The sequence below is a fragment of the Nyctereutes procyonoides genome, unplaced genomic scaffold (assembly GCF_905146905.1).
Source record: "Nyctereutes procyonoides isolate TBG_1078 unplaced genomic scaffold, NYPRO_anot_genome, whole genome shotgun sequence".
Lineage (NCBI taxonomy): Eukaryota > Metazoa > Chordata > Mammalia > Carnivora > Canidae > Nyctereutes > Nyctereutes procyonoides.
This window is the reverse complement of record NW_026575125.1, coordinates 41337822-41479717: the sequence shown is the minus strand read 5'-3', so window position 1 is coordinate 41479717 and position 141896 is coordinate 41337822. Positions and strand designations below refer to the sequence as shown.

The 141896-nt window shown below is 46.0% G+C and overlaps 6 protein-coding genes across 10 annotated transcripts; 4 read left to right on the top strand and 2 right to left on the bottom strand.

Moving 5' to 3' along the window:
- Nucleotides 1-34033: 34033 nt before the first annotated feature.
- Nucleotides 34034-42671, top strand: UXT (ubiquitously expressed prefoldin like chaperone). 2 transcript variants are annotated; one of them, XM_055337371.1, is made up of 7 exons: nucleotides 34034-34117; nucleotides 34296-34402; nucleotides 35401-35497; nucleotides 35623-35690; nucleotides 35966-36073; nucleotides 42303-42366; nucleotides 42573-42671. In XM_055337371.1, exons 2-7 carry the CDS (start codon nucleotides 34305-34307, stop codon nucleotides 42624-42626), a joined length of 489 nt encoding a protein of 162 aa, XP_055193346.1. In that variant the 5' UTR covers nucleotides 34034-34117; nucleotides 34296-34304; the 3' UTR covers nucleotides 42627-42671. The 2 variants fall into 2 exon arrangements, with proteins under 2 accessions (XP_055193346.1, XP_055193347.1); XM_055337372.1 differs by lacking the exon at nucleotides 34034-34117 and having other exon boundaries at nucleotides 34124-34402; nucleotides 35401-35482.
- A 1111-nt stretch (nucleotides 42672-43782) lies between these two features.
- Nucleotides 43783-58623, top strand: ELK1 (ETS transcription factor ELK1). 3 transcript variants are annotated; one of them, XM_055338511.1, is made up of 6 exons: nucleotides 43783-44004; nucleotides 52028-52271; nucleotides 54494-54943; nucleotides 55977-56423; nucleotides 57064-57165; nucleotides 57251-58623. In XM_055338511.1, exons 2-6 carry the CDS (start codon nucleotides 52062-52064, stop codon nucleotides 57347-57349), a joined length of 1308 nt encoding a protein of 435 aa, XP_055194486.1. In that variant the 5' UTR covers nucleotides 43783-44004; nucleotides 52028-52061; the 3' UTR covers nucleotides 57350-58623. The 3 variants fall into 3 exon arrangements, with proteins under 3 accessions (XP_055194486.1, XP_055194485.1, XP_055194487.1); XM_055338510.1 differs by having other exon boundaries at nucleotides 51998-52271; XM_055338512.1 differs by lacking the exon at nucleotides 43783-44004 and having other exon boundaries at nucleotides 47989-52271.
- A 4600-nt stretch (nucleotides 58624-63223) lies between these two features.
- Nucleotides 63224-68956, top strand: CFP (complement factor properdin). Its single transcript, XM_055337389.1, has 9 exons — nucleotides 63224-63379; nucleotides 63466-63616; nucleotides 65039-65214; nucleotides 65668-65838; nucleotides 65975-66166; nucleotides 66359-66532; nucleotides 66783-66974; nucleotides 67181-67292; nucleotides 68733-68956. Exons 1-9 carry the CDS (start codon nucleotides 63316-63318, stop codon nucleotides 68896-68898), a joined length of 1398 nt encoding a protein of 465 aa, XP_055193364.1. The 5' UTR covers nucleotides 63224-63315; the 3' UTR covers nucleotides 68899-68956.
- A 4606-nt stretch (nucleotides 68957-73562) lies between these two features.
- SYN1 (synapsin I) lies at nucleotides 73563-123616 on the top strand. Of its 2 annotated transcripts, none has more exons than XM_055338403.1 (13): nucleotides 73563-74044; nucleotides 85165-85222; nucleotides 85326-85417; nucleotides 86771-86927; nucleotides 87102-87191; nucleotides 117795-117857; nucleotides 118646-118788; nucleotides 118883-118957; nucleotides 119060-119162; nucleotides 120214-120360; nucleotides 120727-120814; nucleotides 120911-121496; nucleotides 122539-123616. In XM_055338403.1, exons 1-13 carry the CDS (start codon nucleotides 73668-73670, stop codon nucleotides 122564-122566), a joined length of 2007 nt encoding a protein of 668 aa, XP_055194378.1. In that variant the 5' UTR covers nucleotides 73563-73667; the 3' UTR covers nucleotides 122567-123616. The 2 variants fall into 2 exon arrangements, with proteins under 2 accessions (XP_055194378.1, XP_055194377.1); XM_055338402.1 differs by having other exon boundaries at nucleotides 122501-123616.
- On the bottom strand, nucleotides 109769-113433 carry TIMP1 (TIMP metallopeptidase inhibitor 1). Its single transcript, XM_055338405.1, has 6 exons — nucleotides 113295-113433; nucleotides 112391-112519; nucleotides 111571-111650; nucleotides 111274-111400; nucleotides 110889-111013; nucleotides 109769-110042 (listed from the first exon to the last, which is right to left on the bottom strand). The coding sequence occupies exons 2-6, from the start codon at nucleotides 112509-112511 to the stop codon at nucleotides 109872-109874; spliced, it is 624 nt and encodes a 207-aa protein (XP_055194380.1). The 5' UTR covers nucleotides 112512-112519; nucleotides 113295-113433; the 3' UTR covers nucleotides 109769-109871.
- Nucleotides 123605-135059, bottom strand: ARAF (A-Raf proto-oncogene, serine/threonine kinase). Its single transcript, XM_055338404.1, has 16 exons — nucleotides 134880-135059; nucleotides 133384-133538; nucleotides 133111-133214; nucleotides 132242-132344; nucleotides 131995-132149; nucleotides 131789-131887; nucleotides 128911-129052; nucleotides 128781-128808; nucleotides 128551-128696; nucleotides 128255-128457; nucleotides 126353-126529; nucleotides 126219-126265; nucleotides 125854-125972; nucleotides 125488-125619; nucleotides 124389-124523; nucleotides 123605-124179 (listed from the first exon to the last, which is right to left on the bottom strand). The coding sequence occupies exons 2-16, from the start codon at nucleotides 133477-133479 to the stop codon at nucleotides 124045-124047; spliced, it is 1821 nt and encodes a 606-aa protein (XP_055194379.1). The 5' UTR covers nucleotides 133480-133538; nucleotides 134880-135059; the 3' UTR covers nucleotides 123605-124044.
- Between the last annotated feature and the right edge of the window lie 6837 nt (nucleotides 135060-141896).

The following is a 141896-nucleotide window of genomic DNA, read 5'->3' as shown; positions in this document are numbered from 1 at the left end:
ACATTGGAGTTATGTTTAACTAATCATTGACAAGAAAAGCAGTGTTCAAAAAATGTTTAAGATCTTTCTGTTAAGACGTTATTTTTCCCTGATTCAAGCCTGGCATCTAATGACAGTGTCCCCAGCTAAATCTTCACAGTTTATATCAAACCTTGTTTAGGGACTGGGGCAAGAGATAAGAAATCCAAGCTGACCTCAGAAGTAGTCTGTGAACTCTAAACAAAGTATTACTTTGCCATGGTCATGGAAGTTTATAAGTACTACTTGTGGTGTCCAAGCTATCGTTTTAACTTCTCTTTGAATTATTTTTCATCTCTGTGGCCCACTCAGTGAGTCCTGGACAGCTTTTTGCTCTCCTTCACCTCTGATTTCATACCTACTTCTCTAGGGTCTCGTGTCTCTTTACTGCTTTCTTTCATTCCCAATTCCAAAGCACTAGTTGAGGTTTCTCATATTTTGCATCATAATAAACTTCTCTCTTTGAAATGTGGCTGGTCAATCCATTTTGCCTCCAGGATTGTCTTCCTAAAGGACCACAGATGATGAAATATGTCATCATCCTCCTTGGGAATCTTCCTTGGATCCCCAGATTCAGAATCAGTTCTCCACTCTATGATGTGCCTCTCATAGATAAGTTCTCTATAACAGGCCCCACTTTCCTGTGGCAGACAAGTCCTCTTCCTAGGCCCCCCAGGTGTCAATCATTCAGAGCATCCTGGATATTCACTCTCTTGTCAATCCAGCACTGACTTCCACATACCAGGCCTTTGCTCAGGCCTGCCCTTCTTTTTTGCTAATTCTTACTCACCTTTCAAGACTCAGCTTTGGCACGATCATCTGTCAAGCTCCCTCTATTTCTTTTACAACTGGGTGACTTGTTTCTCTTTTGAATGTACTTGTGGGCATACTTATAATTGTGAGTGGTGTTCCTTCTACTTTAATCCTGGAATTATAAAGGAGAAGGGAGTGTTTGCCTTACCTTTCACATCTGTTCCATGTTTATCTGTTTTTGTGTGCCATCATTTTGCTTGTCTTTCAAGGCTAAGCTCAGAAACTTGCCCCACTAAGATGCCTTCCCCAATACCTTGTTCCTCCTTCTTCCATTTTTCCACAGTAATTCTGTCATTCTGCTTTGCATCACTATGTGCATTGCAGGGTTCTCTCCTCCACCAGACAGTTAAAGCAAAACTGAATGTGAATGCCCTGACTCCTAGCCCAGTGCTCCTACAATAGCTGCTGATGATTTTTTTAAAAGATTTTATTCATTTATTCATGAGACACATAGAGAAAGATGCAGAGACATAGAGGGAAAGGTAGGCTCCTTGCAGGGAGCCTGACATGGGACCCAATACCAGGACCGGGATCACATCCTGAGCCAAAGGCAAAAGCCCAACCACTGAGCCACCCAGGTGTCTCATGCTGATAATTCTTGACTCATTGCTTTGGTCTCTTCTGACATCCCAGATACATTAGATGCTAAGTGTTTTGTGAGCAAAAGAGTACCTTTTTAGAGGGAAACACTAGAATGGCCATCCAGATGGGATGGAATGAGAAACCATCCCAAGAGCAGATACTCTAAACTTAACCTTTCCTCTGCAGACTGTTTCTGTACTTATAATTTTGGTTTTTATAACATCTAATATATTAAATTTTCTTTTATGGATCATGCTTTGGGTAATCATATCTAAAACTCCTTAGCTAGCTTAAAACCACAGATTTTCTCCTATATTTTCTTTCAGGAGTTTTATAATTCTATATTTAACCTATAGGTCTATGATCTGTTTGATTTAATTTTTGCATAAGGTGTGAGTTGTAAGTTAAGATTCATTTAGTGTGGGGGTATTTTTGGAGTTTTTTTTAATATATTCAATTCCTCCAGAATTATTTCTTGAAAAGACAACCCATTCTCAATTAAAAAGACTTTGCATTTATTTTATTTTTCTTCAAAGATTTTGTTTATTTGTTCATGAGAGACACAGAGACAGAGAGAGAGGCAGAGACACAGGCAGAGGGAGAAGCAGGCCCCACGCAGGGAGCCCGACATGGGACTCGATCCTGGGTCCTCAGGATCACACCCTGGGCCAAAGGTGGCACTAAACTGCTGAGCCACCTGGGCTGCCCAAGACTTTGCATTTAATTCAAAAATCAGTTGGCAGAAAGAGGATTCTGAGAAGATGGAGGAGTAGGAAGTACCAGAAATCTGTCTCCCATCTAGACAACATTGTGCTGGCATAATCTTCCTGGTGTAACTATTTTAGAACTCTGGACGAGAGATAATATTTAAAGAAATAATGACCCAAAACATCATAATTTGATGAAAGATATGAATATAAACATAAAAGAAGCTTAATGAACTCTAGATAAGATTTACTTGAAGAGAGGTACACCAGGACACATTATAAATAAACTTTCAAAACACAAAAAATTTTGAAAGCAGCAAGAGAGAACTGACTCATCACATACAAAACATACAAGGGATTCTCAATAAGATTAAAAGCAAATTTCTCCTCAGAAACTTTGTGAGGCCAGAAGACAGTGGGCTGATATATTCCAAATGCTAAGAAAAAAAAAACCTGTCAACCAAGAACTCTATATCCAGCAAAATTGTCCTTCAAATATGAGAAATTATGACAATCTCAGATAAATAAAAGCTGACAAAATTCATTGCCACTAGACCTGCCCTGCAAGAAATGCTAAAAGGAGTCTTGTAGGTTGAAATGAAAGGACAATAGACAGTAACTTGAAGCTACATAATTTTCTTAATATAGTTTTGAATTCATTTGCTTTTTTTGTATATTTTTTATTGAAGTTCAACTTGCCAACATATAGCATAACACTCAGTGCTCATCCCGTCAAGTGCCCCCCTCAGTGCCCATCACCCAGTTACCCCATCCCCCCACCCACCTCCCCTTCCACTACCCCTTGTTCATTTCCCAGAGTTAGGAGTCTCTCATGTTCTGTCACCCTCTCTGATATTTCCCACCCCTTTTCTCTCCTTTCCCCTATAATTATAACTTTATATGGTGACAGATGATGACCACACTTACCATGGTGAGCATTATGTAATGTGTAGAATTGTCAAATCACTATGTTGAAACTAATATAACTGAAACTAACATAACATTGTATGTCAAATATACTCTAATAATATAATAAATAAATAAGAGGCAGTCCAAGATGGCCACATAGGAAGACCCTGAACCCACCTTCTCATATGAACACACTGAATCTATACTTGCATATAGAAAAATGACTGCTAAAGAAGAACTGATGGCTTATTGAACAGTTTCTGCACAACAAACAATAGAGGGATCACATAGAGAAGGGTAAGAGAGACATGGTAACAATGGAAATCTCACCCTCAACATGAAGACCTGAAGCAGGGAAGGATATCACTGAGATGCCCACATGCAGACTCACCTGCCCTGGAGCACAGTGAATAAAACAGTGATTTAATGGGAAACTAGATTATAAGTGAATGAAATTAATTTACTAACATTAAAGAGTCTGCCAAACAGCAGAGGAACTCCTAGAACTCTCTTCAGGGTCAGAGGTGCTGGTAAGCACTATTATGTTCCCCTTCCACCTTGATAGTAGGGTAGAGGCACTCTAGCCAACCTTCTAGGGCTGCCCCAGTGAGCTCCAGGCCACCAGCCTACACCAGCTCTAGCCATACCCCCAAGGCAGCTCCTCCTGCCCACATCTGCCCCAGGTCCAATCATCCCACCAAGGACCTGCATCTCACCCAACTGTCCTACTTGGATTATTCTGATATAATACACATTGGGATACCCCAGCCCATGCCTACTTCAGCTCCAGCAGTCCCAGCAGGGTGTCCCTTGTGCAGAGCACACAGGAATCCCTGGCCCCTGCCTGCTGTAGCTCTAACTGCCCCACCATAGCAGCCCCAGCATGGAGTACCCTGGGAACACCTGGCCCACACCCACCCCAGCTCCAGCCATCCCACCAGGTCAGCTCATGCACAGAGTTCCCTAGGACCTCCTGGGCCACATCTGTTCCAGCTCCAGCTCCAGCTGTCCCAACAAGTCTACCCCAACACAGAACACCCCAGGACACCCACAATCCATGCTCACTCCAGCTCTAGCCAGCCAGACAAAACTGCCAGGCACATGCAGTTTACACAGGGGACACTCCTACACAAGGGCACTGCTTCAAGACCAGGAGAGGTGGCTGCTCTACCTAATTCATGGAAACAAACATGGAAAATCAAACAAAATGAGGGAATAATGAATATGTCCCAAATGAAAGAACAAGATAATAACCCAGAGGAAACCCTAATGGAACATAAGCAATTTACCAGATAAGGAGTTCAAAGTAATACTCAAAGATATTCACCAAGCTTAGGAGAAGAATGGAAGAACATTGTAGAACTTCAACAAAGAGTTAGAAATGTTAAGAATGAACAAATCAGAGCTGAAGAATATAATGACAGAAATGAAAAATACATTGGAGGGAAACAGTAAATTAGATAATATAGAAAAACTGATCAGTGATATAGAAAACAGAATAGCGGACATCACGCAATCAGAACAATAAGAAAAAAATTTATTCAGATTTTATATTTTAAATTTATTTTTAAATTTATTTTTTATTTTCAAGTTTTTATTTAAATTCCAGTTAGTTAAAATATAGTGTAACATTAGTTTCAGGAGTAGAATTTAGGGATTCATCACTTACATATAACACCCAATACTTATCACAAGTGCTCTCGTTCAAAAAGGTTCTTTAAATAATAGTTTAAGGAACCTCTGAGACAACATCAAGCATGCTAACATTTTTGTTATAGATGTCTCAGAAGGAGAGGAGAGAGAGGGAGGGATAGAAAACTTACTTGAAGAAATAATGGCTAAAAACTTCCTAACCTAGGAAAGGAAAAAGACTCTCAGGTCCAGGAATCATGGAGAGCTCTAAACAAGATAAATCCAAAAAGATGACATGAAGACATATTATAAAGTTTCTTTTTTTTTTTTAATTTTTATTTATTTATGATAGTCACAGAGGGAGAGAGAGAGAGGCAGAGACACAGGCAGAGGGAGAAGCAGGCTCCATGCACCGGGAGCCCGACGTGGGATTCGATCCCGGGTCTCCAGGATCGCGCCCTGGGCCAAAGGCAGGCGCCAAACCGCTGCGCCACCCAGGGATCCCATGAAGACATATTATAATTAAAACAGCAGAAGTTAAAGACAAAGAGAAAATCTTAAGGATAGCAAGAAAAAAAACAAAGTCACAAAAAAGGAAAACTCCATAAGACTATCAGTTGATTTTTTAGCAGAAGAGAGTGGTAGGATGTATTTAAAGTGCTGAAAGGGAAAAATTTACAACTGAGAATACTCTGCCTGGCTAAGATTATTACTCAGAATGGAAGGAGAGATAAAGTGTTTCCCAAAAAAAGTGAAAACTATAAAAGTTCATCACCTCTAAACCAAGTTTACAAGAAATGTTAAAGAGTCTTCTTAAGCAGAAAAAAAAGCTATAACTAGAAATAGGAAAATATGTGAAAGAAAAATCTCACTGGTAAAGGCAAATATATAATAAAGGTAGTAAATCAACCAACTAAAAAGTTAGTATGTAGATTAAAGACAAAAATAGTGAAATGAACTATAACTACAATAAGTAGTTAAGGGATACACAAAATAAAAACATGTAAAAGAAGATATCAAAACATAAAAAATCTGGAGAGGGAAGTAAAATGTAGTGCTTTAAAAATGCATTTGAACTTTTAGCCACTATCAGCTTAAAATAAACTATTCAATAATAAACTATTCAATATATATGAAACTCATGATAACCACAAACCAAAAACTTACAATAAATACACACAAAAAAATAAAGAAAAAGGAACCCAAACAAAACACTAAAATGAAAAATCATCAAATACATGAGTTCGGGAGAAGAAAAAAAGAATAGAGAACTACAAAATGACTAGAAAACAATGAACAAAATGGCAGTAAGTACATACCTATCACTAATTCCTTTAAATGAAAATAGACTAAATGCTCCAATCAAAAGACAGAGTGGCTGAATGGATTAAAAAGAAAAAATCAACCAGACCCATTGCCTACAAGAGATTTACCTGAATTAAAAACACACAGACTGAAAGTGAATGGATAGAGAAGGATATTTCATGGAAATAGAAATGAAAAAGGAAGCTGATATAGCAATACTAATATCAGACAAAATAGACTTTAACACAAAAACTGTAACAAAAGACAAAGAAGGACATTAATAATGATATAGGGGTAAATTCAAGAAAAGTATATAACATTCAGGGGCACCTGGGTGGCTCAGTTGATTGAATGTCTGCCTTTGACTCAGGTCATGATTCCAAGGTCCTGGGATCCTGCTCTACATTAGGCTCCTTGCTCAGTGGGGAGTCTGCTTCTCCTTCTCCTCTCCCTCTATGGGCTCCCTCTCTTTCTCTCTCTCAAATAAATAAATAAATAAATATTTTTTTAAAAAAAGAGAAAAGTATGTAACATTCATAAATATTTACGCACCCAACACAAGAGCACCTAAAAATATGAAGCAAAGGGATGCCTGGGTGGCTCAGTGGTTGAGCATCTGCCTTCAGCTCAGGGCATGATCTCAGCGTATGAGATCGAGTCCCACATTGAGCTCCCTGCATGGAGCCTGCTTCTCCTTCTGCCTATGTCTCTGCCTCTCTCTCTGTGTGTCTCTCACGAATAAATTTTTTAAATCTTTTAAAAAAATATGAAGCAAATATTAACAGACATTAAGGGAGAAATTGACAGTAATTCAATAATAGTGGGGACTTTAATACCCTACATATCATTGTAATATCATTCAGACAGAAAATAAATAAGGTAACAATAACCTTAGATAGCACATCAGACCAGATGGACTTAATAGATAAATACAGAACATTTCATCCAAAAAGTACAGAATACGCATTATTCTCAAATGCACATGGAACATTCTCCAGGATAGGTAACATGTTAGGTCATAAAACAAATCTTAATAAATTCAAGAAGATCGAAATCATATCAAGCATTTTTTCCAACTACAATGATAGGAAACTAGAAATCAATCACAAAAAGAAAACTGGACAAAAACAAGGACTGAATAGATACCATGATGACAATAAACTCATATCTTTCAATAGTAACTCTGAACGTGAACGGGCTTAATGACCCCATCAAAGGGCGCAGGGTTTCAGACTGGATAAAAAAGCAGGACCCATCTATTTGCTGTCTACGAGAGACTCATTTTAGACAGAAGGACCCCTACAACCTGAAAATAAAAGGTTGGAGAACCATTTACCATTCAAATGGTCCTCAAAAGAAAGCAGGGGTAGCCATCCTTATATCAGATAAACTAAAATTTACCCCAAAGACTGTAGTGAGAGATGAAGAGGGACACTATATCATACTTAAAGGATCTATCCAACAAGAGGACTTAACAATCCTCAATATATATGCCCTGAATGTGGGAGCTGCCAAATATATCAATCAATTAATAACCAAAGTGAAGAAATACTTAGATAATAATACACTTATACTTGGTGACTTCAATCTAGCTCTTTCTATACTCGATAGGTCTTCTAAGCACAACATCTCCAAAGAAACGAGAGCTTTAAATGATACACTGGACCAGATGGATTTCACAGATATCTACAGAACTTTACATCCAAACTCAACTGAATACACATTCTTCTCTAGTTCACATGGAACTTTCTCCAGAATAGACCACATACTGGGTCACAAATCGGGTCTGAACCGATACCAAAAGATTGGGATTGTTCTCAGACCATAATGCCTTGAAATTAGAACTAAATCACAAGAAGAAGTTTGGAAGGACCTCAAACACGTGGAGGTTAAGGACCATCCTGCTAAAAGATGAAAGGGTCAACCAGGAAATTAAGGAAGAATTAAAAAGATTCATGGAAACTAATGAGAATGAAGATACAACCGTTCAAAATCTTTGGGATGCAGCAAAAGCAGTCTTAAGGGGGAAATACATCGCAATACAAGCATCCATTCAAAAACTGGAAAGAACTCAAATACAAAAGCTAACCTTACACATAAAGGAGCTAGAGAAAAAGCAGCAAATAGATCCTACACCCAGCAGAAGAAGAGAGTTAATAAAGATTCGAGCAGACCTCAACGAAATCGAGACCAGAAGAAATGTGGAACAGATCAACAAAACCAGGAGTTGGTTCTTTGAAAGAATTAATAAGATAGATAAACCATTAGCCAGCCTTATTAAAAAGAAGAGAGAGAAGACTCAAATTAATAAAATCATGAATGAGAAAGGAGAGATCACTACCAACACCAAGGAAATTCAAACGATTTTAAAAACATATTATGAATAGCTCTACGCCAATAAATTAGGCAATCTAGAAGAAATGGACACATTCCTGGAAAGCCACAAACTACCAAAACTGGAACAGGAAGAAATAGAAAACCTGAACAGGCCAATAACCAGGGAGGAAATTGAAGAAGTCATCAAAAACCTCCCAAGACACAAAAGTCCAGGGCCAGATGGCTTCCCAGGGGAATTCTATCAAAAGTTTAAAGAAGAAACCATACCTATTCTACTAAAGCTGTTTGGAAAGATAGAAAGAGATGGAGTACTTCCAAATTCGTTCTATGAGGCCAGCATCACCTTAATTCCAAAACCAGACAAAGACCCCACCAAAAAGGAGAATTACAGACCAATATCCCTGATGAACATGGATGCAAAAATTCTCAACAAGATACTAGCCAATAGGATCCAACAATACATTAAGAAAATTATTCACCATGACCAAGTAAGATTTATCCCTGGGACACAAGGCTGGTTCAACACTTGTAAAACAATCAATGTGATTCATCATATCAGCAAGAGAAAAACCAAGAAGCATATGATCCTCTCATTAGATGCAGAGAAAGCATTTGACAAAATACAGCATCCATTCCTGATCAAAACTCTTCAGAGTGTAGGGATAGAGGGAACATTCCTCAACATCTTAAAAGCCATCTACGAAAAGCCCACAGCAAATATCATTCTCAATGGGGAAGCACTGGGAGCCTTTCCCCTAAGATCAGGAACAAGACAGGGATGTCCACTCTCACCACTGCTATTCAACATAGTACTGGAAGTCCTAGCCTCAGCAATCAGACAACAAAAAGACATTAAAGGCATTCAAATTGGCAAAGAAGTCAAACTCTCCCTTTTCACCGATGACATGATACTCTACATAGAAAACCCAAAAGCCTCCACCCCAAGATTGCTAGAATTCATACAGCAATTTGGTAGCATGGCAGGATACAAAATCAATGCCCAGAAATCAGTGGCATTTCTATACACTAACAATGAGACTGAAGAAAGAGAAATTAAGGAGTCAATCCCATTTACAATTGCACCAAAAAGCATAAGATAGCTAGGAATAAACCTAACCAAAGAGGTAAAGGATCTATACCCTAAAAACTATAGAACACTTCTGAAGGAAATTGAGGAAGACGCAAAGAGATGGAAAAATACTCCATGCTCATGGATTGGAAGAATTAATATTGTGAAAATGTCAATGTTATCCAGGGCAACTTACACGTTTAATGCAATCCCTATCAAAATACCATGGACTTTCTTCAGAGAGTTAGAACAAATTATTTTAAGACTTGTGTGGAATCAGGGGATCCCTGGGTGGCGCAGCGGTTTGGCGCCTGCCTTTGGCCCAGGGCGCGATCCTGGAGACCCGGGATCGAATCCCACATCGGGCTCCCGGTGCATGGAGCCTGCTTCTCCCTCTGCCTCTCTCTCTCTCTCTCTCTCTCTCTCTGTGTGTGTGTGTGTGTGCCTATCATAAATTAAAAAAAAAATAAAAAAAAGACTTGTGTGGAATCATAAAAGACCCCGAATAGCCAGGGGAATTTTAAAAGAGAAAACCATATCTGGGGGCATCACAACGCCAGATTTCAGATTGTACTACAAAGCTGTGGTCATCAAGACAGTGTGGTACTGGCACAAAAACAGACTCATAAATCAATGGAACAGAATAGAGAACCCAGAAGTGGACCCTGAACTTTATGGTCAACTAATATTCGATAAAGGAGGAAAGACTATCCATTGGAAGAAAGACAGTCTCTTCAATCAATGGTGCTGGGAAAATTGGACATCCACATGCAGAGAATGAAACTAGACCACTCTCTTGCACCATACACAAAGATAAACTCAAAATGGATGAAAGATCTAAATGTGAGACAAGATTCCATCAAAATCCTAGAGGAGAACACAGGCAACACCCTTTTTGAACTCAGCCACAGTACTTCTTGCAAGATACATCCACGAAGGCAAAAGAAACAAAAGCAAAAATGAACTATTGGGACTTCATCAAGATAAGAAGCTTTTACACAGCAAAGGATACAGTCAACAAACTAAAAGACAACCTACAGAATGGGAGAAGATATTTGCAAATGACGTATCAGATAAAGGGCTAGTTTCCAAGATCTATAAAGAACTTATTAAACTCAAGAGCAAAGAAACAAACAATCCAATCATGAAATGGGCAAAAGACATGAAGAGAAATCTCACAGAGAACGACATAGACATGGCCAACAAGCACATGAGAAAATGCTCTGCATCACTTGCCATCAGGGAACTACAAATCAAAACCACAATGAGATACCACCTCACACCAGTGAGAATGGGGAAAATTAACAAGGCAGGAAACCACAAATGTTGGAGAGGATGCGGAGAAAAGGGAACCCTCTTGCACTGTTGGTGGGAATGTGAACTGGTGCAGCCACTCTGGAAAACTGTGTGGAGGTTCCTCAAAGAATTAAAAATAGACCTGCCCTACGACCCAGCAATTGCACTGTTAGGGATTTACCCCAAAGATTCAGATGCAATGAAACGCCGGGACACCTGCACCCCGATGTTTCTAGCAGCAATGTCCACAATAGCCAAACTGTGGAAGGAGCCTTGGTGTCCATCGAAAGATGAATGGATAAAGAAGATGTGGTTTATGTATACAATGGAATATTACTCAGCCATTAGAAACGACAAAGACCCACCATTTGCTTCAACGTGGATGGAACTGGGGGGTATTATGCTGAGTGAAGTAAGTCAGTCAGAGAAGGACAAACAGTGTATGTTCTCATTCATTTGGGGAATATGAATAATAGTGAAAGGGAATATAAGGGAAGGGAGAAGAAATGTGTGGGAAATATCAGAAAGGGAGACAGAACATAAAGACTCCTAACTCTGGGAAACGAACTAGGGGTGATGGAAGGGGAGGAGGGCGGGGGGTGGGGGTGAATGGGTGACGGGCACTGGGGGGGACACTTGACGGGATGAGCACTGGGTGTTATTCTGTATGTTGGTAAATTGAACACCAATAAAAATTAATTTATTAAAAAAAAGAATATGTGGTTTATGTATACAATGGAATGTTACTCAGCCATTAGAAATGACAAATACACACCATTTGCTTCAATGTGGATGGAACTGGAGGTTATTATGCTGAGTGAAGTAAGTCAATCGGAGAAGGACAAACATTATATGTTCTCATTCATTTGGGGAATATGAATAATAGTGAAAGGGAATATAAGGGAAGGGAGAAGAAATGTGTGGGAAATATCAGAAAGGGAGACAGAACATAAAGACTCCTAACTCCGGGAAACGAACTAGGGGTGGTGGAAGGGGTGGAGGTGAATGGGTGATGGGCACTGAGGGGGGCACTTGACGGGATGAGCACTGGGTGTTATTCTGTATGTTGGCAAATTGAACACCAATAAAAAATAAATTTATTATAAAAAAAAGAAAACTGGATAATACACGAACGAAAATGTGGAGACCAAAAAACATGCTACTAAAATCAGTAAGTCAATGAAAAAAAATCAAAGAATAAATTAAAAAATACCTTGAGACAAATAAAAATAGAAACACAACTTCCCAAAATCTATGTGATACAGCAATAGCAGTTGTATGAGGGAAATTTATAGCAATACAGGCCTACCTCAAGAAATAAAAAAAAAAAATCTCAGACAAATAATATAACCTTACATCTAAAGGAACTGGGAAAAACAAAATCCAAATTAGAAGAAAGAAGGAAATAATAAAGACCAAAGTAGAAATAAGTGAAATAGAGACCAAAAAAGAAAAGATCAATGAAAACAAGATTAGGTTCTCCGAAAAGATAAAGACTGATAAAACTTTAGTCATACTCACTCAAGAAAAAAGGAGAGAGAGCCCAAATCAATAAAACCAGAACTGAAAGAGAAGTTTCAACCAATATTCCAGAAATACAAAGGATCGTAAGAAACTACCAAGAGTAATTACATGCCAACAAGTTGGACAATCTAGAAGAAATGGATAAATTCCTAGAAACATACAATCTTCCAAGATTGAATCAGGAAGAAATAGAAAATCTGAACAGACTGATTGATAGTAATTAAATTGAATAAGTAATCAAAAAACTCCCAACAAATTAAAGTCCAGGACTAGATGACTTCACAGGTAAATTCTACCAAACATTTAAAGGAGAATTAATACCTATATTTGTCAAACTATTCTAAAAATTTGAAGAGAAACAGATACTTCCAAACCCATTCTACAAAGTTGGATTTACCCTGATACCAAAAGCAGACAAAGACATTTAAAAAATAAAATTGCAGGCCAATATCCCTGATGAACACAAGTGCAAAAATCCTGAATAAAATATTAGCAAACTCTAAAAAAAAATATTAGCAAACTGAATTCAAGCATACGTTGATAGGATCATACACCATGATCAAGTGGGATTTATTCCAAGGATGCTGTGATGGTTCAATATCTGCAAATCAATCAATGTGATACACATTAACAAAATCAAAGATAAAAATCATATGACTCATCATATTTTGTTTTTGTGATTTTGTTTTTCCCAGTTCCTTTCATTGTGTTTCTTGTCCACTGAGGGTGGCTCAGTGGTTGAGAATCTGCCTTCAGATCAGAGCAAGATCCCAGGGTCCTGGGATCAAGTCCTGCATCAGGCTCCCTTCAGGGAGCCTGCTTCTCCCTCTGCCTGTGTCTCTTGTGAATAAATAAATATAATATTTAAAAAAGTTATATGATCATGTTAAAAGAAGTAGAAAACAAATTTGACAAAATTCAACATCCATTTATGATAAAACTTTTAACAAAGTGGGTTTAGAAAGAACCTAACTCAACATAATAAAGGCCATATATGACAAACCCACATCTAACATCATACTCAATGGTGAAAAGCTGAAATCTACTCTTGCATTTTTGTTCAACATAGTACTGAAAGTCTCAACCACTGCAAATAGGCAAGTAAAAGAAATAAAAGGCATCCAAATTGGAAAGAAAGAAGTAAAACTGTTACTATTTGCAGATGACATGATACTATATAGAAAATCCTAAAGCCTCCCCCCAAAAAACTACAACTAATAAACACAAATTCAGTAAAGTTACAGGATATAAAATTAATATACAGAAATGTGTTGCATTTCTATACACTGATAATGACAATTAGAAAGAGAAATTAGGAAAACAGTCCCATTTACAATTGCATCAAAAAGAATAAGATACCTAGGAATAAATTTAACCAAGGAAGTGAAAGATTTGTGCTAGGAAAACTGTAAGGAATTGATGAAAGAAATTGAGGATGACATAAATAAATCGAAAAATATACCATGCTCGTGGACTGGAAGAATTAATATTGTTAAAATGTCCATACTACCCAAAGCAATCTACAGATTCAACGCAATCCCAATCAAAATAGCAATTGCATCTTCAACAGGACTAGAACAAATAATCCTGAAATTTGTATGGAACCACGAAAAACCCTGAATAGCCAAAGCAGTCTTGAGAAAGAAGGATGAGGCTGGTGGTATCATACTGCTGGATTTCAAACTACCCTACAAAGCTATAGTAATCAAAATAGTATGGTACTGGCACAAAACCATAACATAGACCAATGGAATAGGATAGAGGGCCTACAAATGAGCTTATGCTTATATGATCAATTGATCTATGACAAAGGAGGCAAGAACATACCATGGGGAAAAACAGTCTCTTCAGTAAACGGTGTTGGGAAAACTGGACAGCTACATGCGAAAGATTAAACTGGACGACTTTCTTATACCATGTACAAAAATAAACTCAAAAGAGAATAAGGGGGATCCCTGGGTGGCTCAGCAGTTTAGCACCTGCCTTCGGCCCAGGGCGTGATCCTGGAGTCTGGGGATCGAATCCCACATCGGGCTCCTGCATGGAGCTGCTTCTCCCTCTGCCTGTGTCTCTGCCTCTCTCTCTCTCTCTCTCTCTCTCTCTCTCTCTCTCTCTCTCTCTCTCCCCCTGTGTCTCTCATGAATAAATAAATAAAATCTTTAAAAAAAGAGATTAAAGATGTAAATGTAAGGCCTAAACCCTAAAACTCTCAGAAGAAAACATTAGACAGTAAGCTCTTTGACATCAGTGTTTGCAATATTTTTTTGAATCTGTCTCCTCAGGCAAAACTAAAAAGCAAATTTTTAAAACACACCAGAAAAAGACAAAAGTAGATTTGAACACGTGGAAAAACACCCTTTGTTCTTGTTCTTGGATAGGATGACTCAAAGTGATAAAGATATCAGCTCTTCTCGAGTTCATTTGTAAATTTAGTGCAATCCCTCCAAAATTACCAATAAGTTATTTCATGGATTAGAGTTGTAAACAATGTTAATGTGTGTGGCAAAATACACTATAAACAAAGGCAAAAGACAAATGTCAAACTTGTAGAAAATATTTGCAACATATACCACAATCAAGATCTAATCTCTAATGTAGAAATCGGGGGCCAGCAAGCCTTTTCTGTAAAGTAGTAAATATTTCTGGTTTTGATGAGCTCTGTCACAACCAATCAACTCTGCAATTAGTGTGAAAGCAGCACCAACAAGAGGTAAAAAAATGATTTTGGTTGTGTTCCTATAAAACTTCATTTATAAAAACTGGTGGTGGACCAGATTTGGCCTATGAGATATGCTTTGCTGACCCCTGATATAAAGAACTCTTGGGGGATCCCTGGGTGGCTCAGCGGTTTGGTGCCTGCCTTTGGCCCAAGGCGTGATCCTGGAGACCCGGGATCGAGTCCTGCGTTCGGCTCCCTGCATGGGCCCTGCTTCTCCCTCTGCCTGTGTCTCTGCCTCTCTATCTGTGTCTCCCATGAATGAATGAATGAATGAATGAATGAATGAATGAATAAATAAATAAACCTTTAAAAGAAAGAACTCTCAAAAATTAAGAGACAAGGGCTTGAAAAACCTCATAAAAATGGGAAGACATGAACAGGAAATTCACTTAAAAAGATGACCACCAAATATATTTTAAGTTTATTTTTTTTAATATTTTATTTATTTATTCATGAGAGAAACAGAGAGGCAGAGACATAGACAGAGGGAGAAGCAGACTCCTCACAGGGAGCCCCATGCGGGACTCGATCCCCAGACCCTGGGATCAGGACCCAAGCCAAAGGCAGACGTTCAACCACTAAGCCACCCAGGCATCCCTATTTTTAAGTTTAAATTCACTTATAATTAGAGAAATGCACATCATGTTTTCCACTGAAACACAAAAGGCTCTGGATGTGGGCCATCAGCCACATGGTGCTCACTCTCAGAAGGAGGATGCTGAGCTGTCTCAGGGGCAGCAAGTCCAGAATCTACTGCTTCTGTGACCCACCTGCCCCTGCCCTAAGGCCCTGGTGGTCAATACTAAGTATTTCATTCAATTTTCACTGAAACCCTGTCAGCTAGATGACAATGATTATCATTAGGCACATTTGACAGTAGAAGCAGCTGAAGCGCAGCCATGCTAGGCCATTTGCCCCAAGGTCACACTGCTAGCAAATGGAAGGATAGGGAAATATTTAAGCCAAGTCCAGCGGATGCCAAAGTGTCCACACTCTGTGATACTGAATCCTACACAGGGTCAGTCCCCAATATACTTTATTTCTATTTTCTCTCATCTTCAAAGCACTCTGGCTGAGGAGTGACAACATCTCCTGTGCATCAGCTGAGCTTCTGTGCATTTTGGTGCACATCCAGGGCCATCCACATGGCCCTGCCTCTTCTGACAAAGATGAAAACTCAAACTCATTGTCCCCACCCCCTTCTTGGACACTGGAAACTAGACATGGATCCCCCAGTGGCTGACCAACTCAGGACTGTTGGTCTTTGGTCACCTCGGGTCCCGAGCCCTGGGACCATGCCTCTGATTCCTCTAGCTGCCAATCATTTACTGACCAGAAGAAGCCACCTGTGGCTGGACTATGGGGACTGCCAGAGGACACTTCAAAGTCCCCAATTACTGGCATGTCCCAGGCTTTTCATATCATTTATCCAGTGATGGCAAATTACTACATCCAAGAGACAGCCTTTATCTGCTTTCCACAGGAACTTCAAATAATGCCCAACACAGGCACACCACTGCCACACCCCTAGCAGATTTCCAGTCATCAGTTTCCCCAGACTGCCAATCACTGACCTATATGGTTTCTAAAACTGACATGGAGAAATCAAACACTGACCATTCCTGAAGGATTTTTATGGCTCCCACTCCAGAAATCAAACCAGTACTATGAATATTCATAGCAACTTTATTCATAATAGTCCCAAACTATCCAACAGAAGGTGACTACATAAACAACCTATGGTACATTCATACAATGAAATACTATTCAGCAATTAAAAGGAGCAAAAAAACTGATACAGGGGATCCCTGGGTGGCTCAGCGGTTTGGCGCCTGCCTTTGGCCCAGGGCGTGATCCTGGAGTCCCGGGATCGAGTCCCGCGTCGGGCTCCCAGCATGGAGCCTGCTTCTCCCTCCTCCTGTGTCTCTGCCTCTCTCTCTCTCTCTCTCTCTCTCTCTCTCTCTCTCTCTCTATCATGAATAAATAAATAAAATATTTTTTAAAAAAGCCTGATACATGCAACTTCATAGAGGAATCTCAAAATCAGTATACTGAGTGAAAGAAGCCTGAAAGAAGAGTACATACTAGATGATTCTATTTATTTATTTATTTATTTTTGACTGGATGATTCTTTTTTTATATAATAAATTTAATTTTTATTGGTGTTCAATTTACCAACATACAGAATAACACCCAGTGCTCATCCCGTCAAGTGCCCCCCTCAGGGCCCGTCACCCACTCACCCCCACCCCCCGCCCTCCTCCCCTTCCACCACCCCTAGTTCATTTCCCAGCGTTAGGAGTCTTTATGTTCTGTCTCCCTTTCTGATATTTCCCACACATTTTTGAATGGATAAAGAAGATGTGGTTTATGTATACAATGGAATATTACTCAGCCATTAGAAACGACAAATACCCACCATTTGCTTCAACATGGATAGAACTGGAGGGTATTATGCTGAGTGAAGTAAGTCAATCGGAGAAGGACAAACATTATATGTTCTCATTCATTTGGGGAATATAAATAATAGTGAAAGGGAATATAAGGGAAGGGAGAAGAAATGTGTAGATGATTCTATTTAAATGAAGTTCTAGAACAAAGCCAATCCATAGTGATGGAAGTCAGCATAATGGTTACCACTGAATGGGGAGAATTGACTGGGAAAACACCATAATGGAACTTTCTGGAGTGATAGAAATATCTTGGTCAGGGTGAAGGTACATGGATCTATACATTTATAAAAACTCAAAACACTATATACCTAATAAGGGAGCATTTTAATGTATGTAAATTGTACCCCAAGTTAAAAAATCAGAAATACAGTGGGAATGTACATTTTGGATCAGTTTGTACCACCCAAAATAGTTACTTGTATGCATGTTTATGTAAAATCTGTAGGATACTGACTCTTGGGAAATATCCTCTGGTAACCCAATGGAGATGGAAGTCATGGGAAGAGATTAACAAACAGTCCTCACCTCTCAACCCTATTACATCCCTCACTTCCTGAACAAAAAAGATTTTTTCTTGCATACTAACAAATAAGCCATGAGGAACTATACACTTTAAAGAGTCAATGAAGTGAAATGACCTCTTGGTAACTGTGGGAGACTTTCTAGTATCATTCATTCAGCATATATACATGGCCCTAATCCTGGTCCAGACATTGTTGTAGTCCTGGGGAAAGAGCATCAAACAAAACTGACCTATCCTCTCTACTCTGGTGGCTGTTACGCTGCCCCAGTGCCCTCGGATGAAACTTCAGGCAGAGAGAGGACAACAGGAAGATCCCTGTGAGTGTGAAGTTAGAAAAGCAGAATCTGCGAAAGCATCAATGTGCTCAGGAGAAACAGACCCGTTTCTTTGAAAAGGTGTATGAGCTGGTATTGTTCTGAGGTAAATCCTGTGTTCTAAGTTTTGTTTTGTTTGTTAACTTTTCTTTTATTGATGGATAATATACGCAGTAAAGCATACAATATGCTCAAATATTAAGTTATGGTTTGATGGGTTTTTGACAACTCACTCAAATCAAGGTATAGAATATTCCCCAGAGGTCTCCCTTATGACACTTCTAGTCTAAACACTGCTTCCCACCCAAGGTAACCACTGACCTTAATCCTGTCACCATAGACTAGATTTACATATTCTAGAGTTTCAGATAATCACACAGTACAGAGTCTTGCATATGGAGTCATAGAGTCATATGGAATCCATATATCTGGAGTCATATAGGATAGAGTCCTTTGTGTCTGATTTCTTTCACTTAGCATAATGCTTTTGAAATTCATCCATGTTGTATCTGTCAGTATTTTTATTACTTTGCTGAGTAATATTCCTTTGTGTGGATAAACCAAAATTTGTCTACACATTCACAAGTTGATGGAAATTTGAACTGTTTCTTGTTTTTTCCCTATTATGAATGAATTCTCAGATTTACTAGATTCCCTATAACTCCATCCTTGACATCTTTCTTATGAACACGGAGCAGGGGGGACCTGAAGTCACTGAAAGAGAAAGAAAGTGCAACTTGAGAAGGAATGTGGTTATGAAGCTAGCGTTGGTCTTTGTAACTAATACAGGGGACCTAGCAAAATAAACAAATAAGTAAGGGTTAACAAGTTTTTTAAAGCCAATTTCAGGAAAGCAGAGTAGGGGCTTTCCAGAATAAGCTCTCCGAATAGGGTGCCAAAGTGAAGAGATTTCTTCACCCCACAAAGCAGGGCTTCTCTGTGATTTCTTATTGCATGAGTTGGACAGGAAGAGATCTAAGGCCCAGTTTCTTGTTCAGCCAATGAGAATAGAAAACATTAAAAAATGGAAAAGAGAAGCACCTGGGTGGTACAGTTGGTTAAGCAGCAGACTCTAAAGTTTCAGCTCAGGTTGTGATCTCAGTGTACTGGGATCAAGCCCTGCATCAGGCTCTCCACTCAGTGCAGAGTCTGCTTGGGATTCTCTTTCCCTCTCCTTCTGCTTCTCCTGCTTGCTCTCTCTCTCGCTCTCTCTCTCTCTCTTTCTCTCATAACTAAATAAATCTTAAAAGGAAGGAAAAAAAGAAAATGGCAAAGAGGTCAAGGATGTAAGTGTGAGTACCTCAGGACCCAATTAGGGCATGATCCTGTCCAGTCTTTCCCAGGGCTTATGGGGCATAGCTCATGGGGGTGGCAATAAGGAGGAGACTTGGAGCGCCTGACCCTACATAATTAGCCACAAGTGAGCGTCCTGTCCACATTCCACTATGCTAAATATGTCATCCCTATTTCTAGCCTTTTTTAGACCAATCATTTGTTCTTAATTTTCTCTTATTCCATTTTATCTGTTCTGATTTTTAAGTTGTTTATGTCTATTCTTGTAATGGCTTTTTGAGCTTTCAAGCATCTATAGCCACATAAATGTTTGTGAATAGTTTCAATGATTTTCTGTGCATGTATATGGCTCCTGCCTTAAGTTTTTTTCCAAGTTGAAATGGTAATTCTTCTGCAATAAGCCTCTATCATGCTCATTATTTTTATGCAGAGATTTTATCATTGCCTATGGCTGAATTATTTTTTAAACATTCTATATCTGAGTCAAATTAATGGAAATACATATGTGAATTTTCAGTGAAAAATGTATTTGGAGCTATGCTTATAAGATTCATAATATGTTTCCTGGGTTTCTCCTGAGTAAATTCTACTTGCTTAAATGACTTTCCCAGTTCTTAGATGGTGTATTAGTTTCCTGTTGCCTCTTTCACAAATTACCACAAATTAATGGCTTAAAACAAACACAAATTTATTACCTTACAGGTGTGGGGGTCAGAATTCTGAACTCAGTTTCACTAGGCTAAAGTCAAGGTTTTGGCAGTGCTAGTGTTTTCTGGAAGCCCTGAGGGGAGAATCTATTTCCTTACCTTTTTCAACTTGTAGTGGCTGCCTGTATTCCTTGGCTTGTGGATTTCATCCTCCATCTTCAGTGCCTGCTTCTGTCATTACATCACCCTCACTTCTTCTATAGTTAAATTTCCCTCAGCTTCCCTCATATAAAGACATTGGTCATTACATTTCAAGCCCACATGAATAATCCAGTATATTCTCTCCATCCCAAGATTCTTAACTTAATCACATCTGCAAAGTTCTTTTTTGCCATATAAGGTAACATTCACAGGTGTTAGGGATTAGCACCTGGGGATCTTTAAGGGGGGCTACCACATATGAATTCTTCCATGTCAAGGCTTTTCCAGTATTCTCTTAATGTAAAGGGCAAAGAATCACCCCCATATGACTCTTAGCATGTTCAGGTCATTGTGTGGCTAGTTCCTAAATATGTCCTGCTGTGAGGTTGACCCTGGGTGCTTGAGTAGAGCCTCAATATAAAACAAACCTGACAAATATTTAAAACATGGAGAAATGAAGATTTAAAAGTCAGTCAGGGGTCAAAAAGGATAAACTTCCAGTTATAAATAAGTCATGGGAATGTAACATACAGAAAAAAAGTCAGTATGGCCAATATAGATTTCTTCCAAATACAGACCCTAAATTGGGAAAAAATACCATTGTGTGCAAAGGCAGACTCTGAGAACTTTGGCTGTATGGGCATATTGGCAATTACAGGGATAAGGTGTAGACATTTTAGGTAATTTATTAACAATGATTCTATGACAATTGAGATTAATATTAACAAAAAGAAGTTATTGTCAGAAATCTCCAGTAGGGAGAAATCAATTAAGAGCCCATATGAAAATGTTAAATTTAAAGAACATAAATAGGTCTCTCACTGAGATTAGGCTGGGCTTGCATGGTTGATGTCCTGCTCATGAGAAAGAAGTACATGATGTGGGACAATTGCACAGAGGATAAGAAGAGCTTCCAGGAAACAACCTCCAACATTTTCACTTTCAGGGGTTCTAAATATGAGCAAATCTGCCTTTAAAAGTGGCAAATGAGCAAACCAAAGCTCTCACCAATCCAATATAGTCTTTCAAAAGGATCCCAAACTCAAATACCCATTCTGTGCCCCTAGTTCACTGAGGATCTCTGATATCTGAAACTAATGCCCAACCTTAGATACACATTTAAGGAACCCCAAGTCTTTTAACCATGGAGGAAACAAAAAGTGAATGAAAAGTACTGGTCTTAAAAAAAAAAAGTACTGGTCTTCTTTTTCCTAGGGAAGTCAGACAACAAGCCCCATGATAGCAAGAATCATTTCTGTCTCATGTCCTGGTGTTTTCCCAGTCCCAGGCCACATCCTGGAATACAATAGATACTTAGGAATATTTGCTCCACAAATGACTACGTAAAGAAATTATGCCATTTGTGCATACTATCACCAGATTGCTGTAGCTCTTCCATGTCACATCTCCGTATGGGGTCCTCTGAGTGAGGTCCAACCAACCCCACTCCTCCCCAGGGGAAGTCCATAGCCACATACCTGAAGACTGCTGATTCCAATAAAACCACACAGATTCTGGGTCGCCTGGGCGGCTTAGTTGGTTAAGCTCTGACTCTTGATTTCTGCTCAGGTCATGATCTCAAGGTCATGCGATCAAGCCCATCGGGCTCTGCACTAAGCAGGAGTCTGCATGAGATTCTCTCTCTCCTTCTTCTTCTTCTGCCCCTCCCCCTGCTCTCTCTCTCTCTCTCTCTCTCTCTCTCTCAAATAAATGAATAAGAACCACACAGATTCTGTCTCAGTGAGATACCATCTTCTCTAATGTTCATAGGAGGATGATTGAGATGATAACCCTGTGATATGGAGACCTGATTCAGAGGAATTTATTTTATTTTATTTATTTATTCACAACAGCCACACACAGAGAGAGAGGCAGAGACACAGGCAGAAGGAGAAGTAGGCTCCATGCAGGTAGCCCAATGTGGGATTTGATTCCAGACCCCAGGATCACACCCTGAGCCCAAGGCAGATGTTCAACTGTGGAGCCAGCCAGGCATCCTTCAGAGGGAATTTAGATGGGTCTTCTACCCTAAGTCTCAGTGTCCACACTCACTCCCAAGGCAATCTACTGTATCCAGTCTCATAACTCTAAAGCACCTCTAACACATGCCTTCACTTATATTTCCAATACTTGGCTCTGAGTTCTTCCAGACTTATTTCTCTCTTTCTCCAATATTAAGCACAGTCTCCAAAACAATCGGACATGAGCAAAACACTCAATAACTGAAAAATTATTTCCCTGGTGAGAATTTTTTTATTTAAATAAAAATTTATATATTTATTCATGAGAGACACAGACAGAGGCAGAGACAGAGGCAGAGGGAGAAGCAGGCTCCCCAAGGGGAGTCCAATGCAGAACTCGATCCCAGGACCCCAGGATCATGACCTGAACAAAAGGCAGATGCTCAACCACTGAGTTACCCAGGTGCCCAGAACATGAATTTCTTGAGACAAAGACAGATTTATCTCCTTCTGTAGTGTCCACCATAGCACTCAGCAGAATGATCCACAGGGGAAAGGAGTCAGCCTGGATGAGGAGTTGAATGGGAGCATTTCTGTGTAGTCCCTCCCTACCCACAAGTAGCCCAGAGACCTGGCAAAACATGATCAGGAATCCAGGCAGCAATTGCTACAGTCTGTTTCTGGAAACTCCTAGCCAGGCAAAGGAGAAATGTCTACCTGGTGCCTACCTTTTGGAGAAAGATCAAATTCTTATTCACTTGTGACAAATTTGTCACCAATTCAGACATCATTATTTCCTCCCCTGAGTCTTTTTCAGGAGACAGGCAGGCTACGGAGACAGTAGAACCAAAAGAATCTAGGCTTCCCACATTTCATAGTCATAAGCCTGGATGATGCCACTAATTCTGAGCTCTTCCTCTTGCCCTACACAGTCACACACTGTTGTCATAAGAATTCAGGGTAGTCGAGAGGTGCCTGGGTGGCTCAGTCAGCTAAGCATCTGACTCTTGATTTTGGCTCAGGGTGTTGAAATCAACCCCCACGTTGGGCTCCATGCTGGGTCTGGAGCCTGTTTAAGATTCTCTCTCTCTCCCTCTGCCCCTTCCTCTCTCTTAAAAAATTAACTAAAATTTTTTTAATTAAAAAAAAGAATTCAGGGTAGTCACATCTCACTTAGCATCAGAAAAGAAAACTCTTGAGTCTTACTGTCCATGAGGAAGAGATTAACAGTTCCAGCTTGAGAATGTAACTGCTAGTCAACCTCATGCCCCCACCCCCACCCCCCCACCCCTGCCCTGATCCAGTGGTATCCGTTATTTTGTTCATCACCAATCATCAACCAGTGGTAATGCAACTGCCAGGCCACACATGGAAAAGCCTTTTAAAATGCAAAGTGCTCTACTATATTCATATTGAGTATTTTAAAGTGCCATTTCCTGAGGACTCACTATGTGCTAGAGGTCATTCTGAGTACTTTACCTGCATTTGTCCACTTAACTCTTATAATTCTGCCAAGTACATATTATTTCTCCCACTGAATAGCTGAGGAAACTTGGGCATAGAGATGATTATTAACCGAAGACAAATAAGGTTATTAACATGCCTGGGGGAAAGTGGTTGAGACAGAATTTGAATGCAGGTCTATCTGTCTCCAAAGCCTAAATTCTCCTAAGTACTACACTTCTATAAAAACACACTTAAAATTGTGGAATTATTGGGGATCTTGTTATGCCTTAATATACCGTGGAGACGGTCATACAATGTTACTAATCCAAGTGTGCTGTGTGACCCAGCAGTGTGACCTGGGAACATGTTAGAAATGAAGAATCTTGAGTCCCAACCCAGACCTCCTGAATAAAAATGAGCAATATCCTAAACCAGATCCCAAGGGATTTCCCCGTGCATGGTTAAACTGGGGAAGCATTGGCTAGAATTCTGTGCACCATCAAGCACTAGCAAATGAAATGTTCCATTCCCCTCAAATATCCTGGAGCTCCTCCTGCTGGCAAAACACCTGTTTCAAGCTCCAGTGCCTGTATTTAGGCCCTTATCTCTGGCTCATTCATTTATTAAATCCATTCAACTAGCTATATAGAGCTTGCTACACAGAGGCACTGAGAATTCATCAGTGAATGATCACAAACCACAGCACATATGGAGAAGTTACATTCTACTGGTGAAGGGCAGAAATTAGACTAATAATAAATTATATATTGGATGGTGCTAAATTCTGTTGGAAAAACAAAACAGGCTGAGTGAATGAGGTACCAAAGACAAGCACACATCCAAGAGTATCTATATGGAGAGGGAGGACTGATTCTGGGCCAGATAAGATAAACAAATATCTTTCTGAGCAGAAAGATAAGAAACCATTTCACAGAGCACTATTAATCGAGGCCTGGTTTGCTATAAAAAAAATTGTTACTCAATCTGCAAAGCACTAGAATATCGTGGTTTTACAAAATCTCAGGAGAGATTTTTGATGTTGGTCTACTTCAACTTACCCTAACCAGGAGGTGCTGGAGCCAAATAGTTCTTGGCCCTTCCCATCTGCACAGGGCAGAACTTGAGTATCCTTCCAAGATGGAGGGATGCAGGATAGTAAGTGTCTAAAGAGTCACCATGCCAAAAATACCTTCTACTGTTATCCCTCTCCTCATATTTATCATCTCGTCTAATCGAGAGAAAAACATCAGACATACCCAGATTGGAGGACATTCTACAGGATATCTGGGCATACTTCTCAAGACTGTCAAGGTCATAAAAATGAGGAGGGAGTGAGAAACTGTCACAGACCACAGGAAACTGAGGAGAATGGCAACTAAATCCAGTATGGTACCCAGGTTGAATTCTAGAACAGAAAAAGGACATTAATGGAAAAACTGGGAAAACCAAATAAAGTTTAGAGTTTTGTTAATAGCTATGTATCATTGTTGGTTTCTTTGTTTTTGAAAAATATGTCATGGAAATGTAAGATCTTAATAATGGGGGAAATTGTGTAAGGGATGTATAGAATCACTTCCTACTATCTTTGCACCTTTTTTGTAAATCTAAAATGATTTCAAATTAAAGTATTTTTTTAAACAGTTCAAAGACTGGCAAAGGTTACTTGTTGAAGATGGATGGTAAGTGCAAAGTGGAGTCATTGTACTATTTTCTCCACTTTGATGTATGTTTGAGATTATCCATCATAAAAAATATTTTAAAGAAAAATGAGCTTGTTCTGATTCTTTGAAAAATTTAGTAAGATAAACATGTAGCAGAACTAATTAAGAAAAAAAAGGAGAGAAAAGGCATCCTGAAATTAGGATGAAAAGGGAGGAATGGGGCACCTGGGTGGCTCAGTGGCTGAGCATTTGCCTTTGGTTCAGGTCGTGATCCCAGGGTTCTGGGATCGAGTCCTGCATCAGGCTCCCCACAGGGGGCCTGCTTCTCCCTCTGCCTATGTCTCTGCCTCTCTCTGTGTGTGTATCTCATGAATAAATAAAATCCTTTTTAAAAATAAAATTAAAAGGGAAGAAATTTTTATGACTTGAGACATAACAGCTAAATACAAGGTATGAACTTTTTTCTATATACATGCCTTCTTTCCCCTGGATTATTTCAAAGCAAATTCCAGACACCCTATAATTTCTTCTTAGTTAAACGTTAAAGTTACTCCCTAAATAAGAACACCTTTGAAAATAATGACGGTACGATCATTACCACACCTAAAAATTTTACAATTCCAGATTATCAGCAAGTATCCAGTGTTCAAATGTTCCCAATAGTATCATACATTTTTATTTTATTTTTTTACTTAAACTTATTTTTTATTGGTGTTGAATTTGCCAACGTATAGAATAATACCCAGTGCTCATCCCATCATAAAAGGCATTCAAATTGGCAAAGAAGAAGTCAAACTCTCCCTCTTCGCTGAAGACATGATACTCTACATAGAAAACCCAAAAGACCCCACCCCAAGATTGCTAGAACTCATATAGCAATTCGGCAGTGTGGCAGGATACAAAATCAATGCCCAGAAGACAGTGGCATTTCTATACACTAACAATGAGACTGAAGAAAGAGAAATTAAGGAGTCAATCCCATTGACAAATGCACCCAAAAGCATAAGATACCTAGGAATAAACCTAACCAAAGAGGTAAAGGATCTATACCCTAAAAACTACAGAACACTTCTGAAAGAAATTGAGGAAGACACAAAGAGTTGGAAAAATATTCCATGTTCGTGGATTGGAAGAATTAATATTGTGAAAATGTCAATGTTACCCAGAGCAATTTACACGTTTAATGCAATTCTTATCAAAATACCATGGACTTTCTTCAGAGAATTGGAACAAATTATTTTAAGATTTGTGTGGAATCAGTATCATACATTTTTAAATGAATTGTGTGAATAAAGATACAAATAAGTCTCACATGTTATACTTGGTTGATATCTTTCTTAAATTTCTTAATATAAATAATAGTGAAAGGGAATAGAAGGGAAGGGAGAAGAAGTGGGTGGGAAATATCAGAAAGGGAGACAGAACATAAAGACTCCTAACTCTGGGAAGCGAACTGGGGGTGGTGGAAGGGGAGGAAGGCGGGGGAGGGTGGGGGTGAGTGGGTGGTGGGCACTGAGGGGGGCACTTGATGGGATGAGCACTGGGTATTGTTCTGTATGTTGGCAAATTGAACACCAATAAAAAATAAATTTAGTATTAAAAAATGTCTTAATCTATGTATTCCTTATCCACCTCTTTTATCCCTCCTTGCATGTATTCATTGATGAAAAGAGATAGTCTTGAAGAAATTCCAAATTAATGTATTTGGAATGAATTTGTATTTGGAAATTCATTTGTTAGTTTATAACATAGTGTTAGTTTACACGTTCCTCTGTTTTCTACATTTCTGGTCAATTGGTGGTTAGATCTATTGATAAGATTCTGATTCAACTTTTTGTCACTTATGTTATTTATGCTACAGAGATTTTGTAACCAATGTGCTTTCACTGGTTTGGGATGTTGGGTTGTCATTTTTTGTGATTTTATTAGTAATTGGTGGTTATTGCCTAGTTACACTAAGTCAAAATAGTCTGCAAAATAATTATATTCTATCACTCTTCTTCGCTTGTTAAGAAAGTACTTTTATAGAGAAAAGCTTTATCTCATCAACTATTCAGTTATCTTTGGTCAAAAATCATACAAGAAAAGCAGAATAAATGTTTTTTCTCCCCTTTATTTAAGCAAATCTTCAATTAATGAAGTGTTTTATGAGCATCTCCAAATGTGACATAAGGGTTGTTTTTATATCAATATGAACTCTTGGATTTAAATATATTTGAGGTGCTTTGATCCATCACAGTTATCCCTAATGATGCTCAAATTGTCCTATCTTTCACCAGTGGAAACTTCTTCAGTTGGTTTCTGAGTTCTTTTTGACATGACTATAGTAGTCTTTGAAAGCTTCCTAGCTAGCTGGAATAACATGATGGTCCAATATCATTTTATACACTTCCTACTACAGTCATAAAATCACTCCCTCATTGCTTTTAGTAAGTAATGGTATGTATAGGTTCTCATCCCAGCATCCCTGGGAATGCTCAATGCCACTGCATTGATTTTGCTTCTAAGTCTTTTCCACAAACAGAGCTAGAAAATAAATACTTTTTTAATAAATTAATTTTTATTGGTGTTCAATTTACCAACATACAGAATAACACCCAGTGCTCATCCCATCAAGTGTCCCCCTCAGTGCCCGTCACCCATTCACCCCCATCCCTCGCCCTCCTCCCCTTCCACCACCCCTAGTTCGTTTCCCAGAGTTAGGAGTCTTTATGTTCTGTCTCCCTTTCTGATATTTCCCACACATTTCTTCTCCCTTCCCTTATATTCCCTTTCACTATTATTCATATTCCCCAAATGAATGAGAACATACATTGTTTGTCCTTCTCTGATTGACTTACTTCACTCAGCATAATACCCTCCAGTTCCATCCACGTTGAAGCAAATGGTGGGTATTTGTCGTTTCTTTTTTAATCATAAAATACATAATGAGTCACATTGATATTTACATTTTTTTATTTTGAGTGTAGTTAACTTACAGTGATGTACTAGTTTTAGGTGTACAATATAGTGATTCAACAGTTCCATATATTACTCAGTACATATCAAGATACATATCAAGATAAGTGTACTTTTGGGATGCCTGAGTGGCTCAGCCAGCTAGGCATCTACCTTTGGCTCAGGTCATGATCCCAGGATACTGGGATCAAGCCCTATGTTGGGCTCCTTGCTCAGTGGGGAGTCTACTTCTCCCTCTTCCTCTGCCTGCTACTCCCCCTGCTTGTGCTCTGTGTGTGTGTGTGTCAGGTAAATAAATAAAACCTTTTAAAAAAAGAATAAGTGTGCTCTTAATTCCCTTCAATATTTAACCCATCCCCCCACAACCTCTCCTCTGGTAACCATCAGTTTGTTCTTTATAGTTAAGAGTTCTGGTTTCCTGGTTTGTCTTTTGTTTCTTTCCTTTGTTCATTTGTTTTGTTTCCTAATTCCATATATGAGTGAAATCATTTGGTATTTGTCTTTCTCTGCCTGGCTTATTTTGCTTAGCATTATACTCTCTAGCTTCATCCACATCATTGCAAATGGCAAGATTTGATTCTTTTTTATGGCTGAATACTATTCCAGTGTGTGTGTGTGTGTGTGTGTGTGTGTGCACATGTGCACTTCTTCTTTATCTATTCCTCTATCCATGGCCACTTGGGCCACTTGCATACTTTGGCTATTGTAAATAATGCCACAATAAACAGGAATGCGTACATCCCTTTGAATTAATGTTTTCATATTCTTTAGATAAATACCCAGTAGGGCAATTACCAGATCATACAGTAGTCCTATTTTTAATTTTTTTGAGGAACCTCCATACTTCTTCCATAATGGCTGCACTAGCTTGCATTCCCACCAACAGTGCATGAGTGCTCCTTTTTCTCCATATCTTCACCAACATTTGTTGTTTCTTGTGTTGTTGATTTTAGCCATTTTGACTGGTGTGAGGAGATATTTTATTATAGTTTTGATTTGCATTTCCCTGATAATAAGTGATGTTGAGCATCTTTTTAAGTGTCTATTGGCCATCTGTATGTCTTCTTCGGAGAAATGTCTGTTCATGTCTTCTGTCCATTTTTTAATTGTATTATTTGGTGTGGGTTTTTTGGTGTGGAGTTTCGTAAGTTCTTTATATGTTTTGGATACTAACCTTTTATCCAATATGTCATTTGCAAATATCTGGCCCCATTCACTAGGTTGCCTTTTAGTTTTGTTGGTTGTTTCCTTTGCTATGTAGTTTTTTTATTTTGATGTAGTTCCAATAGTTTATTTTTGCTTGGTTATTTCCTTTGGTTCAGGAGATATATCTAGAAAAATGTTGAGGCTGGTTTTGTGGGCTAATATGATCTATTCTGAAGAATGTTCCATGTACACTTGAAAAGAATGTGTATTTTGCTGTTTTAGTATGGAATGGTCTGAATATATGTTAAATCCATCTGGTCCAGTGTGTCATTCAAAGCCCCTGTTTCCTTTTTGACTTTCTGTATGGATTATCTGTCCATTGATGTAAGCGGGGTGTTAAAGTCCCCTACTATTATTGTATCACTGTCCATTATCTCCTTTATGTTTGTTATTAACTGCTTTATGTATTTAGGTGCTCCCATGTTAGGTGCATAAATATTTATAATTGTTCTATCTTCTTGCTGGATTGTCCCCTTTATTATTATAAAGTGTCCTTTGTCTCTTAAGTCTTTTTGTAAAGTCTATTTTTTCCAAAATAAGTATTGCAACTGCAGTTTTTAGAACTTTTTTTAAAGGATTTTATTTGTTTATTTGAGAAGACAGAGAGAGCATGAGCTGGGGGAGGGGTGGTTAGGCAGAGGGAGAAGCAGATTCCCTGTTGAGCAGGGAGCTTAGCATGGATCCTAGGACCCTGGGATCATGACCTGAGCTGAAGGCAGACACATAACTGACTGAGCCATCCAGGTACACCCCCAGCTTTCTTTTGACATCCATTTGCGTGATCTCCATCCCCTCACTTTCATTCTGCAGATGTCTTTTGATCTGAAATGAGTCCCTCGTAGGCAGCATATACATGGGTCTTGCATTTTTTTTATCCATTCCTTTTTCTTAGATTTTATTTATGAGAGAGAGAGAGAGAGAGAGAGAGAGAGAGGGAGGGAGAGAGGCAGAAACACAGGCAGAGGGAGAAGCAGGCTCCATGCAGGGACCCTGATGTGGGACTCGATCCCGGGATTCCAGGATCATGCCCTAGGCCGAAGGCAGGCACTAAACTGCTGAGCCACTCAGAGATCCCCCTGGCTTTAAGATTTTAAGGTTAATTGTGCATTCACTAATTTTATGAACACAATGTATCAATATATTATTCTCTCATGACTTCAGAATTTTATGTCATCACTAGAAAGGACTTCACTCTAAGATAATAATAAATATTTTCCCATTTTTTTCCTTCTCACACACTGATGGTTCTATTTTTATGTTTAAATCTTTAATCCGCCTGGAATTTATTTTAGTGTAGGAAGTAAGAGGGAGTTCTAACTTTACTGTTTCCTGGTAAATGGCATGAAATACTTCCTTCAGCTGATGAACTGGTATGCTTTTTCCTCGCAGACAATACAAATCACATAACTGATTCCATTTCCCCTTTTGCTATTGTGGTAGGAAGATCAGAGACAAATTCACAGTTAAGTACAGAAGTGAATTTCATACCTACATTCCAATTTTCCCTGATATTAATCTTCTATTTGTTTGCATTTTTTGTGATCCTGCCTTTATTTTTCAATTTTATGAGATGTATTCTTATCAGGTTCCAAATATCCAGTAGAAAATAAAGTAGGCAGTAAATGAACACCTAAGCTCTAACTCATCTGGGCCTCAGTCATTTCTTGCTCTTCCTTCCTTGGCTGGGAGGGAGAGAAATTACAAATAGAGATGAGAGACACAGTCTGCCTCATGTCTCCCAGAAGCACCAGCCTGAAAACACCCACCCATAACCCAGGTAAGAAATCACCAGTGGAAGCTTGGGAGGCTCACATACTTAGGCCCACTAACCCTAACATATGTATTAGTGATTCACAGGGTTGTATAGTGCTGACATGATTGGAGTTGGCAAGCTTTTCCTGTAAAAGGCCAGATAGTAGATACTTTAGGATTTTCAGGCTAAATGGTCTCTTTGGCAACTACTCTGCCGGAATAAGCATGAAAGCATCCACAGACAATAAGTAAATGAGTACAGCTATGTTCCAATAAAACTTTATTATTGGACACTGAAATTTGAATTTTATGTAATTTTCAAATGACACAAAATATTTTTCTTACTTTTTTCAAGTATTTAAAAAAGTGAAAACAGTTTTCTTAGATTGCAGGCTGTAGAAAAACATCAAGGGTCAGCAAACTCTTCCCTGATGCAGAGCTTGGATGAGGAAGTTTATCAGGAATATGTACAATTGTCAGCTAATACTTGATTGACAATTCAGTGACCTCCTTTAGATCAATAATTCTACATCTAGAAATTTATTACAAGGAAATAATTTTGTAAATTATTTTTTGTATAATTTTGTAAACAATTACAAATAATTAACAAATACAAAACAAAAACAAATACAAAAAATTATTTTGTATAATTTTGTAAACAAAAATCTGAAACCGAAGACTGTTATCCCATCCTGGATTATAACAATAAAAAAAAAAAACTGGGACACATCCAAACATCCAATAGCATAGGAAATGGTTCAAAATTCTGAGGCCGGGGCAGCCCAGGTGGCTCAGCGGTTTAGCGCCGCCTTCAGTGCAGGGCCTGATCCTGCAGATCCAGGATCGAGTCCCACATCAGGCTCCCTGCATGGAGCCTGCTTCTCCCTGCCTGTGTCTCTGCCTCTCTCTCTCTCTCTCTGTCTCTCATGAATAAATAAATAAAATCTTTAAAAAAAATTCTGAGGCCATCCAAAACATGGAATGCTATGCAGCCATGACAACAATTACCATGTGGTTCAGAAAGGGAAAAAGCAAATGGGGTCAAATACTAATATTTGGCAAGTCCAAATGCAGGCTCTATGGGTGTTCACTGCCAACTTTTCTGTAGGTTTAAAATGTCAAAATAAAGTTGGTAACATGTTTTTAAAAAGTAAAAAATGGGGGCACCTGGGTGGCTCAGTCAGTTAAGCGTCTGCCTTCTGCTCAGGTCATGATCCTAGGGTCTTAGGATCAAGCCCCAAGTTGGGCTCCTTGATCAGCTGGGAGTCTGCTTCTCCCTCCGACCCTTCCCCTGGTGCATGTATGCTCTCTCTCTCTCAGATAAATAAATAGAACCTTTTCTTTAAAAAGTAAAAAATGTTTTATGAAATGTAAGTTAATAGATTTGCACAGACCTATCTTCAATTCTTCAGAACTCTGTGTTGTTTTGTGTTAAAGATAATAAACATGGGGGGAACCCTGGGTAGCTCAGCGGTTTGGCACCTGCCTTCAGCCCAGGGCATGATCCTAGAGTCTCAGGATCGAGTCCCACATCGGGCTTCCTGCATGGAGCCTGCTTTTTCCTGTGTCTCTGCCTTTCTGTCTCTCATGAATAAATAAACAAAATCTTTAAAATATATAAATAAAGATAATAAACATAACACCTCTTTTTTTCCCCATAGGAAAATGGTATAGATTAACTCAATAATAGTTGTCTAACTACCTGGTGTCTATTTCAATCACACCAAATGTAATTTTAACTATATGTAATATTTGAAGATTTACAAAAAAAAACATTTTAAAAAATTACATGTCCTTTCCAATCATCTTGTTCTTAGGGCAAAGAAAAGCTTGACGTGCTTAGGTTTTGAGCATTTGAAAGAAAAACTTGCCTTTACACACAAAACACACAAAGTATGTGAGAAGACATCACTGGCATGAGTGGGGGCTCTCGGCCCTATAGGCAGGCATAGCATTTGAGGGATTTGGTATCTGTGTTCTCCTTCAGGCTCAGCCAAGACTTGCTGGGTATGATGCTATTATTTGAAAATGTAACATGGGAAATAAATTCATTAACTTGAGTGCATACAAATAAATAAAAGTTTATACATTTAAATAAAGACTCAGGAACATTTCTAACTACAGAATAGCCGATCTTGAGCAGAGGACTTCAGCGACCCGCCACCTGATGCCTCTATTAGACGAGGTAATAGACATAGTGTTTTGTCAATATCTGCTTGGATCCTAGTTATGGATGGCAGGTTGCAAACTGGAGTTACCAAAGCTGAGTTTCCGAGAATCTGTCTCCGTTTAAAAAAAAATTTTAATGCTCACAATCATTCCCATTACTGGGAATCAAACCCAAATCTCCCGTGCGAAAAATCAAAATCCATGGCGACAGTTCCCGGGATGTACTCTCCTTTTTACAAACCAGAACCAGAACCAATTCTTGCCCGTCTGCTTCCGAAGCTCTGACTTTTAAATACTGAACGCTTCTCTCTCCCCCCTCCACTTGTGCGCCCCGCCTCCCCCAGGAACCCGCCAAATCCCATTAAGGCCCGCCCCCGCGAGCCACGCTCAGTCCCCACAGGCTCCGCGCTGCCCTGTTCCCACGCCGCGCGGCCAGGAGTACACTCTGTGGATTCCCTAAAGCCCCGCCCTCCTCTCCTCCGCTTCGCCCCTTTCCAGCCCTTCAGAACCGCCTTTCCCACCCGGCTATTCGGTTGGCCCGCGCCCTTGTAGTACGTCATTCACCCGCGCCACCCGGAAGCCATGGTTTATAGCAACCGTTCTTATTGCCGGCGGCTCTAAGGTGAGGGCCGCGTTTGGGTGTCCCTGGGTGGCAGAGTCCCAGAGTTGGGAGGGGCAGAAGGCGGAACCCCCGGCCGGAGGCGAACGAGCCCACTCCCGCTGTTGAGGGGGTGCAGATGTACTGTGCCTGAGGCCAAACTGTGTGGTCAACGTGGTCTGCTCCGCTCCCCATTCCTCAGGAGCCCATCATGGCGACGCCCCCTAAACGGCGGGCGGTGGAAGTCACGGGGGAGAAAGTGCTGCGCTATGAGGCCTTCATCTGTGACGTGCTACAGCAGGACCTGCGGTGAGTGGCAGCGTGGAGGGCCGGACGTGTGGAAGGTTCCACGTGGGGGGGCGGGGCGTCCAAAGTCAGGGTCTAGCCTTCTGATTGGTGGGGGAGGCATTTGGAGTCCAGCCCCGTGCGCGGATCCGGCGAGGAGGAGCGACATCCGGGGTGCTACTGGGCTGGGATGTGGCGGTTCTTGTAGAGGGTGTGTCCGCGCCTGTCTGGCCTCCCATCTCACTTAGCCTTGGAGCTAGATTCTAAAGCGGGAGTTCTTAGGTTCGAATCCTTGGCTTGGCCCCTTCGCCATCTGTGTGAAGACGTTGTACCCTGCCTCGCCTTTGTGTGCCTCAGTTTTCTTATCTGTGAAATGGGGAAGTTCATGGAACCTTCCTCATGGGGTGGTTTTGAGTTTTTAATGTATTCCCCCCTTGTAAAGGATTTAATGTGACTACTAGGGGCTCTATGAGTATTAAAAATTGTTACTATCACTATTAATCTGAGCAGGAAGTAGAGTATTCAGAAGCAGAATAATGAACATCCTGAAAGGGATGGAAGATTTTTCTAGGGTGAGAATGGGACACTTTTTTTTTTTGAGAATGGGACATCCTGATTGGACGGAATGTGATAATAGTACTAATAAATAATAGCTAATACATATATAGAGCTTAGTTTTTGGTTAGGCGCGATTGTAAGTGCTTTGTAGTAAACAGTTCTCTTTTAATGACTTTGTGAGGTAATACTTGTCCCTTTTTTAAGGGATAGGGATCCCTTAAAAAAAGATAGGGAAATTGACTCCTAAAGAGAAAATGAGTCCTAAAGAATTTGCTGAAGTCACACAACTAGTAAAAAGGAGAGCCTAGATTCAAACCCAAGCAGTCTGACTCACAATTCAAATCAACTTCTGCACTAAAATGCTTCTTTAAGGCATGGTGACATGAGGGTCTCAGTCATAATATGAGGTATTCTGACAGGTCCAGGGCTTCCTGTTGGTCACCATTTTCCTCTTGTCCCATCAGAAAAGTGCTGGACCATCGCGACAAGGTATATGAGCAGCTGGCCAAATACCTTCAACTGAGAAATGTCATTGAGCGACTTCAGGTAAAAACAGCCAAGGTTAGGGACCATTTTGATGTGTTTGGGCAAGGGAGGGGGATGGGAGGAGAGACCCCAGACCAAAACCTGTCAGCTGACCTGAAAGGTGACCACTGACCCCTACCTCTTTTTCCCTGGCCCCACAGGAAGCTAACCCCTCGGAGTTATATATGCAGGTGGATTTGGGCTGTAACTTCTTCGTTGACACAGTTGTGTGAGTGTCTACCTGCCCCTCTGAGCCCACAGGGCTCAGCTTCCCCCTTCCTTCATGCAACAAATATTTTTTTGAGTATTTGCTATGTACCAGACACTGTGCTAGGTGCCGGGGATGTGACAGTGAATCGAATAGGACAAAACCCCTGCCCTCTCAGAGCTTCTAATTTGGGGAAGGTGGGAGGAGTGGAGTAAAAAAAAATTGCCAATAAACTGTATAGTATGCTAAACAGTAATAAAGACTTCCCCCACTTCCTCTAACCATTGTTTCCTCAGCCCAGACACTTCACGAATCTATGTTGCCCTCGGATATGGTTTTTTCCTGGAGTTGACACTGGCAGAAGCTCTCAAGTTCATTGATCGTAAGAGCAATCTCCTCACAGAGTAAGTCCATTCTATGAAGTGTCTAAAATACCACCATTTGCAACACCCTTTTCCCTTTCCCCATGGCTCTCTGAGATGATAGATACTTAAGGGCCCATTTCTCCTCCTCCCCAGGGCTAGGGCTGAGGAAAGTAGAGATGCAAAGCTCAGCCCCAAGAATAGCACATAGGAAGCACTCAATAAATGGTCTTGGTATTGTTCATTCACACACACATTTGTTGGCTGTTCTATGCCAGGTTCTGTACTTGGCAGTAGAGAGGCCGCAGTGAACGAGACAGAAGGGTTCCTTGAGGGCCTAATTTTGACCAGATCCAGGAGGTTTTGCCCTATAAATCAATAACAGTAAAACAAGTTACCTCCGATTTCACCTCCTCCTAATTTTCTTGCTCCTTCACTGTGCTCTCACCACACTGATCTTCCTGGGCTTCTTGAAACACCCTCAGAGTGATCCCACCTTAGGGTAACTGTGCTCTCTGCCTATAACATGCCTGGGTACATGCATAGCTTCCTTTTTCCTAACTCAGTTTAAGTCTTTTTTTCATAGTTTTTTTAAAGATTTATTTATTTATTCATGATAGACACAGAGAGAGAGAGGCAGAAACATAGGAGGAGGCAGAAGCAGGCTCCATGCAGGAGACCGACGCGGGACTCGATCCCGGGACTCCAGGATCGCGCCCTGGGTGGAAGGCAAGCGCTAAACCGCTGAGCTACCCAGGGATCCCCAGTTTAAGTCTTTTTTTAAAAAAAATTTCAATTTGCCAACATATAGTATATAGTTTAAGTCTTTCTTAAATGTCACCTCCTCAACGAGGCTGTCTGTAACCTAACTTTAAAATTGCAACCCCTGGGGGCACCTGAGTGGCTCAGTTGGTTGAGCATCTGACTCTTGGTTTTAGCTCAAGTCATGATCTTGGGGTCGTGGGATCCAGCCCCATGTCAGGCTCTGCGCTCAGCAGTGAGTCTGCTGGGGATTCTCTCCCTCTGCCCTTCCCCAGGCATGTGCTTGTGCTCTCTTTCTGTCTCTCTCTCTCAAATGGGTAAAATCTTTTTTAAAAAATTGCAGCCCCTGGCACTCCTCATTCCCCTCCCTTGTTCTACTTATGACCTCTTAATGTTTGCTGTGAAATTTACTTCTTTCTAAAATTCCTTGCCTTCACCCATTAGGATGTAAGCTTTACAAAGGGAGATATTGGGATGCCTGGGTGGCTCAGTGGTTGAGCATCTGCCTTTGCCTCCAGAGTTGCTGGATTGAATCCCACATCAGGCTCCTTCATGGAAGCCTGCTTCTCCTCCCTCTGCCTGTATTTCTGCCTCTCTCTGTGTCTCTCATGAATAAATAAATAAAATCTTTAAAAAAACAAAAACAAAGGGAGATATTTTGTCTATATTCGCAAGTGACCAGAATAGTACATAGCATATAGTAGGTACTCTGTTTGTTGAATGAATTTAAAAGGGTATCCTAGGAACAGATTGAGGGGGGATTGAAGCACATCTCTGGTGGTGGAGAGGAAGGTAATGTAGGGAGAAAGTATGGGCTGCTCCAGTTGAGTTTAAGGCTTTGTGCAGGGAAGGGAAATTGGGAGTGTGGATGAGAGGTTTGAAATGTAGCCAGGAAAGGCCTTCCGGGGAAGTGACATTTGAGTCTCTTGGTTGAGTGAACAAGCCATTGGGGCTTTGTGGGGAGAGCATTACAGGCAAGGGGACCACTGTGAGTGCCGTGTTAGCAGAATTGCCAAGATTGGCAAACATGCCACGAGAGGGGATACCAAGCAAAACACTTAGATTAATACCATCTTACAAGAGTGAATACCACTGATCTAAAATGCCTTCTAGGTTCTGTTTATGCCTACATTCATTTATTCCAGAGTTGCTTCTCTTCTGGTTTTAGTAATTCTTCTCTTTTCAAACCTTTCTAAGGTTTCCAAGTGTTAGTAGACCCAAAAGAGCCTCAGATCTGCTGAAATTTCTTTTTTAAGATTTTATTTACTTATTTGAGAGACACAGAGTGAGAGAGAGAATGAGCCGGGTGAGGGGCAGAAGGAGAAGCAGACTCCACTGAGCGGGGAGCCTGATGTGGGACTGGATCCTGGAACTCCAGGATCATGACCTGAGCTGAAGGCAGACACTCAAGTGACTGAGCCACCCAGGCGCCCTCTGCCGAGATTTCTAAATCTTGGTGATCAGACCAATTAGTGAAGGGGTCAAGGGGCCTGCTTTCATGGGCCAACACAGTTCTGAACTAGTGGTCATTCAGACCACATCCATTTTTTTTTATAACAGAGCTTTCCTTGTTATGTCACAGAATTCCTGAGCCTTTCAGATAGAGATTTTCATTTTTTGAGACTTGATATCTCTCCCCAAAAATGTATTTAAATTGTCAGTGCCTTCCCACTTGTCTGGTCTTTTTGATATATTGACTTGGTTTATTGGAATGAGAAATGTGATTGGATCCCTTATTACTTTATTATCATTAGGAGGGCTTCCTAGAAGTTTAATCATCCTAGGAGATGAAGATTTGAGTCTGAGTAGCTCACTCTCCTCTTTAAAATATTTTGTTATTTGGGACACACCTTGAACTAACTTTCTTTCGGGTTATTTTATGCAACCAAAAGGACTGTCAGCCATTCTTTCTTTTAGCACATTTCTTTGGGGGAGTGGGAGTATCAGATCTGTGTGTATATTCTTTCCTGATTATATAGAAAGGAGTACACATCCACAGACATGTAACTCTAGAAGAGACAGAATAGGGGCACCTGTCTGGCTCAGTAGCTGGAGTGTGTGACTCTATCTTAGGGTTGTGGGTTCAAGCCCTACATTTGGTGTAAAGATTGCTTAAAAATAAAATCTTTTTTTAAAAGGAGAGAGAACAGACAGTAACCATTTGAGTATTTATACTGCTTTACCTATTAAATCAGTAGCAAAAAATGAAGCATCTCCTGTGTGTTACAACTAGCATTTGGTGGACTTTGTATTTTTCTCCTTTTTTATTTTTTTAATTTTTTTAAAATTTATTTATGATAGTTACAGAGAGAGAGAGAGAGATGCAGAGACATAGGCAGAGGGAGAAGCAGGCTCCATGCACCGGGAGCCTGATGTGGGATTCGATCCCAGGTCTCCAGGATCGCGCCCCGGGCCAAAGGCAGGCGCCAAACCACTGCGCCACCCAGGGATCCCTTTTTCTCCTTTTTAAAAAGTGTTGCAACTCATAGCCTTTCCTAGACTAAGCTTGTACCATTAACTAATTTTGTTCTCTTTATTGATGTTCAGATTGTCCTTAGAAGTCAATCAGGTTCATTACTCTGTTCTTTGAATTACTACCCCAGATATTCTTGAAAGCATCCCTGTTCTCGGGCAACAGTGCCATGCTTCATTGATTTCTTGTCTTTAAACATAGACTCAAACCATCTCCTGAGGACTTCAGGTTCCTTTGAATGGAGTAGTCTATTCAGTTATTTATTCAGCATATGTTGGTGCCTACTATGTGCTGCATACTGTTTGGTTCCTGGGGATACAGCAGGGAACAAAGCAGATCAGTCTGTGTTCTCCGCCCTTACATAGCTTACATTCTAGTCAGGGGAGTCAGACAATAAAAAAAGAAGTAAATGATGTAGTAGGTCACAGGTTGGCAGTGCTACAGAGAACAGCCCGGAATGGAGAGGAGAAACATTCCCCGGAAAAAATTTTTTATGACTTTGTATGATGACAAATGGTAATTAGTTTTACTGTGGTGATCGTTTGACAGTGCATCCAAATATCTGATCATTATATTATACCCCTGAAACTAAGGTTACATGTTAATTATACTTTAGTAATTAAAAAAAGGAGGAGTGCCTGGATGGCTCAGTTGGTCAAGCTGCCAACTCTTCTGCTCAGCTCTTGATCTAGGCTCAGGGTCCTGGGATCAAGCCCCATGTTGGGCTGGGGGGGGTCTGTGCTCAGCGGGGAGTCTGCTTGAGGTTTCTCTGTCCCTTTCTGTCACTACCCTCTCTCTCTCAAATAAATAAATCTTTAAAAAAAATTTAAATAGGAAAAGAAACATTGCCTAGGATGGAGCAGTTGCAATTTTAAACAGAATGCTTGATTGGCTGTAGGGTGTGAAAGTTTTGGGCTGAACAACTGGAAGGATGGAGTTGCCATTATCTGAGAGGGAGAAGATAGAGGAGGAGCAGATTTGCAGAGGAGGACCAGGAGTTCAACCTAGGACCAGTTAAGTATGAGGTGCTTATTAAACAGTGAAGTGGAGTTTTTGAAGATAGAGTTAAAACTCCCAAGGCTGGAGAAGGGTCTGAACTGAAAATATAAATCTGGAAGATACCAATATCTTGGTATTCAAGATACGGGTTCATAGTGCTGTATTTTTTTCCATTTTAACATTCTATGTTGTTACCTTCTACTCTCCTTACCATATCTAATTTGCCTTCTACTTGAACAGATAGCTGAGCACAACAATGTCTGCCTCCCTTAGGACAGTATCAAGACCCTGTGTAAACTAGCCCCTTCCTACCTCTGGGACCTTTTCTTGGACCACTTTCCTTCCACCAGTCACTTAATTCCTAACACCCTGACTTCCTGACTGGTCCTCCAAAAGCTCCTTCCTGCCTTGTAGCCTTTTTGGGGAAAAGACCCTCCTACTGTTTAACTCTTACTCATTCTTCATTCCTCAGAAGGGCCTTCCTTAGCCCTTTGTATCAATTAGGATTCTGTTGGCTGAGTCTGATCCCAATCAGCTTAGAAGATAGAAGGAATTGGGGTGCCTGGGTGGCTCAGTCAGTTCAGCGTCTGGCTTCAGCTCAGGTCATGATCCCAGGTTCCTGGAATTGAGCCTGCTTCTCCCTCTCCTTGCTGCTCCCCCTGCTTGTGTTCTCTCTCTCTCTTTCTGTCAAATAAATAAATAAAATCTTTTAAAAAAAGAAGATATAAGGAATTGACCGGTATATGTAACTCAGCAGTCAAGGGCCAGAGTGGTTTGAGGCAACTCCACCTTTCCAGTTGCTTAGGCCTTGGCATCTTCCTTAAGTCCTCTCTCTCACAGCTGACATTCAACCATTTGGTAAATCCTGTTGACTCTACCTTCAAAATATATTACAAATGCAGTCACTAATCATCACCTCAGCTGCTGACACTGCAGTCTAAGTCTCCATTCTTTCACCTGGGCTATTACAGTAGCTTTCCCACTGGACTTCCTGCTTCCACACTAGCTCTCCTTATCCTCAGTCCTCCACACAGCAACCAGATGAATCCTCTTAAACCCTGGTCAGTGGGGCACCTAGGTGGCTTGGTCAGTTAAACAGTTAAGGGTCCAATTTCAGCTCAAGTCATGATCTCAGCAACCCGGGATTGAGCCCCATATCAGGGGTTATACCCTTAGTAGGGAGTCTGCTTCTCCCTCTCCCTGTAGCCGGACAGGAGCCCTCCCTCTGCTCATGCACACACATGTGCTCTCTGTCTCTCTCTCAAAGAAAATATTTTTTAAAAAACCCTTGTCATTTCACATTCCTTTTCTGATCAGAAGCCTCCCTTGGCTCCAATCTCACGTAGAGTAAACGTCAAGAGTCCTCACCATGGCCTTGTGAGTTTTACATGATCTGCCTCCCCACCTTATCTCTCTGACCTCACCTTCTACAGTTTCCCCTTCCCTTATTCTTCTTCAGCCATGCCAGCCACTTTGCTGTGCTTCAAACATGCCAGGTACACTCCTACCTCATCATTTTTCAATGTGTTGGGCCTTGTGTCTGGAACATTCATCTTCCATCTATCCTCATGATCATCTTCTTTAACTCTTTATGCAAATGCTTCTCGCACAGCCATTTGTAAGTGCTCTCATTAGAATTGCAGCCCCCACTCCTGCACTCATCCTCTCTTATCATTTAACTTTTTCATTTTACTTATAACCCTCTGAAATACTCTATATGTTATTCCATAATTTGTCCCTCTTAACGAGAACTTGAGCTCCATAAGGCTGAGATTTTTGTCTGTTGTGTTTGCTGTTATCTCCCAGTACCTAAAATTGCCTGGCATAGAGTAGGGATTCAATAAATTTCTTTGAATCAGTGCAGCCCAGATGGTGGCCAGGCATCTCTGCATAGGAGCAGGTCAAGTAGTAACATGTCCTACCACCTGCCATGTGGAAATCATCCAGGACATAGGCAGTTCTTGAAGTGATGAGGAAAAATCATCTTCATGAGCCTAAGTGGGGCCCACTTGGCCCTTTCTTGTTTCTTTTCTCCAGGCTCAGCGACAGTCTCACCAAGGACTCCATGAATATCAAGGCCCATATCCACATGTTGCTAGAGGTGAGAGCACCTCACCCCATTCCCAGACTCTGTCTCCAAATGTATTCAGGGTGGTGTGACCCGACGAAGGGAGAGAGCCAGGGATGGGAAGGACCATCTTCCTCTCTAAGCAGGAACCAGGCTGGCTCTGAGGGAGGGGAGGTCAGAGCAAGCCTGGGCTGAGGCCTAGACAATCTCTGTTCAATCTCTTCTATCCTCTTTTTCAGGGGCTTAGAGAACTACAAGGCCTGCAGAATTTCCCGGAGACACCTCACTATTGACTTCTTCCCGCCTCCGTAGACATTAAAGAGCCTGAATGCCTTTGAGTCACATGGCCCTTCTTTCCCCACCTCAACCCTTTGCTGTTTGCTAAGGTGCCCTGTTTCTAAAGCACGAAGTTACCAGGAACCCCAGAGAGCCAGTCTCTATGTGGAACCTTTAAAGGACCCCTGAAGTCCCGCCTCCAGCCTGTTGCCTGGCAGCATTTGCCACTTGACTTTCTGCTCTGCCCTCTTTTCTGTCGCCTTGGCAACCTGGGCCTCCCACCTGACCCTTCTATCTTCCTGGACGTAACTGTCTTAATCATAGAGAATGGGCTGATTCAGGGTGGAGGTTTGTTCCCAAGACAGTCAGCCTTTCATTCCTGGCCCTAAAGTTTGCCCCTCTCCCCCACCCTAATCATTACTGGGGTACCTTAGATTACACCCACGCCCGTCTTGTTCCAACCTTGGCCTCACCCGGCTTCTAACTAATTTCAGCTTCCACCAATGGGCGCAGAGCCTGATCCCGCCCTCCCCGGGCCGGCCCCTATTTTAGGTTGAGTCTAGTTTCCGCCAATCATTGCAGAGCCAGGTTCTGCCCCCTTATAACTGGCTGAGGCTCAACGCTGACCTCCTCTTAGGCTTTAGTTTCCGCCACTCAACGCTCCTTTGCGTGCCTGGCCGCTGTCCAACCCTATCTCTGCTGTCCTAAACTCGTCTTTTCTACCCAATCACGAAGGAGTTATCCTCCCACCTACGCACAGTCCTGGCCCGACCCCCTCCCAGCCTGCCGCTACGCCCACTTCCATATAAGTCCCGCTTCCGCTGGGCAGCGTGGAGTGCAGCACCGCCCAGTTGGTGTTTTGGCAGCTGTCTGGAGTCCCTAGTCCGCCAATCAGTAGAAAGCAGAGTCCATCCGCCCCTATCCTCGGAGGCCGTCTTCCATGCGGGCCAATTATTATCAGGCAGGCGCCCCCAGAATCTTGTCAATCGCCCACAGGCTGTCAGCCTTGGGCCAATCAGCGTGAAGCGCCAGCGGGGCCCAGCACGCCCCCTCGGAACCCAGGCGGCTATCTGCGTTCCATCAGTTCTCTTCGGGCCAATCATGGCCTAGCTCTGCGGGGCAGGGCCCGCCTCCCCAACCCTGGAAGCCGCGCGGTCGAGCCAAGGCGCTGTGTCCAATCAACCAGCCGCGGAATGCTCGGCTCCTCCTCCAGAGGCCCACGTGAGCCGTGAGGAAACGCAGGGGCGGCTTCTAGGTGCTGCCGCCACCGCCGCCGCCGCCGCCGCCGCCGCTGCCGCTGCCGCCACCTCGGAGCCCGGGCCTGGGGGGCGGTGGGGCTGCGCATGGAGCCCCCGCCCCCCGGAGCTGCCAATACTGCCACTGCGCTACACACAGGTGAGCCCGGGGCCTGGAGGGTGGAGGGCCCGTCCGTGACCCCACGTATCCTTCCCGCCCCCGCGCGAGGGATGTGGCTTGGCCCATGGCCTGCTGGTGTTCAACTGCCCACCGCCACCGCCACGGCTAGTGGACCTGCCTGTGGTATTGTCCCCTCCCTTCGCCCCTTGTAGTCGATCTGACCGTGGCTTGACCCCCCTTCCTGTTTTATAATGGATCGGTCCGCGTGCTTATAGTTCTCCCCACCCCACCTTACAGTGGACTCGTCCGTGGTCCTGCCCCGCCCCCACCCCCACTTAGAGGGGAGCTGCCTCGGGCATTGTCCCTCCTTGACAGAAGGTGCATCTGACTGTTTATTTTCTCCTGTCCTCAACTTTCAAGGGCCCCGTCTGTGGCCTTGTAGTTCTGTTCCTTGTAGTGAATCAGTCCATGGCGTGGTGCACCCCCCCGCACCCCCTTTAACAGTGAGTTAATCTGTGAAGTTGTATTCCTGCCTCCTCCAGTCCCCCAGTGCATCAGTCCCATGGTTTTATCTTTTACAGTGTATCGGTCTGAATTCTAGTATCCACATCCCTTGTCGTTATCAGCCCATTGCCCTAGCCTCTTTTTTTTTTTTTTCCAGACTGTTTCTCCAGCCCTTGGGCTTCTCTCTTCCTTTTAATAGTGGGTCAGTTTCGTGTTTTTGAACTCCCCATTTTCAGTAGCTCATTCCATGGCCTTGTTCCCTTCTCCTTTTAATCAGCCCGTGTGATGGCATTTCACCCCATCTACTCTTGTGCAGCGTGCCTTTCTGCTCCCCTTGCCCCCCATAAAGAAGATGAGCCTTTGCACTCCCCTCCACCCCCGCCTTTGCAGTGGATCTGTTCATTGGCCTTCCTGTTCCCCATGTGCTTGCATCCAGGCACACACCCCCATACCCTCCCCTGAGTCCAGTGCTTTGTAATCCCTTCTCCAGGAGGGTGCTTTTATTTTGTCCCTCCTTTCCTTGTGGTGGATCAGTCCATGGCCTTCCCTGCTCCCTCTCTTCTTAATGGTGGATCATTCTGTGTGCTTGTTGAACCTGGCTCTTTTTTACTCTAGAACACACCCCCCTCGTACACATCATTAATCCCTAAGACATTCTGCCTCACTGCAATAAATGGATGCATTCAAGATAGCGATAATGCCATTAGGAGCTAACGTTTATTGAGCACCTACTAGGTACCTGGCAAAGTGCTTTATATCCGTGACCTCATTTCGTCCTCACCACAATCCTTTGAGACAGGTACTCAGGAAAGTTCGGCACAAGGGGCTCGATACGTTATTCAGAGGTAAGTACCCAGTTAGGTTGCCCCTCAGAACACAGAATAATTTTTGAGGATCCCCTCTCTCACTTCATCCTATGCCACATGAGACCCCACTCCTTAAAAAACAAAGCACCTCCTGTCTCCAAGCTTTTGTTTTTGCTAGTTTCCCCCCGCCTGCAGAGCTGTCTCTATTCCACACCTTTTCTCAGCACCCATCCACCCGCAATCGCAGCAGCCATATGATCTGAGTGATTTAACCACTTTCTCTCCACACCTGCTTCCTCATTTGTAAAATGGAGGCATCAAAACCAGAATCCCCTCCAGTGTGAACATACCTGAGAGTTAATAAGACAAGTAACCTCTCTGGCTGCACCTCCTGCACCTTGTCCCTCTGACTCTGTTCCAGCCATACAAAGCTCCTCACTCATCCTCAAATCAAACACACCAGATACAGCCCAGCCTGAGGGCCTGTGCATTGGCTATATTTTCTGCCTGGAATAACGTCGTTCCCCTGATCTGTATGTGAGTCCTTTCAGAGTTCTATCCAAATGTCAGCCTGCCCCTGATCATCTGAACCTACATACTTAACAGGACTCAGGTTCCTTCTCTGCGGTAGTGGTCCCCTTTGCCCTTCATCACTATCAGACACACTGTGTAGTTTACCAGTTCACTGTCTCTCCTCATTAGAACAGTCAGTCCAATGAGGGTTTAGTTTTTTTGTCTGCTTATTTACTGGTGGGTAAATATACTTAGTATATACTAGGTGCTCAATAAGAATTTGTTGCATGCATGAAGGTGAAAAATATTATTTCAGACAAATCAGGGTGCAAGGGGAGGGAAGGGTTGGAGATGAAGAGGGTATACGAAAGCTAGCTAAAGAAGCTAGTTGGGACTGTTCATTCAGTAAACATTTAGCACCTACTGAGTACCAGGCACTCTTCTAGGTGCTGGGGATATGGGAAGGAACAGAACAGGCAGAAATCCCTGCCCTTGTGGAGCAGATGTTTGCTAAAAGTGGGGGAGACGGACTATATAAATAAAACAGTAAGTAAAATTAGATAGTATGTTAGGCGCTAAGGAGGAAAGTGAAGTCGGGAAGACAGGGAGAGTACGGGAGTGATTGAAATCTTGGGCACTGGGCAGGCCTCTACTTAGAAGGTGACCCTTGAGTTAAGGCCTGAAGGAGATCAGGGAGGAAGACAAAATATCTAGGGGAAGAGTGTTCTGGGGGTGGAAGGAACAGCCAGTGCAAAGGCCCTGAGGTGGGACTGTGCCTAGTGCATTCAAGAAATGTGAAGGAGGCCAGTGTGGCTGGAGCAGAGCAGAGGGCGGGAGGGAGACAGGCAGGCAGGCAGGCAGGCAAGCAGGAGGCAAGGTCAGAGCGGTGATGGGAGCCAGATGGTATAGGCCGTGGTGATACATAAGGTTGGAGGCTGGTGGGAGGGTGAAGGCTGATAGACAAGCTAAGAGCTAACTAACATTTGTCGAGTGCCTACCACATGCCAGAGATACTTTTCTAAGTCCTCTACATGTATTGACACTAAATCCTCACAAAAGCCTTTAAGACTAGTATATTTTGAAGATATTTTACAGATGCAGAAACAGACCCAGAGAGGTTGAGTAACTTGCTCAAGGTTGCACAGCTAGAACAAGGCAGAGGAGTGGGAGACCAAAGGCCCAGAGAGAACAGATCTGCAAGAGCAGACAGTTTATTCAGCACATTGGATCACACAGAGGAAGGATTCATTCTGTCTGGAAGATAGCAGAATTTGATGATTAAAGAGTTTATCGGGCATGAGAAAGGGGAAGGGCACGTACATAGCCTCAGAGGTGGGAAATGGGTGAGCTCACCATGCCTGTGATGTAGAGTGCCAAGCTCATGGCCACCTTAGAGTCGTTGTACACAATGTCCACAGATGTCCACATGGCTAGCTACCTCCCATCCTCCCCGTTTCTGCTCACGTGTCTCTTCTCAGGGAACCCTCCCCACTCACCCTCTAGGGTCTTCCCTCTCTGTCTCTCTTGATAGAGAGCTGGTATTGTAAAGTGCTAGGATCTCTACCTGCAGCCAGACTGCCCAGCTTTGAACCCCAGTTCTGCCAACTTCCAGCTGCATGACTTTGGGCAAATGACTAAACTCTATGCCTCTATTTCCTCATCTAGAAAATGGGAGGATCATAATCCCACCCCACAGTGTGACTGTGATGGTTGCATGAGTTAAATGTTCAAAACGATGTGTGACACACAGGAAAATAGTTGTATGACTGTTCTTAAAACCACTGTTGTTACTCACAGCATACATACAGGTGTCTAACAGGCCTCTGAGACAATCTCCAAAATTGACCTCCTGACCTTGCCTCAAAATCAGCTCTCCTGTGGTGCTCCCGGTTCCGTGGGTCCTGGCTCCATCCTTCCAGGCGACCAGGTCACAAACCTAGACTCACCCTTGCTGTTGTCTCTCACTTCCCTTCCCTGCCTCATACTTTGTCAGCAAACACTGCTCACTCTGTGTTCATATTTCATCCAGAAGTCAGCCATTCCCCCAGCAGTTCCACTGCAAGTCTCACCTGGACTGTCACAGTAGCCTCTTCAGCCCCTACACTCGGTTCTCCTCATAACAGCCAGAAGGATCCTGTTAAAATGCAAGTCACGGCCTGGTCCCCCCCCCCCCCCCCGTTCATGACCCCCTTGTGGCTCTTCTCTCAGCCAGCATCAGAGTCCTTGCACAAGGGCCTGAGAAAGCCTCACTCAGTCTGGGCCCCACGGCCCTTCTCTTCTCACCTCCTGCTACTTTTTTGCACGCTTACTCCCTCCTCTCTGACCTTGCCCTGCTCCACTGTCTTCCTCTGACCTGCCCAGTGTGGTCTAGCCTCAGGGTCATTCACCCTGCCTGGATCCACCTGCTGCCCGCGTCATCACAGACCTGACTCTCTTGCCTCATTTAATTTAGGTGTTTGCTCAGATGTCACCTGTGCAGTGCCTAACCCTCCCCTGACTACCCTTTCAAAAATAACAACTCCTCCCCTGCTTCACTTTTTTCCATAGCTCTTCTCACCAGCTGACGTACTCTTTCACTCCTTTCTCTTCTTTTCTGACGGTCTTCCCCACTAAAACATGAATTCCCCAAGAGCAGGGATTTCTGTTTTGTTCACTGCTGTATCTCCAGGAGGCGCTCACAGGAGGCACTCAATAGGTGCTGACCCCACAGGAGGCGCTCAAAGATGCTCGCTAAATGAACGAGACAGAGAAGTAAACCCATCTGAGTAAGGCAGATTACTAGGACACTTATTAGGGGTCAGGTGGGAAATACAGTAATAACCAAAATACAAAACCCTGTGTGCTGTTGAGGCTTGGCGCAGCCGGTCAGATTTTCCCTTAATGGGTAGGTCCTGTTGCAGCCAAAAGAGGAACTAGTAAAATTGCCTGTCTTCACCACCAGGAGTCACACTGAACTCTTTGTGTGCTCTGAAACAAGCAGGTCTTTGAAGTAAACCCAGTGAAGTCTCTGATGACAGGACTCTCAAATGTGGACACTCCGTGGCTTTGTGACTTGCATAATAGCCCAAAATTGTGTCTGCTCAGCCAACTTCATTAAGCGCTCCGACACGAGAAAGGATCATATACTGTGTATTTCCTTACATATTAAAGAATGAAGCTACAAATAACAGAGAAAGGTTCTTTGAAACCTGGTTTGGAAGGTCTTATTCTTAATCCAACAGTCCCAGCCAGTGAACAGTTGACTGATGAAAGCTCATTCCTTCAGGAATAGGAAGCTTCGTGTTTACTTCCAATTCACCCTCAGCGAAGAGGGCAGTTATGGGAGGAGGGGGGGGCTGCAGTGAACAGGGAGGGTCCTGTTCTCTACAGGACATGCTGAGGGAGCAGCATGGAGGGCAGGTTTGCCTAATGGTTACATGCTTAGACGACGACGACTGGAATCTGACTGCATGGGTCTAAAGCCTGGCTGTGCCACTTACACTCTGTGGCCCATAGACGTCATCTGGACATTTTGTACCTCCGCTTCCTCCTCTGTAAATGAGTGATAATAAAGAGCACCTACTTTCCAGAGTTGTGATGAAAGATAAATGAGTCAGTACCTATAAAAATAGCAGTACAGATCTACATGCCCTCATCCAATACGCTTGGGGCCAGATGTGTTTCAGAATTTCAGATTTTTCAGATTTTAGAAAGGTGGCAAGGGGCACATACAAGATGTTACATAACCCCCTCAGTGGGCTCAGTAATCAGCCACATTCAGATTTCTGTAGCAGAATGTTTGAGCGATCATGCTAAGTGAGAATCAATAAAGACCAGGAAGGGCCTTGTTCATTTTACATCTGGATTTGCTGCCCAAAGGGTTATAAAGAAGGGGTTTTTTTTTGTTTGTTCAAAGATTTATTTATTTGAGAGCAAGAGCTGGTGTGTGCTCAGAGGAGAGGGGCAGAGAGAGAAGGAGAGAGAGAATCCCAAGCTGATGGGACACTGAGCACAGAGCCAGATGCAGAGACTCGATCCCACAACCCTAAAATCATGACCTGAGCCAGAATCCAAGAGTCAGACGCTTAACCGACTGCACCACCCAGGTGCCCCAAGTTTTGTTTTTAGCGCTTTGGGGATTTTGGAATAGCAGATAAGGAATTATGAACAAATTGGAAACTACATTAAAAGCTTCTCACACTCCAGGCACAATATATTCAATCTGTAAAATAACTCTATGAACTCGGTATTATTATTATCCCTATTTTACAGGTGAGTGTGTTATTATCCCTATTTTACAGATGGGAAAATTGAGGTAGAAAGATTTTAAAGAATATGCCTAGGGTCACACTGCTAATAAGTAGCAGAATCAGGATTCCAATCCTGGCAATCCAGCCCTAGAGCCTGAGCTATGGTCTGGTAGGCCATATTGTCTGATTTGAACAATGCCAGCCAAGTATTATGAGCTCAACAAATGTTAGTCTTTGCTGTTATCAAGAAGGAGAATACAGACAGTAAGAGGCCTGAGGAATGCAAAGCAGAGGGAGCAGGCACTAAGTTTCAGGAAGGCTTCAGAAAGGCAAGACTCCTGTGGCTGGAACTCAGATGATGGGGAAGACTTCTAGGTAGAAGAAGGGAGCCCCACAGAGTAAACAGCTTTTGCAATGTGCTAGCAGAAGGAACCTCCTAGAAAACTTCATGTCTGGTGTAACAGAGGATGCAAATGAAAACGTTCAGGTGAGGAGCACCATACTAGCTTTTTTTAAAAAAGATTTTATTTATTTATTCATGAGAGACAGAGAGAGGCAGAGACACAGGCAGAGGGAGACGCAGGCTCCATGTAGGGAGCCTGATGTGGGACTCAATCCTGGGACTCCAGGATCAGGCCCTGGCCTGAAGGCAGGTGCTAAACCGCTGAGCCACCCAGGGATCCCCACTATACTAGCTTTCAACTCCTGCTGTGACAAATGATCACAAGTCACAAGCTGCTTAAAACAACAATGCAAACTATTATCTTGGCACTCTGGAGGTCAGAAGTCCAACATAGCCTCACCAGGCTGCAACCTGGGTGTGGGCAGGGCTGTGTTTCTTCCTGGCGGCTCCAGGGAATGACCTGTTTCCTGCTCATTCGAGTTGCTGGCAGAATTCAGTTCCTTGAGGTTGTAGGATTAAGGTCTCTGTTTCCTGACTGTCAGCTGAGGGTCCTTCCCACATTTATGAGGCCAACCATATTCCTGGGCTGGAGCTCTGTTCTTCCAGCTTCAAAGCCAGTAATGGCAAATCAGGTCCCTCTCATGTTTTGAATCTCTCCTGCCTCTTCTGTCCTTGCATCTCTCTGAGCTCTCTTTCTGCCTCTTCCTTTTTTTTTTTTTTTAGTAAGTGTTTCTGCAATTAGATTCAGCTCACTCAAACAATCCAGAACAATCTCCCTGAGGTCCGTACAGTAATACCCCCTTATCCACAGCTTTGCTTTCCATGGTTTCAGTTACCCGTGGTCAAGGAGAAGATGATTCTCCTGACCTATCATCAGAAGGTCAGTGGTAGCTTAACACTGTGTTATAGTGCTTACGTCAGTACCTCACTTCATCTCATTATGTAGGTATTTAATCATCTCCCATCATCATAAGAAGAAGGGTGAGTACAGAACGATAAGATATTGAGAAAGAGAGCACATTCACATAACTTTTATCATGGTATATTGCCATAATTGTTCAGGTATTGTTAATCCCTTGTGCTTGATTTGTAAATTAAACTTATACATAAACTGTGTATATTTATAGGAAAAAACATAGTCTATGTAGGATTTAGTACTGTCCACAGTTTCAGGCATCCACTGAGGGTCTTGAAACGGATCCCCCTCAGATAAGAGGGAACTATTATAACTCTAAGTTCATCTGCAAAGTTCCTTTTGTCATGTACATAACACACTCATAAGTGCCAGAGATTAGGATATGGACATTTCTGAGAGGGCATTATTTTCCCTACCATAGTCTGCCCTCTGGCCCCCAAAGATGCATATTTGTCCCACATACAAAATACATTCACAATGTCCTCTTGTCTCCAAAAGTCTCCTACCATTCTGGTGAGTCTCTAAAGCCAGGCTGAGGGGCTTAGAATTTAGTCGGAAGGTGTTTAGGGAATGATGGTAGGCTTTGGGGACAGAGGTGGAGACAAGAAGGCAAGAAAGGAATCCTCCTCTTGCTGACCTCTGCCTCCTTCTGTGTTCTCAGCCTCTCAGCTCTGAGCTATCTGCCCTCCAGGTACCCCTGGGATGGCGTGAGCACTCCGCCAGTGATGGACCCCTCTGTGACGCTGTGGCAGTTTCTGCTGCAGCTGCTGAGAGAGCAAGGCAATGGCCACATCATCTCCTGGACCTCACGGGATGGCGGTGAGTTCAAGCTGGTGGATGCTGAGGAGGTGGCCCGGCTGTGGGGGCTGCGTAAGAACAAGACCAACATGAATTATGACAAGCTCAGCCGGGCCCTGCGGTACTACTATGACAAGGTAAGGCCTCTGAAACCAGGACTGGGAACCACCAACTTTTATGGCAGTTATTCCATTTTCTTGTCTTGTCATAGCTATAACTTTGAAAACAGAGTTTACTATTTTTTACCCTATCCTCTCGTACTATTAGACCAATGTTTGGGCACCTCAAACATTTATCTCAGGTATTTTCTTTGTCTTACTACTTTGGCTGAAACCTTCATAGTATTATTAATACTGACCCCTACTAACCCACTTTCTGAGGCCCTCAAAGTCATACTGTTCCACCACACCCCACACATTTCATTTTCTTATTCCTATAGCTAAAAATTACAAAAGCACCATTAATAATGACTCTTTCTCCTCCTGCCTTCTGTAACTGGACCAATCCTGGACTTCTTCAGTTATTTCATAACCTACTCTTATTCCAGAATATTCTTATTCCCAGCATTAGAATGTCTATTACAATATTGTACTAACCTTTTCTTACCTCATGCTGTGGGATCCAGAACACTTTTATCAATTATTTTCTTCTCTTATTCTTTTAGCTGAAACCTCCAAAACAATATGTACAGTGCAGGTCTATACCCTATTCTCATGCATTTTTAGAGCAATGCTGGTCCATCCCAGTGTGTATTTTTTTGAAGATTTTTAATTATTTATTCATGAGAGACACAGAGAGACAGAGACCTAGGCAGAAGGAGAAGCAATCTCCCTGTGGGGAGACCAATGTGGGACTTGATCCCAAGACCCTGGGATCATGCCCTGAGCTGGAGGCAGATGCTCAACCACTGAGCCACCCAGGCATCCCATCAGTGTGTATTATTTTATCATCTTACTCCTATAGCTAAAACTTTGAATTTTTCTCATCCTTTCAGACTCCCAGACCGGTGCTGGATTTCTCCTCCCTGACAACATACCAGCTATTTCATTTTCTTTCTTATCTGAAACTTCCAAAACATTAATGAATATCCCTTTTCATTCCTTTTCTGAAAAACACAAACCCACCCTGTGACATACCTGACCAGCATTAAGATGTCTTTAGGATACCCTAGTGCCCCCCAGATGCCTCTTGTCCCCCACAACAGCCCTAGACCTATGCTACACGCCATAAATTATAGCATTTATTTGATTCTCTGATTTCTCATATTTTATTCCTTTAGCTGAAACCTCCAAAACAATATTGAGGCTGCCTCATTCTGTGCTTTGAGACCACCGCAACATCCCTGGGACCCTCCAGACCTATCCTGTAATATTCCAAACATGTTCTGCGATCCACCCTGCCAGCCTCGAGATTCCCCCCAATATGTATGCCAGTACTTTAATGGCCTTATCTTAGTTGCTATCAGTCACTTCATTTTCTAATTGCCTTAGCCTAAACCCGTACCATAGTACTAAGAATGAGGCTCCTCAGTTACAACTAGAACAAGAAATAAACTATGACAACCAAAAAAAAAAAAAAAAGCCCCCAAACAAAAACAAAAACAAAAGAATGAGGCTTCTCAGCCTGTTCTCCCCCTAGTGACCTTGCCCTGTTCTACATCTAGACCAATAGCTTTAAATAATCCTCTGTGTTAATAATTCATCCCGGCATTCTTCAATCTTAATTTTGTCTCTTCCAATATTTACATCAGTTACTTCATTTTCTTGTCTTGCTGCATCAGCTACACTCCACAACTGCCCTGGCAACCACCCCCAAGGCCTGGGCCCAATTAGCCCACAGACACCCCTGGTTCCTGGAGCCAGGAAGAAAGCCTGCTCCTGCACTGACTCCTAGGTGGGCCCCACTATGGAGTGCGACCACAGGATGTGGGGGTGGGGGATTGGACAGATGGAGATGAAGAGCTATGAGGAGATGAGAGGGATGGATGGGGAGGAGCCACAGAATGGAGACCGGGCAAGGGGAAAAGGGCAGTAGGCTAAAAGAAGAGCTGTGGAAGGGAGAAGAGAGAAAGGAGAGAAACTGGGAAGAATACAGAGAGGGGAATCACAATGGGGAAGAGGAGTAGAAACAGAAGGAGAAGGGAGAAGTCCCCAGATTGGGAAAGACACCGGTAAGAAGTCAGCCGGGGTGGGGGATACCCAATCAAGAGCAGACAGAGGAGGAATAGCGTATATGTAAAAAGACAGGAGAGGGGAAAGAAGGACCCTAGGAGACACACCCCTCTGCCCCCTCATCCATATCCTCCCTCCACTCTGGTCCTCTCTTCTAAGGTCCTTTATCCTGTCTCCTCCCTTCCCAGAATATCATCCGCAAAGTGAGCGGCCAGAAATTTGTCTACAAGTTTGTATCCTACCCGGAAGTCGCGAGGTGCTCCACTGAGGACTGCCCACCACAGCCCGAGGTGTCTATCACCTCTACTGTGGCTAATGTGGCTCCCGCCACTGTACATGCTGTCCCCGGGGATCCTGCCTCGGGGAAATCGGGCCCACCCAAGGGTACAGGAATGGCAGGCCCCGGTGGCTTGGCGCGCAGCAGCCGCAATGAATACATGCGCTCAGGCCTCTATTCCACCTTCACCATCCAGTCCCTGCAGCCACAGCCACAGCCACCCCCTCATCCTCGGCCTGCCTCAGTGCTCCCCAACACCGGCCCTTCAGGAGCAGCAGTGCCCCCGTCTGGGAGCAGGAACACCAGTCCAAGCCCCTTGGAGGCCTGCCTGGAGGCGGAGGAGGCTGGCCTGCCTCTGCAGGTAAGGACTGGAGTATGGAAATTCAGTAAGAGAGTGGATGTACAGTTCCCAGATGAGGAGGGGTGCTGGTAGAAGGGACATAAACATCCTATTTAGATATAGTGGAAGGAGGGACACAGAGGTTCCTTGGGAGAGGGGGTTACCAAGGAGAGCCATACAAGTACTAAGCTAGGCAGGGTGCCCTGAATTTATTTGCTTAATGCATAGGTTCTCTCACCTTAGTGTCCATCAGAATCACCTGGGGGAGGGATCCCTGGGTGGTGCAGCGGTTTGGCGCCTGCCTTTGGCCCAGGGCGCGATCCTGGAGACCCGGGATCGAATCCCACGTCGGGCTCCCGGTGCATGGAGCCTGCTTCTCCCTCTGCCTGTGTCTCTGCCTCTCTCTCTCTCTCTCTGTATGACTATCGTAAAAAAAAAAAAAATTTAAAAAAAAATTTAAAAAAATAAAAAAAAAGAATCACCTGGGGGGCTTTTTATTTAAATGACAGATTTCTGGGGCCTGCCCCTCAAAGTTTCTCATTATATGGATCTGCGATGAGCACAAGAATTCGTTTGTATTTGTTTTTTAAGATTTTATTTATTCATGAGAGACAGAGACATAGGCAGAGAAAAGCAGGCTCCCTCTGTGCGAGACTCAATCCCTGGACTGGGGATCATGCCCTGAACCAAAGGCAGACACTCAACCACTGAGCCACCCAAGTGTCCCAAGAATTCGTTTTTTTTTTTTAAAAGAAGTTTCCAGATGAGGCACATGCTACTAAAGCAAATTTTTGAGAACCACTGCTTTCATGAATGAGGGCAGTATCTCCACGAGGCCCACCCTTAGGGGAAGCTCTGTCCCCAAAGAGAAGCTGCCAGAAGAAGCTTCACATCCTTGACAAAGCCCCACCTCCTGCTCTTGGACCTGCCTTGATGTGTAGTCATGCACCCCCCCCCCCAGAATACAAAGTCGTACTTTCCAAGACAAGTCCTTGGCTTCACTAACCCAGCAATCCTTACGCACCCCTCTGCCCGCCCCCCACTCCTCTTCCAGGTCATCCTGACCCCACCCGAGGCCCAGAACCCTAAATCAGAAGAGCTGAATGTGGAGCCTGGGTTGGGCAGGCCACTGCCCCCAGAAGTGAAAGTGGACGGGCCCAAGGAAGAGTTGGAAGCCGCAGTCGGTGGGGAGGCGGGGTTTGTGCAGGAAGCCGCTAAGGCCGGGCCGGAAGTCCCTCCTGCGGAGGGCGTGCCGACCCGGCTGCCCGCGGTCGTCATGGAGACTGCAGCGCAGGTGGGCGGCCTCGCGGCTTCCGCTGCTTCCAGCACAGAGATCGCCCAGCCTCAGAAGGGCCGGAAGCCCCGGGACCTGGAGCTCCCACTCAGCCCGAGCCTGCTGGGTGGGCCAGGACCCGAAAGGACTCCAGGATCAGGAACTGGCTCCGGGCTGCAGGCGCCGGGGCCAGCGCTGACCCCGTCCCTGCTACCTACGCACACATTGGTGAGTGCCTGTGAAGAGGTGGGGCGGGTGAGAAAGGAGCTAGACTGCAAGGGCCAGTGTGGCTATCCCTGAGTGAGCGGGAGGGTGGAGCCTTCGAGGGGGATTGGCTGGAGGGACGGGGCTTGATTAGCGAAGGGCGGGCTAGTCTCCCCTGCTGAAGGATGGGCTGGAATGAAGGACGGGTCTGGGGAGTTTTGTGGGCGGAGACCGCGAGGCTGGGGGCGGGAACTTTTCTGGGTTGGAGTGTGGCTTGGGGAACCTGCATGGGGCTTTTTGGTCTGGGGTTTTCTTAGCGGATTTCCTGGGAGGTGTATGGGTTGGGGGGATCTGAGTTGGAAGTTGATCCTAAGCTGATGGGATAGTGATTGTGAGGTTTAAAAGCGACATGTGGATGGGGTCTTATACGTGATCTCGCCCAATGAAGCTAGAGGTGGGCTCTCCGGAGTTGGGAGGGGCTGTCTGTGACATGGGAGAGGTGTCATGGGCTTGACCTTAGTAGTTAGGGTGTAAGCCTGTGCACTTTGGGAGGGTGATCTCAGATGTCTGAGCTGGAAATCTGGTGGGACAGGAGCCAAGGTCCTTCCATTTTCCCACACCTGCCCTCTACTCACTTGAGCTCCAACCATCTGTTCCCCCACAGACCCCGGTGCTGCTGACACCCAGCTCGCTGCCCCCCAGCATTCACTTCTGGAGCACCCTGAGTCCCATTGCACCCCGTAGTCCAGCCAAGCTCTCCTTCCAGGTAGGATCCCCTTCCCCCATATTGTACAGGGTGAGAGACCCTAGCATGGCCCCCATCCGTGATCTTTCCCTATTTCTGTCCCCAGTTTCCGTCCAGTGGCAGCGCCCAGGTGCACATCCCTTCCATCAGCGTGGATGGCCTCTCAACCCCCGTGGTGCTCTCCCCAGGGCCCCAGAAGCCATGACTACCACCACCACCACCACCCCCTTCTGGGGTCACTCCATCCATGGCCCTGAACTTCTCTCCAGCCAGCCGTCTCAAGGAGAAACATAGTTCAGCTGACAGACTTGTGCTCTAGCTGTGGTGGGGTAGGGATTCTAGGAAGGATCTCTCAATAACCCTTCCACAGGAAACATACAACTTCTCTCTTCTTGGTCAGTTCCTCAGTGGCCGCCCTTACACGTCTTCTACTGCATTGGTGGAGACGGTTTATTTATTTATTTTTTGAAGGCCACTGGGAGGAGCCTGGCCCAACCCTTCTGGGGGGGGTTGGTGAGGACATCTCCCCCATCTCCACATTTTCTCCCCAAGATGAGACAATCGGGGTCTGGCTTGAGAAGGACCTTTCTTTATTTATTTCTCAGCCTGTGCTTGGGAAGCTGAGGGAGCCCTGTCTCCATTTTGGGGTGTGGGTAGAAGAGATAGCTTGTTGTAGTTTATTATTCCTGGCCATACCCAAGGGTCCAGGAAGAAATTGTGCCGTTTAACGGTTTGGGAGCCTTGGCCAAGAAAGACACACTCTAGAAATAGGAATTTCCACCTCCCCAGCCTTCTCTCAGATACCACCATTTTGGCCAGGGAGGAATGCTCCTTTTGTTCTTCTCCCCCTGAGAAGCCATTCCTGTATCTGCCAAACTCCTGGAGTCCTGCCTGTTACCTCCCAATGGAGGGTTTTTTTGGGGAGTGGTCCCCGTCTGGGGGGCCCCTCCAGCCAGTACTCCAGGTCTCCTTGTCCCCTACCCCCTGCCATTTTGATAGTATAATCTATTTTTAAACAGGGCTTTTCAATAGGGGAGAGGGGAGCATCTCTTCCTATATCTGAGATGCGGTGGGTGGGAAGGAAGGGATTTGGGGGAGGAATCTTCCTGCCACTCCCAAGTGTTTATTTTTGATACCAAACGTGTATTTTCAGCTCCCTCCCTCCCAGCCCCCCAATTTCCTGCGGGCGGGTACAAAGGACCCTTTAAGTGTCCCTGGAGTTGGGAGGGAGGAATGGGGGACATAAAGCCTGTCCTATCTGAATTCCAGGCTGGAGAGGGTGGGTTCAAAGGACTCCTGGGCTCACCTCCTGTCAGCACCGGCCCAGCCCAGGCCTGGGGACCTGGGGGTTGGTGATTTGGGGGACGGTGCTACACCTGTCTCCACTGTTTGTTTTACTTCCCCAAAAATGGATCTTTTTTTTCTAAGAGTCCCAGAGAATGGGGAATTGTTCCTGTAAATATATATTTTTAAAGGTGATACTGGAGGCTGCTAGCCTTTTTTTCTTTCCTTGAAGCCATTGGGACTGACTGTGACAGGCATGACTTTATGTGGAAGGCAGTGAAGGTGTGAGATTGACTGCAAGAGACAGCGTGACAGTGTGTGCAGGAAATAGCTGGAGAGACTGCAGATTGTAACTAGGTGTGCAAAGAAGAGAAAAATGTGGAAAGCTGTGATCACGTATGTATGCGTGTGGAGCCGTGTGTGTGTGTGTGTGTGTGTGAGATAGAGTGTGGCCGCTGAAACCACAGACGATGTGTCCATGTCATCATAAGAAATTACAGCTGTGTGTCAGATCACTGTGAGACTCGCTGCGTACTAAGGCACCCTACAAGAGGCTGGAGGTATGTGTGAAGTCCTGTTAATGGCAACGGTAGTGGGAACTGTACCTCAGACACCACTGGATGGGCTGATGATGGTGAGCAGGACAGACCGAGTGACCAAAAGGACGCTTGAGCCTGCGTGAGCATGAGGAAGGTGTGGGGGAAGATGGTCAGGGACCGTGTGCAAGCAAGGAACTTCGCTGTAAATAAGCAGCCAACTGTGTTCTGAAGATGACCATGAGTGAAGCTCCATGCAAGGCAGCCTCACGGAAAAGAGTTGACTGTGTGAGAGAAAATGGCTGTGAGGCACAAGATTTGAGAACACGTGATCGTGCATGTGGACACTATTCATGTGAGACCAGCAAGGACTATGTCAGAAACTGAGAAAAATTGGCTCTGACTGGGGGAGTATGAGGCTGTAAGCTTGTGTGTGTGTGTGTGTGTGTGTGTGTGTGTGTGCGCGCGCGCCTCATTCACATGCATACATGTGTGTACCAGAGGCGAGTGGCAGATTGATTACAGTTACCACACCAGTCTAGGCCAGAGGCTCAGGGACTGAGACAGCACAAGGGAAAAGGATGGTGAGGACTGAACCAGTCTGGGAGAACACAGAGGTGTCTGGAGCAAGAGCCGAGAAGGCACGTGGCACCGTGTTGAGTGGAAACCAATGGCTAAGCAGCACATTAGTGGGTGTGTGGAACAGCTCATGAGGGACTTGAATCAGAGGCTCTCTGTGTGTGAAGAATTGGGAAAATGAGGCCCTGGGAGACTGGTGGGGTGGGCGTGTGGGAGAAGTGGGTGAGGCCGTAGCTGTGTCTGAGCATCCCTGCTAAGGAAAGGGTGGTGTACAGCACTGACGCAGGCCGGAGGAGCCTGTGTGTGAGAGACTTGGAGAGTCCCTCGGCAGTTGGGAGTTTGTGACCACAGATGGCAGAGGCTAACTGAGGAAAGGTGACCACAATGGCAGCTGAGAAGCTAATGGTGTGGGTATGTGTAAAGGTCTTTGCAAGACACAATTAAAGGCTGTAAATAAGGCCTAGGTAAGTGGCACGCCACTTGAGAACAGAAGTGAGACCAGGTGACTGAGACGGCATCTGTGACAGTGTGTGATGGTGTATGTGTGTGCGCCTTAGCTACCATCAGGGACTGGGTATGCAAGATGGGGGCTTGAGTGAGGAGGTAGGAGAAGTGGCAATTTTGTCCCTGCACCAGAAACTTAGAGAGAGACCAGCAGGAGCTGTAAACCAGTGACTGGCAGAAACACCTAAAGGTGTGACTGCGTTTGTGTGCGTGTCAAAAACTGGTAAGAGGAAATGTTGGTGAGTGTGGCCAAATGAGGGAAGGCTGTAAGATGTAGAGTGTGTGTGTGTGTGTGTGTGTGTGTGACCCTCTTGGTAGGAGACTGGGAATCCGTGACATAAGAAATGACCCCCTGAGTGTGTGTGACTGAGGGAAAGTCTGAGAGGCTATGGGACAGAGTATGTATGTGAGCTGGTTCCTAAGAGACCTTAGTAGAGGCTGCAGACCCAGAATTGTATGTGTAACTGTATTTTTTTTAAAAGGGGGGTGGGCATCCCGGGTGGCTCAGTGGTTAAGCACCGCCTTCACCCCAGGGCGTGATCCTGGAGACCGGGGATCGAGTCCCACGTCAGGCTCCCTGCATAGAGCCTGCTTCTCCCTCTGCCTGTGTCTCTGCCTCTCTCTCTCTCTCTCATAAATAGATAAAATCTTTTTTTAAAAAGTAAGAAAACGACCAAGACCAAATGCGACTGTATGAGAAACCACTGATTTGTGCCAGGCCTGGGAGAAAGCCACTTCCTCCACTGGGACCACCTCCTCCGTCCCCTGTACTGGCTTCTCCCAGTTCTCCAAAACTTGAAATACTGGAGTTTCCAGGGCTTCACCTGGGATTCCCCTTCCCTCTTCTCACAAGCCCTCTCCAGGGTGGCCCGGTCCAGTCCCAGCATGTGAGACACTATTTCCCACACACACACAGCCCACCACTGGCAATGCCCACCTTTTTACCTCTAACCCAGACTCTGCCTCATTGCGCTTGTCAGAATCTCTAGAGTTTGGATTATTGATTGATTCATTCAGCACCTGCTTATTGAGCCCTGCAGACACAGCAGTTACCAAACCAGACACAAATACCTGCCCTTCGGGGAGCGAGTATTTTAGTGAAGGCAACGGACAAGCAACAGATAAATGCATCGTCAGGTGGCAGTGCAATAATTTCATGAGATAAGATGGTCTCACTCTGTCTAAATAAGAATGCTGCAGTCATTTTGTTGTGCAAATGTGGGAAAAGCCAAAAGTATCTATAGTCCTCTTCCCCAGGGAGTATACAGTTTAGGCCCAAAGGAAACATTGATTATAACATTATCACCAGGGCAACCAGTGATTAGATAAAACAGCCAACCAGAATCACAGGTTTCTAGGGGAGCTTGTTTCCACAGGATAACACAGCGACAATGTCTGAAGTCTTGGAATCTTAACAAGACCCCTTTGTTCAAAGCGTACTTTCAAAGGCAGGCCTGTATGATCAGGAAACAGAGTACATCTGTAGTAGATACAGATGTCAACACACCCTATTGCCCATTACATGAAACCAACATTCTTAACATTCTTAACAAAGTTTTAACACCTGACCAAATCAAATTCTATTACCTTGTTCTAATTTGCAGAATGGTACGTCTCTTTCCACAAATGCAGAGGAAATGAAACCTTGCCCTCCTAACATTTTTAGGCACCTTTTGTTCATTAGAGATTCCTGGTTTAAAAGTGAGCTCTGGAGTCTCACTCATCTGGGCTAATAAGAGAAGAGGGGCTCCTGGCCAGCTCAGTTGGAAGAGCATGCAACTCTGGACCTTGGGGTTGTGAGTTCAAGCCCCATGTTCGGTGTAGAGATTACTTAAAAAGAAAAAAGGAGGTAAGGAAGAAAAAAGAGCAAGTCCGTGGAGCTTGGTTTTTACCTGCACAGAAAAGGGGCTGAAGAGAACTTAATATTAACAGCAAAAGAAGGAGCACGTAGAATCATTTTTATAGATGACATCTACAATGAAAAAGAGGTGTCAGTGGCTAGAGTGGCTCTTACAGTGTGGACCCCAGACCAGCAAGCAGCATCACTGTCACCTGGGAGAGCCTGTTAGAAATGTTCATTTTTGTGTCTCATCCCAGACCTACAGAATCAGAAACAGAGGTGGGGCCCAGCACTCTGCGATTGAACAAATCTTCCAGATGGTTCTGAAGCACACTAAGATTTAAGAGCCCCTGGGCTACAGCGCAACAAGGGTACCATACCAAAAGGATAGCTGGGGAAGGCCTGTATGAGAGAGGGAACATTTTTTGTCTGTCTCCTCTCTTACAGCATAAGCGCCCCTCCAGGACCAGAATATTTGGCTCTCTTATTCTGCTCGGTCTAGTGCCAAGAATGGCATCTGACACCCAATAGGCACTCAGTAAATATTGAATCAATGTATTTAACAAACAGCCCCTACTGTATGCCAGGCACTATTCTGAGGATTTTTGAAAATCTTCAACTCCCAATCTTTGCAACAAACTGTGCTGTAGGCTCAGGGATGGGGCTGTCCCCTACCCCAGTTACTCTGACAGAACATGGCCAAACTGGCTCCCTCCCCAGGCAGGGGTGGGGGTGGTAGAGGGGGTAGTCCCCAGCTGGAACCCTGGGACAGTGATATCTCCAATTCATTCTCAAACCTTTCTCCCCACAATCCTCACTTCCCCTTCTCACTTCCCCCCACTGCTGACCTCCCCTGCCCACACTGACCACAGGCAACCTCACTTTCAGGAAAGAACGGGATGAAGCAATTGTCTCGAAGCCTTTTCCACCCAATGAGGAGGGATACACTGAGCTCAGTGCACCCTTGTTCCACACCCCCATGAGGTTGACCCCATCACTGTGGTAGAGATTGCATTTTACAGGTGGAGAAATTGAGGCTCAGAGAGGTTTAAGTGACTTGCCTAAGGTCACACAGCTAGGAAGTTTAGGCTCCATTTCTTCCTAGTAAGAATGTGTCCAAGGGGGCAATGACAGTGGTAATGGGTTACTGGGCAGGATGTGGGTGCTGGGGATACAGTGACAAAACTGGATCAAGGGTGAGGCAGGAAATAGGGAAGGGAGAGTGGGGCAGGAGGCTCGGGGCAGGGGTACCAGGAGAGAAGTGCAGAGACCCTGCATGACCCTCCCCTCCCCCATGCTGCTCTTTACCCGCCCAGTTCCTCCTGGCCCAGTTCCTCTTTGCCACTGATCCCAGAGCCAGGTCAGCCCATACAAAGCCGAGCCTCCTCTCTGGCAGGGTGGCAGGACTGCACGGGTGCAGCTCTCACCATGTCCACCCCAGGGCAGGCTCCTCAGTTGCTACTGCTGCTGTTCACCCTGCTGCCAGCCAAAGGTAAGTGCGTGAGGGCCCAACTGGCCTACAGGGGTGCCCAGACCCATCATACCCCTGATTGTGCCTGCCCCCCCACCCTGTTCCAGGCTCAGTCCCCATATGGTGCTTCACCCAGTATGAGGAATCTTCTGGCAAGTGCCAGGGCTTCCTGGGGAAAGGTATCCGTGTGGAAGACTGCTGTCTCAACCCTGCCTATGCCTTCCAGGAGCCTGGCAGCAAGCTCTGTCAGGCATGCAGGTAAGGAGGATCCTGAGATGCAGGGCCACCCAGAACTGGGCTCTTTCCTTCTCTGAAGTTCCCAAGGGTGATTCCAAGGCCCTGATCATGACCATGGCTCAGGGTTTCTCAGCCCCGGCTCTACTGACATTTGGGGCCAGAAAATTCTTTGCTGTGGGGGTCTGACCTATGCATTGCAAAGCTGTGTTCTGTAGCATCCCTGGCCTCCCACTAGATGCCAGTAGCAACTCCCCCAACCAAACTGCAACAACCAAAATGTGTCCAAACATTGCCAAATGCCTCCCCCACCTCTGCTGAGGCAAAATCGCCCCTGGTTGAGAACCACTGCTATACTTACATTCATTGAGCACTTCCTGCATACTGGTAGCATTGGAGGGTGGGGTACAGGTCAGGTGTATTCTGAAGGTAGCTCCAGTCCCCTAATTGTGATGACAGCTCATATTGAGTGCTTACTGCATACAGACATGTGGGGGTGGGTGAATTTGGGGAATTCTGAGGGCAGCTCCAGGCACCTAATCATGATGACACTTCACCTTCATTGAGCACTTCCAACCTACTGGATGCATTGCAGAGGTGAGAGGTAGCTGGAGGATCTCTGAGGGTGACTCTAGTCTCCTAATCACAATGCCAGCTTCCATGTAATTAGCCCTTACTGTATGCCAGACATGTTTTCTAACAGCTTACTGTACATCCCAGATACACCATGGGGATGGGGAGCTTGGGGATTTTTGAAGGCAGCTACCCTTCATTACCTCTAGTAATGTCAACAGTTCCCATCAATTTAGTGTTATGGTGTGTACAGGGGGTTGAGGATAGGTCTAGGGTATTTTTCTTTCTTTAATTTTGTTTTAGAGAGAGAGCACATGAGCTGGGGGCGGGGTAGAGGGAGAGAGACAATCTTAACCTCTGCGCGGAGCCCAGTGTGAGGCTCAATCTCAGGACCCTCTGAGATCATGACCAGAGCCAAAATCAAGAGTTGGACACTTAACTGACTGGGCCACCCAGCAGCCCCAGATCTGGGGTATCTCTGATGTGATCTCTAAGCTCACCAGGATGATAGCTACTATTTATTAAGAACTTTCTGTTTGCCCGCTAGCAAGCATGGGGATGCCTGGAAGGTTTCTGACAGCAGTCCTCGGTCCTTAGTTCTTACATTTGCTTGCTGCGTGTCTGGCACTATCCTTGGGGGATTCAAAGTGTTCCAGCTCCCCAATCATGAGGGTCAGTGATATTAAAGTACTTACTGTGTGCCCTCCTCTTGCCATTGAATCCCCAACATCCCTAAGGGGTAGGTACTCTGATCCATCCATTCCACATACGTTTATCCTGCACCCCCCCTTTACCTGTGCTCACTCTACAGTCCAGCACACCCCATCCTTGCCAGCTCAAACTAGGACAGGACACATGTGTTCCTCTCTGCAGGTCCCCACGATGGTCACCATGGTCTGCGTGGGCCCCCTGCTCGGTGACCTGCACTGAGGGATCCCAATTGCGGCACCGGCGCTGCATAGGCCGTGGTGGGCAGTGCCCCGAGAAGGTGGAGCCCGGGACCCTTGAGTGGCAGCTGCAAGCCTGTGAGGACCAGCCGTGCTGTCCTGGTGAGGAAGACCAGCAAGGCAGGAGAGCACTGTCTGTTACCTGGCTTTGGCAACCATCAGGGCAGAGGCCCTGAGGGGAGGACTACACCTGATATCTGTGAGGCACCAAGGAAGAGGCTGGCATGGCTGGAGGAGACTTGTGGGGGGCGAGATCAAAGGCGGCCTGATCCTTGTGGGCCACGGAGAGGATGCTGGCTTTTATTCTGTGGTGGTGGACAGAGGAGAGATGTGATCTGACTTGGGTTGTGACAGATCCCTCTCACTGTCCCGAGGAGGGCGGTCTGTATGTGGTAAGGGCTGAAGCAGCAGGACCAGTGTGAAGGCTACTGAAGTAGTCCAGATAAGCAATGATGGAGGACCATGTGTGGCAGAGGATGTGGGGCACGTGAGGAAGCAACAACCTCTGAATGGTGCCCCTGCTTCCATCCTGTCCCCATTTCTTCTCTCCCACAGAGATGGGTGGCTGGTCCAACTGGGGGCCCTGGACCCCTTGCTCTGTCACCTGTTCCAAAGGGACCCGGACCCGTCAGCGAATATGTAACCAACCCACCCCCAAGTGTGGCGGCCAGTGCCCAGGAAAACCACAGGAGTCTGAGACCTGTGACACCCAGCAGGTCTGCCCCGGTGAGTGAAGGCAACCACAGGGCACTGATGCGGGCACCCAGGGTGGATCTGGGGGCTATAGCACATGGTTGTGGGATAGTGGGAGGACCTCAGCACGTGTGACCACACCTGGCATCCCCCCCCCATCCCATCACAGTACACGGGGCCTGGGCTGTTTGGGGCCCCTGGAGCGCCTGCTCGGGTTCCTGCCACGGTGGACCCAGCGCACCTGCCGAGAGTCGAAGCCGCAAGTGTTCTGCACCTGAGCCCTCCAAGGTGCCTCCTGGGAAGCCCTGCCCAGGGTCAGACCATGAGAAGCGGCCCTGCTCTGGTCTGCCACCCTGCCCAGGTACACAGGGATGAGGCCTCGGACATTCTGTTCCTGATTCAGGAACAGATGCTCTGCCATCTCAGAGGATAGAGGTCTTAGAGCAAGTGACCGCAGAACTCTTCATTCTGGAACAATCTGCCTCAAGAGTCTAGGGGCTGAGGGGGAGATCGAGGTGGCCTATCTTCTCATTCCTTTCTCCACCCCCAACAGTGGCTGGGGGCTGGGGGGCGTGGGGCCCTGTGAGCCCCTGCCCTGTGACCTGTGGCATGGGCCAGACCCTGGAAAAACGGATGTGTAATCACCCTGTGCCCCAGCATGGGGGCCCCCCCTGCGCTGGTGATGCCGTCCGAACCCACATCTGCAATACAGCTGTGCCCTGCCCTGGTCGGTACCACAAGATTCCCTGTCTCCATGCCTAAGCCTCTCATCCATCCCTGCTGCCCAGTTCCTGCTGCTAATGCTTTGCTCCTGCCTCTCATTCCCCTATTCCCAGCCCTGTTGCTTCCGCCCCACCTCTGGTCCCCCAGCCCCACATCTGATCACCTCCACTCCTTCCCCTGGGTTTTCATCCCTTCCTCTGAATCCCCTCACTGGCTCCCTTTGGTGCAAGCCCTGGTTGCCCCTGTCTGTGCAGTGAATGGAGAGTGGGGGTCCTGGGAGGAGTGGAGCCCTTGCACCCGTCGGGGCATAAACAACATCAAGTGTAAGGCGATCCCAGGCCAGCAGACACGCTCCAGGAGCTGCAAGGGCCGCAAGTTTGATGGACAGCGGTGTGTTGGAGAACAACAAGATATCCGTCACTGTTATAACATCCAACACTGTGACTGTGAGTGCTCCCCACAGACTACACTGTGAGGATGGGCAGCCCCTGCAGCAAGAAGGGGTTTCTGACTCTACCATGGACCCCCATGTCCCTGCCACCTCTCAGTCTCTCTCTCTCTCTCTCTCTCTCTCTCACACACACACACACACACACACACACACACACACACACCCCACCCTGCTGAGACCTCTCATTCTGACTCATTGCAGGGAAAGGCTTATGGTCAGAGTGGAGTACCTGGGGGCTGTGCGTACCCCCGTGTGGACCCACGCCCATCCGCACCCGCCAGCGCCTCTGCATGGCCCAGCTCCCCAAGTTCTCGTGAGTGAGGGGGCAAAATGTGCTCAGGAGGGGGTCACGACAGCCATATGTGAGCAGTGATGGTGGGAGAGTCAGCTCAGCTCCCCACAACCAGAGCATCCACCCCTTGGGTCTATGGTACGTGCCTTGACGAGTGTTATCTCCCACCTGCAGGAAAAGGAGAGACACCAATGAAGCAGCTGAGAAAGAGGATACTGAGGGGGAGAATCAGTGGCCACTGTGCCCTTGGGTCTCTCATTTGGTCACTCAGCCATCCTGCCGCTCACCCAGGCTTTCCTGTGACCAGGCACTTGGCCCTCTTGGTCACCCAAGCTTGGGTCTGCCCCTAAAGCCACTCAGGCCTTCGTTCTCTTACTCATTCCTTCAGCCACCCACATCTCACTCAATGTCTCACGGCCTCAGGACCTGGGAGAGGCTTTCCCCCAACAATTGAAGACACACAGAACCCAGGTCCCATGGGTCCCCCCCAAAGGATACAGGTCAACAGGGGCCTGACAGAAGGCAGATGAGGAACAGTTGGTACAATGGAGAAGGGACTGATACCTCGCCCCAAGTCCATGTAGCCGATCGGATCTCACCTGGCAGGAAGGGGTCAGCAAAGGCATTCCCAGTGTTAAGACTGTGAGAGCAGAGTCCTGGATACTGGTGACCAGCTGCCCAAAGTTGGTTTATCCTGGGGGCCTAGGTGTTAACAGAGGGTAAAAACATCCTCCCTTCTTTATTTCCACATACCTCGAGCCACTAGATTAAGTGAGCTACTCTCCACTTGTGAAACACCTGCCATCTGGAAGTGGTCTCTGGTTCTGGGGTTTCTAGTAGGTCCTGAAGAAGAGTTAAAGGTGTTGAGTAGAGGTAGGAAGCACTTGGCAGAGTTGGGATATGAATGGATTTGATGGAGGGAACAGGGGTGAGAGTGAATGAATGGAATGCATGTCTCATGGGAGGAGCAAAGGTCCAGGCAAAGGTCCAGGCAAAGACCACTCTGGACATGGGACTGTGGATAAAGTGGAAAAGAGAGAGATTGTCTTGGGGCAGGCACCTGGGCCCCAAAACAAGGCCTTGAATACCAGGGCAAAGCATTTGGGGACTTTTCCCCATGGGCACTGGGGAAAGATGTAAGGAGTTTAGGAGGTAAGAGAAGGTAGGTATTGTCAACGAGTAACAATTACCAGCGTTTATTGAGCACTTACTGTGTACCAGACGCCACTCTGAGCACTTTACCAAAATTAATTTATTTATCCTCACTCAGCCCAGTAAGGTGGGTATTATTATTATTCCAATTATTCTCATTTTCCAGATGAGCATGGGGAAGATAAATTGCCCAATATCTCATAGGTAAAAAATAGTGTTGGGCACACAGTAGGCATTCATTATGAGTTTATTGAATGCATTCTTACCTTCCCTGAGCTTCTCCCTTCCATTCCCCCTCTAATGCCCCAGGCCAACCATTACTGTGGTCGAAGGTCAAGGTGAGAAGAACGTGACCTTCTGGGGGAAACCGTCAGCACAGTGCGAGACGCTGCAGGGGCAGAAGGTGGTGGTGGAGGAGACTCGGCCATGTCTACACGTGCCTGCCTGCAAAGACCCTCAGGATGAGAAGCCTTAACACCTGTCTCTTCTGCCCTGATCCCCTGACCTCCCAGACCTCAATAAATGAGCCTCTTCCCCAGGAGTGAAGCAGTAGCATCTTCTAGGCCAAAAGGCACAGCACGGGCAGAGTCGCAGTGGCTTGTTGTGGAAAACAGTTTTTCCATTGCGGCCACGGTTTGGCAGGAGCGAAGGCGCGAGTACCCATCCCCTCCCCGCTGCCTTAGCCTCGGCGTCTGCCCCTCTCCCCTCCTTGCGCCATGTCCCAGGGCGTCCGGCACATCCCTCTGCAGAGCTCTGCGTTACAGGCTTTCTGGTTGGTCACTCGGCCCGGCCGGCACTTTCTGATTGGCCGGCGTGCTCGAGGTTCCCACCCGTCGGAGCCTCTGGGCTGGCGGGTTGCGCATCAATCCAGGGCTGAGCCGCACGGCAGAGGCGGCAGAGGTGTGGCTGGGGTTGGCACCCCGCCGGGCGAACACCTGCACCCACCCACTCCCAACAGCCCAGATCCAGTGCTGCAATTAGCAGAGACCCAAAGCGGGGTGGCGGTTGGCCGGGGGTGGACTGAGGAAGTGCCTACGAGGTGCTCTGAGCTGGGGCGGGAGCGAAGAGAAACCAGAGTCAGCATCTGCCAGAAGGAGCCCCTGAGACAAACCCAGACACAGATTCTTTTAGTCTTTATGCACCCATTCAACACTTTTATAGCGTCTACTGTATAGAACGAAGTCTGGGCATCTGGGGTGGAGGAGGACTGGTAGAAGGAGAGGACATCTGAGTGAGGGAACAAACTCAGAATATGTGATCCTTTCGTTGAACATTTTTTTCCAACCCTTATCAACGCCTACTGTATACTAACAATAGCACTGGACATCATGGAGAACAGAGGAGTCAGAACAGCACGTGTCTCCACAGTGAAGGGAACAAACCCAGACACTAATGCTGTTAGCATTTGCTCATTCAATTTTGCACTAATTAGCATTTGCTGAATGCTGAGCCCCTTGCAATGAGACAAATCATAAGAATCATCATAGTTATGGTATTAGCTAATACTTAGTACTTGCTGTGTGTTTGGTAGTGTTTTTAGACTGCAAAGCACAGATTTATTTAATCCACAACAAACCTATAAGGGTCAGTATTATCATTATTCCCATTTACAAAGGATTAAACTGAGGCACAGAAAGGTAGCGGGCTGGACATTTGAAGCATGGTGTGTGCTGTGAGTGGAGGGACCCCTCCGCACAGATGGGAGATGTGTGACACCAAGATTCTGTCAAGGTGTTCACCTCTCGGGGTTGATTTCCCCCCCAAAATAGGTCAGTTGATGGGTTGAAGTAAAGACAAAGTTGAACTTTTGCTCATCTTGGGAAGAATGAGCTGAAGTGAATGATTCTGGTTGCTACTACAGGGTATAAGTGTTATGTGTCTACAAGAAAGTGGAAGTTTGTGCATTACGAGGTACATATCTGTGTGTGTGTCTGTGTGTGTGTGTGTGTGTGTGTGTGAAACACAGACCTATGGGTCATGCAAGAATTAAGGATGTATTGAGTATATGTGGAGAGTACATAAAGTTAGAACCATGTGTGCACTGTAACAATCTGAGTTACAGGTGTGTGTGTGTGTGTGTGTGTGTGTGTGCGTGCACACATGTACATGTGCATTCAGGTGCCATGGATAGACAATATGTGTGAGTTATGAACATGGGTACAATACTGATTACAAACATGTCGGGGTGCATGTCTCAGAGGCATTGCTCACCAACGCACAGCAAAGAAAATCATTCCTGGAGCCCCTCCTGTCTGTTCATTTCTGCTGGAGAAGACAGAGACAGTGCAGAGGAGCCTGACCTGTGCCTCAGGGAGTTGAGACAGTCCTGAAGGGAACCCTCATTCTTCTGCAAGACAATCTACAAAACATTAATTTCTGGAAATTGAGCCATCTGGAGAAAGGGAGTGATGCTGGGGGCCATGAGTACTTGAAGCCTGGGAATGGGGTTCGTGGGAAGAGTCATTCTGGAGACAGATTCCCAAGGAGCCCAACTTCTGGCTCCCAGAGGAGCCAGAAAGGTCTGTAGACCTGCAACTGCTCCTATCCGCCAGAGAGGGCACCATGGATCCAGCACAGCTTGTTTACTTCAGTTACTGAGCAAAAAACTGGGAAGCACAGACTTCTTTCTATATGTTGGAAAAGACCTGATTCTTGAGAGTTCCCCATCTGGGGAACATTGGGATATGGAGTGCCAGAGATAGCATCCAGGAAAGGGAGGGAAGGAATGGCCAAAGCAGAGGCCCGGAGGTGGATGAGGGAGTAGAGGGTAGTTTGGAAGTATTGGACTTGAGGACTGTGGGAGGCTAGAGGAAGGGGGAGTGGAATCTGAGTCCAGGGGAAGGGAACACTTCCTGGGTGAACTTGGCCAAAGACAATCCTTGAGAGAGAGGTAAAGGACATTCCTGGCAGAAGTCACAGCACATGAGAAAATATAGAGGCTCTCTCCCCCGCCACACACACACACACACACACACACACACACACACACACACACACCCTTATAGATGGGTCAGGTGATCATCTTAACAGATGAGGAAACCAAGTCTCAGAGGGGTTAAGTCACTTTCCCAGGGGTATGGTGGAGGCCTAGTTTGAACCTCAAGCACTCTGACTCTAGATTCCACACCATTACTACCTTGTTTAAACAGGCCAAGGATTTAATGAATAAAAAATAAACGAATAAGTGGATGATTCACCTGAAAATCCTACAAGCAGAAGAGACTCCAAATCTGCCTATTTCTTACCATATCTTCTTCTACCTCACTTGGTTAACCATCCTCACTGGCCCACAAGGACTGGCTCAGTTTGGTCTCTGCTAACCTCTCTGACCCCATCTCCTGCCAGAACTCCCACCCCTGCTCACTTTGTTCTAGCCACACTGGCACCTCTTTCTAGCACATTCTTATAAAAAAAAAAGGCATGGATCACAAAGTGAACATGGCCCTTTGGAAATGAATTGGAGCTCTTGGATTTCTTTATCTGTAAAATAGCAACGTTTCCTACTCCACAATATTGTTGTGAGGGTTGGATGAAACAATACATGTAAACAGCTTAGCTGGGTGCTGTCAACAAATGATCGTTTTTAAATGGATTCGTACTTTCATTGTAGTCAGGATCTCACAGGAGCTTACAGGATGGCTTCCACAGGTCCCCCTCTGCTGGACTGTAAAGGTCATTTGCTCATGTGGCAACATTATTTGGCACCTACTGTGTGCATACCCTAGGATGGGTCCCTCTCTGTCTGTAGAAACTTCTCTGGTGCAGGGAAGACAGCCAAGGGAACTGATGATATCATATCAGGTGGTTATGTGGGTTTTGGCTTATCCAGGGCAGAGGGATGGGAGCATATAGACTGAGTGTATGTGTCTAGGGCCCTGGGCATTGGGGGTGGGGGTACAGAGATGGACACACATCACATCTGGATCTTCGGGGAATGTGTCTGTGTGGCAAATCTAGGTTTATCATGATTGTCAGTGAGTATGTCATTTGGGTGTGCATGTTCGTATGAGTTTCCCTGGTTCTCTGTGTGTAGATGTGGTGCCTGTGTTTGTGTGTAGGCATATATGCATGCGTGTATGCATGCATGCCCATGTGTGTTACCCTGGGCTTGTGTATGTCTGCATGGATACCTAGATCGGTGTATTCTCCGTCTGTATGTGCCTCCGTGTGTTTTTTTTTAATTTTTATTTATTTATGATAGTCACAGAGAGAGAGAGAGAGGCAGAGACACAGGCAGAGGGAGAAGCAGGCTCCATGCACCGGGAGCCGGATGTGGGATTCGATCCCGGGTCTCCAGGATCGCGCCCTGGGCCAAAGGCAGGCGCCAAACCGCTGCGCCACCCAGGGATCCCCCTCCGTGTGTTTCTTTACTTTTGTGTGTGTTTATATGTATCTCCACGTGTATGTCATTCCTGTGTGCCTCCAGGCCCCAGCAACCCAGGGCAAGGGTGTGTACCCCCCAAGTGTCCAAGTCAGCCTTTCTGATGCTATGCCGCCCCCGCACCCTCTCTCTGCCTGACTGAGCCCGTATGGATATGGGAAATTGATTTCCCCCCACAGGGTACTGCGTGTGACCCCCATCCGTCGCGGTGAGGTTATTTCTCTACTTTTGAGTCTCTGCGTGTGCCTCCATTCCCCCCATCCCCCCCATGCCTTCTATGGTGAATATCAACACGGGGAACTGAGTAACTACAGAGAATCCTGCCTGTGAGTGAGACTGGGTGTGAAAACCGTAATGAGGCGGGGTGGGGGTCTTGACTGACCACTCACCTCGACCCTCCCGACAAGTATCTACCCCGCCCCCACTCCCTAAATTGCGCATCCCCAATCGGACGAGGGGGAGGGGAATCAGGATGCGGCGTGGCGCGTGCGCACTGCCGCCTTCAGCACCACGGACAGCTCCTTCGCCCCCGCCTGTCGGCGCGCGCCACCGCCTCCCCAGCACTGAAGGCGCGCTGACGTCACTCGCCGTTCCTCCCCAAACTCCCCTTCCCAGTCGCCTTGGTCGCGTCCGCGCCGCCGCCTGCCCAGCTGGACAGCACCACGAGGGGCGCGAGATAGGGGGGTACGGGCGCGACCATCGGCGCTGCGGCGGCGGCGACTCAGCGCTGCCTCAGTCTGCAGCGGGCAACGGAAGAGTCGTGTCGTGCCTGAGAGCGCAGCTGTGCTCCTGGGCCCCGCGCGGTCCGCCCCCGCGGCTCCTGACCAGGCTGCTCCTAGGACCCCCTGCCCCACGCCGCAGCCATGAACTACCTGCGGCGCCGCCTGTCGGACAGCAACTTCATGGCCAATCTGCCAAATGGGTACATGACAGACCTGCAGCGCCCGCAGCCACCCCCGCCGCCGCCTGCTGCCCCCAGTCCCGGAGCCACGCCCGGTCCCGCGACTGCCACTGCCGAGAGGGCCTCCGCGTCCGCCCCTGTGGCCTCTCCCGCTGCCCCTAGTCCCGGGTCTTCGGGGGGTGGTGGCTTCTTCTCGTCGCTGTCCAACGCGGTCAAGCAGACCACGGCGGCCGCGGCGGCCACCTTCAGCGAGCAGGTGGGCGGCGGCTCTGGGGGCGCAGGTCGTGGGGGCGCTGCCGCCAGGGTGCTGCTGGTCATCGACGAGCCCCACACCGACTGGTAAGCCACTGCCACGGATGTCTTCCGCGGGCCTGGGTCCCCCAGATCGTTCCACGATGAGCACTTATCAAGCACCTTGTGTGCTAGGCACCTGGTCCCCTAACCCAAACCCTTTTCCCTTAAATTATTATGCTGGGCACTTCCTGTGTACCCCGCCTTTGCCCCCACCCAGGCCTTCTCCATCTATACAGGGAGCAGTTATCGGGCGCTTGCTGTGTACCTCCTTTCCCAAAGCTTTGGCTTCAGTATATCCTGTGAGCATTCGAGAGCCTAATGTGCCTTGCCCTCCCCAACCCTCACCCCAAAGACCTTGTCCTTTAATGGATCTTGTGAGCATTTATCATTTACCTGCAGTGTGCCTTATCGCAGAGCCCTTCCCCAAAGCCTTGGGCTTCCATGAATTTTGTGAACATTCACTGAGAGCTTGCTATGTGTCTTGTCCCCCTCAATCCTTGCCCTCAGGCCTTCTCTCTAATAGAGCTTGTGAACATGTATCCAGACTGTGGTATGTGCCCCACCCCAACCCTCCCTCCAAAGACCTTTTAAGCTAGTCAGTGAACACTGATTGCCTGCTGCGTATCCCATCCCATCTTCTCACCAAGTGCTGCCTTTAATGGATTCTGTGGGGCTTTATTGAATCCCTTCTGTGTGTCCCAACTCTAAGTCCCTTCTCCAAGGACTTATTTCTCCAAAGGATCTAGAAAGCATTTATTGTCTGATATATGTGCCCTATCTCCAAATCCCTTTCTCAAACATATTTTGCTCAAATGAGTCCCATGAGCATTTTTGAACCTCCTGTGACTCATCTTCAGACTCTCCCCAAAATCCTTTTCCTCCAATAGATCTAGAAAACATTTATTGAGTGTCTCCTCTATCCTCCATTCTCAAGCTACTTCAAAGACCTTTCCTTTGGTGAACCCACCCAGCATTTATCACTGGCCAGCCATGTGAGCCTTCTCTAAAGCTTCTTTCCTCCAGTCTGTTCAGCAAGCATTTATTGAATGCCTGCTGTGTACCCCATCCCCAAAGCCTTTCCCCAGTGGCTTCATTCTGCATGTATTGAACGTCTGCATGACCCAACCTTAGACTTTCTCCATAAGGGCTTGCCTCCAATTAATAGAGTGATCAAATACCTCACACTTGTTGTGTGCACCATTTCAATACTCTTTCCAAAGGCCTTTTTCTTTTCATCACTCCTTGGAGCATTTGTGGAGCACCACTGTGTGCCTGATTCTGTGCCCTCTACACAAAAGCCTTTCCTCTCATGGATAGAGAATCAAGCTTACATAGATCAAGCTTCTGCATCCCCATTCCCCTTCCCCGAAGACTTTTCCTCCAATGGATCCAGTGATTGTATGCCCATCCCTAGCACCCCTCCCACAAAGACCTTTTTTTTTAATGGATCCAGTGAGCGTTTATGTATTGTCTGCCAGGTGCTCGATTCTAATCACCTCCCCCAAAGGCCTTTTCCTGCAATGGCCCCTGTGAGCATTTATGGAGTGCCATCTGTGTGCTCTATGTTCACACCTTCTTCCCAAGGTCTTTTTATTTTAGTGGATCCAGTAAGCATCTATGCAGTGCCTGCTGTGTGGAGGGAATAGACACCCCTTCCTTACCCCCTTGAAGAACCTGTGTCTGTCATAAAGCCTCTCCTTTCTTTTAATAAATCTAGAGCCCAATTTATAAGGATTACCCCTCCCCACTCCCTCTCAGTGTCCTTAGGGTTTCCTCTCCCAATCTTAAATCCATACCCCGAAAGTTCTTTCTTCTATTTAAGCCAGTAAACACTTATCAAGTTCCTATTATATAAGGGCCATTCTCAATGTCTTCTTTCCAAGTCTGGAAGTTGCTGTCCCATCTCAAGACTTCTCTTTCCAGGGGCCTACTTCAACCTAAATTTATTGAGTACCAGCTTTTTACTAGTTAGATCACCCCTCCTTCACCCAAGAGCCTTTACCCAGCAGCCTTTCTCTCTATTCAGAGCCATTTATTCATTCTACAGATATTTATTGCATACTTTCCCAGTGTCAGAGTATGGGAGGCCTCCATTTATTATTACTATATATGAAGAAGAACCCTCCTCCAGTTCCCCTTCCTTCTAACCCCAACCTCCAGCTGGATTCTCTATACCTTTTTCTCCATTCAACCCCACAATCGCTTAATAAGCACTTATTGCACACCAAGAACCCCATATTCAATGCATCTTCCTCTCCCCCTCTTGAAGCCCTAGTTCACCCTTCAACAATCTCCATCTGACCTTTGACACTACACAATCCATAAAGTTCCATGTGCACCTACTGTATTCTGGCTAGGTCCCCTCCCCCACTTAGTAGCCATCTTGCCAACTACTCTTTCCACTACCACCCCCCCACAGTTAATCCAAAAAGCATTTCTTGATCTCTGACTGTATTCTTTTCAAAAAACCGCATCCCTCTTTTCTCCATCAATCCATAAAGCAGTTCTTGAACGCGTACTAATAATTCCTTCACCAGCACCCACTCACAAAGGAGCCATCTTCTTGGCTAAATTTGCTCCATTGAAGTCAACAAACCTTAAATGGGGCCCCTGCTGAATATTAGTAATCACTCTCCTTTAGACTTCCCATCCCCACTCCTACACTACAGGAAGTTTCTTTGCTGCATTTTTCTTTGTCCCATCAAACATTCATTAATTATCTACTGAATACCAGTAAGACCCTCCCTCTTTCAATAATTACAACTCTGGTGTTTTCCATTTTTTTTCTAAGTTGTCCAGCAAGCATTTATTGAGCACCTGCTGAATTCAGTGAAAGATTCTTCCCTTCCCCTTCTGCATCTCAGAAACACCCCTTATCCCAACAGCTGCTCTAGTCTTTTCTTCCATTCCATCTAGCAACTATTTATTTAGGATCTACTATAGATGGGGTGGGATGGACAAAGGGCCTGTGTACACCAGGTTCAGCGTGGGAAACAGAGACTTCTGCATCACCTGCCTGCAGATATTGCAAGTATCATCTGACTTTGAGGATTTCAGCCTGGAATAAAGGAGGAGTTTTTGCAAACTCTGTAATGGACTGTACACCTAGATGGAGTCTGACACCTTTCGCACCAAACCTCACTACTCTCACCCTTTCCTGGGTCTCAAGTCCTCTGTGGCTTATAGTTGCAAACCCTGAGTTAAGAATCATCTCCCATTTTTATAGATAATTTAGTCCAATGTCCTTCAAACTGTGGGTCACCTAATGGCTTGTGACCAGCATTTCATTTACTTCATGCAGTAGTATAAATGAAAATAGAATATAACAAGAATATGCTACACATAATAAGTGGAATTATTATTATTTAGTGGAACTGTTACTCCAAGAAATTTAATCAGTAATGTATGCCATATATTATATTTGACATATGCTATATCATACATTTGCTATATAATAACTTTATAGTATAATACATATGTATGTGTATATTTTTCTTCATGAAGTGGAATAAGATAGACTAGGAAATACCAGACTCTGTTGCACGTAGTATAGGTAATCGTTTACTGAAACTTTCATTCCAATTATATATGTATATTTATATACCTTCTAGGTACATATACACATAGTATGTAATATGCAATATATTATATGTTATATAAGCCATACTGTATTATATTTGCTGTATAACATCAGAGGTGTCATATAAAATATATTACATATATAGGATAGGTTATTATGTATCTATGTATATAGTGGGTTATATAAACTCTATCTTTTATTGTGGCTTCTTGTCTTAGACTTCCCTGGAAGCAGGCCCTGAGACTCTGAGGTTTGTGTGCAGATTTATTGGGGAGAGCTCTTGGGAACAACACCTGTTGCGGGGGAGGAGTGAGGGAAGCAGGATTTAGAAGAGGGAAAGGTTGAGCTATGATGCAGCCACAACAGAAACCTCAGCCAATCCTCTGGGAGAGCTCTGGAGCAAGGATGACCCTTCAGAGTTACCTTAATCGAGGTGGGGTATCCAGGCTTTTGTATTTTTTTTTTTTAGGCTTTTGTATTTTTACAGCAGTCAATCATTAGTCACAAGCTGCCCCCTGGGAGGAAGCATAATCTTGGGGAAGGCAAATCCCTGCTGCAGAGGCCAGTTCCCAGTGAGGGACAGCGCTGTGAACCTTCAGCAGCAAATCTTCCCAGAAGCTGAGAAATAGATGGGAAGGCCTGAAAGTGGGGGTGGGGAGTGAGGATCGAGGGGAGCACAGAATCCACTCCTTGTACTGCTCTGATCCACTTGCTTCTTAAAGCAAGATCGCCCCATCTGGAAACAGCATTTCCAGGATTGTAATTGGTCTTGTCTTCTGGGGGAGACTTGAAAGAGCATGGTTAGTGGGATGAATGACATCCTCCACTGATGCTGTTGATAAAAGTGGCATAAATAAATGATATGCATTGTCTCCTTCTTCCACTATGCATTCTAGATTCCCCTGACCCTCAGCTAGCACCTCTCTTGGGCTTAGTGGCTTACCTGTTGAATGATCCATTCCCTCATCCTTGAGGGATTCCAGAGCCCTTGGTCCTCATGCCCTTCCCAGGCTGTGGCTGCTATACTTGTTCATTTCCTTGCATGGTTGTGCAAGGAGGACCAACAGATGCTGAAGTGGATCACCTGGGTGCCAAACATATTCCTCCCTGCTCCCACTGTGTAATAGCAATCCCTGAACGTCCTCCTGACATTTCAGGCCATATACCCCTGTGAAGTGATTCATTCCTCTTCATATCCACTGGCATGTAAAACCTGAGATATCCAGGTGGCATCCATAGCTTAGAATGTAATAGGATTCTTGCTGTGTCCCCTGGTAGCAGTGTTCCCCCTTGGAGAACCAGGACCTCTAACTTTGCAGAGCCTTGAGGGAACAGGAAGCACACATTCCAAAAGTGGATCACTGGGATCGATGGTAAGCTGGGCCTCTCCTTTCACCTCTGAGTTCCCAGACCCATGTATTCTACCCATTGGGAGCAGAGTATAAACAACGGGCCATTGATTTAGGGTGTTTTGGAGGATGGTGCCCCATTCTTTCATGGTATCATTTCTTAGCTGTGGCTACAAAAGTTGTTCCAGGCCAGCAGCTTCTGGGTGGTATTATGGTATATAATGTCATCAGTTGATTCCATGGACATGGGCCCACTTTGGCACCTCCTTTGCTGTCACATGTGTCCTTCAGTTTGATGCAGTGTTATGAGAGATCTCATACTGGTGGATCAGATATCGTGTAAGCCCTTGGACAGTGGTACTGGCGATGGTCCTGCAATCAGGAAAGGCAAACCCATATATAGAAAATTCCAGTCAAAATGAATAATTTGTCTTTCCAGGGTGGAAGGGGCCCAAAGTAGTCAGCTTGCCACAAACTGGCTAGTTGGTCTTAAGGGATGATGCCATGTCACAGGCTCAATGTTGGTCTCTGTTACCAGAAGATTGGACATTCAGCGATAATGCTGTAGGCCCCACTAATAGCCTCTATCTCTGCTACTCTTGCTACTTCATTCATGTACGCATCTGCTAGCACTGCGGTGGCTGATTTGAGAGGCTGGCTGACATCATCTGGCTGACTCATTCTGTCTACCTGGTTGTTTAGTGCCACTTCCATTGTGGATGCTGTCTTGTGGGTGTTAACACACAATACAAAGATCTTCACTCCTCACTTTTTGCCCACTCCCATGTCTACCCCTATATGTCCACCCACATTTCCATGTCCCAGACCTCCTTGTCCTGATCTTTTTTTTAAGTTTTTATTTTAATTCCAATTAGTTAACATGCAGTGCAATATTAGTTTCAGGTCTGCAATATAGTGACTCAACACTTCCATACATCAACTGTTGTACCTCACCTATTTAACCCATCCCCCCACCCACCTCCCCTCTGGTAACCATCAATTTGTTCTCTATAGTTAAGAGTCAGTCTGTTTCTTGGTTTGTCCCCCCTCTCTCTTTTTCACTTTGCTCATTTGTTTTGTTTCCTAAATTCCATAGAGTGAAATCACATGATATTTGTCTTTCTCTGTCTGACTTATTTCACTTAGCATAACACTCCTTGTTCTGATCTTCTAATATTTTTCCTTCAGGGCCTCTAATCAGCCAAGCCATCTACCACTGCCCCTCAGTGAATATATTCTAATCTTGGGCCATTTTTCTTTCCCTATTAAGTAGATTACTGGGTGCATAGTCCAAAGCTCTGCCATTGGGAGCTCTGCCACTTTCAGGACCACTCTGAGTGGGGCTATCATACAGCCACTGTCCATTTTTGGCTTCTCCCCACATACCAAACCAGTCATTTTTGAACCAAGCTTAGGCTTTTTCTTCCTTCCTTCACCCACTGGTTGTAAGGGGTCCCCTTGGTGAGCTGAGGGAGACACTAGTACAATAGTGGGGATGACATGGGCATCTAGATTACCTGCTCAGGCAGCTTGCTCAGTCCTGCTTGAGCTTGATCCCAGCTGCTGGGTCCATCTGATGTTATTACTTGGTGGGCCTGGCAGGACCCAGCTCACAATGGGCACCTGGATGCACAATCACTTGGTGCCCCGTAGTCAAGCATTCTGTCTACCAGAGCCCAGTACTGCACCAGGAGTTGTTTCTCAAAAGTCATGTAATTCTCTGCTTGCAGGTGGCATGGCCTTGCTCCAGAACCTGAGGAGCCTCCCACTCAAACTTGCCATAAGCTCCAACTGTATCTTTTCCCACTACTGACTTATTCGGTATCATAAGATCTTCCAGATCATATGGCATCCCATTCAGCCTTATGTTATACCTGAAATATGAATCAGAGCAGTATCTCCAGGTATGGAATATGCTGCCTCTAGAACCTGAAGACACCTACCAAGTGTTGTGCTTTTTTCTTCATGGTGGGAGGTGTAAGATCCAATGCTTTGCCCTATTATTTGGAGGGGCTGTCCTGGAATGCCTTGGACCACTGTATCCCAAAAACTTTCGATAATGTGGCAGGCCTCTGAGTCTTTGTATGGTTTATCTCCTACCCTCTGGAGTGCATGCGTCTTATCAAGACAATGTGCTAATCATCTCTTGCCCAATCAATATGATTTAATATAGCAGCCCAGTGTGATATTCTGTGGGATGTCCAGATGGCCCAGTGCCTTTGGACCATATGATGACGCAGAATGAGAAAGATAGCATAGCCCTGTGGCAAGACCATCAAAAAATATTGTCGTCAGTCCCATGTGAATGTGAAATGTTTCTGATCCTTTTTTCTGATCAAAATAGAAAAGAGTGCATTCAGTAAGTCACCTCAGATACAGCCACCTGCGTATCTGAGGTTTGCTCTAGCAATGGCAGCACATCCAGTACAGCTGCTTCAATTAGGGATATTGCTTGGTTGAGAATGTCTATAGACATTCTCCAGGACCCAAACTGATTAATTCAGTGGAGATATGATGGGACTAACACCCCTCCATCCTTTAATCTCTCAAAGTAGCATGACTTTCCACCATCACTCTTAGGATAGATATAATATTATCTTTGATTTACTGATTTGATCAGGGGAGGGATGTGTAGTTTCAGAGGCATCCGTTTGAACTTCCCCACTGCAATAGCTCTTACCCCTACAAGCCAAGGAGCCCATGTAGGGGTTCTGACAACTACAGTTATGTCCATTTTATTTTTTTAAAGATTTTATTTATGTATTTGAGAGAGCATGAGCAAATTCCAGTCAAATTCCACTCAGGGATCATGACCTGAGCTAAAGGCAGATGCTTGGGACGCCTGAGTGGCTCAGTGGTTAAGCACCTACCTTCAGCTCAGGGTGTGATCCTGGAGACCCGGGATCGAGTACCACATCAGGTTCCCTGCATGGAACCTGCTTCTCCCTCTGCCTGTGTCTCTGCCTCTCTCTGTCTCTGTGTCTCTCATGAATAAATAAATAAAATCTTTAAAAAAAAGAAAGGAAAAGATATCAATGAAATTAATCTCCTTGTCTGCTTCTCATTTCTTTTTTTTAAAAAAGGCAGATGCTTAACCAACTGAGCTACCCAGGCACCCCCAGATATGTCCATTTTAATTACACATTTGTGAATGACGGAAGTGACCACTGGGTGAACCTGTGGACTCAATGGACCCATTTTGAGCAGAACCTGGGACAGGACTTCAATTATCACCTTACCACTACTGTGCTTCTTGTTATGGCTGGTACCACTCTTACCAGCATATTCCTTATTGATTTTGTAAGTGGGGTATATCCTCTGGGCCTTCCCATAGAATATGATCAGCTGAAGAGTTTTCTAGACTTACCTAGTATATCTTCTCTAACATGTCTGTTTCTTTGAGTCCTTTGATCCTTTCTTTCACAGTCTGCCATGGAAGATTTGGCATTTCTGTTTCACTTGGTATTGACCATTGTTTGCTCCAGGGTTCCACAAGTCATCTCACAGTATATCGGCAACATCAACTTCATGTTCCACCTCTTTGGCCCATTGTCCTTAGGACTCAGTTTCATGCATACTTTGACAGCTCCTGTCAGTACATATTGGCCAGGTCTTTCAGCTTTTGTGTATTTCTTTCCTTCCTTTGCAAGCTTAGAACCTCTCCAGTTAGGTATTCTAGGATTTGACCCTGCATATAGATCTGTTTGCTAAGAGGGGAAGGGGGTAGATTCTGAAAGGGGCAAGCATTATTTTGTAAGGCATCTGCTTCCTTCAAGGCCTCTGTATTATCTTCAGGCAGAGGGAAGGTCTATACTCTAACAAGGAGAAGTGGACTACTTCTGCAGGCCCAGTGGGTTCAGGTGAATCAACAAGTTCGAGGTGTTACATACATCTTCCCAGATATCCCCATCCCAAGTCTAAGGGCTTCACTCTTGTCCTATTAGGGCTCTGACCATGGCATAGGAGATGTGCTAGGCCTGAGAATTCAACCTTCTCCAAAGTTTTGTTACACTTATGATTATGCTCTAAGCCCCTGGTTCTCCCCTCTGTCTGCCCTCCAGTTGTAGAAGATTGGTATTTCCTTAAATGTATCCAAGGGGGTCCTCTGGCTTTCTCATTTTGCTTTGAATTAGTGATTACTCACCCTGAACATGTCAGATCTTTCTTCAGCTAACCAATGGTGTTTAACAAATAGTCACCCAGGTCTGCTTACCATTTCCCTCACACCTCCCAAGTGCCAGGGATATTTCACCAACTGGTGCATTCCCTTCTATCAGTATCTCATTAGAATTCACCATCAGTAAAAGTTACTGCTACCCCCAAACGCCAAGGGCCCACACCATAATTCTCACACTCATGAAAATACACTCGACACTGTGCCTCTTCCCACTACTGACACGTCCAGTATCATGGAATCTGCCAGATCATATAGTTCAAGTGGCATCCTGCTGGCACCACAGCCCAGACCTGCTGCCAAGTGCTTTATGTTGCTACAACATGTTAAGGGCTATCTGTGCTCCACCCCCACAGACGATGGTTCCTCATTGCCTGCTGGCTGCTGGGTGACCCAATTCCAAAATGGCATTAGAGTCTTTTTTTGTAGTTTGACATCTCTGGCACTGTTTTAGGTTGGGTTCTCTGGAAACAGATTTTGAGGCAGGTATTTGTATGCAGGAGGCTTACTGGGGAGTGCCTTTAGGATCAATGCCTGTAAGGAGGGCAGGGTCAGGCAGAGGGAGAAACTGGTCCACGATGCAGCTGCATCAGAGGCCTCAGCTGATCCTAGGGCAGTGATATGGTCCTTCTGAGTCAGCTTGTACTGAGGCAAAAGGGCCAGCCTTTGTACTCACTCATGGGCCAGATATAAGACATGGGCTGCCTAAAGTAGATATAATCTTGGCCAAAGCAGTTCCCCATGACAAGACAGTTCCCAGTGGGACATAGCCATGGGCTGTCAACAGCTGATATCTGGGTGCGTTGGCCCTAAAGAGGACATCTGAGCAGAGTGCCACAGTATTCACTACACTTGTGGTCAAAAAAGTTTGAAATACAGTGACACAGTCTACATTCGTCACTATTTTATACATGAAAAATGTGCAGATCTCAGAGAAATTCTCTTCCAACACTTGTGTGCAGACAGTATCAGTAATGGAGTGCGTGTGTGTGCGTGCGTGCGTGTGTGTGTGTGTGTGTGTGTGTGTGTGTGTGGAGGGGTAGGGAAGGAGGAGGGGGAGGGAGGGAGAGAGAGGAAGAGGAGAAAATGACTGTGCTTGGAGTCTTTGGGGTTCATCAGTGAAGTCACTAGGGACCCTTTGTGCTGTGCGGATGTGTCAGAGACCCTTACTTTGTGCATGTAGGTAACCCTGGGAGTGGTTCCTCTCCTCACCCTTCTTGTATGAGAAACCTGACTGGAGATGAGCTTCTGTGTGTAGAGAAGCCTGTCAGGTAGAAATCCTGGGCCTGGGGAAGGACACCACTGGAAACCAAGCCCAGCTGGGGTTGGGCCCAGGGATAGTGACATGGCAGTTCATGCTGCATCTACTGCTGTTCCTACCCCTCTTCCCTCCTATGGCTTCCCCTTGCCCTCAGCTGCATCCCCCACCCCTGGTCCCCATCATTGATGGCTCTGGCTTCTATAGAACCACTGCCATCCTGCACCCCTCAATCTGCTCTTTTATATAGCTGCCCACCCACAGTTGTGTTCTTGGGGCACACAGCCACACGTGGCAAATGTGATGCTCCATGGGAAAGGGCCAGAGAGCAGAGAGATGCATCAGGCCACATGAGCAGACACAGACACTGAGACATACTGGGGCACACTTCATATATATGCATTCTCTAAGGTGTTTGTTTTTTGGTTTTTGGGGTTTTTTGCCATTTACGAACCTCCATGCAATTTCAAAGTACGTTACAGCTTATGAAGCACTCCCTCATTTGGCAAAGCTTTTCAAAAATATTTATGGTAGCAGTGGGATGAGCTGACCAGACTCTGGGGAATGCCTGCCTGCCATCTGTGGTTTAAGGACTTCTTTTAGAGTTCACAGTGTCCTTTGACATTGGCACACCTCCATGAGGATTACAACAGACTTCATTGTACACAAAGCACTGTGGAGCTTCTCAAAGTGTTTCAACCATCACGAAGCATTTTATGGCTCTGAAGGGGCAAAAGGGTTAAAGGACTGGCCTGGGGTGTGTCTTCATGAGATTGATGGATGTGCTCTGCTTTTCCTCTCTAGGGCAAAATACTTCAAAGGGAAAAAGATCCATGGAGAAATTGACATTAAAGTAGAACAGGTTAGTTGGGGTAGATGGACCTGGGGGTCAGCTGTCCAGACTGAAAACTAGTTGGTCATCTTTGTGGGATGTGGATAAATCACTGATTTTTTCACCTTCCTAGGCTGAATTCTCGGATCTCAACCTCGTGGCTCATGCCAATGGTGGATTCTCTGTGGACATGGAAGTTCTTCGGAATGGGGTAAAGGTCATGCGGTAAGTATAAAAAGGTTAACTTGGTGTTATGGAAGAGGCATAAGGACTCCCTTAGAGCTGAGAGTGAGTCCCCCACCACCCCACACCCATCCCTCTGTGAGCCAGAACTTAGGTGTATTACAGTAGCCAAGTTATGGAAACAACTTAAGCACCCATTAGTGAATGAATGGATAAAGAAGATGCGGTATGCATATACTATGAAATATTATCCAGCCACGAGAGAGAAGGAAACCTGCCATTTGCACCAATGTGAATGGACCTTGAGGACACCATGCTAAGTAAGATGAATCAGCCGGAGAAAGACAAGTACTGTATCCTGTCTATGCATTCGAAAAAAAGCCAAATTCGTAAAACCAGAGGCTAAAGCAGTGGTTACCAGAGGCTGAGGGGTGGTAGACTAGGAGAGATGTTTAAGGGCATAAACTTGTAACTGGTAGAGAAATGAGTCCTGGAGCATTAATGCACAGTATAATGAATATAGATAACAATATTGTATCATAATTATCAAACTTACTAAGAGACCAGACCTTCATTATTCCCACCACCAAAAGGATATTATTATTATGCGATGTGATAGAAGTGCTAAATAACGCTATATTGGCAATCCTATTACAATATATTAAGTGTGTCAAATTGACGTGTTTAATGCCTTAAACTTACACAATGTTATATGTCAATTAAAAAAAAATTAGATACAGAATGTGGGACGATTAGCTTCCTTCTGCAGAGCCAAGGATCCTAGCAGACCACGAGCCAAACTTCTTAGTTATTAAGTCAGCAAATGTTTCTTGAACATCTACTGTATGCCAGGTGCTGCTCTCAGCATTTTACATTCAATAGGTATTTATGGAGTACCTATTGCGTCTGTGAGAGACACTTGAGAAAAGAACTGAAGGAGGTGAAAGAGAGCTATGTGCCGATATCCAGGTTGGGGGGAGGGGGGAATGTTCCAGGCACAGGAAACAGCCCTGAGGCTGTTTGCTCACCCATCTCTCTTGGCCACAGTGTAGAGGCCCTGAGGCTGGAATTTATTCTAGGCTGCAGCCTTTGAGGACAGCTAATAGTCTGAGAGATTATGATCAGGGAGCTGTCAGAGCTGAGGGGTCAAGCTGCTAGCTGACCTGGGCAAGGCGAGAAACAGGTAGGAAAGGCTTCCAGGGGGTCACCAGATGGGGGAGGTGTAGCAAGGGTGATGGCACTGGAAGACACAGCCCGTGCATATGTGTTGAGGTAAGCAGCCACTTTGCAATTTCTAGGAGCCGTGGAGACTTAGAAAGTTGGTTTTTGTTCTCAGGGTGGTGGGGAGCTTTGGGAGGAGTAGTATCCTGGACACTTCTCCCCCTGCCATGCCAGGTCTCTGAAGCCGGACTTTGTGCTGATCCGCCAGCACGCTTTCAGCATGGCACGAAACGGAGACTACCGCAGTTTGGTCATTGGGCTGCAGTATGCTGGCATCCCCAGTGTCAACTCTTTGCATTCTGTCTACAACTTCTGTGACAAGCCCTGGGTGGTAAGTGACAGGAAGAGTGCTACTGGTGGAGGGACTGTCTCATGCATGTGTGCACGTGGGAGCTTGGAATCACTGTGATTTGGGGGAACTGAGAAAGTTTGAAGCTCGGAATCCCAGCTTGGAGACTCCATCCAGGTGAAGGATTTGCTCACCCATCTCTCCTGGCTCTCATAGTTCGCCCAGATGGTTCGACTGCACAAGAAACTGGGGACAGAGGAATTCCCTCTTATTGATCAGACTTTCTACCCCAATCACAAAGAGATGGTGAGTCTGGGGGAAGGAGAATGGGCAAGGGGGGACAGCATCATGCAGACTGTGACATTATTGCCATTGGCATGCTGTCAGAGAGTGCAGCCAGTGTGTGCATGTGAAGGGTGAAATTGCTTCATGACAGGGCTTATTAATACCATGAATTTACTTATGTGCTTGCAAGTGTGATTTAAATCAGTGATCCTGTTTCTTATCGTATCTTTTCTCACCATTATTAACAATCAACTTCTTGTGTAGATGAATAGATCTAATGTAATGAACCAGATCATGTTACATATAGAAATCAAGTCATTGTTACTGATATTAGCAAACAGCCTTCTTACCAATGTTGCAAGTGAGGATTGGCAATAAAGATGATTAGTAGTGATGTTATAAATTAAATTGTTTACCAATAGCCATTGAATTGTTACTTACTATTATTATAAAAGAAAATCACTAATATTACAACTTATCACTAATACTACAAATTACTCTTATTGATGTAAATTATGAGTACTACTGTTATGAATCAAATTGCAGTTCCCAACAGAAATTGAATAATCATGACTAGAGTCTTTGAAGATTATAACTATTACAAATTATTATCAGTATTACAAATTATGCTCTAATATAAATTATAAGTCTGTTTTGAATTATATTATACTTAATAGAGGTTACATTATCATTACTAATATCATCAAATATTATAACTAATAATTACAATTCATTACCAGTGTTACAAATTAAGATTTTCTTTATTTTTTTAAATGATTTTATCTATTTATTCATGACAGAGAGAGAGGCAGAGACACAGGCAGAGAGAGAAGCAGGCTCCATGCAGGGAGCCCAATGTGGGACTCAGTCCCACGACTCCAGGATCACACCCTGGGCCGAAGGGAGGCGCTCAACCACTGAGTCACCCAGGCGTCCCACAAATTAAGATTTTCATATGAGAAATTAAACCATTAGTACATTGTAAAATATTATTGTAAATTATTGCCAATGTTACAAATTAAGTTTACTAATATGAATTATAAGTACCTATATTTTGAAATATCTTATAGTCTCTAATAGAAATCATCATTAATATGGTTAACATTCCAGTTTACATTATGAATGATTGCTAATATTAAAGTTATAATTATTAATATAAATTAATGAGTTCCATAGTTATGAATCAAATTTTAGTTGCAAATAGAAATTGAATCACCATTGATGCCATCAAATTTTACAACTAATTTTATAAATGTTTAACAATGTTATAGATTCTATTTGCTTATATAAATAATCATCACCACTTTTGTGAATTAAATTACAGTTAAATGTCAATGTCAACCCAAAGTTACCATCTTGGTCAAATAAACATTGGTATTAATATTAAAAATTATTACCAGCATTACAAATTATGGTCACTGATTTAAGTTAACAGTATTATGAATTAAGTTTACTTACAGATGAACATCAAATCATTAGTTCTTAGGAAACCCAATTTGTTTACCATCATTATTATTTTTCCACATTCTTTGAGAGACAGTATAGCTGGTTGTGGTTGAGAGCATGGACTCTAGCTAGTGTTTCTATATTGGAATCTTAGATCTACAACTTATTAGCTTCCTAACATAGGAAATGTTACTTAGTGGGAAGCCCTGGTGGCGCAGCGGTTTAGCATCGCCTTTGGCCCGGGCTGTGATCCTGGAGACCCGGGATTGAGTCCCACGTCGGGCTCCCTGCATGGAGCCTGCTTCTCCCTCTCCCTGTGTCTCTGCCTCTCTCTCTCTGTCTCAATAAATAAATAAAAAATCTTTAAAAAAAAAAAAAAAAGGAAATGTTACTTAGTGATCTGTGCCCCAGTTTACCCATTTACAAAATGTGGGTAATAATAGTTCCTGCCTCAGAGTTGGTGTGAGAATTAAATTATTTAATGAATGTAAAGTGGTTAGAACAGTGCATCTGGCATATATTAACTGCTCCCTAACTGTTAACAGAGTTCCCTTCTATTCTAAATTTGTTGAGTGTTTTTATCATGAAAGGATGTTGAACTTTGTCAAGTGTTTTTTCCTTATTTATTGATATGATCATGTGGGGGTTTTTTTCCTTTATACTATGAATATGGTATATTACATTACTTAAGTTCCATGAGAATTGAGCCACATTTGCATAACTGGACCAATTCTCACTTGGTCTGGTGTATAATCTTTTTAGGATTCTGTTTTTTTAGTATTTTGTTGAGAATTATGGAATCTATAATCATGAAGGATATTGATCTATTGTTTTCTTATAATGTCATTGTCTGGTTTTGGTATCAGGGTGATAGTAGCTTCACAGAATGAGATGGATAGTGGTCCCTTCTCTTCTATTTTGGGGAGGAACTGTGAAAGATTAGCGTTAATTCTTTTTAAATATTTGTAGAATGCACTGGTAAAGACATGCTGTCTAGTCCTGGGCATTTCTTGTAGGATTTTTATTTTTTAATTATTTTTAAAGATTTAGTTTATTTATTCATGAGACAGAGAGAGACAGAGGGACACAGGCAGAGGGAGAAGAGACAGAGAGAGAGAGAGGCAGAGACACAGGCAGAGGGAGAAGCAGGCTCCATGCAGGGTCTCCAGGATCACGCCATGGGCTGAAGGCAGCACTAAACTGCTGAGCCACCCGGACTGCCCTCTTGTAGGATTTTTTAAAATTATTATTACTAATCTTTTTTTAAAAATATTTTATTTATTTATTTATTCATGAGAGATACAGAGAGAGAGGCAGAGACACAGGCAGAGGAGAAGCAGGACCCCTGCTGGGAACCCAATGCAGGACTTGATTCCAGAACCCCAGGATCATGCCCTGAGCCGAAGGCAGATGAAGGCCATGAGCCACCCATGCATCCCTATTATCATTACTAATTTGATCTCTTCATTTATTATAAGATTATTCAGGTCTTCTGGTTCTTCTTGAGTCAATTTTGGTAGTTTGTGTCATTCTAGGAATTTGTCCCCTTCACCTAGGTTTTCTTATTTGTTAGCATACAATTGTTCATAGTACTCTTTTAAATTTCTTTTCATTTCTGTAAGGTTAGTAGCTATGTCCCTCTTTTATTCCTTTTTTTTAATTTTTTTTATTAATGATAGTCAGAGAGAGAGAGAGAGAGAGAGAGAGGCGCAGAGACACAGGCAGAGGGAGAAGCAGGCTCCATGCACCGGGAGCCCGATGTGGGATTCGATCCCGGGTCTCCAGGATCGCGCCCTGGGCCGAAGGCAGGTGCCAAACCGCTGCGCCACCCAGGGATCCCTATTCCTTATTTTAATAATTAGTTTTCTCTCTTTTTTCCTTAATCTAAAGGTTTGTCAATTTCGTTGATCTTTTCAAAGAACCAACTTTTGGTATCATTGATTTTTCTCTATTTTTCTATTCTCGTTTCATTTATTTTCACTCTAATCTTTATTACTTATTTTTTCATTGAAGTATAACTAACATACAGTGTTATATGTTAGTTTCAGATGTACAAAATAATGATTCAACAATTCTATACCTCTCTCAGTGCTTATCAAAGATAAGTGTACTCTTAATCCCTTTTATCTATTTTGTCCATCCCCCAACCACCTCCTCTCTGGCAACCACTAGTTTGTTCTCTGTATTTTAAGAGTCTAGGGTTTTGGGGATCCCTGGGTGGCTCAGCGGTTTAGCGCCTGCCTTTGGCCCAGGGCACGATCCTGGAGTGGCAGGATCAAGTCCCACGTCGGGCTCCCTGCACAGAGCCTGCTTCTCCCTCCTCCTGTGTCTCTGCCTCTCTCTCTCTATGTCTATAATGAATAAATAAATAAATCTTTAAAAAATTAAAAAAAAAAGAGTCTAGGGTTTTGAGATGCCTGGGTGGCTCAGTGGTTGAGCAACAGCCTTTCAGCTCAGAGTGTGATCCTGGAGTCCCAGGATCAAGTCCTACATTGGGCTCCCTGCACGGAGCCTACTTCTCCTCCCTCTGCATATGTCTCTGCCTCTCTCTCTCTCTCTATGTCTCTCATGAATAAATAAATGAAATCTTTAAAAAGAGAGTCTAGGGTTTTTTTCGTTTGTTTCTTTTATTCTTTGTTTCTTGCTTTAATTTAAAATCCATTAATGAACATATAGTGTATTATTAGTTTCAGAGGTAGAGTTTAGTGATTCAACACTTGCATATAATACCCGGTGCTCATTATATCAATTGCCCTCTTTATGCTCATCACCCAGTTACCCCATGCCCCTACGCACCCCTCCAGCACTCCTCAGTTTGTTTCCTAGAGTTAAGAGTCTCTTATGGTTTGTCTCTCTCTCTGATTTCATCTTATTTTATTTTTCCCTCCCTTCCCCTATATTCATCTATTTTGTTTCTTAAATCCCACATATGGGGGATCCCTGGGTGGCGCAGTGGTTTGGCGCCTGCCTTTGGCCCAGGGCGCGATCCTGGAGACCTGGGATCGAATCCCACGTCGGGCTCCCGGTGCATGGAGCCTGCTTCTCCCTCTGCCTGTGTCTCTGCCTCTCTCTCTCTGTGTGTGACTATCATAAATAAAAAAAAAAAAAAATTAAATCCCACATATGAAAGAAATCATATGGTGTCTTTCTCTGACTTATTTCATTTAGTATTATCCCCTCTAGCTCTGTCCATGTTGTTGCAAATGGCAAGATTTCATTCTTTCCTATAGCTGAGTAATATTCTATTGTGAATACATACCACGTCTTCTTTATCCATTCACCTATCTATAGACACTTAGGTTGCTTTCATATTTTGGCTATTGTAAACAATGCTGCAGTAAACATAGGGGTACATATATCTTTTTTAATTAGCGTTTTCATTTTCTTTGGAAAAATACCCTGTAGTGGAATTACTGGACCACATGATAATTCTATTTTTTTTGAAGAACCTCCATACTATTTTCCATAGTGACTGCACCAATTTGCATGCCCACCAACAGTGCATGAGGGTTCCTTTTTTCTTCACATCCTTGCCAACACTTATTATTTCTTGGTTTTTTATTTTAGCCATTCTGACAGGTGTAAAGTGATATCTCATTCTGGTTTTAATTTGCATTTCCCTGATGGTTAGTGATGTTAAGCATCTTTTCATGTGCCTGTTGGCCATCTCTATGTTTTTTTGGGGGGAATGTCTATTCAAGTCCTCTGCCCATTTTTTTTTTATTTTTTTTTTAAATTTTTTTTTTATTTATTTATGATAGTCACAGAGAGAGAGAGAGATTTTTTTTAAAATTTTTTTTTTTATTTATTTACTCTGCCCATTTTTAATTGGATTATTTGTGGGCTTTTTAGTGTTGAGTTGTATAAGTTCTTTATATATTTTGGATATAAACCCCTTATGAGATTTACCCCTATTCACTTGAAATTATCTTCTCCCATTCAGTAGGTTGCCTTTTTGTTTACTTGATGATTTCTTTTGATGTACAAAAGCTTTTTATTTTGGTATGGTCCCAATAGTTTAATTTTGCTTTTGTTTCCCTTGCCTGAGGAGATATGTTTCTATGGCTGATGTCAAAGAAATTATTGCCAGTGTTTGCTTCTCGAAATTTTATGGTTTCAGGTCTCACATTTAGGTCTTTAATACATTTTCAGTTTATTTTTGTGCATGATGTAAGAAAGTGATCCAGTTTCATTCTTTTGCATGTAGCTGTCTAGTTTTGTCAGCACCATTTGTTGAAGAGATTGTCTTTTCCCATTGTATATTTTTGCCTCCTTTCTCATAGGTTAATTGACCATATATGTGTAGATTTGTTTCTGGACTCTATTCTTTTCCATTAATCTGTGTGTCTGTTTTTGTTCTGGTACCATACTATTTTGATTACTACAGGTTTGCAGTATGTCTTCAAATCTGGGATATCAGTTTTGTTCTTCTTTTTCAAAACTGATTTGGCAATTTGGGGTCTTTTGTGGTTCTATACAAATTTGAGATTATCTGTTCTAGTTCTGTGAAAAATGCTGTTGGTATTTTGATAGGGATTACATTAAATCTGTAGATTGCTTTGGGTTGTATGGACATTCCAACAATATTGCTTCTCCCAGTCCATGAGCATGGAATATCTTTCCATTGGTTTGCGTCATTTTCAGTTTCTTTCATCAGTGTTTTAGTTTTCAGAGTACAGATCTTCCACTTCCTTGGTTAAGTTTATTCCTAAGTATTTTATTATTTTTGGTGCAATTATAGTATGATTGTTAATTTCGCTTAGTTTCTTAATTTCTCTTTCTGCCACTTCATTGTTAGCATATAGAAATGCAGCAGATTTCTATATGTTAATTTTGTATCCTCTGACTTTACTGAATTTAGCTATCAGTTCTAGTAGTTTTTTGGTGGAGTCTTTGGGGCTTTTTATATATAGTATGATTTCATCTGCAAATAGTGAAAGTTTTACTTCTTCCTTACTAATTTGGATGTCTTTTATTTCTTTTTCTTGTCTGATTACTGTGGCTAGAACTTCCCATACTATGTTGAATAAAAATGGTGAGAATAGACATCCCTGTCTTGTTCCTGATCTTAGAGGAAAAGCTCTCAGTTTTTCCCCATTGAGTATGTTAGCCAGGGTTTTTTCACATATGGCCTTTATTATATTGAGGTATGTTCCCTCTAAACCTACTTTTCCAAGAATTTTTATTATGAACGGGTATTGTACTCTGTCAGATACTTTTCCTGCATTTATTGAGATGATTATATGATTTTTATCACACTGATTGATTTGCGAATGCTGAACGACCTTGCATCCCTGGAATAAATCCCACTTGATTGTGGTAAATGATTTTTTAAATGTATAGTTAGATGCAGTTTGCTAATATTTTGTTAAGAATGTATGTATCTATGTTCATCAGAGATACTGACCTGTAATTTTCTTTTTTGTAGTGTCTTTATCTGGTTTTGGTATCAGAGTAATGCTGGCCTCATAGAATGAATTTGAAAGCTTTCCTTCCTCTTCTATTTTTTGGAATAGCTTGACAAGAATAGATATTAATCTTTATTACTTCTTTCCTTCTGCATGCTCTGGGCTTAATTTGCTCTTCTTTTTCTAATTTCTGAAAAATGGAAGAATAGGTTATTGATTTTATATCTCTCTTCTTTTTAAATATACACATTTAGGGGCACCTGGGTGGTTCAGTGGTTGAACATCTGCCTTCAGCTCAGATCATGATCCTGGGATCCTGGGGTCGAGTCCCACATTGGGCTCCCCATGAAGAGTCTGCTTCTCTCTCTGCCTGTGTCTCTGCCTCTCTCTCTGTGTGTGTCTCTCAAGAATAAATAAATAAAATCTTTAAAAATAAATAAATATACACTTTTACAACTATGAAATTTCCTATAAGCATCACTTTAATTTTTTTAAGGATATGTTGGGTTTTTTTCTCATTCATCTCAAAGTATCTTCTAATTTACCTAGCAATCTCTTCTTTGACCCATTGGTTGTTTAGAAACACGTTGTTTGCTTTCCACATATTTGCAAAATTACCTAATTTTTTTCTGTTGATAGTTTCTCTTTTTTAAGATTTTATGTATTTATTCATGAGAGGCACAGAGAGAGAGAGAGAGAGAGAGAGAGAGAGGCAGAGACAGAGACACAGGCAGAAGGAGAAGCAGGCTCCATGCTGGGAGCCCGACATGGGACTCGATCCCGGGTCTCCAGGATCACACCCTGGGCTGAAGGCAGTGCTAAACCACTGAGGAACCCAGGCTGCCCCTGTTAATGGTTTCTAATTTCATTCAGGTGTGGTCAGAGAACCAAAATACAACTATTTTGTATGATTTAAGTACTTTTACATTTTTTGGGACTTGTTTTCTGGCTTTGTGCCCTTGAGGAGAATGTATATTCTGCTGTCATAGACTGTTCTATAGATGTCTGTTAAGTTTAGTTGGTTTATAGTGATATTCAAGTCTTCTCTTTCTTTGTTGATCCTCTGTCTAGTTTTTTCTCTATCCTTGAAAGTGAGGTATTGAAGTCTCCAGCTATTATCATAGAATTCTTTATTTCTCCCTTCAGTTCTATCTTTTTGTTTCATTTATTTTGGGGCTCTGTTCTTCAGGTACATATGTGTTTATCATTATTTTATCTTCTTGATAAATTAACCTTTTTATCCATTTAAAATGCCCCATGTCAATTGGGCTCCCTGCTCAGTAGGGAGTCTGCTTCTCCCTCTCCCTCTGCCCTTCCTTCCACTTGTGCTCTCTCTCTCTCTCAAATAAATAAATAAATAAATAAAATCTTTAAATAAATAAATCTTTAGAAAATATTGAATAGCTAAATTAAATATTAAGCATAAAAGGCAGATATAGGGACCCCTGGGTGGCTCAGTGGTTGAGCGCCTGCCTTCAGCCCAGGGCGTGATCCTGGAGTCCCAGGATCGAGTCCCACATCAGGCTCCCAGCATGGAGCCTGCTTCTGTCTCTGCACATGTCTCTGTCTGTCTGTCTCTCTCTTTGTGTCTCTCATGAATAAATAAATAAAATCTTTAAAAAATAAATAAAAGGCAGATAAAGACAGAATTGATTAATTATATGCTGTCTATAAGAGACACACTTTAGATTCAAAGGCAAATAAGTAGAAAGTAATGGATGGAAAAAGATTAGCCATGCATACAGTAACCGAAAGAGAGTTGGCTATAATAACATCAGATAAAACAGACTTTAAAACAGAAATTGTTACTAGAGATAAAGAAAGACATTTTTTTAAATTAAGATTTTATTTATTTGAGAGAGACACAGCAAGCACCTGAGTGAGGTGAGAAGCAGAAGGAGAAGCAGACTCCCTGCTGAGCAGGGAGCCTGATGTGGTGCTCAATCCCAGGACTTCAGGATCATGACCTCAGCCAAAGGCAGGCATTTAACCACCTGAGCCATCCAAATGCCCCTATTTATTTATTTCAGAGAGACAGAGAGACAGAGAGAGTGTGTGAGCACAGTAGAGAGGGGCATGGGGGAGGGAGAGAGAGATAATCTCAAGCAGACTCCTTGCTAAGTGTAGAGCCTGACACATGGCTTGATCTCACAACCCTGAGATCACGATCTGAGCCAAAACTAAGAGTTGGATGTTTAACTGACTGCAGCACTCAGGTACCCTGGATATAGAATTATTACATGATGGTCTTTTTCTTTCAGTGCTTTGAATATGTTGTCCCACTGCCTTCTAGCCTCCAAGGTTTCTGATGAAAAATCAACATTAATCTTACTGAGGATCCTTTGTATGTGATGAGTCCCTTTACTTTTACTTTTCTCAAGTTTCTCTCTTTGTCTTTGGCTTTCATATGTTTGTTTATGATGTGTCTAGATGTAGATCTCTATGGGTTTATCCTATCTGAAGTTCAGTGAGTTTCCTAGATGTATAGATTAATATTTTCCATCAAATTTAGGAGATTTTCAGCCATTATTCCTTTCAGTATTTTTTATTGCATCTTTCTCTCTACTCTCTCCTTTTGAGATCCCCATTATGTGTGTGTTGATATGTTTGACGGTGTTTCACAGGCCTCTGAAACTCTATTCATTTTATTTTTTTTTCTTTCAGTTCCTCACAATGGATTATCTTGGTTCACCTACCTTTAAATTCATTGATTCTTTCCTCTGGCAGTTCAAATCTAAGGTTGAGCCCCTCTAGTGAATTTTTTATTTCAGTTGTGTTTTTCAGTTCTGGAATTCTACTATTTTATCATTTCTGTCTCTTTATTGATAGTCTCTATTTGTTAGAATATCATTCTCATACTTTCAATTAGTTCTTTAGACATGATTTCTTTTAGTTCTTTGAAAATATTTTCAGGACGTCTGGGTGGCTTAATGGTTGAGCGTCTGCCTTCAGCTCAGGGCATGATCCTAGGATCCGGAATCAAGTCCCTCATCGGGCTCCTTGTGGGGAGCCTGCTTCTCCCTCTGCCTGTGTCTCTGCCTCTCTGTCTCTGTGTTTCTCATGAATAAATAAAATCTTTAAAAAATATATTTTCAATAGCTAATTTATAGTCTACTAAGTCCAATATCTGGGCTTCCTCAGGAACAATGTCTATTGGCTACTTCATTTTTCTCTGTTTGGGTCATACCTTATTGTTTCTTTGCATGTCTCATACATTTCTGTTGGAAGCTTAATATTGCAAATAATATTATGTGGCAGAATCTGGAAATCAGATTCTGTTCCCCATTCCAGGATTTATTTTTCTTGTTCTTTTTAAAGTGACATTCCTAAACTAATTCCATAAAGGTTGTATTCTTTGTCCTATATGGCCACTGAAGCCTCTGCTTCATTACCTTAGTGGTCAGGTAATGAATGGCAGATATTTCTTTAAATACCTAGAACTATTAAGTCTCCAAGCTTTTGCTGATGGGCCCTGTGCACACGTTGGGGCATGCCTTCAATACCCTAGCAGGCTACTTAAAACTTTACTTCCTGGTTTTGCAGAGCCTCAAGGTCAGCAAAAGATCCTGAGCATACACACAGCCTTTTGCATATTTGTGGTTTTCTAGATTCCTGGTAGTATGTCAGTGCTTTTCAAAGCCTCCTATGGAGATCTCCTTACCCAACTTTTCCTGTTAGGTTTTTCAGTTAGCTTGTAATGTTTGTCCTAACTATAATCACTGCCTCAAGTGATTCCTATGTTAAACAATTGCTACTGATTGTTTTTGAAAATAACCCCAAGGGAAAGCTGTTCACACTAGGTGAACTCTGAGTCAAATCAAATAGACAAGCCTTGTGAATGGAGTTTTCTAGGAAAGTGCCAAGCAGGTCAAATAAAGATAGTTCTCTAGGAATGTTGATTTTCAAGGCTGTTGTGGAGGTAGGGAGAAGGGGATGGAAACAGGGAAAATTCAAATGCCACAAAGCATACTGTTCTTACTGAGATTCAGCCATTTTTCTTGAATAGATGCTTCCTGAATTGTTATAAACCTTTGGTCAATTTCTAGAGTTCTGAAAAAATAAATTTTGAGAGTTTGCCAGTATTCTCATTGCTTTTATGGAAGAGAAGTTTTTATAGGCCATTTCTCTGGCATTTCCACTGGCATCACTTCCAGACATATTTTCTTCTTCACCAGCACCAGCCCTAGGATAATAGTGTTTCAGAGCCAGGGTGTGGGAACTAGATGTACTCATTGATACTGGAATATCTTTGCTTCTAGGCCCTCTCATTATATAGAGCTAAGAAATTTATATATATATGGAGTTTCTTTTTTTTATTTTATTTTATTTTATTTTTATATATGGAGTTTCATGTATTCATACTGAAACCTCTAATTCTAATCCAACACATCACAGGGCTTCTTCTAGCTTTCCCCCTTTCTATACTTATATTTTTCTTCTATAACAGTGAGAACCCTAGCCTCCAATATCATCAGTGTGTTTACTCATTTGCTCAATCCCCCAATACACAGAATGTATTTTTAGAATTTCAACATCCACACCACTATGAAAAACAAACTTAATAAGGTAGAGCTTGATATCTGTTGGCCCTTTTAGGTCTTTAGATGAGGATATACAGTCAAAGTACTGTATTCAAAAGTTTCTTTGTTTAGTTCATTTTATTTTTCATTCAGCATGATTACATTATTCATTTTACTTCAAATATAATTTGTTTCCCTTTGTATTATAGTCTTTTCCCTTTCTATGACTTAATTATACATTTTTTCATACAAGATATTAGCATGATTCCAAAAAGTCAAAATATAGAGAGGCATACATGGATAAAATTTAAAACCTAGATGAAATGCATAATTTCCTAGAGCAACACTGTTTCCCAAAATTGACCTCATTAGAGCTTAACAGACCAGTTTCCATAGAACAAAAGATAAAGTGAGTAAGGAAGTACTCATAAAAAAAGCATCAGGCCCAGATGGTTTCAGAGGAGAATTTTCCAAACTTACAGGGCAGTTAATCCCATTGCCAAATAAATTTTCCAGAGAACAGAAAATGAAAAGAAACTTCCACATTGTTTTTTCTAAAGCAATTATAACATTGCTTGCACTCAAAAAAGCATGGATTATTTTCACTCATGAATAGCAATGCAGGGATCCCTGGGTGGCGCAGTGGTTTAGCGCCTGCCTTTGGCCCAGGGCGTGATCCTGGAGACCCGGGATCAAATCCCACGTCAGGCTCCCGGTGCATGGAGCCTGCTTCTCCCTCTGCCTATGTCTCTGCCTCTCTCTCTCTCTGTGTGTGTGACTATCATAAATTAAAAAAAAAAATGAATAGCAATGCAATAATCCTAAATGAAATTTTGGAAATATCAGAGAGGGTGATGGAACATGAGAGACTCCTAACTCTGGGAAACTAACAAGGGGTAGTGGAAGGGGAGGTGGGTGGGGGGGATGGGGTGACTGGGTGATGGGCACCAAGGGGGGCACTTGATGGGATGAGCACTGGGTGTTATACTATATGTTGGCAAATTGAACTCCAATAAAAAAATATACAAAAAAAGCAAATGAATTCAAAACTATATTAAGAAAATTATGTAGCATGACCAAGTAAGTGAGTTTCCTTCTGGGAATGCAAGGATGGTTCTTTATAGGTAATGTGTTAATATAATACAACATATTAATAAATCTAAGGAAAAAATCATACAATCATTTCCATAGATATTTTTAAAAACTTTGGCAGAGGGCAGCGCCGGTGGCGCAGTGGTTTAGCACCGCCTTCAGCCCAGGGCCTGATCCTGGAGACCCGGGATCAAGTCCCACGTCGGGCTCCCTGCATGGAGCCTGCTTCTCCCTCTGCCTTTGTCTCTCCCCCGCCCCTGAATAAATTAAAAAAAAGACTTTGGCAGAATTCTGATACAACTATTCAAAAATAGAAATCAACTAATAACTTCTTAACATGATGAAATTTGTATACCTTGATCCTAAAGGTATCATCTATTTAATGGTACAACATAGAAGGCATTTTCAATAAGATCAGAAACAAGGCAATGCCCTTGTTTCTCCACTCCTTTTCTCCACTCCTTTTCAACTCTGTACTTGGAGGTATTAGACCAATGCAGTTAGACTAGGGAAAATAATTATAGATGTAAGAATGAGGAAAGAAGACACAAAAATATCTCTATTTAAGATAATATCAATAGTATACCTGGAAATTCCCAATAGAACCAATAATAAAGCTAATTCAAATAATAAAGAATTCAGTAATATAGCAGAATAGAAAATCAACATATAGAAATTAGTTTTCATATATACAAAGAACCAGATATAATGTGTAATAAAAGAGAAAACCCCATTTATGATAACGAAAAAGGATATGTCAAGATAAAGTCAACAAGATGTCAATTTCTCTTCTCAAGTTTTAATTTATAAATGCAATGTGATCCCCAAAAATATACTTATAAGCTTTTATCTGCAACTGATAGAGGTTAATAGTAAGCTTCACATGGAAATGCAAACATGCAAGAATATCCATTAAAAAAAACACCAGCTCTGATAGAGGGGTGGGCAGTTAGCCCTAACAACCTATAGGGAGTCTAATGCTTCTGCAAGCAAGCATTTTATGAAGGTTTTCTAATTTTATGTATGATGTAGGTATGTAGGTATGTAGGTATTTTAAAAGATTTTATTTATTTACTTGAGAGAGAGAACAAGTGAAAGAGAGAGAACACCAGCTGGGGAGAGGAGCAGAGGCAGAGGGAGAAGCAGACTCCCCACTGAGCAGGGAGCCTGCCATGGGGCTCTATCACAGGACCCTGAGACCATGACCTGAGACAAAGGAAGACACTTAACCGACTGAGCCACCCAGGAGCCCTGGTTTCCTAATTTAAACAGTATGATGCTGACACATGAATAAACAGTCTGACAGACTAAAGAAAAATTAAAAGTCCAGATATAGATTCATGTGCATATGGAAATTTAGTGCATGATAAAAGTGCCAAGCTTTGTTTTTGACATTTAAATTCTTTATCTGAAATGGATTTTTTCTCTTGTTTTAGCACTCTAACAAACATCTTTATTACATGAGTGCTTTAACACTTCTCTACATGCCCTATAGAACAGCTGTCACATCCATCCACTTAACACTAAACGTGAGAAAACAAGTGGTGCTCCTACAAATGTCTTTATTACATGTGTTCTTTGGAATTGTTTTTCTTTCTTTTTAAAGATTCTATCTATCTATTTATGAGAGACACAGAGAGAGAGGTAGAGACAGAGGCAGAGGCAGAGGGAGAAGCAGGCTTCATGCAGGGAGCTCGATGTGGGACAGGACTCCGGGATCACGCCCTGAGCTGAAGACAGACACTCAACCACTGAACCACCCAGGCACCCCTGGAATTGATTTTCATATACAATATGGAGTAGGTTGAGATCCAGTTTCATGTGTTTCCTTTTTTTCCCACTGATCTGTTATGCCACCTCTGTCATATACTAAAATCTCATGTATTTATGGGGGCAAGTTCTGGACTCTGTGCCAGTCCATTTATCACTTTCTTTATACCTGTACTGATACAGTACTATCTTAATAACTGTATTTTCTCATTAGTTACTGATCTCTAGTAGGGCAAATATCACAACTCCTGGCTGTACTGTAGCTGTATAGAGGCTATTTTTGTCAGGGACAGAAAGAACAGGACTTAAGAGGCCAGGAAGAAGACAGAGCTAATGATGGGTGATGATGGCAGCTGGATGGCAGAGGCATTAGACTTTCCTCAGGCCAGCTTGCCACTCACATGTCCTCTTTTATTCCCTACCCCACTGTGCAGCCTGGAGGGGCATAAGCTAGGCCTGGATTTGTGGAAACAGTCTTCCCCCCACCCTGTTCTTTGAAGCTCTGGTGGGAAGGTGCCCAACCTTCATCATATGGTGGGTGGCACGTATGGAGACTGGCTCTACTACATCTCTCCCCATCCAGGGTGCAGGCCACCAGGAATCCTCAGGGCTGCTCACTTCAGTATGTCTGAATAGTCATCAGTCAGGGATGGGGCACACGGGAGGATCTGACTTCTTTTCACCCCAACTTCCCTATAGCGTGGGGATCTACTTACATCAACCTGATCATGCAGACCTAGAGGTAGGGACTTCCCCTCCCTTGCTACCTACACTCTAGGTGATTTATGGCTCAGCAAATATTTATAGAGAGTTCATGATGGAACAGGTGGAGTCTGACCCCAAGGCCTCTCAGGATCCGGTCCCTTCTCTGGGCCTAGGATTCACAGTCCCTGTGCAGTGGGGAAAGAGAGGGTACTTGGGAGTGTGAATCAACAGAGTCAGGGATGGGGAGATTGTGGGAAAAAGAGAGGGCAGGAATAAGTGAGGAAGCGAAGGAAGGATCACGGGAGATGTGTCAATAGGATGGGGAGTTTTCGTTTGAAGGGGCCAATGTCATTGGGATGTAAGTCCAGGAAAGAGGACATAGCACAAGTGTACAGCTCCTTAAATTTTCACCAAGTGAACACATTCCTGTTGCTTGCATCCAGATCAAGAAGCACAACACGACCAGGTAGATCCCCAGCACAGTTAGAAGTTGATGGTCTTTGGAAGGCTTCAGGGGACAGTTGTGGGAAGTTGGTGGACTTCATGAAACTTGAGTTTGAGAAAGGACTCAAAGGGAGTCAAAGGGACTCCCTGACTCCGTGTGGCTGAGTAGAAGTCCAGGTCTAAGGCAGGAGGCTCTAGTGCACAAGGATTCAATAGAAGATATTGGGTCACCAGGGAAGGCAGCCCAGTTCATGGCTCCATGTTCTTTTTGAGAAAGAGAGAGAGAGCATGAGCAGGAGGGAGGGGCAGAGGAAGAGGGAGAAGCAGACTCCCTGCTGAGCAGGGAGCCCGACACAGGGCTCAATCCCAGGACCCTGGGACCACGAACCGAAGGCAGACGCTTACCTGACTGAGCCACCCAGGCGCCCCTCATGGCTTTGTGTTCTTGTCCATGCTCAGATAAGCAGGTATCCCTCCACGGACACTGTGCAAGGTTGGGACTTAGGTGTGTGGCTTTGCAGGGCTGGCAGGAAGGCATATATAGAATTGGTGGGGCAGAGTACCACTCCTCACACTTCTCATAGCTTATGCTCCTGGGAGAGAAGGGTGGCAGGCACTGATGATGGGCAGAGGGGCCAGGGGCCAGGAAAAGGGAATAGCTCAGGGTGAGGAAACAGGGAGGAGCAGGGAGCAGGGTGGAAAGAAGAGAGCAGGGAGAGGGATAGGCAAGATAGAGAAGGAGCAGAGCTCAGAGAATGGGGAGCAGGGCAAAGGAGCAGGGCAAAGGAGCAGGGGATGGGGGAGGGAGCAGGGAGCAGAAAGAACAAGGGAGAAGGGTTGAGCATCTGCCTTTGGCTCAGGTCATGATCCCAGGGTCCTGGGATCGAGTCCTGCATCGGGCTCCCTGCAGGGAGCCTGCTTCTCCCTCTGCCTGTCTCTGTATCTCTTATGAATAAATAAATAAAATCTTTAAAAAAAAAAAGAACAAGGAAGAGTGGTGCTGTGGCCACAGGCATACCTTAGAGGCACACTCCAGGCTCAGTGGCACCCTTTCCTGTAGATATTCAGGAAACCTCCCTGAGAAGCTCCTCTCCCAGCCTCTTTCAAGGATATACCACTCATTTCCCTGAAGTGCAAGTTCCCATCCCTCAAAGAGCCTAGAGGGGACAGATGCCATGTCTGACTCCTGGAGGTCAGTATAGTGTGACCAGATGTCCCTTGGCTGGGACTGTGATCCGCAAGCGGATCAGGCCACTCTGGTTGGTTTGGGGACAGAATTTGCTGTGACTTGGAGCACAGTGTCCTGAGAGGGCAGCCCTGGTGGAAAATACCCTGGGGAGGGGATGTTTTGTTTCAGGGCTGAGATGGGGAGAAGACTGAGGATGTCCATGCAGGGTAGAGACTCCTCATGGATGTTCCCACAGCTGTTCTTGGGGGGCATGGAGATAGCTATAACCACATTGCTCTTTATATTGGGTACTGCTATGACCCAGAGGCTTATGATCCCTTTTAGGAACCTTGACTGTCTGTGAAGCAAGGAAAGGGAGAGAGGTACACATAGGCTGAGGAGCATTTATGGGGTGAGGGGCTGAGGTCCTAGTATCATATCAGTAGCTTTTGTGTCTCAGAGACCCACCCCATTTTCTCAGCCAGATCAGGGTCAGGGGCTTGTATGTTGGTGGGGAGACAGGTGTGAGGAAGATGTGGGCTAAGTACCTGGATGATTTGAACTCATGATGCCTCACAGTCTCATTGAGGAGGATGAGCCCCAGGAATGAAGCCACGAGCACTAGGGATGGGAGAAATGTGTCAGGGAACCCTATTGGGTTGAGGCAAGATTTCCCCTATCCCCAAGACTCCTGAAACAAGTTTGCAGAGCACCTCCCTTCCAGGTTCTACTACCCCAGGGGGTTTTATCTACCCTTCTGGAACCTCACTGCAAGCCCCTGTGTTGGGGGCCTCTCCAAGGTCTACCCAGACTTATTTGAGTTACAGTAAATAGCATGGGTGTGTGGATGGTAGCATCTGAAGGCTTGCCCAAGGGTGACCACGGACAGAGCCAGGAGCTAAGGAGGGACCAGCAGGAAGGTGGGATTCATGGCAGGAGCCTGAGAGAAATGGGTTGGGGGAAGAGTTGAAAATGGCCTTTCTCTGGTCCAGCTCACCCCTAATCAGGAGAGGATTCAGGGAGCATCCTTCTAACACCACTGGTTTCCAAGGCCCTGGGGCCGGTGTGGGGGGGCATTGTGGGAGGGAAAGGACACTGAATCTGCACCTTTGGCCAATGGCCCCACCTCCATCCATGAGAGCTGGGTGGATCTCCACAAAGGTCTAGCAAGAGGCCCAAGCTCAGTGGTGGATAAATAGTCAACAGGAGGGAGGTGCAGCCCGGGCATTCCTCCCCACGTGAACCCTCTTATTTTATTCTTTTGAGAGAACATACCTCCAGCCTTCTCCTGGAGTACGGATTAGGAGTTGGGGAGTTTATCTGAGGTTCTTATGGCTTCTTACACAGACTTTCAATCCAGCTTGTTTTTTTTTTTAAAAAAAAAAAAAAGCTCCACCTTCACTCCCACACTGAAAAACAACTTGTGCCCTACTCGTTTCCTTCAGTGGGAGCTCGACAGTGTGATAGGAGTTGGTCCTCAGATTTCACTACTACTGTATGGGAGGTGTCCAGGGCTGGATAGTGAGACATAGGTGTCAGTCACTCCTGAGAAAAAGAAAGGCTGATCTTATTCTAGAAATCTACCTCTTCATCTGGGGTACCTGTCTGGCTCAGTGAGCGGAGTGTGCAGCTGTTAATCACAGGGTTGTGAGTTCAAGCCCCAGATTAGGTGTAGAGATTACTTTTAAAAAATCCAAAGAAAAAAGAAATCTACCTCTTCATCCATTATTGGGGGGTGGGGAGAGATGTTTCAACATATATTGTAATGGTAATATGGTAATATGGTAGTACATTGGGAGCTGTTCCAGCAAGGAGATTTTCCAACTAGAGATATCTAAGGATGGGGACATGTCAATGGGAATGGATCAATAGGGGCTATATGGAGGGGTGGGGTTCAACAAATGGAAGGATTTTCAAACAGGCTTATCAATGACATAGATATCAATGGTGGGTATTTCTGAATGGGAAGATTTGACAAGTGGATTTATCGATGGGAGCATTTTGATGGGCATGTCTGAATGAAGAGATATGTCAGTGGGTGGAGATACAGGAATGGGGTGATTTGTCAGTAAAGATTGTCAATGGGGGATGGTGCCTGGCTGGCTCAGTAAGTTAAACATGCGACTTTTGATCTCAGGGGTTTTTTTTTGTTTGTTTGTTTGTTTGTTTTTTTATTTATGATAGTCATACAGAGAGAGAGAGAGAGGCAGAGACACAGGCAGAGGGAGAAGCAGGCTCCATGCACCGGGAGCCCGACGTGGGATTCGATCCCGGGTCTCCAGGATCGCGCCCTGGGCCAAAGGCAGGCGCCAAACCGCTGCGCCACCCAGGGATCCCTGATCTCAGGGTTTTAAGTTCAAACCCCAGGTTGAGTGTAGAGATTACTTAAAATATTTTTTTAAAAAAGATTGTCAATGGGAATTATGTCATAAATAGACATTTATAAATAGATTTGCCAACTGGGTGGTCAGTAGGGGATATGCAAATGGCAGGTAATTATGAAGAGAGGTATTTGTCACTGGGATCCATCACTGGGTGATAGATTGCTGCTAGATATTTGTGAATGGGGAGATTTGTCAATGGGGATATGTCAATGGGATATTTATGAGTAAGGCAGTAGCTCAACACAGGTATTTGCTATGGGGTATTTGTGAAAGACGGGATTTGTACAGTGAGAGGGAACTTCTCCCAGGAGATTTACCAAGGGCTTAGAAATGTGTCACCTGCAGTCTTGGCAACAGAAGAGATTTGTAAGTGTAATGATTCATTGTCCACAATGAAGACTTCACAGTGAGGAACATTATTACAGGTGTGTGTGTGTGGGGGGGGTTTCCTTAGAAGTCTTTGAAAATGTTGGTATTTTTCTTTCTTTTTTTTAAGATTTTATTTATTTATTCATGAGAGACACACAGAGAGAGAGAGAGAGGCAGAGACACAGGCAGAGAGAGAGAGAAGCAGGCTCCATGCAGGGAGCCCAATATGGGACTCAACTCTGGGACCCCAGGATCACACCCTGGGCTGAAGGCAGGCGCCCAACTGCTAGGCCACCCAGGCATCCCTATTGGTATTTTTCAATTAGCGAGACTTGCACACTGGGAAAAAGTATACAAGATTTGAGTAATAAGAAAAACATCACAAATGAGCATATTAAATAGTTGTAACATCTCTGGGGCAGATTATCAGGATCACCAGTTAAACTAAGGTTTTCAGAGTGCATTAAATGATTACTACTAATATTATGCATTTATTTCCAATATATAAATAATCACTTCTGATAAGAAGTATCACTACTAAAGTTATAGGTCAAATTATACTTATCACACTACTACTACTAACTAGCTAATACTTGTAAGTGCTATGTTTCGAGCACAATTCCAGGAATTTTACACGTACAGCCTCATTTAATGCTCACATTGTCCCTGTGAGTTAGGCATTCCTTTTGTCCCTATTTTACAGATGTGGAAACTGAGGCGCAGAGAGGTGATATGATTTCCCCAAGGACACAGAGCTAGTACATGGAAGAGGCAGGACTTGAATGCAAATGACCTGGCTGCAGCGTTCATGTTCTTAACCACTACATATTGAATGTCCAGAAATTAAGTCACTGTTAGTAACATTACACATGAAGTTATTATTTATGAGAGTTTCATGTTTTGACCTGAAAAAAAAACCTCGATGAACACACACACTCCATTAAGTATCCTCCAACCCTAGCATGGACCTCAGAAGGAATCTGGGTAGGGACTGTGAGGCCCATTTTTTAGGAAGAACTATTGAGGCTCAGGTGAGGGAAGGGCTGGCCTCCAGGCTACCCATTGAGCTGGACCCCCCAACCTGCACACCTCACAAGGCTATCACCCCCATGTTTTTCCCTCTCAGCCAGCCATCTCTCCAAGCAGAGATTCACACCCAGACGCATGGAATGCTGGTAATAGTTGGGGGGGGGGGTGGCGCGTGATAACTCACTTTACTCACTTTAGTAGATTTTCTAGAAGAGCGATAGGGGGCATGTCATGACCCCAGGACTACAGAAATCCTGCCAGGGGCTCCTGCCAGGGTCTGTAGGAGGTGGCCTTGTATGCTGTTCTGGCCTCTGTAGGGCCTGGTGGTCCACCCCATCCTTGAAGCACTGATGTCTCCATTCCTGACACCACCTGCTGGTGGGTGGATCAGCAGAATGGCCTCCACGCTGGGCTCCATCTTTTTCTGCTGCCTTAGTCTACTTAGCCTTCCTCCCAGGAATTAAAATAGTTGAGGGCTCAGAGAATGGGCCCTGGGGTCAGGAAACAACAGCCTAAGAATGCAGGGAGCTGAGACCAGGATTTGGTGAATTGATAGGAGCAGCGGAGCCAACAGCAACAAGGCCACCAGAACCCTTACAGTCATACCCTTTAGCGAAGGCTACCATTTGCCTCTTTCAGTGTAGACGGGGTTTCGATCCTCCCAAGGTGTAGATGTTGACACAGAAATTGTTGCTGCAGCAGGCATCCCCGGGACATGCAGAGAGATAGGCCCTGAATGCTCAAAATCTACCCATCCTGATTCAGAACGTATCTTGGGCCCTGGGGGAATCTCCTAAGAGTGCAAGAGGCTCCAGGGGTCCAGCTTGTTGACCCAGAATTCCCTGGAGGAGACCTAGCTTCTTCTTAGGAACAGTGGGTAGTCTGATGGGAGGGACTTGGGCAGGGGGGCTTTCCTTCACCGAAGGAAATGCTATTGGAGCCTTTGTGCAAGCAGATTCCGGTCAACCGGAAACTCGGGTGTTCAGTCGAATGTGTGCACCAAACAGAGGTTCTGGTTCCCCAGGGCTCACTTGAGTCAGGACCTTTGGGGTGTCAGGGTCAGAAGTCAAGGACTGGGAAGGGCCCGGCTGTGAAACAAGAAGGCTTAAGGAAGGGAGTGTCTGGAGGATCTGTTACTCAGCTTTTCTGAGGGAAGATGAACCAGAAAGGTAAGGTTTGGGTTTAGAGGCCCCAGTTTTGGTAAGGGAACAGCTGTGTAGGAGGAGGTATGCAGGGGGCTGTGGGCTGGCATACCTGATTGGTCCTGATTTTGAACCCACTTGCACTTCACTGCTGTATTTCCTTCAGTGTTAGTCAAAGGAGTGAGGGGACGGGTGCCTGGGTGGCTGAGTGGGTTAAGCGGTTAAGGTCTGCCTTCAGCTCAGGTCATGATCCCGGGGTCCTGGGATCGAGCCCTGCATCAGGCTCCATGCTCAGCAGGGAGTCTGCTTCTCCCTCTCCCTGTGCTCCTCTGCCCTGCTCATGCTCTCTCTCTCTATCAAATAAATAAATCTTAAAAAATAAAGTGAGGGGAAAGGCAGGGGAAGGGGGAGAAGGGCAGAGCTTGGGGATTTCCATATCACACCTTCCCCTCATCCTTCCTATTCCCCAAATAGCCACTTCCAAGGAATCTCCTGCAAGCCATGAGTGGGGAGCCAGGACAACCTCTTCTTCCAGAGTCCCTGGCTGGTTATGTGGGGTGGAGCGGGGTGCTCTGAGCCCCCTGAAGCTTTCCCCTTTCACTCAAGTCAGACTCAACAGTACAAAACAGTAAGGACAGTAACACCCACAGAGGTGGATGGGGCAGGACAGCCTCCTGGATGGCATCAGGACAGTGCTCAAGGGAAAGAGCTGTTTGCCAATTGATAAGACATTTGTCGATGAGCTTGTCAACTGGAGGGATTTGTGAATAGAGGGACTTGGCAGCGAGGTAGTGATCTGTCAGTAGTGGGATAATTTTCTAGAGAGCCCCGTGCAAACAAGCATCATAAATTAGCCTGGTAAAAATATTTTGAAGTATCAAGCAGAGAGATCATCCGATAAATTGTGGTGGATAATGCAGGTTATCCTGGTCATTGCTGATGTTGCCGATCACCAGCACTAATGCCAACGTACAGAATTATTGCCAATACCTGAAATTTTATGTGAAATACAAAAAGCCAACATTTTGCACCCCTCACCCCCTCGGCATTGGTCCCAGGTTGTTCCCACCAGGTCATCAGTGGCCTGGCTTTGTTTCCAGACATGACACATGGACACTGCCTGCTGGATGGTAGTTCTTTATTTCATTGTTTTGGATAAAGAAAGACAGGAGTGGGAAGTGGGGTGAACACTGTGCAGGCTTTGGCTTCCACGGGGAGTAGGATTTAGGCCATCCGGGGCCGCAGGGACTGCCAGGTGCATATCCCTGGCTCTCTTGGCAGGCAGGCCAGGTGGCGGCTCTGGAAACCCTTGTCAGAGCCTGTGAGGAACTGGTCGGTCCACAAGCAATGAGTGTCACTCTGCAGTTTGCAGGGGATGGATGAACAGGTAAACACCTAGAGGCGGGGAGGGAGACACATCTCTGAGGGCTTCTCCCCCTGCCCCTGCCTCCCGTACCCCACAGAACTTTCCCCTCCTCGGTTTCCAATATTGAACTGCTAGGGAGACCTGGTGCTGCCCAACCAGGCGAAATACTCAAGAACAGCCCCTCCCATGGGAGGAACAGTCATTGGGCTTGGCAAGGTGACCGTAAACCAGCGAACTGATCAGTTTCCTGGAATAGTAGTTGGGGAACAGTCATGGGGGTGGGGGGGGAGTTAGGTCTCCAGGGGAATTCTCCCATAGGATAGGGACCAAGTGGCAGTAATAGAGAACAGCTGGCCAGTGGAGGGCCTTAGGCGTAGCACAGAGCCGTGGGGCTCAGACAGCGTCACTGGGATCAGAGGACATTCAGGGCCACGGGGAGACAGCCTTGGAATAGTCAGAAGAGCAACGTAACACACCCTTGTGTGTGAGGCGGTCAGAGCCCTGGAGCAAGAATCAGATATGCTGGGGAAGAGTCAGTGGGTTGGGGGATCAACACTTTGGGTTCTTGGAGAATATTCTAGGGAACCAAGAAACAATCCCTGCGCAGGGAGGGCGGGGGTCAGGAATAGACAGGGGGACGAGAAAATAGTCACAAGGAGGGATTTAGAGGGAAAGGAAGCAGCCCGAATTTCCAGGGAACAGTCTCAGGTTTGGGGGTGGGGGTGGGGAACAGCAAGAGAGATCAGGGACAGCCCTAGGGCTTGGGGAGCAGCCAGACGGGCAAGGCAAGGCCAGAGGGAGCGAGCAACAAGCCACGGCTTGGGGAAGAGCCAGAGGATGGCTGTGCAGACGGCGGGCAGGGCCCCGGCACTCACTGTGCACTCCTCACAGCCAGCAGCATAGGTCTTGATGAAGCCCCGGCGCTGAGCGGTACTCAGGCTGCTCCACGGGGCCACGAAACTGCAGGTGTTGATCTGCAAGTGTCCGTCCCGCAGGTTTCCTGGGTGGGGGGCGAGGGGAACAGACGGCAGCTGATTGGCTGGGCCGGGGGTCGGGGAGGGGCGGGGCGGGGACAGGGAGGCAGGGCGGCTCCTGATTGGCGCCCCTGGGGCACAGACCCCCCCGGCTGGGCAAAGCCCCCGGCTTTCCGATAGGCTGAAATCGGGGGCGGTCCGCATTTCAACGCGACCAGCCCCTCGGGGCCTCGGCGCGTCGGGGGGCCGGGCCGGCGTGGCACGGGCCGAGGGGGCGGGGCCTCACCGGCAACGAGAAACTCCTCGCTGCGGTTCTGGGACCTGTGCAAGTATCCGCAGACGCTCTCCAGGGCGGGGGTGTCGACGAACCGGATGTCCGAGGCATTCCCCAAAGCGCTGAAACCCTTGAACATCTGTCGCCGGGCGGGGGGAAGAGTCCCTTTTACTGACACGGTCTCCCACCCCGCGCTCTTCCCTGAAGCCCTCTAGCGTCCCCACGTCGCAGCTGACTCCGTCGACTTTCAGGCTTATTGGGCCGGGAAGGAAGAGTTAGGGAGCGCTGGGGAAAGGGCAGGAGGGATACCTTGGTCATCTTGATCTCATAACGCCGGTTTAAGTCGGTCTGGTTGACTTCTGCGGTCCCCACGAACTTGGCCCTGATGACTGCGGGCGGGGGTGGGGGAGAGGGAGGGAGACGAGTCAAATGGACTGCAGGAGCCAGTAAAATAGAAGGATCACTCGCGAAGCACACACTTCGGTGGGGGGATGGCTGGAATGGCCCACGGCACGCTAAGCGATGTGCACGCAGGTTAACTGATGAATCCGTATTTTGAGTGACTACTCTTTGCCAGGCGCCCGCTGCCTTAAGACTCTCCCATATATTCATCGTGTGTTCGTTCGCTCAACAAATATTTCGGAGCCCGCCGCGTGCCAGGCACTGTTCTGGGGGTTAGGAACAAAACGGTGAACAAAACACAGAACCCCCTGCCTCGTAGAGCTCATATTCTAGCCAGGAGGAGACTCCACACAAGTGAAATAAATCAGTATATGGAATGTTATGAGGTCTTCAGTGTGATGAGGAATTTTAGAGCTGGGGGGGTCAGGAGTACTAGGGCACAGGGGTGAAAATTTTGAACAGGGTGGTGGGGGAAGGCCATCCTGACATTTGAGCCCGCCACCGATGTGGATACCTGGGGTGTACCAGGTAGAGGCTGCAGCCAGTGCAAAGGCCCTGAGGTGCGATTGGGCCTGGAGTGATCGAGGAGCACGAGGGTGCAAGTGTGCTAAAGCAGAGTCAGCACAGGGCCAGGTGGAACTTTTTTAGACGGAGGCAACTTTGTGAACCCTCTGGACTAAGGGGAAACCAAAGCACAGAGTGTGTGGGCAGAGTGGGGTACACTCACCGATTTGGGAGTTGCAGAAGGCTGTCTGCGGGTGGGGTGGGGCACAGGTACAGGCCCTGCTGGGGGCGGTCAGCCACAGCAGCAGCAGGATGCAGGAGGCCAGGGGCGCAAAGGGTGCCATGGTGGGTTCTGCGGGATGGGGAGGAGCGGTCAGTGGTCCTTAGGGGCAGAAGTGGGCAGCGCCCTGCCCCCCACCCAGCTTGGAAGGGGGTTAAGCCACTGGACTCAGGGCTTGAGGGGTTGGAGACTGTGGAGATCTTAAGGGAGGGCAGTGGGGATTTGGGAGCCCAGCAGAGCTGAGGGGGCTGGGGGTTAGGAGAGCCTAGGAGTTGTGGAGCTTGAGCAATTTCAGGGCCTGGGTGAGTGGGGGGCTATGAGAATGTGGTGTTTGAAGAATAAGGCAGCAGAGGAGTTGCAGGATTTAGGGACGCTGAGAAGTTGGAAGGTGGGTCGAGAGGCTGGGGGGAAGAATTTGGGGTTCCGGGAGCTGGAGGAATTTGGGGGTTCGGGATTGTGCATATTGAGGTTGGAGGAGTGGAGAGAAGCTGAGGAACTGGGAGGAGGTGGGGGCTCAGAGAGTTTGGGGACTTAGGGGGCGGGTGCCGAGAGGGATCTGGGAGCAGAGAAAGTTGTGGTGTTGGGGATTTAGGAGTCTGGAGGGTTGGGGAGTTGGCCTCCTGGAAGGCAGCTGCGATATTAGGGGCTCACGGGTTCAGAGGAGCCGGGGGTAGAAGTCGGGGTCCCAAGGAGTGTGGAGTGTGGGAATTGGGGGAGCAGTTCCAGCACCCTCCCGCCCCCTCTCCTTGCCTGGCCCGGGGTCCTGGTACCCGCCAGCCAGACTGAGCAGCCAGGGGGCTGGCAGGAAAGCCCAGGCCCCCGCGGGCCGCGGGGGGCCCCAGCCTACCTCTGGTGAGTCTCTCCGGGCGCTGGGTCTGCGGCGATGGCGGCGGGGCCTGAGCAGTGGAGGATAAATGTCCACGCGAGGGGCGGGGGTGGCAGCGGTGCGGAAACCACAGGCCTCCAGGCTTCCTGGATGCATTACTCATCCGCCCACCCTCAGTGGAGGCCAAGGGGCGGGCCAAGGGCTGCCCAAAAGGGATGCATCCTCCTCCTCTCCCTCCCTCTGGGCCTCGCCCTGGCCACCCACCCCCATCTCCACATCAGGCAACCAGTCCTTCCAGGCAGCCCCCGTGGAGGGCTTCGAGGCAGGATAACCCCCCACCCAGGGCAATTCCCTAAAGTCTCCAAACTCTCTCCAGAGTCCACCCGAGGCCCCCCCCAAACTCCCCATGGCTGAAGCCCGAATCAGTTCATCCCTTTAATAAACATTGCTTTGTGCACCTACTGTGTGCCAAGCACACCCTCCAAAATCCCTCTCCTGGTTGATCTGAGAGCTGGGTGAAGGGTGAGCAAGGCAGAAAGGGAACAGGTTCAGTACAATCAGTGAAGAGAGAGAAAGCAAGTGAGTGGATGAGGAATACAAGGTGGGAGAACTGAGGCACGGAGGGGTTAAGTGACTTATCCAGGATCGCAGTTAGCAAAGTGGCAGAACTGGGATTCGAACTCAGATGGCCTGGAGCCAGAGCCTAGTCTGAACCCCTCTCAAAAAACATAGGCAGGGGCACCTGGCTGGCTTAGTCTGTGGAGCTATGACTCTTAATCTTGGGGTGGTGAGTTCCAGCCCCACGTTGGGTGCAGAGATTACTTAAAATAAAATCTTAAAGGGGGGGGAAACAAATACTTAGGCAAACGGCCAGCATTTATCTAGCACCAACTGTGTACCAGGCACTCAGCATAAATTTTTTCACTTAAAGCTCACAGTAAAAACTAAATAAATTTCACAGTAAAACCTCTGAGATGGGTACTAGTATCATTCCCATTTTACAGATGAGGAAATAGGAGCATAGAGGGATTGAAGAACTTTCCCAGGATCACAGGGCCTGCCTGGGATCTGAACCCGGGCTAACTGGTGCCAGGATCTTACCCCAGGCGTGGCACAGCCCTGGCAAGTGGGGAGCATGCCAGTGAATTAGTGAGCATTGGGTTGGGGGGGCAGTTCACTGGTGGGGAAAGAGGGCAGTGAGTCAGTAGAAAACAGATCCCCTCCCATCCTGCCCTGCCCCTTCCCCACCAACCCTCCCACATCCCGGTGGGGTGGTGTGGAGGGGGGTTGGTGAGGCAATCCCTGCCCACCGGCTTCCAGATGCTGCCTGAATCTTCCCACTGGGGTCCTGGGAAAGGGCTCTAAGGGCTCATTAACATCCTTTGTTAGTCAGGGAAGGCAGACCAATAATAATAGTGATGGTAGTGATGCTAGCAGCCACTTACTGAGCACTTACGGTGCGCTGTGCCCTATATTCTTTGTGTCAATTCTTGCATTTGGTTTTCATGACCCCCTGGCTAACGAAGCCTGCTTAACTCAGGGAGGTTAGCTCAGTCCACACCACCACCGCCGCCAACAACAACAACTACCACTGGCTCTTATGGGCGTCGAACCCTGTTCTTTTTTTTTTTTTTAAGATTTTATTTATTTATTCATGAGAGACACAGAGAGGCAGAGACATAGGCAGAGGGAGAAGCAGGCTCCCTGCGGGGAGCCCAGGATCCCGGGATCACGACCTTAGCTGAAGGCAGACGCTCAACCCCTGAGCCATCCAGGTGCCCCCCATCAAGCCCTGTTCTAAAATCTTTGTAAGGACTTCGTCCCTCAGCGAATCCCAGCTGCCTCCTGTTAATGCCAGCTAGCCAAGGGATGCTACCCCAGTTCTGATAACGGTACCCAACGCTTTTGGAGGATGGAGGCTTCCTGTGGGCCAGATACTGTGCTAAGCAGTTTTCCTGAAATAACTAATCTGTTCCTCCCACCTTCCCTGGTAGTGAGAGCCTTGCCTATCTCCTTATGCAGATGAGGACTGTGAGGCCAGGCGAGCGCTCCGAGGAACCTCGCCAGGAATGAGAATGAAGAAATGACCCTGTTTGGGGGGGGGGGGGAGGCGCGGAGAAGGGCAGTAAACCAGGAATTTGGAGAAGCCGGTTGTGAAAGTGCGGAGGGAGAGTGAATGAGGCCGGGGTTGAGTAAGTCAGCTCTTGGCCGCAGGGAGACGTGCGGGGAAGGGAAAGCCCTGCCGCGGTGCCTCTGCTTCTGATGCCAGCTCTGACTCCCAAGCTTGAGTCAGCACCGAGCTGGGCTGACTCTACACGTGAGGGGTTCTGTGCCTCTGGGTTGTGGTGCAGGTTTTGAAACCAGTGGGGTCTCCGGGCGGGGTATTGGGGTGTGTGGCCACCTGGGGAGCTGGATGGCTTGTGGGGTCCGTGGAGGTGGGGCGCCGGCTGGGTGTGCCACCTGCCCGGGGTCCCCGGTGGCCTCAGGATGAGGGGAAGCCAAGATTCAAACCTAGGGCTCGGGATCCCTGAGTGGCGCAGCCGTTTAGCGCCTGCCTTTGGCCCAGGGCGCGATCCTGGAGACCCGGGATCGAATCCCACGTCGGGCTCCCGGTGCATGGAGCCTGCTTCTCCCTCTGCCTGTGTCTCTGCCTCTCTCTCTCTCTCTCTCTGTAACTATCATAAAACAAATAAAAAAAATTTTTAAATAAAAATAAAAAAACAAACAAACAAACCTAGGGCTCTCCCGGGCATCCTAGGGTGCAGAGCTCCTTGCCTACACACGTGTGCACGTGTGACCACACGCATGTGCACGCAGTTGTGTTCCAGCCCGGGGCCAGAGAAAACAAGAAGGGTTTGTGCAATGGCGGGGGCGGGGGCGGGGGGGGGGGCTCGAAACCTCGGGACGGGGAAGGGCAGTGCGTGTGCACTAGCTCTCCGTGTCTCTGCCCCTGAGGTGTGTGTGTGTGTGTGTGTGTGCCTTTTGGTGGTGTGTGCCCCTCTGCGTGGTGTATGTGTGGACCCGGGGCATCTCGGTAGCCCTGTGTGTTTTGTGTGGTCTCTGAGAACCGTCTGTCTGCCTCTGCAGAGCGGGTGTAGGTGGCACATGTAATTGTGGCTGTGGTGCTCACCTCTGAGTCGCGTGTGTGTGTGTGTGTCTGTGTGTGTGTGTCCCCGCGTGCCTGAGCCTTGTGTCAAGCGCCGCCTCTGCGCTGCCACCCTGGAGTGCTATCTAGAGGATCCCCGTAGCCCCCGTCCCAACACCGTGCCTCTCAGGGGCCCCGTAATGACGCCAGCCATTTGGGAAATGAGGAAGGTGGGGGTGCGGAGAGAGGGTGAGGCCTGAAGGTCAATCGGTCACCCTGAGCCTGCGGGCTTCCTGTGCCTGTCGGGAACTGGGAACCGCCGCCGCCCCGGCATCCCCTCCGGGAAGGCCACCTCTGCCCTGTGGGGCAGCGGCTGGGCTGCCGAGGGGGCGGCCTGGCCCGGCGGTGCGGGGGCCAAGGTCGCCCAACCCGTCCCCCTTTCCCATCCAGGGGCGCGGGAGACTGGAGGCGTCCCCACACCTGAATGTGTGTGCGCGCGCGCGGGCGGGCGCCTCTCCGTTTGTATAGCCGGCAAGGCATGGTGTGTGTGTGTCTAGATATCCTTGTCATGTGCCCAGGGCCGCAGTGTGGGTCTCGGTGGTTCTGTGAATACCCAGAAGCATGTGTATCTCCGTAGGCGGTGTGGGTCCAGCTCCCTGTACGTGGGTTTCCCTGTACATGGTAATCCTCCATGTTGTGTGTGTCCCTCTGTTACGTGGGTTTGGGTGAGAGGAAAGGGTGTGGGTGTGTGTGTGCGCGCGCGCGCGCCCGTGCTGCTGGGCAATGAGGCTGGCCAGCAGCGCCGGCCCCTGCCCTACACGATGAGCAGCCGGCTGGCTGGATGACTGTGTGGGTCTCTGCAGCCAGAGAGCAAGGTGTGCTGTGAGCCTGTGTTGGTTGTGGGTCTTTCCATTTCGTGGGTCTCAACGTGTGTGGGAGTCTCTGTGCTTGGGTGTGATGGTCTGAATTCTGAGGGAGGGCTTGTGTACAGGTCTCCAGGTTGTGTCTGTGCATGCTCACATACGGGGCCTGGCTGAGGGGTCTGGTTACTACGTGCTCACCACCACACCCCGTGCATGCACACACACACTCACTTCTCTATCATCCGTCCACTGTAAAAACAAACTTTCCCCTTTCCGGAAAAGTCCCCCACCCCTATCCCATGGCTCTGCCCGGGAAAGCAGAGGCGGGATGTCTGGAACTTGGGGGGAGCGGAGGGAGGGACAGGCAGGCAGGGCTCCGAGTTCGATTCTGAGCTCCGGAGGAGGCTGTGTGGCCCCCCGCTGCTGTGTGTCTCTGACTCGCCTCTTCTGGGAAGTGGCTCCTCACATGGCTCTCCCTGAATGGGCTTCCCTTGGCGCCACCCCCACCCCTGGCCATCGCCCTCCTGGCCCTCCCGCCCTGACCCTGCTCTGCCTTCCCCCTCCCCCAACCAGCTCAGCAGCACAACGTACCCTGTGGTGGTGAAGATGGGGCATGCGCACTCCGGGATGGGCAAGGTGAGTCTCCAGATGGGGTGTGTTTGTGTGTGTGTGTTTGTAAATGGTGCATGCTCCTGGCATCGTGCATATGTATGTCCACATATATTGCGTATTCGATGCTCACTAGTCATTCTGTATGACTGTGTGACCTGGGGCGTCTTTATCGATTTATTTTTCCCCTCACATTCTTAGATTCTGTTGGCCCGATTGTCTGTCATGCATTCAACCAATTTTGTGTGTCCTGTTATTTTGTTCATGTATCCAGCACTGTGTCTGTGTATATGCATGCCTCTGTGTTGAACACACACTGTGTAAGCTTTTATGTTCAAGGGTCCTGGGGTCCTGTGTGCTCCCCACCCACCTGATTTTGGCTCTGTGTATGTAGGAAGCCGACTCGGAATTTGTACATTTGTGTCTATTCTTCTGTATGCTCTCATAGTGTGGATACAACTGACTTTGTGTCTGGGTGCTCGTATGCATAGACTATACATATGGACACACAATTTTTCCACAGCTTTACTGAGATATAATTCACCCACCATACTGCTTACCCATTTAAAGCGGACAAGTCTGCTGTTTCTTAGTATGTTCAAGGTTGCATATACCCCTCTGTGTCTGTGGTGTGTGTGTGAAGACCCGGAGACCCAGGATTATGCAGGCTTGGGTCCTAGGCGTATCCACACAACTGTTGTGTACTCAGCCCAGCCGTGTCATCTGTGTGCATGCCCCCGCCAAAGGCACTCCCACTGCCCTCACAGCTGCCCTGTCCTCATCTGGCCCTGACGACTCCTACCCCACTCCTACAGGTCAAAGTGGACAACCAGCATGACTTCCAGGACATCGCGAGTGTCGTGGCACTGACCAAGACATATGCCACTGCCGAACCCTTCATTGATGCCAAATACGACGTGCGCGTCCAGAAGATTGGGCAGAACTACAAAGCCTACATGTGAGTGCAAGAGACCAAGGCCTGGGTCGGGGTCCCCCGCCTCACGTGGCCTGGGCTCCCCCGAGCTTCTGTCATCTCTCCTCTTCGCCCCCAGGAGGACGTCAGTGTCCGGAAACTGGAAGACCAACACCGGCTCTGCAATGCTCGAGCAGATTGCCATGTCGGACAGGTGGCGGTGGCCCAGGCCCTGAGGGAGGGGAAGAAGGGGGGTGGGGATGTGTGGCCACCCCAGCAAGGCACTGACAGGCTGCCTTGCCCCATGTCTCGGCAGGTACAAGCTGTGGGTGGATACATGCTCAGAGATTTTCGGGGGACTGGACATCTGCGCAGTGGAAGCACTGCACGGCAAGGATGGAAGGGATCACATCATTGAGGTGGGAGCACCCAGAAAGCGGCAGGGGTACAGAGGGAGGAGCAGGCGCGTGGCAGCAACACTCCACAAACTGTGAGGCTCTCCATGGCCCAGAAGGTTGCTTTACTAATGCCCTCAATAAACTGTAAAGTACCTTATAAAATAGGAAGTGCTGGGTGAACAGCAAAGTATAAACAGCTTTATAAAACTATAAAAAAAAAAAGTTCTGTAAATCAGGAGGCCGCTGTTATCAAAGCAAACCACTTTCAAAGTTCTAAAGTTCTTTGTAGACAGTGGTGCCCCTGGGAAATAGTAAAGCAATTTATAAACTGTAAAGTACCTTGAAAATACAGAGTGCTTGGTGAATGGTCATGCTTTATACATGGTAAGGCATTTTGTAAACATTGGTGCCCGGGCAAAGCATTTTCTAAAGTCCAAACCTGCCATATATCCCCTGGTCCCTTGAAAAAGACAGGAGCTTTGTAAACTATAAGCCACGAAGTTCTTTGTAAATGGCAGCATACCTAGCAAACTATAAAGCAGGGATTGGCAGATGTTTCCTGTCAAGGGCCAGACAGTGCACATTTTAGGCTTTGTGGGCCATATAGTCTCTGTTGCAGCTGCTCTGCAAAAGCAGCCAAAGACAATATGTCATTATATATAAAAAAAAAAGGCATGGCTGTGTTACCCTAAAACTGTACAGACAACAGAAATTTAAATTTCATATATTTTCACATGGCATGAAATCTTCTTTTGGTTTTTTTCCCCAACAATTAAAAAAAATGTAAAGCCCATCCCTTAGCTCGGGGGCCATCCAAAAACAGGTGTTGGGCCAGATTTGGCCCTTGGGCCCTAATTCCTCAAACTGTTCTCAGCTGTAGACCCCCCACCCCACCACGAGCCATAGGGGCCTCAGAAACGACAAGCCTTCCTCATACTGCCAAAACTGGTGCTTCTTATTTCCTTGGCAGCAGCCATGCAATTCCCCAACTTAAGGCACTTTGTCACTGTCACCCTTGCAGGCACTTCCCACCTCTGTCCTCACTGGGTCCCTTTCTCCCCACCCCCTTCAGGTGGTGGGCTCCTCCATGCCACTCATCGGGGACCACCAAGACGAAGACAAGCAGCTCATCGTGGAGCTTGTGGTTAACAAGATGGCCCAGGCCCTGCCCAGGCAGCAGCAGCGGGATGCCTCCCCCGGCAGGGGCTCCCACAGCCAGGTCAGGCCCCTGGTGCTGGGTGAGGGCCAAGATACCCCAGGAGGCTGGTGGCGGCAGCCAGGCCCCTGGTCCGCTGCCGGAGCTGATCAGCAGCAGGCTAAGGGCACTGCCTTACGCACGTGTGGCCGCAGTCACCAATTGTTTTAAAAACTGCTAAGAGAGCCACTATGCTGACTTCCCTGAGTGCCCCCCAGCCCTCCCCTGGGAGCCAGTCCTCCACCCCACAGCCTGACATCGCCTCAGTTCTCAGCCACAGAGGTGGCAACACCCAGCACATGGGGAGCCCATGTCATTTGGATTGGCTGGTCCTCCAGCCGCCAGCTGCTAACTATTTTTAACCTCTCCTGCTCCGCTCCTCTGCCGCAGACTCCGTCCCCAGGGGCCCTGCCCTTGGGCCGCCAGACCTCCCAGCAGCCCTCGGGGCCTCCTGCTCAGCAACGACCCCCACCACAGGGTAAGTGAGGGGCCAGCTTCCCAGGCCTCTAACTGTACTGGCACCTAGCACCCCCCCCCAACCACCTCTCACGTGTATGCTCTTTCTGTCCCTCAGGTGGCCCTCCACAGCCAGGCCCAGGCCCCCAACGCCAGGGACCCCCGTTGCAGCAGCGCCCGCCCCCACAGGGCCAGCAGCACCTTTCGGGCCTTGGACCCCCAGCTGGCAGTCCCCTGCCCCAGCGCCTACCAAGTCCCACATCAGCGCCTCAGCAGCCTGTGTCCCAGGCCCAGCCACTGAGCCAGGCTCAAGGCCGCCAATCCCGGCCGGTGGCAGGAGGACCCGGGGCACCTCCAGCAGCCCGCCCACCTGCCTCCCCATCTCCCCAGCGCCAGGCAGGCCCCCCGCAGGCTACTCGTCAGACATCCGTCTCTGGTCAGGCTCCGCCGAAGGCCTCCGGAGCCCCACCGAGTGGTCAGCAGCGCCAGGGCCCACCCCAGAAACCCCCAGGCCCTGCCGGCCCCACACGCCAGGCCAGCCAGGCGGGTCCCATGCCCCGTACTGGGCCACCCACCACGCAGCAGCCACGGCCCAGCGGCCCAGGCCCTGTCGGACGACCCGCCAAGCCACAGCTGGCCCAGAAACCCAGCCAGGATGTGCCGTCACCTGCCACTGCCGGGGGACCCCCGCACCCCCAGCTCAAGTAAGAGGACCCCACGGCAGCCCTGGCCTTGCTGCTCACAAAATAGGCTCCTACACCAGGAGAGTGGCCCCAGCTCCCAGTCTCCTCGGACCCAGGTCCCACGCAGGAGTCCCAAGAGCTTGATCTTCAGTCTGGGCAGACCCCTCCTCCAAGCTGTCTCCCCCACCCCCCACTGCCCCAATTCACAGAGGCTCCTGCCCTCCATCCAAGATTTGTGCTAGAATCCCAGAGAAACCTTTATAGTTCAGAATCCTCCCAGTAGGCCCCTGGGAAAGCCCCCTCCCACACCCCTCTTGGTCGCACCTTGCTGACCCTCCATGAGCACCTCCCTGCCGCTCTGGAACCTTCCCAGCAAAACGCACCCTTCTCCTGCCCAAATGGACTCCTCCCGGCCCAATTCACAGTCCTCCTGTCCCTTCACACTCTTCCCAGCTGTCCTCATGCTTTCCTTTACAGCCTAGGCTCCATTCTGGGCCACCCCAGTCTCCTCCCAAACCATTACACCGTCCCCTCTACCTCTTCTGGTCCACTCCAGGCCTCCCCCTACCTTAGCTCAAAAGTCCTCCCTGCCATATCCAACTGCTTCCTCTTGGACTTGCCCCCCACCGCACGCCATCTTGTCCTGGGCTCTGTCCTAGGTACAGACCCTACCGTGCTCCCTCTGGGACTCCTCACCCACACTGGAAAGCTCCCTGCCCATCTTCACCTGCACATCCGACTCCTCCTAGTCTAGCCTAGAATGTGAAGAGAGAGGTTCTGCCCAGGACTCTTCCCACTAAGGCCAGGCTTCATCCAAGTCCTCCCAGCCTGGCCCAGGGCTCCCCCACTCCACCTGAGAATACATTAGGGTCCACACCTGTGATGGTGGGTGGGAGGGTCACAGGCACAGCCCCAGGACTAGTGGGGCAGGGCTGGGCCGGGCCTGGGGTAACATTGTGTTTCTCTCCCCTTCCTCCCTTCCTCCCCTCCCCTTCCTCCCATGCCTCCACCTTGTCTCTCTCTAGCAAATCCCAGTCTCTGACCAATGCCTTCAACCTTCCAGAGCCAGCCCCGCCCAGGCCCAGCCTTAGCCAGGACGAGGTGAAAGCTGAGACCATCCGCAGCCTGAGGAAGTCTTTCGCCAGCCTCTTCTCCGACTGACACCCTACCCCGAGAACCCTTAATTCCTCCTGGGCAACCCCTCTCTGGGCCCTGAATCCATTTCTCACTTTTTGAGTCTCCAAATCCCTTGAGAAGCCCTCTCCTGGTCCACCAAGATCCCTCTTCTCATTCTGCAGAATGCCCAAGTCCCTGGGGAGACCTCACTTCTGGTCCTAAATCCAATTCTCACTTTTGGAATTCCTGAGTCCTTTTAAAAGCCCACTCCTGGCGACCTCAAAACTTTTCAGTTTTAGAACTTCCAAATCCCTAAAGACCTCTCTCTATTCCTGGCTCCCCTCCACTTCGAGAATGCACTTTCCTCCCCAGAAGCTCCCTAACACCAGGGAACGTGTTCTGGCCCTAACACTGCTGAGTCCCCTCCTAGAGCCCTGAAATTCTTGGAAAACCATACTCCTGGTCCCAGATCTCTCAAGTTCGTCTTGTTCCCCATCAGAATTTCCGAAATCCTTAAGAAACCCCGGCCTTGGCACCCCTTTCCATGGATCACTCATCTCTAGAGATCCACCTCTTCAGATGCCACTATCCAGCCCAAGGATTTCTCCTAACCGGCCCCAATCCCATTCAACACATTGGGAGGCCCTCCTAGGACTAGGACTCTTCTGTTCCCCAGGGACCCACATTCCCACTTTCCTGCCTCTGACAGCTATCTTTAAATATGCAAACTCCACCCATCCTCCCAGACTCCTTTGCACATGGAGGGCCAGGGGTCCTCTACTTCCCCACCTTTGCCGTGATGTCTGTGTCTGTGACTGACGTGGCCTCCTCTCGTGCCGTGCTTGGCATATGTGGTCTTCGTTCATCGTGCCGCCTGTGGTGATGCGTGCAGTGGCGCTGTTTGTGTGGTCCGCATTCCCCCCCCCCCCACCACTCCTTGCCTGGACTCACTCCCACCCTTCAGCGGCTCTGAACCCCATGAGAAGAGTCGGGAAGCAAAATAAACAAGCAAAGGCCCAGCAGAATTCTGTACTTCTTGGTGAAGAGGGGAGTCCTTGAATGGTAGGGAAGACACAGAGGGGACCCCCCCAAATCCACACGGGGTGCTGGGGACCCCAAGATCCAGTGGAAGGCACATCAGGCACAAATTCCAGAGAGATTCTGAGTGGAATCCCTGCCACAAAGCCCAGCTTGGAGATAGAGGAGCTCCCAGATTTAGAAGTTATCCCCAAAGCCAAGAGGAAACCAAATTATGGAGGAATCAGGGGTCTCGGTCTTTGAGGGCCCCCTGCTTCCAGAGGAACTGGAAAAGCACATGGGGACACCTCCATCTCCCAGGATGGGTATGGGGGATCCTGAGGCAGTATCAGGGCAGAGACAGAACATTGATTGGTGGGCAGGGCTCCTTGGCATGGCAGGCTGAGACTGGTTCCCTGGTGACTGGGGGCAGGGCCTAAGGCACAAGGCGGGCTGCGCTGAGTAGGCAGGCGGGCAACTCATCAGCCTGGGTGCGGTGCAAGGAGGGTTCGGAGGCACTCCGCTCAATCTTGGGGAGTGACCGCTGCAACAGCTCAATCGCGGCCAGGATCTAGGGGCAGGGGTAGGTTAGGAGGGGTGTCCAGAGCCACACGGGCACCCCAACACCCACATACCCCAGCCTAACAGGGAAGTGTGCCTGCACATACACATCGTACACTGCTGAGCCTTGAACATGTACAATTCCCACTGACACCTGGGAGTCTTCCTCCTCCTCAGACTCACCCTCCCCGGTGTGCCCAGCCCGCCAACCTGGCTCACCTGGGGGAAGAGGGGACGTTCCTCCCGCTGGAACTTGAGGCAGTCAGACAGCAGGCGCCGCATGGCCTTGGGGCAGTTGCTGGAGATTTTGCTGAGGTCCGGGGACAGATAACCACGGCCCACCATAAAGATAATCTGGAGGGGCAGGAATGGGGTGATCTGGGGGCCTGGGCTGGGAGGCTGAGGGAATTCTGGGTCTCAAGGGGCTTTGGAGGCTCCTTCTTGGGGAAACTAGGGTACTCTGGGTATTGGGGTTTGGAAGATCATGAGGAACTTGTGGATCCAAGGACTCTGGGTTTCTAAGGACAAGGATGCTCTACTTGCAGAACAGAGGGATTTAAGTTTGGGAGCAGTAAAGAATTATAGGTATCCCTGCCCTCACAGGTTTCAAGGGGACTTATCAGTCTAGAAAGTACCAAAGTCAGGGGAAATAAGAAATTCTGGGTCCAGAAAGAGCTCAAGGAGTCTAAACCTCCAGAGCCTGTATTTCTGTAGCAGTTGGGGGCCTAGAGAACTATGGGTTCCATGTGGTCTGTAGGACTATGAGTGCTCGGTGCTTGGAGCCTAGTGTCCCAGGTTTCTGAGGGCCTACAAGAGTCCATGCCTTAAACGTGGAGAACTCTGAGAGTCTGGGACCTAGAGTATCATGGGTTCCTGGGCCCCCAAAGCCTGCCAGATGCCCATGGCCTGAATAACTGTTGGTATCTGTGAGTATTCCAGAAGCACAAATGACTTGTGTTACTGGGAGAAATGGGATTCTGGCCTTTGGGACTTGGGGGATTTTGAGTACCCAGGCCAGAGGACTGTAGGTACCTACAGGTTCCAGGGGACTTCTGGGTGTTTGGGGGCCATGGTGGATTCCAGGTATAGAGGATTCAGAAGATTCTGGACTTCAAGGACCCAGAAGATTGGAGATGTGTAGGGAAGGAGGGGATTCTAGGTAGGGAAGACCAGAGGATTCTGGGAGTCCTCAGCCCTGAAGACTTTGGGTTTCTGAGGGAAGTGTGGCATTCTTGGTCTTTACAAAGGAGGAAGTCTGGGGTTTGGAGGCTGAAGGGATTCCTTTGCCTAGGAGATTGCGGGTAAGGTGGGGGCTCACCTGGTCACGGCTGCCAATGTGGCTGTAAGGCAGTGAGCCGGTCATGAGCTCATAGAGCACAACCCCATAGGCGTAGACATCCGATTGGAAGCTGTAGGGGTTCGGGTCCTGCATACGGATCACCTCAGCTGCCTTCAATAGGGCACACCAGACCAGGCAAGAGGACCATGGAGGTCAGCCAATGGCTGGCCCTAGTCCCAGATCCCACCAGCCACACTGGGTACAACTCAGAGCATCCACATGAGATAAAACATGAGCAGTCTAGACACCTACATCTGGCATGAGCTACCCCATCCTCACTTGGCTCCCCACATCCCAGCCCAGCAACCCACACTATCTATATGGCCCCAGGCCAGCCCAACTCACCATCCACAGTACAGAGCCTGAGGGCTGCTCCAAGGGCTGGGCCCCACTCCACCGCGTCTTCACCGTGGCCAGGCCAAAATCACCAATCTTCACTGTGAGCCCCTCATGTAGGAAGATGTCCACCAGGGTCAAGGGCCACTACAGGAGCTCCAATAACCCCATCTCCCATCCTGACTGAGAGGTTCCCATTGATGCCCCCATACCAGTCGTGCCTCAGACCCTGAGCAGAAGCCCCCCAGTATCACACAAACTAGCTACAATCTTGACTTGGGTAGGGACTCACTTGACAATGCCCCTCCCCATGCATCCCCAGAAGGCCCTCACCGCCCCCCCCCCCAAGCCCTTAGACAGTGACAGGCAGATACTGTTAGACTTGAGATCTCGGTGGATGATGTTCTTGGCATGGAGGTAGCTGTGGGGGTGAAAGCAAAGGGCAAATTGGCTGGGGGTTACCTCCTTTCCCCACCCCCTCCCTTTGTTCCTAGGCTGGGAGGCTCACTCCATGCCCTGGGCAGTCTGTCGGGCCACATCAATGAGCTGGACCATGTCGAAGCGTGTGTCGGCCACATGCAGGTGGTGGTAGAGGCTGGAGCCCTCACACCACTGTGTGATGATGGCAAATCCTGGCCGGGTCATGAAACCCATGAACAGCAAGATGTTGACATGACGTGTCTTCCTGTAGGCATGGAGGGTGGTACCAGGGCAGGAAAGAAAAGGAACAACCATCACTTTCTGAGCATTAGGAATGGTACTGTTCACTGCTACCTTCTGTCATCATTTCCACCTTGTCTTTTAGGAGGCTCAGGGCCAGACTATGGCCCTGAGACATAGTTCAATGCATCTGTGAAATATGTTTGATGGGCTGTGATTCTGTCCCGGGGCTCCTGTCCCGAGCTTCTTCATCCAAGTCTCCCATCAAAAGCAGGAGGGAAAGACTACTGCCCCCCACCCCTCTACCAACCAGTGGCTCTCTCCATCATCGACCCCTGCCAACCTCTGACCTTGACCATGACCTGGGCCTGTGACCATTTTACAGACAAGAAAGTGGAATGCCAACCTTCCTCACTGATACAGAATACCAACAGACGCCAGTAAAAACACCAGTGACATGTGACTGTATCCTTGTTAATCACTGCAAGAGCCTTGTGGAGTTAGGACTCAGATCTGATCCTGTGTTCCAATCCAGGCTTCCCCAGGTACTCACTGTGCAACCTCAGAGAGGTCACTTAACCTCTCTGGGCCTCATGTTCCTCAACTTCAAAACCATGATAATGATATTAGCTACCTTATGGGGATGTTGGGAAGAACAGTTAGTAAGTAATCTGTAAGGTGCTTAGAACAGTACCTAACACAGGTAAGCACCCTGAAAATGTCACTGTCCTTGTTATTGCTGCTGGATACCTGAGTCTAGGTGACAGAAATGCTGTCACGGATGAACAGATCACCTCTGGTTTAGAAGAGAACCCTCCCTCCTTGGAGAAGTACTAACTGCAGTTATAATGATAACGCAAATGCAAACAACACTAACAATGCTCTGCAATTTTGCTCATGTCAGAGTGGATAACAGAGGACATGCACATTCTTCATGGTGGTCAGATTACAGCTAAAATATTAATACATAATACAATACAAACTAAGAGCGTGCTCAAATAATTTCACAGAGAGGAACAGAATAAAAGTGTTCTTACTGCGGCATCCATAATGAGGATAGATATTAAAATAGCACAAGAAATTACGGTAACATCAACTCTGTAATGTAACTGTGCCCATTTGTCAGAGGGAAAGTCCATGTCCGCAACCCCAGGTGTGGCAGTAACTAGAGTGGCAGAAAAGGCACACCAGGGTTTCTCAGTGCAAATTAACTAATATATACTAATGATATATTAAATAGAGCAACTACAATCATTAATCACACAATGACTACATTAAGTAACACTGCTCTTTAAATTATGGCACTGCTGTAACTAATAACAGGAATCCAACACGATAAACCTAATACTAATGATGCAATATGAGCAGAGGAGAAGGCAGGACACGAGCCTTCCTGGCAATGAGGTTTACATCATGCGATTAATATTAAATGCACACAGTAAGACTGTTGTCCTTGGGCCATACCCATTTCGCAGCAGGCAAATGAGAAAACCCACGTTTTGGAGGCGGAGACATTAACTGATACTAATATCAACCCAAACACAAACACAAACAATATCATCAGAGGGCCTCACCACATACCCATTTCCCAGAGAGGAAAGGAATATCCCTGATTGAGAAACGGCTTACAGTGATGGTTCTAACACAACACAGGCACAGGTGACGTGCGGGAAGTGCCCAGAGCATCGCCTTGCCTGGCCCCCATCCCCCACTCACCCCCACCCACGCATGCGCACCCAAGCCATCTCACCTGAGCACCTGCATCTCATTCTTGAAGGCCTGGGCCTGCTCAGCTGTGGGCTGGGCCACCTTGAGCACCTTCACAGCCACATCGCCATGCCACCGCCCGCGAAACACAGTGCCAAACGAGCCCGTCCCAATCCTCTTCAGCAGCTGCACCTCACTGGGTGGCACCTCCCAGTAATAGCCGGAGTCCCGGTACCCCAGATTCTTCTGTGGGCCACATGGGCAGCATCTCAGGAGCCTGCCCACTTCCCTCATCACTCAGCCTGGGGCACCCCCACCCAAGGCTCCCCCGGAGCTTACCACTTTCTTCTTGTCATCAGCCACGGACTTCCGCTCCCGCTGCTCTGACGGGGACTTGGAATGTGGGGACTTCCTCCCCGAGGACACGCTGGCCGGGCTGGGGCTCCCCCGAGGGGCTCCGTCACCACCACCTCTACTACCAGCAGCTGCAATGGTGGAGGGGATGTGAGTGGAGGCAAGCGGGGCGGGGTGAGGGGGCATGGGGCATGGCCGGGGGGCGGTGGGCTCACCATCGGTGCTAAAACTCTGGGCAGTGAGCTGGAAGAAGAGGGACAGGAGTCAGAGAGAGGACACGGGAGCCAAGAGGCATGGTCTCCCCTCTGCCCGGTGCCTTCTCTGACCGACCCCCTCCACACCGACCTGGATGAGGCTGGAGTCCATGGGGGCTGTGGTGCTGACCATATGGACGTTGGGAGTGGATGTGGAGCGGATGCGCTGGAGTGGGGTGTTGGCAGGGGCAGGGAAGGGAAAGTGCTCAGGGTCGCGGTGCTGGGTGCAGGAGCTGGCAGAGGAAAGGCTGTGAGATCACTGTCGAACAAACAAGAGAACAAGTAAAGCCGCCCCCCACCCCAGTAAATGTACATGTAGCTCACAGTAACTATCTACTGTCATTGCTGTTATTCATCTCCTCAAGAAACACTTACTGAGTGCCTGCCCTGTGGCAGAGACCACCCAAGGTCGTGGAAATAAAACTGTGGGCAAAATGAATAAAAGTTCCTGCCCTTGTGGGGCTGATGTTCCAGTTAAGAGAGCGCCATAAAAAAACAAACATTTAACATGTCCCTTGGTGACAGGTGTGATAAAGAAACAGAGCAACATGGAGACAAAAAGTGTCCTGGGCAAGGTGTAGAAAGGCTTCTCTGAGGGGACATTGGGGTGAAGACCCAAAGGAGGTCTTCACTGAGCCTGAGTGGCTCAGTTGGTTAAGCATCTGCCTTCAGCTCAGATCATGGCCCCAGGATCCTGGGATTGAGTCCCACTTGGGCTCACTGCTCTGCAGGGAGTCTACTTCTCCCTCTGCCCCTCCCTCCCTCGTGTTCAACTCTCTCACATGCGTGCTCTAATAAATAAAATCTTTAATAATCAATTAATTTTTAAAAAGACCTAAAGGAAGAACAGCAAGCTATATAGCGGGGGGGGGGGAAGTAATATATAACTACATATGCTATTAAAATATATTGTTATATAACATACATGTTATCTGTATTAAAACACCAATGGCTCCAAATATGCATATTATAACATTATACACTTAATCCTTGAACGATGCAGGGATTAGGGGCACCACCAATCCCCTGCCCAGCTGAACAGCCGCGTGTAACTTCTGACTCCCCAAAAACTTAGCTACTAAGAGCCTACTGTTGATTAGAAGCCTTACTGATAACATAAACAGTCAATGAACTCATATTTTGTATGTTCTATGTATTATATACTGTATCCTTACAATAAAGTTAGAAAAAATAAATATTTTTAATAAAATCATAAGAGAAAATACATTTTGGGTGGCTCAGTCAGTCAAGTGTCTGCCTTCAGCTCAGGTCATGATCCTGGGGTCCTGAGATCAAGCCTTGCATCTGACTCCCTGCTTAGCAGAGAGTCTGCTTCTCCTGCCCCTGCCCCTCCTTGTGCACGCTCATGCACGCACTCTCTCTCTCTCAAATAAATAAAAATCTTTTAAAAAGAAGAAAATATAGTACTGCATGTAAAAAATCCATATGAGAGCGGACCCACGCAGTTCAAACCCATGTTGTTCAAGGGTCAACTATATATGTTATACATAGATGCACATGTTAAAATATAAATATATATATGCTATATATATTTATTGTAATGTCACAAATGTATTTTTTTTTAATTTATTTATGATAGTCACACACACACAGAGAGAGAGAGAGAGAGAGAGAGAGAGAGAGAGAGGCAGAGACACAGGCAGAGGGAGAAGCAGGCTCCATGCACCGGGAGCCCAACGTGGGATTCGATCCTGGGTCTCCAGGATCGCGCCCTGGGCCAAAGGCAGGCGCTAAACCGCTGCGCCACCCAGGGATCCCACAAATGTATTTTTAAATGTCCCTTTCACTATCTTGAAATTAAATTCATAAATAATTAATCCACATATACCCATAATTAAAAGTGACAATGCCCTAACTTTACTATTTTATATTACATAAAAATGTGTTTTACATTATATAAAAGTAATGTAAATAGAACACGATGTATTAACATTGTGTATTTTTTTTAAACTGTCACATGGGCAGGATTTTTTTTTAAGATTTTATTTATTCATGAGACACACACACAGAGAGAGAGAGAGGCAGAGAGAGAAGCAGGCCCATGAAGGGAGCCCGATGTGGGACTTAACCTCGGGGCTCCAGGATCATGCCCTGGGCCAAAGGCAGGCGCTCAACCGCTGAGCCACCTGGGTGTCCCTTAACATTGTGTATTATGTAAATACAGACATTCTATGATAGACAAATAAAATGCATATTTTATAATGCATTTATACTATCTTAGGACAATAATATACTTTAACATAGAAATACTACAGTATTATACTTAACATAAAGGAAACGTAAAAGGGAATTTATGATAATATGTATTTCAAAATGGAAAGGCTTGAGCATGGTTGTACTGTAAGAATTAATGAAATAGTTAGATACACACATATATATACATGTATTTGTAATTAATAAAGACTTCTTATTTTTTTCGTAAATCAGTTATTTAGTTTTTATTTTATTTTTTTTAAAGATTTTATTTACTTACTCATGAGAGACAAACACAGAGAGAGAAAGAGATTGAGAGAGAGAGATTGAGAGAGGCAGAGACACAGGCAGAGGGAGAAGCAGGCTCCATGCAGGGAGCCCAACGTGGGACTCGATCCCAGGACTCCAGGATCACGCCCTGGGCTGAAGGCGGCGCTAAACCGCTGAGCCACCCAGGCTTCCCAAGACTTCTTATTCTGTACCAGATCTTGTTCTAAGCACTGGATATGCCTTAACACATTTAAATTCTCATCAGAATCCTTTATGGTAAAAAGTATTATTATCCCCTCTTTGTAGATGAAAACACTAAGGCCCAGAGAGATTAGGTGACTTGCTGAAGGTCCCACAGCTCCATACCTGTAGGTGCTCAATAAACGTTTGTCAAATAAACAAATGAATGAAATATGGCTTGTGGTCTACAAGGGCTTCCAGATTTTTTTCTCCTGACAACAGGCCTTCAGCTAAGGCATCCCTACCTGGGACCCTGAGGGGTTAGCGGCTCATTCAGGGGGCGGTTTGAGGGAGCTTCATGCTGTCTGGAGCCTCCGGACAAATCTTGGACACTGTGGTAAAACCTTGAGGGCATTAAGGGTATACAGTAAGAGGACAAGGGTCAGCCGTCTGTAAGAACCTTGTAGCTTCTGTCCTCCCCATTCCCCCGCCCACCCCAGGCCAGGCTCACTGTCGGCAGTTGGTACTCATGTCAACACAGACTGTGGGGACCTTGGAGGAACAATGCTGGTGGAACTTGTAGCCACAGGTTTGGCAGCGGAAGCCATGGAACAGAAACTTAAGGCAGAAGTCGCAGAATGCCAGGCTGAAGAACGTCTTCCGTACCTGCTGCCACAGAGCAGGGAAGATTGAGGCCTGATCAAGGACAAACCCGCCCCAGGCTCACAGTCTGCCCTGACTATCCACCCCACACTCACAAAATTGTGCATGGTCAGTGGGACGTCTTCGAGGACCTCTACAATGAGCTCCTCTCCATCCAGGGGGGCAATGGCTGTGTCCCAAGCAGTGACTGTCTTTCGCCTGTAGGGGGCATGGAAAGGAGTTGGTGAGAGGGTGGACAGGGATGATGGGAGGCACGGAACCCCCAAGTCCCTCCACACCTATCATCCATGGAGTAATATCTGACATGTTTAATTTTCAGCATGGCAACTCTAGGAACTCATTACTATCCTTGATCCCATTTTACGGATGAGGAATCTGGGGCTCAGAGGGATACAGTGACTTGCCCAAGGCCACACAGGATTGGGAGTGCCTGGCCAGCATGAAGAGTCCATGCTCATAACCACGAGGTGAGGAGCAAATGAGACAGTGAATATATAATGAAATCTCAGAAGTGCTAAGCAAGCCCCTAAAAAAGTGGCTGATGTGGCACAGAGATGATGAATAAAGAAGCAACATGTGAGGTGATCAGAACAATTAAGGAAGCCCAGGACAGAATAAATGGAAGGCCAGCATAGCGCAGCTCGGCAGACCAAGAATGAGGAAACAGGGCGCAGAGAGTTGGCAAATGGATGACATCATGAAAGAACACAGACAAACTCTGGTACGAGATGTGGGAACAGGGTAAGGACCTGAGGGCCAAGGTGAGATAAGCTGCTGACCTCGAAGGCCAATGAGCTACTGAAGTTATGGAACAAAAGCTACATGCACCCATGGATTCACTGAACTCAAGGGAAAACTAATGGAAACCGCACCACAGAGGGAAGGAGTCAGATGCCTCTGAGGAGAGGATGGGAGGCTGAGCACCCAGGGGAGGGCAGTGAAGTGGGGGAGGGAGCACACTTACCCCTCAATGAGCCGGTAGACCACACAGCAATCCTGATTGAGACCCCGTACCTTGAGGGCCTTGTCAAGAGAGTCGTAGACACTCATGCCATCCCGGACAGTCACCTGTGTGTGCATGCACGTGTGAGGATGGCTGGGTCAGTGCCCAACACGGGCCCCAGCCGACTTTCCCAAGCCTCTGTAAAAAGCCTCCTCCCACCCCTAGTCCCCATTCAGATCCAAGACTTACAACTGGGTTCATGCCCATCCCCTGCCCATTTTGCCCCAGACTCACCACAGTGCGTTGCTTGTTGGGCAGGTATACTTTGACAGTGCCCACTGCCCGGGACGGCTCGGCCCCGTTGGCAGGGGAGCCCCGTGGTGGCTCCATGGAGCCTAGGACTTTGTCAAGACGGGCCGAGGCGGGGCTGAGCAGGTGCCATGGGGCTCCTAGAACACAGGAGGAATTCAGAGAGCCAGTAAAAATAGTCTGGAAGCAAAGTGGCAGGGACAAAAACAACCCCCTCAATCTCCAGGCTCCACATCACCCTGTTGCCTCATCTACACACAACAGCCAAGGGATCTTGCAGACACCTTGAACTCATCCAGCTCCCCTCTGCTCAGCCTCTCCTGTTGTTTGTCTCACTCTTAAGGGCCAAGGTCTAGGATTCACTGCAGAGGGTAGGGGTGGAGGAGGGGGTAGTAAGGACACAAGGAGAGGCAGCACACGCTGTCCTGGAAGGTCCAGGAGTACCAAGTCTCTGCTAGGGGCTAACAAGGAAGTCAAACCACGCTGCAATGGGGTGTGTCGGGTACATAAAGGGCATGAACAGGCTGTCCTGGCTTTTGAATGGAGTAAAGTGGTTACAAGATACCATGGTGAGGGAGGAGTCACAGACGGGAGGATGGGAAAGAAATGGAAGATCAGCAGATACTGCCCTTGGCTGGTGGGGGGGAATGGGAATTAGGACCAAGCAGTGCTTTTAAGGACCCTGCAGGAATCCCTAAGCCCTGGCTTGGCCTGTAACGATAGTAGGCTCTCAAACACTGTTAGGTGGCTAAGGACAGTCACCAGACTGTGATGGGGACTCCATAGGGCTTAGCAGGAACTGTGCTGAAGGCACTGTAATGGGGAGAAAAGTGGGTAACAGGAGATCACTAGACATTATCTTGGGGGAACGGAGGGTAATGCTGCATTACCAAACACTGTCGAGGTGAGATCAACAGGTTTTAAAGCGGGGGTGGAGGGGTCCAAGATCCCCCTAACTAATGAAAAGGGTCACAGACAGTTACTGGTGATAATAGAAGGAGGCTGGGGAGGAATAAAGAGGAGTCATGGGGGAATCCTCAAACATTCTCCTAGCGGATCAGACACTGATCCAGAAGGAGGAGGGCGATTGATTGAACCACGTCTCCACGCACTCCCCATTGCCCACAAGGAAGGGTCATCAAGAGACCTCAAGGAGGTGTAGGTTGAGTCCGGGCACCGCACCACAGCCCAGGTCCCATTCAGCCCGGCCCCGCCTACCGAGGGCCTGCCAACTCTGCGCAGTCGCACTGCCACACGCGACGGGCGAAACCATCCCCCGCAGCCTTGCACCCCTATTCCTGTCTACCCCCCCACCCCCGCTGTCGACGATGGTCTCGCCCCGGGTCAAGCCATTTCTGCGGTTCCGGGCGGGGGGCGCCGGGGCCCAAGCGAAGCCATCCTGGAGCTAAGCTTTCGGTCCCGGCTCCCAGCCCGCGCCCGACGGTCGCTCCAGAAACCTAACCCCCGGGGCCCGCCCTCACCTGTCACGCCGCTACGGCCACCGCCGCCTCCATCTTGGGCCTGTCTTCTTGTTTCCTCGCAGAGTCCGCCTCCGCCGCCCCTCGGACTTTCACCATTGGCTCCGCCGGATTCAGCCCTCCGTCCTTATTGGTTAGGGTCACGCCTGTCAAAGGAGGACCGGCGGAATGTGGGTCGTGTTCCGGATCAGGACAGGCTGCCCGAAACGTCAGGCTCTGAGGCAAATTCGCACGTCCGGACTCGCGCAGGCGCAGTCGGGTGGAAACCTGCGCGCTGTGGACTTTAACCCCCGTCGTGCCGTGGTGGAAGAAAGCGCATTTTTTTTCAGTCACTGGGAGCTGACTTTCGGGGTTCCTGAATCTGGATGGGGAATCCTTAAGTGCCCTTTTCTGGCCAGTGACCCGAAGGCCTAGGTACCCATTAGGGATTTTCCCGTGTCTCGGTTTTACCGTATTTGAAATGACTTGGAATCAGACCACATAACTGCAACGTTTTCCAGTTCTAAGAAACTTGTAGTCATAGCTTTTGATAACAGCTGGTCTCTGGTGGGGCTGGGGCTGGAGTGTCCGTCTGGCTCCAGGAGTGTCCGGCCTGCTGTTCTGGGCAGCTTACTGTAGGAATGGGGCTGGTAAGGATTTTGAGCGATTAGTCCTAGATGATCAGGTGAACAGGCGAGGGAAGGGTGGCCCTGGAAGGGGGCACAGAGCAGGGAAACGTGTGAAGGTCCTGTAGCGTAAAAACAAATTTTTCAGAAGTTGAATTTCCCCCGATGTCAAAAGTGAACGAGGCTTTCCACCCTCCCTTTTCTTAGGGCATTTTCCTTTAGAAAACTTGTAAAATGTATTCTCTGTCCCTTCCAGATGGATATAAATCTTGTAAAAAGCTAAATAGGCCTCCTGCCAGTGTTACTACATTGGAATGTTGTTCTTCAGTGCCTTGGGAGTCATCTCTTTGAAATGTAAACATAAAGGAGTCTAGCTCCCTTATCTCCTTGTCTCCGTAGGAATTTGACCTAGGCTCCGGGCTCCAATTTGTTAACCTGCTTGTCAAAGAGATCAGTGTTTTATTTTTCCTTTGGGTAAAGGCAGGTGGCTACCCCCAATCTCCAGGTTAATTTGAGATGAACTACTTTTGGCAAAAGGTGCTGCCAGGTTCTCTGACTTGAGGACGAGTTATTGTTCTTGAGAACATGTATGTAACAGGTCATATCTGCCTGGCTATATAAAAAGGTGAGGTTTCCTTTTGTCTTTGAAAGTTATTCACCGCATTGCTTGAGTTGCGCATTGCAGTTTTTTTTTTAAAGATTTATGTATTTATTCATGAGAGAGAGAGAGAGAGAGACACGGAGACATAGGCAGAGGGAGAAGCAGGCTCCCCGCAGGGAGCTTGATGCGGGACTCGATCCCAGGATCCCGGGATCACTACCTGAGCCAAAGGCAGATGCTCAACCGCTGAGCCACCCAGGCATCCCATGCAGTTTGGTTTAATGTTTATTCGATAATAAAACTATTTCATTCTTTTCTACTTTTGTGGAGAGGATTCACGGGTTGGCACATGGTGAAATGGGAAAGACAGAGAAAATTTCCTAGGTGCGGGGACGCCAACATGCTTCAACATTTATTTATTGTTTCTTTGCCTATAAAGAGAGAGACAAAAGTTTGGCTTACTGGGATGTCATATAACCTCCATTTCCCATCACCCCCTTTCCATTCAGATTTTCACCATTCAGTGGTAAAAATTTAAAAGACTGACAACAAATACCACATATTTTGGAGCCTGACGCTCCAAATACCAGTGGAGCAACTGGAACATTCATGCATTGCTATTGGGCATGTAAAATGGTGAACCACTTTGGAAACAGATTGGAAGCTTCCTATGAAGGTAAACATAGATATACCATGTAATCCAACAATCTAACTCCTAGGTATTTACTCCAAAGAAATAAGAACATATGTCCAGTAATGTGCTGGTAAATGTTTAACAACTGGCTATCCAGGACAAAACAAAACAAAAACACTTCTTATCTGTAGCATTTGCCAACTATGGTATAAACACTCCCACCATGACTTATTCAAACTACTAGTATAACATCATGGAACCACAGTTGAGACGAGATTTGCCAAGTCAGCTCTACTGAGCTGTCCACAGCATGCTATTGCAATATGTCCACACAAAAACTTGCACTCAGATGTTCATATTAGCTTTATCCATAATAACAAAAAAAAAAAAACCAGAAACAGCCCAGGTGTCCAATAACAGAAGAATTGACAAGAAACACAACAACGGGATCGTGGAATAATACTCAGCAATGAAAGGGAACAATCTCATAGGGTTGGTGAATGAGTCCAGATTCAAAGGAGAACTACTGTATTATTTCATTTGTAAGAAATTCTAAGTCAGGCAAAACTAATCCATAATGAGGGATTTCAGACTAGTTGTTGTCTTGGGGGAGAATAACCAGGAAGGGCATAAAGAAACTTTTGGAGGTGACTGGACTGTTCAGTAATGCATCTGTCAAACCTCATTGAACTCTGTACTGAAACTGGGGACATTTTATTGTATGTAAAACATCCCTCATAAAAACCGCTTGGAAAAAAAAAAGCTTCAAACATAATTCCAAACATCTTGATTTCTTACAAATTCTTATTGGTTAGAGAAAAAAATTTAGAGAAAAAATTTTTTTTAAATTCTGTTTTCTGAAATTGAATTCCTGGACCCCAAATCTCAGTGCAAGAGCCCTGGCAGCCACCTAAGTGCCACATGGGGTCAGGAATAACTGTTGGAGCTCAGTGAACCGCCCCCAAATACTCCAACTAAGAATAATTTCCAGTGTTGGGGGGGATACATTTTACATTTCAATTCATTTAAATATTATTCAGTTATATATTATTTAATTAAAATGTTCATTTCTAGGCAGTATTTGAAGACAGACTTCTGGGCGTGTTGCACAACGTTTGCAAAAAGATGAATGAAATCCCTCCATAAAACTGCGCACTGGCTGGGTGGGGAGGGGGTTCAGGGGGAAAGAAATGGGATGGTGGAAGAAGGCAATTCTTTCTCTACCAAGGACTCATAGACTCCATCGTTTTTTAAGATTTTATTTGTTTATTCATGAGAGACAGAGACACAGGCAGAGGGAGAAGCAGGCTCCATGCAGGGAGCCGGATATGGGACTCCATCCTGGGACTCCAGGATCACATCCTGGGTTGAAGGCAGGCGCCAAACCACTGAGCCACCGGGGCTGCCCCATAGACTCACTTCAAAGTTATCCCAACTGGCATAACTTCAGCCAAGTATCCCACAGGTACCTACCAAACAAGCCATGAAGGCCTTTGAAGTGATTTAGGTTTTTGACATTTAAAACCGTCAGAAGCACCATGTACTAAAACAAAAATTAAAATCCGACCTGGCTGATTTTTTTTTTAATTATCCACCTAGAAATTTTAAAGGAGTTTAAATTGGTTGTTGGTTTTTTATTATTGTTGATTTAAAATTCTTAGAAACGTGTCTCAAGGTATATAAAATGTGAAGCGTTCACCGAATGCTGTGATAATGCGACCCACTTTCCACTGAGCAAATGGAGGTTCGGGCTGCCTTAACTGGAAGGAGAGAGGAGAGAACTCAGTCCAGGAATTCAAGTTTGAATAAAAACTGCTCAACAAGGGTGCGGGCCAGGGACACCTCCTTAAGGAATCTTGGATCTACCCCAGCAGTCCTGCGTGTCTGAGACCCGCCTTTAGAACCTGCCACTCCCATTTCCCAACGCCAACGCCCTTGACACCCCCCACCCCCGCGCTGCCGCTGCCTGGAGAATGCCACCTCTGAGACCCAGTCGCGATGCTTCCCTCTCAGCCACCCATTTGGGAAGAGACGACCGGCACATACACACATTTCACTAAGGGGCGAGACTTAGCTGGCTGCCCCACCGGTCTAACTCAGGACCCTCCCCTATGGCTCCGCTAGGCCACTGACCATCTGCGGGGAGCCACTCCGCGCTCCGGGCTCTCGACAGGCGTCGAGATTAGCCAATGGCAATGCAGTGAAGGACGGGCTTTGGGATGCCGCGGGCGTTAATAGGTTTTACCTCGGCTAAGGAACCGCTGACAAGCCAATAGCTATGCACAGGAGGTGGGCTTTAGGTCCATCCTAGCCAATGGGAGGTGATGCAAACCTAAGACTTGCTACAAAGCAGGAACGTAACGTTACTTTTAAATAAGAGGCAATGCGATTGTAAGCAGTCCGTCTAAAGCAGTGTGTGGAAGTTTCCACTTCTGAATAATCCTTGAAGAGATTTTTTTCATATACAACACAGGGGTAAGAAGTGTGGGGAATTTACGTGAGAACCAAAACATTACTTTTAACATTAATTTTCCTTATTAAAAAGTCTTTCCTAACAAAATGCATTGAGCAGTAATTTGATTTTGCTAGCCCTATCACCCAAAGTGATAAACACACACACACACACACACACACACACACACACACACACACACACACACACACCATTAAACCCACATAAGATTTTTTGGTTTAAAATTTTTTTTCAAAGCTCACTGTATGCAAAAAAATATTTTTTAAGTTCACTGTATGCTACATATGGCATTTCCATGTTTTCTTAAAATTAAACAAATGTGCAGGTTGCACGTTTTCAATCCCCAAATCCAAGGCTCAGATGATTTTTTTTAAAAAGTCAATTATTTCTCAACAAAGAGGAGGAGAATAATTAAACCAAATAACAGTCCTGTAACTGTTATTAAAAATGTATTCAGATGAGGAAATGCTTTGGTGAGTGTGCTTATTTCTTAGAAATGAACTAAAACTCAAGTATGAAAATATTTAATGGTCAAGCAAAAAAGAATGATATAAACCTACAAACTGAGCAGTGGTGCCACCTTTGAGATGCCAGGGACAGTGATATACACCTCTGGCCCTCCTTCCTAGCTTCCTAAGTAGGGATCACGATTTAATGTGGCAGAAACTATTTTTAAATTTTTAATTAATTAACTGAACAAATGAACAAAAAGTAATTTCCCCCAAGGAAGTGATTCGGAAGTGTCTGGATTTCATCAGAAATGCGTTTGGTAAAAATTTTCTCGAGGTTAACACATTTCAAGCACATATACACTGACCTACAGGCCCATCATAGGTGAAAAAAAGGTTTAATATTTGTTGGTTTACATCACACATATTTAATAAATTTCTAGTCAATTTATAAAACCATTATAAATGAGATTTCACACAAATGTACTCCACGTAAGTTTTCATTATTTCATTCATTAAATGACCTACATGTGGTCTTTACCATATCATTCTTCATACAATCCACATATTATAATACTCCTTTGTATATATAAAAGAATTCCTCATAGCTTTTATGCCACCTATGTAAATGTTATGTACAGTTATGTGGTCTGAGAAAATAAATTTTTAGAATTACCTAAAATGCTTTAGGATTTGACCACTTGTCTAATTAGACTGTGCAAATATACCCACGTCCTGCTATGTAATTGTGTGACCTTGGACAAGTTGTTTCCTCTCTCCACATATCTCAGCCTTATCTTTAATATTGTTTTAAGTACTTCTGTCACAGATTATAAGACTCTGTGAACTAATCTATATCAAATTTTACACAGTGCCCAATGCACAGTGACTAAGCAGTAATTATTAGCTATTTCTGTTATCACTATCATCACCATCAGTATTATTCAAGTATTAAAGCAAAGATCTATGTACCTTGGCAGAACTCGTATGATGCAAGTTCGAGGACGCCATCAGGACTGCAGAAGATTAAACATCCTGAAGAATCTAATATGAAGGCTAGTTTCATTTCAGAAGGCTCAGTCCCAGCACTAACAGATGTTTTAGCCATGCTGGGGGCCTGCAGGTACCCAGCTCAGCCTGTGCTACAGCTGTGAGAAGATCTGTTTCATTTCTTCTTTCCTTTCCTTTTCCAAGATCCCTTTAGGAGGTTGATAAACTTCCTTTATATCCTAAATTTTCTGGGAGGTTTTATCAAAATGAGTGGTAGAGTTTGTGAAATGCTTTTCTGCCATATGGTTTTCTCTTTTGGTTTGTTATTGTGGTGCTTTCCATTCATTGATTTTCAAACGCTAAGCCAATTCTGCATTTCTGGGATAAACCCCCACTTGGTCATAATATATTATCATTTTAGTATATTATAGAATTGCATTTACCAAAATGTTTAGAATTTTTGCACCTATATTACTGAGGGATATTGGTCTGTAGTTTTTTTTTCTTTTCTGGTAATGTTTTTGTCTGATTTTGGTATGAGGGTAACGCTGGCCTCATAGCATGAGTTGGAAGGTATTGCCACCTCTCCAATTTTGGGAACAGTTTGTGTAGAATTATTATTTCCTCTTTAATATTTGGTAGATTCACCAATGAAGCCACTTGGGCCTGGAACTTTCCTTGTAGGAACATTTTAAAGATTTTTTTTAAGATTTATTTTTTTTAAGATTTTATTTATTCACGAGAGACACAGAGAGAGAGGCAGAGACATAGGCAGAGGGAGAAGCAGGCTCCATGCAGGGAGCCTGATGTAGGTCTCCATCCCGGGACTCCAGGATCACGCCCTGAGCCGAAGGCAGATGCTCAACCGCTATGCCACCCAGATGTCCCTTAAAAGATTGGTTGGTTGATTGATTGATTTTAGGTAGAGAGAGTGAGAGAGAACAAGTAAGGGGAGGCCCAGGGACAGATAACCATGGCCCACCATAAAGATAATCTGGAGGGGCAGGAATGGGGTGATCTGGGGGTCTGGGCTGGGAGGCTAAAGGAATTCTGGATCTCAAGGGGCTTTGGAGGCTCCTTCTTGGGGAAACTAGGGTACTCTGGGTATTGGGGTCTGGAGAACCATGGGGATCTTGTGGATCCAAGGACTCTGGGTTTCTGAGTACAAGGATTCTCTGCAGAACAGAGGGATTTAGGCTTGGGAACAGTAAAAAATTATAGGTATCCCTGGCCTCACAGGTTTCTAGGGGGCTTACCAGCCTAGAAAG

Bases quoted from the DNA above. Each gene is read 5' to 3' on its own strand.
- UXT (XM_055337371.1), top strand. From the start codon at position 34,305: ATGGCGACGCCCCCTAAACGGCGGGCGGTGGAAGTCACGGGGGAGAAA. The intron at 35,691-35,965 runs GTGAGTGTCTAC...TTGTTTCCTCAG, and splicing joins TTCTTCGTTGACACAGTTGT to CCCAGACACTTCACGAATCT. The intron at 36,074-42,302 runs GTAAGTCCATTC...TCTTTTCTCCAG, and splicing joins AAGAGCAATCTCCTCACAGA to GCTCAGCGACAGTCTCACCA.
- ELK1 (XM_055338511.1), top strand. From the start codon at position 52,062: ATGGACCCCTCTGTGACGCTGTGGCAGTTTCTGCTGCAGCTGCTGAGA. The intron at 54,944-55,976 runs GTAAGGACTGGA...CTCCTCTTCCAG, and splicing joins AGGCTGGCCTGCCTCTGCAG to GTCATCCTGACCCCACCCGA. The intron at 56,424-57,063 runs GTGAGTGCCTGT...GTTCCCCCACAG, and splicing joins TGCTACCTACGCACACATTG to ACCCCGGTGCTGCTGACACC.
- CFP (XM_055337389.1), top strand. From the start codon at position 63,316: ATGTCCACCCCAGGGCAGGCTCCTCAGTTGCTACTGCTGCTGTTCACC. The intron at 63,380-63,465 runs GTAAGTGCGTGA...ACCCTGTTCCAG, and splicing joins CACCCTGCTGCCAGCCAAAG to GCTCAGTCCCCATATGGTGC. The intron at 66,167-66,358 runs GTACACAGGGAT...CACCCCCAACAG, and splicing joins TGGTCTGCCACCCTGCCCAG to TGGCTGGGGGCTGGGGGGCG.
- SYN1 (XM_055338402.1), top strand. From the start codon at position 73,668: ATGAACTACCTGCGGCGCCGCCTGTCGGACAGCAACTTCATGGCCAAT. The intron at 86,928-87,101 runs GTAAGTGACAGG...TGGCTCTCATAG, and splicing joins TCTGTGACAAGCCCTGGGTG to TTCGCCCAGATGGTTCGACT. The intron at 121,497-122,500 runs GTAAGAGGACCC...GTCTCTCTCTAG, and splicing joins CCCCCGCACCCCCAGCTCAA to CAAATCCCAGTCTCTGACCA.
- TIMP1 (XM_055338405.1), bottom strand. From the start codon at position 112,511: ATGGCACCCTTTGCGCCCCTGGCCTCCTGCATCCTGCTGCTGCTGTGG. The intron at 111,401-111,570 runs GTATCCCTCCTG...GCCCGGCGACAG, and splicing joins ATGAGATCAAGATGACCAAG to ATGTTCAAGGGTTTCAGCGC. The intron at 111,014-111,273 runs GTGAGGCCCCGC...CCCCCCACCCAG, and splicing joins CGAGGAGTTTCTCGTTGCCG to GAAACCTGCGGGACGGACAC.
- ARAF (XM_055338404.1), bottom strand. From the start codon at position 133,479: ATGGAGCCACCACGGGGCTCCCCTGCCAACGGGGCCGAGCCGTCCCGG. The intron at 132,345-133,110 runs GTAAGTGTGCTC...TGCCCCCTACAG, and splicing joins GTCTACCGGCTCATTGAGGG to GCGAAAGACAGTCACTGCTT. The intron at 126,530-128,254 runs GTGAGATGGCTT...CCATGCCTACAG, and splicing joins AATGAGATGCAGGTGCTCAG to GAAGACACGTCATGTCAACA.